Below are 144,179 nucleotides of genomic sequence, written 5' to 3'. Positions count from 1 at the left end.
GTGGTAAGTTTGGGATTGAAAATTGCATATGCCCTTCCTACCTTCTAAATGAAGATATTGCATGTTTTTTTTAGGCACAACCTTTGGGAACCAAGTGAAAATATTAGATTCCCCTTTCTTAAAACTATTCTAATGTGCCCATGAAAATATCCCTCTTTAAAATGGTTCAAAGCTTGACGAATAGTCACACTAATACAAATAAACATTCACTGAGCTCTTACTATGTTCCAGAAACAGCTTTGACTACTTACCAAGTTAAATCTTAAAAAATAAGCCTATGTGTTGGCTGATGACTCACTCATGGAGACCTACTCTTAACTAGACTATATCTTCCTAGAGTTTTCTTACTCCCTGTATGTCATTATATTTACAACACTTTGTTTTTATCACTGGTTTTATTTTCTTTACACCTATATTTTAAATACAGTGTGGGTAGGTTCAATGTCTGTTCTAGTCATTGTGTATTCCTAGCTCATAACACAGTGCTGTACTCATAATAGTTATTTGAAAGTATTTATTGGGTTATATAATAAAGGGAAGTTTTAGTTAGCAGTTAGAAAATTTGTACAATCTTCTTCGAGAACTCTAAGTTAAAGAAAATAAATAGATGGTATAAATGAATCCTCTGGTGACCCTTTAAAATGTGTGCAATTTGAATAATTTTAAAGAATGAAAACAAGAAAATTATTGTTTAAGTGCCTCTATTTTAGTAAAATATCTGAATGATAAAGATTTAGTGACTTTCTAGTTCCGTTCTTTGCCCAAATGTTTGAAAATAAATGTATGGGTATATCCAAATGAATTAACATCCTGAACATTTCCTCCAGTAGAGTTTCAGAGGGATTATTTCTGCCTGCAAGTGAAACCAGCATGTCTTAAAAACCTAAAGCTAAAATGTTCTCTGATCCCAGCTCCAGTGGTGGCTTAGATCCCTGAAGTCTGTAATGCCAATCAACCTGTATGAACATGGGTTTCAGCTCTGGAGTGTGCCATATTGAATACTTTACCAGCTGACTGGGCTTTGTGTAAACCTTTATTATCTCCACCCTGTACTGCTTCTCTTTCTGCTTTTCATCCTTGATCAGTTACATTCCCTGCAGTGTCAGGGAACAAAGCACTAGTTTTAATGGGTCTTTTCCATCTCCTGTTTCTGTTTTCTGCTTTCATTATTGCCAGCTGTTTCCTAATATTTTTCCTGTGTGTATGAAAAGAGACCAAACCCTGAGAGGTACACAAAATAATTCAAGGGATATTTATCTGAATTTAAAAAGCCAGATACTCAAGAAAGCCCTTCAACAGGAAAGTATGTTAAGTAGTCTATCATGTGTACAGGTTTATATTTATAGCTTTAAATAAGAGTAAATGTAATTTGGTCCATCGCTAAACAAAATAATTCTTCCACTATTATAAAAATATTCAAAATATAACTTCAACCTTTTATTTAATAAGTTTTGGTATACACTGTATTATATATAATTTTTCTAATAAATTGCAATCAATTTATTTGTTTGAAGAGATAATATATACTTAAGAATGGTGATCTGAAGAAATTTGTTCACAATAAGACCTACTGAGGGTAAAACAAAGTGAAATCAAAATTTTACATTCCCCATATTTAACTGGGATATACTACAAATAAAATTTTATTAAAACCAAAATATTTAATTTAAAAGCTGTTAACTCATAGGCAATAAGCTAACAATCCATTCCACGAATAAAATACCTACTTCAGAATAATATCCCTTTCTGAAAAACAGATACTAAGTTTTTTATAGTTCATGATTAATCAGATTATTTGCATTTTTAAAATTATATTAAATTAATATCATTGCTTGTGAGGTTCTGAGTTAATTTACCTTTCTTTTTAAGAAGATTTTCTCTCCCAGTTTTCTAATGGATTGTAGGGTTTATAAATGTGTCAGTCTCTGCAATTGATCTTTAGTGGTCCTACAGTCATCAAAATGTTTGCACATATCACATGTAATTTTGAAGTATGTGTAATATATTGTACATTTTATGTACTTACTGTTGTAAGAAGTTCCTTCATGCTAACTTTTTTTTTAATTCATCATAACCCTATATATAGTATGTACAACCCTTATTACCATTTCATAGATAAGAGAAATCAGATAGAGAGATTACATAATTTGAGGTCACACAACTCATAAGAGCAGAGCAAAGATACAAATCAAGGATTGTAGTTCAACACAATATGCATTTAATCAGTATTCTACAATACAGCTCTACATAAGTCACATGAATCAAACACATGAGAGTTTCTAAAGTGTATTTTATTAATATCATTGATATTAATGTGTATTTGATTGTTTCAAAATATAATAGATTAAGCCTAAGGGGGGGTCTTCTTTCTAAAATGTTTGCATTTTCGCACAGTTCAGTTCAGTTCAGTCTCTCAGTCATGTCCATCTCTTTGTGACCCCATGAACTGTAGCACACCAGGCCTCCCTGTCCATCACCAACTCCCGGAGCCTACCCAAACCCAAGTCCATCGAGTTGGTGATGCCATCCAACCATCTCATCCTCGGTCATCCCCCTCTCCTCCTGCCCTCAATCTTTCCCAGCATCAGGGTCTTTTCAAATGAGTAAGCTCTTCGCATCAGGTGGCGAAAGTATTGGAGTTTCAGCTTCAGCATCAGTCCTTCCAATGAACACCCAGGACTGATCTCCTTTAGGAGGGACTGGGTTGGATCTCCTTGCAGTCCAAGGGACTCTCAAGAGTCTTCTCCAACATGACAGTTCAAAAGCATCAATTCTTAAGCGCTCAGCTTTCTTTATAGTTCCACTCTCACATCCATACATGACCACTGGAAAAACCATAGCCTTGAATAGACAGATCTTTGTTGGCAAAGTAATGTCTCTGCTTTTTAATATGCTGTCTAGGTTGGTCATAACTTTCCTTCCAAGGAGTAAACATCTTTTAATTTCATGGTTGCAATCACCATCTGCAGTAATTTTGGAGCCCCCAAAAATAAAGTCAGCCACTGTTTCCACTGTTTCCCCATCTATTTTCCATGAAGTGATGGGACAGGATGCCATGATCTTCGTTTTCTGAATGTTGAGCTTTAAGTCAACTTTTTCACTCTCCTCTTTCACTTTCATCAAGAGGCTCTTTAGTTCTTCTTCACTTTCTGCCATAAGTGTGGTGTCATCTGCATATCTGAGGTTATTGATATATCTCCCAGCAATCTTGATTCTAGCTTGTGCTTCCTCCAGCCCAGCGTTTCTCATGATGTACTCTTCATATAAGTTAAATAAACACTAATCCACAACAAATGTTTCTTTCAACTGAAAAACATTCATTTGTAGAGCTCTAAAGAAAACTATTTCCAAACCTGTAGAAAGTTGTGCAATATGTGTTTTTAGAGTCAATACATTGCTGCTTATAGGAACTGCCTGTAAGAAATTGTTCAATCTTGCCCTTAGAGTCAATATTTTTTTCCTAAAATATAAACTGAAATGGAGTAAATATTAAAAATATTGTTCATAGTCTTAGGTAAATCATTTCTTAATATTTTTCACACTGTACACTATCTGAATGATGATAGATGTATCAATAATAGCAGTGAGGATAAAAATAAGTCAAAAATAGGGATATATCATTTCTGTTTTATACTGCTGAATTAACATATCATCTGAAAGCAATGGCATTAAATAACAGAAATCATTTATTTCCAGGAGTTGGTGTGTTGATCAGGTTCATATGGTGTCTAACGGGGTGCCAGGATGACTAAAAAAGTAAATATGGCTTTATTCATAAGGCTGGCAGCTGGGAGACTGGCTGAAATCATTAATGAGTAGCCTCAGCACTCCTGCACAGGGCCTCACCGCACGACTTCAAGGACTTACATCAAAATGGTTTAGTTCCATGAAGGAGCAGTCTAAGTATACAAACACCAACATGTCAGCTCTTACCCAGCCTTAACATTCATCAGGCATGCTTATGTTTCTTGACCCACACTGGTTATATGGTCAACTCAGAAAATAATGTGGGTGAAGACTACAAAGGCATGAATATAAGGGTGTGGTTCATTGAGTGCCTTCAAAGTAATAACTACCATTCAAGAAAAAAATATCAGTTCTACCTAATTTACCATTTTTGCTTTAATCAATGACAAGTTTAACTGAAAATCTAGCTCCTATCATCTTTGCAATCTCAGAGCTAGCATTATACAAATAGCCTCAGCATGAAAATATTGTGGGGCATTATTTTTCTCATTGAATTCCTTGTATTTTAGGAATGAATATGGGCTTGTCTAATTTCCCTTGGAATCTAACTAAATCTCTCATCCTTTGTTTGAAGTGACTAGGATTTTGCCATTACTCTCTCTTCTAATATTTTATTGAATTATTTTAAAATGTATTTCCTCTCTTGGATTCAAGCCTAGCTCTGAAAACTAAGTCTGCTTACCTAGCTGTTGACCTATGAAGAAAAGTATCACAAGTAATGGATATCTCTTTAAGCAGAATGCTAGCAAAAATTCAGTCATAAGTTCATGTGCTTAATCATCTCTGGGGGATCTCATTTTCTAATGAGGAATCTGACTAGTTCCCACACTTTTTTAAAAAAAACATATATTAATATTTATGTTTCCTAGATGCTATGCCTTACCAAACCAGCTGCACTTTCAGTGTTCTAGGTACATCTGGGTAAATCTCCAGTAACCTACACTTCTGTTGTTATTTATTTTATTGCTACACCACTGCTCTTACATATGCCCTCCTTGTTCTTATCAGTTTTGACAAATTATACACTCATTTAACCATATTCCTAACAAGAATGAGGATATTTCTATAAAGCAAAAGTTCTTAGATCCCTTACTAGGTAATCCTCATCTATCACCTTCCCAATGATCTTACTGATTTCTCTCACTACAAACTAGATTCAAGGGTGTGCTGGTTTAAAAATTGTCTCAAAAAAAACCAAACAAACTTATTTTGTAAAGTTTGTCAATTTTGATAGTGTAAATATGCCTACTATGATAGCATGGCTGATTTTAAACTATCAAGGTTAACTTCACTGAATGCAGATTTGGGAAGAAACATGAATTAGCATACTATTATACATTATGGTACCCACTCCAGTGTTCTTGCCTGGAGAATCTCAGGGATGGCGGAGCCTCGTGGGCTGCCATCTATGGGGTCGCACAGAGTCGGACACTACTGAAGCGACTTAGCAGCAGCATACATTATGGTGGGCTTCCCCTGGTGGCTCAGATAGTAAAGAAACCACCTGCAATGCAGGAGACTTGGATTTGATCCCTGGGTTGGGAAGATTTCCCTGGAGAAGGGCATGGCAACCTACTCCAGTATTCTTGCATAGAGAATCCCCATGGACAAAGGAGCCTGGCAGGCTACAGACCATGGGGTCGCAAAGAGTCGGACACAACTGAGTGACTAAGCACACATAAACACTATTTCCATATTTCAAATAAGTGTAAATGAATAAACTCAACATAGGTAAGAACTGATAAATTTTAAGTGTTCATTGTATATTACCTAATTGTAAATTTATACAACTTGATTTCTAATAGTTGCTGTGTTTAACTGGCTCAATGAAACCCTGAAAGTTTTATAACAGGTTACCATAAGCTGATGTGAGCAAGCTCCCCACAACATTAACAAGACTTGTCTGTTCTGTGAAACAAATGCCTTATAAATGGAATTCCTTTCTATGCCCTCTTTTGTTTCTGGTTTATTTTGCTCCAATAATGTGTTTGAGATTCAGGCATGGTATTGCATGCATCAGTAGTTTATCATCTCTTATTGCTGACTAATATTCCACCATATGAATAGAAAAGAGTTTTCTTAACCATTTACCTCTCAATGGACGTTTGTATCATTTTCAGGCTTGGCTCTTACTAAATAAAGCTATGAACATTTGTGTTGATTTTAATATAAACTTTTATTTCTCTTGAGTAAAATCCTAGACATAGAATTGTTGGGTCACTGGATGTTGAGCTTTATGAGGCACTGCCTAAATATCTTCCAAATAGTTCTACAATTTTACCTTCCTACCAGCAAAGTATTACTATGAATTTTTAAGTTGAATCATATTCTTGCCAACACTTGGTATTGCCAACCCTTGCATTTTATCCATTAGAGTGGGTAAAAAGTGTTATTTCATTGTGGTACTGATTGACTTTTGCTAATAAATAATTTCTTTGAATATCTTTCCATGTAGTCATTAGTAATTTTTATATTTTCCATAACAGAGTGACATTTCATTTTCTTTTCCCCATCACACTTCTTTTGTCAGATTTGTGTGCTATATTTTCCCCATTTCCACAGTCACTGCTTAGTAATTCTATGGGACAAAGGAAAGTCATGCAGCTGGTAGCATAGATAGAGAACATATTGAAATAAGTACCCTATGGAAGTTCTTTCAAAAACAAGGTCTTTACTCAATTGTTTGAACTGAACTGGGAACCCAGAGATTTAATAGCCAGACAGGAGCACAAATTAAAGATTCTGTAGACTTGTCACCATTCCTGGTGTGAGCCCTGCTTGGAAGAGCCTTATACTGTAAATAACATTTTCTTTCTGTGGGCATCATCTATGCTCTGGGACTGTACTTCTTGTGGAGAAGTCAGATATTGGCACACTGACTTTCTTCTTAGAAGTAGTCACATGAGTTCTTCAATTATGTAAGAAGATAATACCAGTAGCTCACATAGCTCTAACTACAGAAGTTTCACCAACATGAAGCTATACTTGGTTATGAAGAGACCTTTCCAAAAGGAAAACTAAGATGATTGACTCATTGTTTATAACCACTCCACAGGCAACTGCCTGTACTCCAGCTAGAAAAGTCTTCAATTAGGAAAAGTGGTACAAAATTTGTTCCTAATATGATCACACTGGATCTGAAAAGACTCAACTCAATGTCTACCATTGTTTTAGATGACAGAATTGGCCTAGATTTCTTTGTTGTGGGCAAAGGCAGAACTTTTGTAATCACTAATACATCCTGCTGTATCTTGGGCTTCAAGGCATGGGATAAGTGAAAAAGGTAATACAAATTACCCTTAAAAAAATTGAGAACATCACTTGGAATTCTAATTATTAATGACTTATGGAAATTGCTCTGCTGGCTTTGTCCTAGACTCTGATTCTGGATTGAAGTCAGCACTGTATATTGGTCTCATCCTATGGTATTGATAGTTTTAATTAAATGTTAGATTTTGTCCCATCCTCTGTTGGCTGTGATGGGTGCACCATAGCGCAGGCGGCTGTGACATGGCACGCCATAGCGCAGGTGGCTGTGACATGGCGCGTGCCATAGCACAGGTGGCTGTGACATGGTGCGCCATAGCACGGCCGAGAGGAGCCACCCCATGTCTGAGGTCAGGGGCAGAAGCTGGGAGGACCCCATGCCTGAAGGGCAGTGGCCAAGGGGAGTTACCCCACGTCCGAGGTCAGGGGTGGGTGGCTGAGAGGAGATACCCAGCGTCCAAGGTCAGGGGCAACGGCAGGGAGGAACTACCCCTCGCCCCCATGCCCGAGGCCAGGGGCAGCGGCTGGGAGGAGCAACCCATGCCCGAGGCCAGGGATGGTGACAAGAGGAGTTACCCCACGTCCGAGGTCAGGGGAAGTGGCCGGGAGGAGCTACCCCACACCAGAGGCCAGGGGCAGCAACGAGAGGAGTTACCCAGAGCCATGGATGCGCGGGTGCAGGAGGGCCTAGAGGAGCTATCCCACATTGAAGGTCAGGAAGGGCGGCGGTGAGGAGATACCCCTTGTCCAAGGTAAGGAGCAATGGCGGCGCTTTGCTGGAGCAGCCGTGAAGAGATACCCCACGCCCAAGGTAAGAGAAACCTAAGTAAGACGGTAGGTGTTGCAAGAGGGCATCAGAGGGCAAACACACTGAAACCATACTCACAGAAAACTAGTCAATCTAATCACACTAGGACCACAGCCTTGTCTAACTCAATGAAACTAAGCCATGCCCGTGGGGCAACCCAAGACGGGCAGGTCATGGTGGAGAGATTTGACACAATGTGGTCCACTGGAGAAGGGAATGGCAAACCACTTCAGTATTCTTGCCTTAAGAACCCCATGAACAGTATGAAAAGGCAAAATGATAGATTACTGAAAGAGGAACTCCCCAGGTCAGTAGTTGCCCAATATGCTACTGGAGATCAGTGGAGAAATAACTCCAGAAAGAATGAAGGGATGGAGCCAAAGCAAAAACAATACCCATCTGTGGATGTGACTGGTGATAGAAGCAAGGTCTGATGCTGTAAAGAGCAGTATTGCATAGGAACCTGGAATGTCAGGTCCATGAATCAAGGCAAATTGGAAGTGGTCAAACAAGAGATGGAAGAATGATTGTTGACATTCTAGGAATCAGTGAATTGAAATAGACTGGAATGGGTGAATTTAACTCAGATGACCATTATATCTACTACTGTGGGCAGGAATCCCTCAGAAGAAATGGAGTGGCCATCATGGTCAACAAAAGAGTCCAAAATGTAGTACTTGGAGGCAATCTCAAAAATGACAGAATGATCTCTGTTCGTTTCCAAGGCAAACCATTCAATATCACAGTAATCCAAGTCTATTCCCCAACCAGTAATGCTGAAGAAGCTGAAGTTGAACGGTTCTATGAAGACCTACAAGACCTTTAAGAACTAACACCCAAAAAAGATGTCCTTTTCATTATAGGGGACTGGAATGCAAAAGTAGGAAGTCAAGAAACACCTGGAGTAACAGGCAAATTTAGCCTTGGAATACGCAATGAAGCAGGGCAAAGACTAATAGAGTTTTGCCAAGAAAATGCACTGGTCATAACAAACACCCTCTTCCAACAACACAAGAGAATACTCTATACATGGACATCACCAGACAGGCAACACCGAAATCAGATTGATTATATTCTTTGCAGCCAAAGATGGAGAAGCTCTATACAGTCAGCAAAAACAAGACCAGGGGCTGACTGTGGCTCAGACCATGAACTCCTTATTGCCAAATTCAGACTTAAAATGAAGAAAGTAGGGAAAACCACTAGACCATTCAGGTATGACCTAAATCAAATTCCTTATGATTATACAGTGGAAGTGAGAAATAGATTTAAGGGCCTAGATCTGATAGATAGAGTGCCTGATGAACTATGGAATGAGGTTCGTGACATTGTACAGGAGACAGGGATCAAGACCATCCCCATGGAAAAGAAATGCAAAAAAGCAAAATGGCTGTCTGGAGAGGCCATACAAATAGCTGTGAAAAGAAGAGAAGTGAAAAGCAAAGGAGAAAAGGAAAGATATAAACATCTGAATGCAGAGTTCCAAAGAATAGCAAGAAGAGATAAGAAAGCCTTCTTCAGCGATCAATGCAAAGAAATAGAGGAAAACAACAGAATGGGAAAGACTAGGGATCTCTTCAAGAAAATCAGAGATACCAAAGGAACATTTCATGCAAAGATCAGCTCGATAAAGGACAGAAATGGTATGGACCTAACAGAAGCAGAAGATATTAAGAAGAGGTGGCAAGAATACACAGAAGAACTGTACAAAAAAGATCTTCACGACTAAGATAATCACGATGGTGTGATCACTGACCTAGAGCCAGACATCCTGGAATGTGAAGTCAAGTGGACCTTAAAAAGCATCACTAGGAACAAAGCTAGTGGAGGTGATGGAATTCCAGTTGAGCTATTCCAAATCCTGAAAGATGATGCTGTGAAAGTGCTGCACTCAATATGCCAGCAAATTTGGAAAACTCAGCAGTGGCCACAGGACTGGAAAAGGTCAGTTTTCATTCCAATCCCAAAGAAAGGCAATGGCAAAGAATGCTCAAACTACCACACAATTGCACTCATCTCACACGCTCGTAAACTAATGCTCAAAATTCTCCAAGCCAGGCTTCAGCAATATGTGAACCATGAACTTCCTGGTGTTCAAGCTGGTTTTAGAAAAGGCAGAGGAACCAGAGGTCAAATTCCCAACATTCGCTGGATCATAGAAAAAGCAAGAGAGTTCCAGAAAAACATCTATTTCTGCTTTATTGACTATGCCAAAGCCTTTGAGTGTGTGGATCACAATAAACTGTGGAAAATTCTGAAAGAGATGGGAATACCAGACCATCTAATCTGCCTCTTGAGAAATTTGTATGCAGGTCAGGAAGCAACAGTTAGAACTGGACATGGAACAAAAGACTGGTTCCAAATAGGAAAAGGAGTTCGTCAAATCTGTATATTGTCACCCTGTTTATTTAACTTATATGCAGAGTACATCATGAGAAACGCTGGAATGGAAGAAACACAAACTGGAATCAAGATTGCTGGGAGAAATATCAATAACCTCAGATATGCAGATGACGCCACCTTTATGGCAGAAAGTGAAGAGGAACTCAAAAGCCTGTTGGTGAAACTGAAAGAGGAGAGTGAAAAAGTTGGCTTAAAACTCAACATTCAGAAAACGAAGATCATGGCATCCAGTCCCATCACTTCATGGGACATAGATGGGGAAACAGTGGCAACAGTGTCAGACTTTATTTTGGGGGGCTCCAAAATCACTACAGATGGTGACTGCAGCCATGAAATTAAAAGATGCTTACTACCTTGGAAGGAAAGTTATGACCAACCTAGATTGCATATTCAAAAGCAGAGACATTACTTTGCCAACAAAGGTTCATCTAGTCAAGGCTATGGTTTTTCCTGTGGTCATGTATGGATGTGAGAGTTGGACTATGAAGAAGGCTGAGCGCCGAAGAATTGATGCTTTTGAACTGTTGTGTTGGAGAAGACTCTTGAGAGTCCCTTGGACTGCAAGGAGATCCACCAGTCCATTCTGAAGGAGATCAGCCCTGGGATTTTTTTGGAAGGACTGATGCTAAAGCTGAAACTCCAGTACTTTGGCCACGTCATGCAAAGACTTGACTCATTGGAAAAGACCCTGATGCTGGGAGGGATTGGGGGCAGGAGGAGAAGGGGACGACAGAGGATGAGATGGCTGGATGGCATCACTGACTCGATGGACGTGAGTTTCAGTGAACTCTGTGGGTTGGTGATGGACAGGGAGGCCAGGCGTGCTGCGATTCATGGGGTCACAAAGAGTCGGACACGACTGAGTGACTGATCTGATCTGATCTGATCTGTTGGTCAGGTTAATCACCCGAATATTCACCAGAGTTCAGGGTGATATAGAAACAAAGTTGGACATCAGTTCAGTTCAGTTCAGTCGCTCAGTCGTGCCCGACTCTTTGTGACCCCAGGATCGCAGCATGCCAGGCCTCCCTGTCCATCACCATCTCCCGGAGTTCACTCAAACTCACGTCCATCAGTTGGTGATGCCATCCAGCCATCTCATCCTCTGTTGTCCCCTTTTCCTCCTGCCCCCAATTCCTCCCAGCATCAGAGTCTTTTCCAATGAGTCAACTCCTTGCATGACATAGTTGAAAACAATTCTCCAAGGGTCTCTTGTACTATGTGTCTTTCTATTAGAAATGTTGACTGTCCTTGTCCCAGACTACCTTTACAGGGTTATTTGTATTGCAAACAGCCTTGAAAGATAGAGATAATATCTACTTCTTAAGCAAAGATATGCAATTTTCCCATTCAGTGTTAAAAAAAAAAAGAAAAAGAAAAAACCCTTCTGAACCAAAGTACCCGCAATCTTAGTGCCCATTTAAAAAGACTTGTGTTCTCTAAACTTAGGGATCCTCTCATACAATGCACTGCATGTACAGTTGTCAACTAGCTCTCTTTGTATTTCTCTGTAGGAATTGGAGCTCAGAGAGCCAATGCAAAAATGCTAATACCCTAGCTACTCTTCTTGTTGTGAGTAATAAACTGGCCTTCATCTCTGACTCAGGAAATTGTGGTAACTACCTTGAAAACCTGTAAGAAGTGTAAAAATCTCAGACCTTTACAATAACTGACAGTGTCTATATCCAGTAAAATCCATGTAAGAGAATATCATATTTATACAGGTTAAAGACCAAACTCTGGAAACCACGTACCTATCAAAAGGAGAACAGACTTAAAAACAGACTATACAACATATAGTGTTGTAACGCAATGGCTAAAAATCATTAAAGAACTGATAAACTCAAGAATATGGATGAATCTCAAATACAATATGTTGTGTAACAGAAATCAGAAACAAAAGAATATGTACATGTGATTCTATTTACATAGAATACAAGAATCTATCAATATCAAAACTATGAAGGACATTAGAAATGAGAAAAATCTGAGAAAATATCACAGCCAAAAGAGTCTAAGGAAACATAACAACTAACTGTAATATGACATAACAGATGAGATTCTGGAACAGATACAGATATAGGTAAAAACCAAGGATATCTCAATATAGAAACTAAGGATATCAACAACCTTGGATATGAAGATGTTACCACTCTACTGGGAGAAAGTAAGGAGGAACTAAAGAGCCTCTTGATGAGGGTGAAAGAAGAGAGTGAGAAAGCTGGCTTAAAACTCAACATTAAAAACACTGAGATCATGGCATCTGGTCAATCTGTTTCATGGCAAACAGAAGGGGAAAAAGAGGAAACAGTAACAGAAATTAGTTTCTTGGGCTCTAAAATCACTGCAAAAAGTGAATACAGCCACAAAATTAAAAAAAAAAAAAAAGAGCACCTGCTCCTTGAGAGGAAAGCTACAACAAACCTAGACAGCATATTAGAAAGCAAAGACATAATTTTGCTGACAAAGGTCTGTATAGTCAAAGCTATGGTTTTTCCAGTAGTTATGTACAGATGTTAGAGTCAGAACATAAAAAAGGTTGAGCACTGAAGAATTGATGCTTTTGAACTGTGGTGCTGGAGAATGCTTTTGATAATCCCTTGGACAGCAAGGAGATCAAATCAGTCAATCCTAAAGGAAATCAACCCTAAATATTCATTGGAAGGACTGACATTGAATTGAAGCTCCAATACTTTGGCCACCTCATGCTAAGAGCCAACTCACTGGAAAAGACCCTGATGCTGGGAAAATGGTGAGACAAGGGGGTGACAAAGGATAAGATGGTTGGATGACATCACTGACTCAAGGGACATGAGTTTGAGCAAACTCTTGAACATGGTGAAGGGCAGGGAAGCCTGGCGTGCTACAATTCATGGGGTTGCAAAGAGTCGGACACAACTTAGTGATTGGACAATAACAACAACTATGGACTTTAGTTAATAATAATATGTCAATATTGAATCAGTTGTGAGAAATATTCCGAATTAAATAATTACTGGGGAAATTGTGTATGGATATGAGTATGGGAACTCTGCACTATCCTCACAACTTTTCTGCAAATCTAAAACTATTCTAAATAAAAGCTTTATTTAGAGTAATAAATGACTCAGTATCCTTAGAGAAAGAGAAAGAGAGAGGGTGCAAGCTGACTTCTGAGGCACATAACTATGATCCGTTTGAAAGTTTTTTCAATTTTCCATACTTTCAGTAATTATGTTGTTTATCTCTCACATTATCTATTAGTCTTTAATCAAATTTTCAAGGCTACTTATGGACATAATCAGTATCTGATTAAATTATATGTAGTAATAAGTCATCCATGGGTCATTTGCCCTTAGCAACTCTTCATTATTGGTGTTTAGACACTATTTCATTCTGTGTTTATAGACAATTCCATGAAAAAAAGAAACCATCTGGCTTCATTATAGTTATCAAGATTGTGTTGTAACAAGCACCAGAGTTCTCCATACATCGTGTAGAATTATGATTTTAATTGATTTATACTTCTTCCTAAGATTTCAAATAAAAAGTACTTGATATTAATGTCTCATAGTTAAAATATTATTCCAGCACACAGGAAAACTAGGTCATGGCCACAGTAATTTATAAACTGGGAACATGTTTTTATAAAATTTTTAATATTATCATTGCTTATTTTGAAAACATACTCTCACATAAGTCTGGCTCCAAATTATCAAATTTACAGAATGGCAGACACCAGCCAGTTGTCATTTATGTAACAATTTTGTCAAAATATGAACATTACTAAAGAGTTTCTTATCTATTCCATTGGCCTATGAGGAATGGACATTTCAATTAATTAAATGGAGAAGTAGAGAAACAAGAGTGACCTTGACAGGACATAGGCCAAGTCTAGCACAATTTGAGATCACAGGCCAAATGGGATGATTCATTCTATACTACTGAAATAATGACTATTTCTTTAAGTAAAATATTTACAGAAATATTATAGATAAGAAACCTGAATGTCAAATCTGAGTATAAATTCAAGTAAGATCATGATCATGCCATGTCACTGAATGTTTAAAATTAAAATCTGAAGATCAAATATTAATACAAACATTGCTGAGAAACCTTAATAATTTAAAAATAAATTTAGTATTAGCTATTATGATTGGTTCATTTAGTTATTCAATTACCTATGTCAAATGAAAATCATAAACAGACTAAAATGTTTACAACTTTTAAAATTGTGTTTTTAACCCAAATGTCTCATTAATCCTTTTGATAATTTTTTGAGTCAGGAATGAAAGTATATACCTTAATATATCTTTTCTTTACAAGAACTCACCAAAACAGAACTAAATTTTCTTCTTTATTTAATAAAATGTATAAACATTCTTAAACTTCCAAAAATGGTATGAACACAAACCTGGAAATAAAGTTTTAACCTGATTTCCACTAACGGGAAGATATAGTTGCATTTGGTTTGTCTAATCTTATGCAAGTTAATCATTTATAATCATACCAAAAATTTGTTTTTCTATTTCCAAACAAATATTTTTTTAATACAGTTTGCTGAAAAGAGATCACTAAATCAATGTGTAGCTTGCATGTCCATTCTAAATATTAGATGCTACAACAGAATTTCCTGAAGTTAGACTAGGGAAAGAGAAAGAGATATTTGATGGGTATGAGTTTTCCAGATCGCTAGGGATTATTTTTTCCTTTATCTTTTATTGTGTATCATTTACCTTAACATCTATTATAGGAATAAAAATATATCCAACAAAATATATCCAACAAAATATAATGAAGTCTGTAGATAGAAAGTTACATTGCAGTAATTGTTCTAGAGATGCTAGCAGACACACCAGTAACTATTTTTGTTAATCTTATGAGACCCATAAAGGGCAGCCTTTGTTTACCAGCAAGTTTTGACATTTATTACCTTGCTTCTAAAAGTTTTTATCCTATTCAATGCACCACGTTCCTTGAATATTGCATTATCAGTGATTTTCTAGCATGTTCTTAATTCCTCTGCTCTAAATGCACAGGGTTCTAATACAATGTCCTTGAATAATAAACAGAATATTTGTGTCTGTATAGCTAGTAATAATGTAATAATGGCAGAAAGCTTTTCTGTTCAATGGGAAATAAGCTATAGACTTAAAATTTTAAATGAAAAATTGAAGTATGCATATGTATGATCCTTCAGTATTCAGGTGTTCACGTGTGTGAGATTTTGATTTGATTCATGTGTATAACTGTGTGGTGGGAAAACATGTAAATATATCATCTACATCAGACTCTACTGGCTACTAAAATAATCAATCTGATTTTTTTCTGGTTATAGTATACCAGTTTGTTTTACTTTGTGAAAATATTTCTCTTTTTGGATGAAAAGAGACCTTTCAAATAGTTACTGAAACAACTATATATATATTATATTTTTTAAACATAACTTCACAGTTTTACTATCTTAATTTTACTAAAAAAAGATGAAGGTTAGAACAAGATGACTTGGCTTTCCCTCTTCTTGCTCCTTTCAGTTAAAAATTTATATATCTATTAATGGCCAGTAAACCCCAGAACAATCCTTTTTGAAGTCTGACCTTCTTCTAAAAAACCTGCTTAGCATGACAACCATAGCTGTTTTTTCTGTCATTAGGCTTCTTTTTTAGAGAACGGAGGAAATCATTGCACTTCTGGTCCCATGTCATGTTATGAGACTGCTAACTTGCCACACTTGAACTGAATATTTGGAGTGTTTTAGGAATGTTCACTATGTTTCCAAGAGAAATACTAGCATCAAAAGCTATTGGCATCAATAAATACTGGCATCAAGAGCCAACTCATTGGAAAAGACCCTGATGCCGGGAAAGATTGAGAGCAGGAGGAGAAGAGGGACACAGGATGAGATGGTTGGATGGCATCATTGACTCAATGGACATGAGTTTGAGCAAACTTGGGGAGACAGTGAAGGACAGGGAAGACAGGCATTTTGCAGTACATGGGGTCTCAAAGAGTTGGACAAAACTGAGCAACTAAACAACAAATCTAGGAAGGGAGTGAATGCAGAAACAAGGGAGGAACAAAGGAGAAACAATAGTGCAGACTTGGGACAGGAACCTGCTCCCTCCTCAAGGGATACACAAAGCAATACCTTTGAGTTGTTCTGCAGAAATTAATGGCTTCTAGGTGGCACTAGTGTTAAAGAGTGTGTGTATGCTAAGTCACTTCAGTCGGTGTCTGACTCTTTGCACCCCTATGAATTGTAGCCCGCCAAGCTCTCCTGTCCATGGGGATTCTCCAGGCAAGAATACTGGAGAGGGTTGCCATGCCCTCCTCCAGGGGACCTTCCTGACCCAGGGATTGAACCCATGTCTCTTAGGCCTCCTGCACTGGCAGGTGGGTTCTTTACCCTTAGCACCACCTGGGAAGCACTGTGGTAAGGAATCCACCTGCAATACAGGAGACACAGGAGATGCAGCTCTGATCCTTGGGTCAGGAAGATCCCCAGGAGGAGGAAATGGCAACCCACTCCAGTATTCTTGCCTGGAAAATTCCATGGACAAAGGAGCCTGGCGGGCTACATTCCCTGGACTCACAAAGAGTTTGACATAACTGAAGCAGAAACTAAGGCCACCACCCAGGTGAAGGATGGTAACTTAAGGCAACAGACAGGACTCCTGCAACACTGCCCACTCACCACAGTCCCAACCAATCAGAAGAAATCCAAGCACCCCACAGCCCTCACACCAAATTTCAGCTATAAAATCCTCTCTTTGAAAATCATCAGGAGTTTGGGGGTTTTGATCAAATAATGCTGGGGCTTTCCAGGTGGCGCTAAGTGGTAAAGAACCCACCTGCCAATGCAGGAGATATAAGAGATGTGGGTTTGTTCTCTGGGTTGGGAAGAGCCCCTGGAAAAAGGAATGGGTACTCACAACAGTATTCTTTCCTGGAGGATTCCATGGAAAGAGGACCCTGGCAGGCTACAGTCCATGGGGTCACAGAGTCAGACATGACTGAATGACTTTCACTTTCATTGTGCACCAGACACACAAACTTATGTTCAGAAACACTAAGAGTTTGGGAAGGAAGCTAAAGCCAAAATGCTATGCTCTGCTAAGTCACTTCAGTCGTGTCCGACTCTGTGTGACCCCATAGACGGCAGCCCACCAGGCTCCCCCGCCCCTGGGATTCTCCAGGCAAGAACACTGGAGTGGGTTGCCATTTCCTTCTCCAATGCATGAAAGTGAAAAGGGAAAGTGAAGTCGCTCAGTTGTGTCTGACTCCCAGCGACCCCATGGACTGCAGCCTACCAGGCTCCTCCATCCATGGGATTCTCCAGGCAAGAGTACTGGAGTGGGGTTCCATTGCCAAAATAGTAGAGACTAAATAAAGTCCATTTTTCTTCACATTCAAAGAAAAATTAGGTTGAAGTCTCTTGACATAGTTTCTGCATTCATTCAGATTGCTTCAACTTGAAATTGTTGCTTAGTCTCTAAGTCATATCCAATTGTGCCCCATTGACTGGAGCCTGCCAAGATCATATGTCCATGGGATTTTATAGACAAGAATACTGGAGTGGGTTGCCATTTTCTTCTCCAAGAGATGTCCCTAACCCGGGGATTGAATTTCTCTCTCCTGTACTGCAGGCAGATTCTTTACCACTGAGCTGCTAGGGTAATTTGAAATTAATTTAGGTTAATTTAGTTGGCAAAGTGTGACAGTATAAGACTTCATTTATAGTAACTAAGATTCAAATATTCTTTTTATTTTAAGGAACTTTATAATCTCTCAAATTTTCATTATTTGATATAATATTTTGAAATGTTATATAGAAGACAGAAATGTAGTTAATCAATTGATTGCTCAAATCATTTAAAAATCCAGTTACTAATGTTCAAATTTTATTGAACACCTGAACGTGCTAGGCAATATTCTAAGAGGGGGAAGAGAATTGTGAGTTAACTTGTCAAATATCCCTACCTTAAATGGATTTTAGATTCTTTTTTTTTTAATTTTATTTTATTTTTAAACTTTACAATATTGTATCAGTTTTGCCAAATATTGAAATGAATCTGCCACAGGTATACCTGTGTTCCCCATCCTGAACCCTCGTCCCTCCTCCCTCCCCATACCCTCCCTCTGAGTCGTCCCAGTGCACACTGGCTCCAAGCATCCAGTATCGTGCATCGAACCTGGACTGGCGACTCATTTCATACATGATATTATACGTGTTTCAATGCCATTCTCCCAAATCTCCCCACCCTCTCCCTCTCCCACAGAGTCCATAAGACTGATCTATACATCAGTGTCTCGTTTGCTGTCAGAAAATAAAATAATTACTGTAATTTCATTATTCTCAGAGTTTTCTATGTTTATCTTCTCTGCAACATTTAATTATAGTTTTAAGTTTTAAAAATTGTTAACCAACACACTCAACTAAATAAGTTCCACAGCAAAGCCCCATGACTATTAGAAGAGATTCAGTTATGATTAGACACTTTTTAAAATCGAAAATGGCTCAGAAATCAAACCTTAAAAAAAATTAGTAGAAGTTTAAAATTTTTTTAAATTTTGTACTTTTAAATTTTGCATAGAGTTATCTGTACATGTTAGTAGATAGCTGTGTTTTGGCCAACTGTCACTTGACATTTTTTTTTTTTTTTTGGTGTGGTGCAAGGAATTTTGTTTCATGTTTTATCTAAAAACCAAAATACTTTATTTCAAAAAATAAAGTAAAACATATAAACAAAAAAATGAATCAATATTAGAGGGAACATATTTTCAAAAGATAATAGATGATTATCTTTTTGGTAGGAATACAGTTGTCCATATTTATATGCATCCAGTTGCTAACTATCTGACTTTAGTTACAATTTGACATGCCTAAATTTAAATGTCTTTGCTTTTATGCCTAAAAGTAATATACCTATATTGCTTAGAAAGGTTGTTCTCAATTCCTATAGGCAACAAAATAAACATGCAAGGCATCACAGGACAAAAGAATTCAAATTGGCTTTATTAGCCTCACAGTCTATTCACAAACATAAACAAGGCAAATTCACTGTTAAATTATAGATAACCTGCTTAAGCTTCTACTAATTCTTTTCAGTGGAGAAGTAAACATTCATGTAAAAGGGCTGTAAAAATAGTCAATCAGGTCATAACTACTAACCTGGTAGCTGTTTTTCCTATGTAGGTTTTATATCATGCACATTTATAATTTTGAGTTTATTGTATATCCTTAATTTATAAGTAGCCATTAAAATACATTTAAATATTTAGGCATACCCTGGGTCCCCTTTGTTATTTTATTTTGTTTTCTCTGCATTTGCAATGGACACAGCATGTTGTAATTTTCAATATCCATGATAACCTCACCAAATATGTTTAAATTTAAGGAGTTTTAACTCACTAGTAACAGCATTTTAATATGTGTTCAATCACAGGAAGAATTCATTTGAATGAAACCATTCTCTACAATGTAACATAAGCAAAATCACATTTTTAGTCTTTGGCTATATGGTAAAGCATCTGCCTGCAATACAGGAGACCCAGGTTCCATCCCACGGTCCATAAGATCCTCTGGAGAAGGAAATGGAAACCCACTCCAGTATTCTTGCGAGAATCACACGGACAAAGGAGCCTGGCAGGCTACCGTCCATGGGGTTGCAAGAGTCGGACACGACTTGGTGACTAAACTACCACCATACATAAGAATGGTCTCTGAGCTTCAAAAATATTAAGGTAAAATACAAAATTCACCGTTTTATATTTTAATGTCAAAAGCATGAATATTACAATTAGTTTCCCTGATTTATATAGCTTAGCATAAGTAATATGCATGTGGAAAAATTAATACTTAAAGTCATATTTTCCTTTGGGAAGAGATTATCTGTACAGCTAATTATTGCTATGGGGTGATTGTTTATGTCCCTCCAAATATTATGTTGAAACCCTATTTCTTGAAGATGATAGTATTAGGAGATTTAGTGCTTAGGTCATGAGGGTAGAGCCCTCATGAATGGGATTGAAGTGAAACGAAGTGAAGCGGATCAGTCGTGTCTGACTCTTTGCGACCCTATAGCCTACAAGACTCCTCTGTCCATAGAATTTTCCAGGCGAGAGTACTGGAATGTGTTGCCATTTCCTTCTCCAGGGGATCTTCCTGAACCAGGGATTGAACCTGGGTCTCCCACATTGCAGGCAGATGCTTTACCGTCTGAACCACCAGGTTAATTCCATGAATGGGATTAACACCTTATAATAGAGGCTCCAGAGAGATCGCTCTTTCAAGACATAAGAAGGTACAGGCTAGGAACCAGAATAGGTACTTTCATTAGATGGTGATCATACTGGAACCTTGATTTTGAACTTTCCAGCCTCCAGAACAATAAGCTATAAAATTTTGCTATTTATAATCTTATTAGTCTGTGGTATTTTGTTATAGCAGCCTGAACAGACTAAGACAATGATATAGACATGTGTTAGAATATAAAAATTCCAATATGAAAATTTACCAATTATATGTATATATTTTTCACCTCATTGCATCGTGAAAATAAATTTTAAAAAAATTCCCTATACCCCCAGGATATTCTGGAGATTAAGGCATCCACAACCTTTAAGAAAGTAGTTCTGGTTTTTCACTTGCAATAATTTTAGATATAGAATTTTTTGAATTGTAAGCAGACTCTGAAAACTGTAAGCTGTTCAAGAAGAGAGGCTGCCAATAACTTATTTTCTTGAAGATCTTACAATTAGCCAGATAAATAATTTTACCAAAATACCACTGTAAAACAAATCTGAAAACAAGAAGCTTACAGGAAAAATTGCTGCTGATTATCTGGCTTCCACAGATATAATAGAGTCAGTGCCCAAAGCCTAAAAAGTTAGTCACACATCAGTATGTATAAAGGGTATTTACTATCAATCAATTTCCACCTCCAATTTTCTGGCAAGAATGACAATTACCTACACCACAAGACAGCATCTGTGGACAAATAACTATACGATGACTATTCTATCTACAAGCCACCTCTACCTCCTTTCTTGTCCCTCAATTCCCCCGCAAAAAAAAAAAAAAAAAAAAACCAGAAAACACAAGCTGAATAAGTGAAGAAGCAACTTAGGAAAAAAATCAAATACTTCTGAGACTTTCTGAATTAGAAGAATTGTTATGATGCCCAGTTTTAAACAGATTGCAGACAATATATCTGAATTGGCATAAAATTGGAGAATTGGTACCCATTTCACAGTATCTTAAGAAATGATTCTATGAAAACTAAACATAATATATGAATAAAATATTTACAAACACATTATACTTACATTCTTTTGGTGCTTTGGATTGCCTTATTCTGGTCCCAATATCTGAGGGCCATGTAGAAGACAACCCCTTTCTTTTCACCCCATGTCTACTTAAACCCACATATAAGGAAACTCACCCAACATTCCCAGTGAAAAGAATTTCAGCCATTTCTCATTGTTTTTACTTATTTCTTTCCAAAAGAGGAGCATCTAATTAAGGACATTACATTAATTAGGCTGCATAGTTGATGGTGGTTACTTTGTCTTTAAGCCTGAAACATACACCAACATGTCTTTTTTGTTTTGACTTTAAGCGCTTCTTGTGAACATAATATCCTGTCTTGAAAAGTAATTTATTGAGAGTGTGCATAACTTAGATTTGTCTAATGACTGAGTTATTATTCATGAGCCCATTAAGCAAATACTCAGGCAGTTAAGAACAGAAATTGACTGATATTCATAATGTGTATCATATAATCCTCCCAATTAGTGAAAGCCTCCTCAAAGTGAAAGCAAATTTTATTTTACACATTCACAAATAATCCCACACTTGGATACATTAAAAGTTCTATCCATGGATCTATGCTTGAAAAATTTTCTCACCCATCAAAAATGACTCCAAAAACCTGATGACTATCAAACCATTGAATATCTGGATCATAAAAATTAAGAGGTAAAGCAGTTTCAATTGCAGTTCAGGATAACCTAAAAGGTAATTTCTTTATTTAGGTTTAATTCAAAGGGATCAATTGGAGCAGAACATCTAATTGTAACATACATTGTATTCAAAAGTTAAGGAACTCCAAATTTTGTGAGTTTTGTTGATTTTTTTTTTTTTTTTTTTTGCAGCATAGGTATAAATTATATAGAAACTTATGTTTCACTAGGCAGATTATGTCATCATTTCCAACCATATATGATCCTCAGAACTTGAATTAGTTGTATGGTCCCTGTATTTTTATAAAATTACTTTTTCACAGGCAGGTATGTGTCTTCTCAAGACAACTTGGTGTTATTGCTATTTGTGACTCTTTAGATCCTTCCAGCATAATGCTTTATAGTAAGGTAAGAAAATCTAAGATGATGGGAACCAAATTGCTACACAGAGCAAAAGAGATGATATTACAATAAGATGTCTCAGATGTACACTTTCCCTAAAATGTCTTAATGAAAAGTTATGACAAAAGTCATAATCTTAATGGTCTATGTGAACTTGGATGGGAAGAAAGGGAAAACTTATCAGACCTGTATTTTACCAGGTACACTAAGTTGTGTTGACTTGTTTTAAAACAGAGAACATAAAGGGAAAAGTGCAGAAGTAACTAGCATATTAATTTTATAATGACCAAGATCCTTACATCTTTTCAACCTGCCAAAGAGTTGAAATTTCACTACTATAGTTTCAAGACTTAAATGTAATCTCTGTGGTTTCTCCAGAGTTGGTATCATTTGAGATTTACTCTTGGTTAGGAGGCATTCTATAATCTTCTGTGCATTCATGCTACTGAGCCATATTTACCACAGCAATTCATATTTCCTGGGTCAGGTGTCATGGAGGGCTCAGTAGATACATAGACAAACAGGCAGATGCATAGACAGATACACAGATAGGCACATAGATACATTGATTTTTGCATTTGATATCCAGAAACTCAGAAAGCAATTAAAAAGGAAGGCATCAAGCCTTACACTTGGATCATTTTGAGGCAGACTCACATTAAAATTTCATTAATCATCTGATATCACCATGTCTGTCAAATCACAGTTTTCCTAGAATTAGTATTAACTCATATCCAGTGTTAAATAAACACTGAGGATATCTCAGTTTTCTTTTCCAAAGTGCAGCTGCCTGTTAAAGATTCCATTTGTAAACTGCTGAGGAAAAGATTCACATGATGTACTTGTCATGTTATTTTGAGGGCTTGTTTAAAAAGCACTTGGGCTTTCTTTATTGAAAAAGTATCAGGTCTATGAATTGACATATTTGGAAATTGGGCAAAAGGCTGTAATTCTCTATTGGAGTTGCTCAAGACAGACAGGCCTATTTTCACGTTTAAATTTTGCTTTTTTCCAACGCAGCACTTACTAATAACTTAGCAAGTTGCCTAACTATATCAGTCCTAGGACTACAGGACCAAAAACTTCCGCAGGTCACACTATTCTGATTAACAAATATATTTATTATTTTATTATGGAAATCAAATTTAACATTTTATTATGGAAACAAAATTCACTTTGCATTCAGCCCTGAAATGCCAATAATTGGTCTGTGTCTCACTGTGAACCCAGTATTCCCAAAGAAATCAGTGAACTCATTTATAGCATATCTCTCCATCACCCCTGGCCTATGAATATTGGTCTCTGCTTTTTAAAGTGTAGTTTCTACTGTTATCAATATGTTTCTCATTGTTTAGCTATAGTATATGTCCATGGACCCTCTTATAATAAAGTTTCAAAGTGTGTACATAGACTACATTTAACAATCCATGGAAATAGTCTTATCTAAGGAGAAGGCAATGGCAACCCACTCCAGTACTCTTGCCTGGAAAATCCCATGGATGGAGGAGCCTGGTAGGCTGCAGTCCACGGGGTCACTAAGAGTCAGACACGACTGAGCGACTTCACTTTCCCTTTTCACTTTCCTGCATTGGAGAAGGAAATGGCAACCCACTCCAGTGTTCTTGCCTGGAGAATCCCAGGGACGGGGGAGCCTGGTGGGCTGCCGTCTATGGGTTCGCACAGAGTCGGACACAACTGAAGTGACTTAGCAGCAGCAGCAGACTTATCTAAATCTCTAAATTCTACCATGTACATTTGCCAAAATATTCTGATTGCTTGACTTAATTTTATCTACTATAGATCCAGATTTCTATCCATTAACCAAATGAAACAAGTGCAAATTCTTCCAGGCCTTCTTACTGGCACACTGAATCCAGTATATCTCATAGGTACACCACGCAGATAAAATCACTTTTAAAAAAAGCTGGATGTTTTTATATTTAGTTAAATATTCCCAGCACTTATATCCCCATGCATTAATTTTTATGTGCTTTATCAAAATGCATTTTGCATTTTCAAGTGTATACTTTTTGTTCAAGGTTTAACACTGTTATTACCCCTTCCACTTCACCCAGGTAGCACAAGTACAACTTTCCTTTAATTAGATGGAGATTATAAAGGATGAGCAATTTCAGTTACAAAGAGAACTGTCCATTTCTTTCAAAATATCAACCTCTTCAAACTTTGAAGGGAAGGTCATATCAAATGAAGAAAGTCTGCTTCAGATGCCAAGTAAGATTCAGTAAAGTTTGAGGGCTCAGGACTTAAATTATCAATATCTCAATTCTATTTGTTGTTTATTTGCCAATCAATATGATCACATCATATTAGTGACCTGAAAGGGATTTAAATGTCTTTTAAAGTCAATAAGGCACAGGATTGAAATGTGAGTTTGATTTCAGTTTGCTAAAGAACTGTGGCTTCAAGGGGAAAATGAATAGCATAGTAACATAAATTGTCTATCAGTACACAATTTGAGACAAGATTCTGGAAATTTGGACTTTATTTCCATTTGTTTAAGCTCTCTATAGTTTCTAAAAGAGGGGAAAAAAATAAAGACCTCCACATTTAATGCAATTTATCTTAACCATCATGTACCCTACAGTAACAATTCCTCAGTTCAGTTCAGTTGCTCAGTCATGTCTGACCCTTTGTGACCCCATCAACCGCAGCACACCAGGTTTCCCTGTCCATCACCAACACCCAGAATCCACCCAAAACAATGTCCATCGAGTCGATGATGCTATCCAACCATCTCATCCTCTGTTGTTTCCTTCTCCTCTTTCCCTCAATCTTTCCCAGCATCAGGGTATTTTCAAATGAGTCAGCTCTTCACATCAGGTGGCCAAAGTATTGGAGTTTCAGCCTCAACATCAGTCCTTCCAATGAAAAACCCAGGACTGATCTCCTTTAGAATGGACTGGTTGGACTTCCTTGCACTTCAAGGGACTCTCAAGAGTCTTCTCCAACACCACAGTTCAAAAGCATCAATTCTTCAGGGCTCACCTGTCTTTATAGTCCAACTCTCACATCCATACATGACCAATGGAAAAACCAAACCCTTGACTACACTGACCTTTGTTGGCAAAGTAATGTCTCTGCTTTTTAATACCCTGTCTAGTTTGGTCAGAACTTTCCTTCCAAGGAGTAAGCATATTTTAATTTCATGGCTGCAATCACCATCTGCAGTGATTTTGGAGCCCAGAAAAATAAAGTCTGACACTGTTTCCACTGTTTCCTGTCTATTTCCCATGAAGTGATGGGACCATATACCATGATCTTCGTTTTCTGAACGTTGAGCTTTAAGCCAACTTCTTCACTCTCCTCTTTCACTTTCATCAAGAGGCTCTTTAGTTCTTCTTCACTTTCGGCCATAAGGGTGCTGTCATCTGCATATCTAAGGTTATTGATATTTCTCCTGGCAATCTTGATTCCAGCTTGTGTTTCTTCCAGTCCACCGTTTCTCATGATGTACTCTGCATACACGTTAAATAAGCAGGGTGACAATATACAGCCTTGATGTACTCCTTTTCCCCTGTGGAACCAGTCTGTTGTTCCATGCCCAGTTCTAACTGTTGCTTCCTGACCTGCATAGAGGTTTCTCAAGAGGCAGGTAAGGTGGTCCGGTATGCCCATCTCTTTCAGAATTTTCCACAGTTTATTGTGATCCACACAGTTAAACTCTTTGGCATAGTCAATAAAGCAGAAATGGATGTTTTTCTGGAACTCTCTTGCTTTATCCATGATCCAGCGGATGTTGGCAATTTGATCTCTGGTTCCTCTGCCTTTTATAAAACCAGCTTGAACATCTGGAAGTTCATGGTTCATGTATTGCTGAAGCCTGGTTTGGAGAATTTTGAACATTACTTTACTAGCATGTGAGATGAGTGCAATTGTGCGGTAGTTTGAGCACTCTTTGGCATTGCTTTTCTTTGCAATTGGATTGAAAACTGACTTTTTCCAGCCCTGTGGCCACTGCTGAGTTTTCCAAATTTGCTGGCATATTGAGTGCAGCACTTTTACAGCATTATCTTTTAGGATTTGAGATAGCTCAACTGGAATTCCATCACCTCCACTAGCTTTGTTCGTAGTGATGCTTTCTAAGGCCCACTTGACTTCACATTCTAGGATGTCTGGAATGCTCTAGGTTAGTGATCACACCACCGTGATTATCTGGGTCGTGAAGATCTTTTTTGTACAGTTCTTCTGTGTATTCTTGCCACCTCTTCTTAATATCTTCTGCTTCTGTTAGATCCCTACCATTTCTGTCCTTTATTGAGCCCATCTTTGCATTAAATATTCCCTTGGTATATCTAATTTTATTGAAGATATCTCTAGTCTTTCCCATTCTGTTGTTTTCCTCTATTTCTTTGCGTTGATCACTGAGGAAGGCTTTCTTATCTCTCCTTGCTATTCTTTGGAACTCTGCATTAAGATGCTTATATCTTTCCTTTTCTCCTTTGCTTTTCACTTCTCTTCTTTTCACAGCTATTTGTAAGGCCTCCTCAGACAGCCATTTTGCTTTTTTGCAGTTCTTTTCTTGGGGATAGTCTTGATTCCTGTCTCCTGTACAATGTCGCAAACCTCCATCCACAGTTCATCAGGCACTCTGTCTATCAGATCTAGTCCCTTAAATCTATTTCTCACTTCTACTGTATAGTCATAAGGGATTGGATTTAGGTCATACCTGAATGGTCTAGTGGTTTTCTCCACTTTCTTCAATTTAAGTCTGAATTTGGCAATAAGGAGTTCATGATCCGAGCCACAGTCAGCACCCAGTCTTGTTTTTGCTGACTGTATAGAGCTTCTCCAGAGCAGGCAATGGCAGACCACTCCAGTACTCTTGCCTGGAAAATCCCATGAATGGAGGAGCTTGTTAGCCTGCAGTCCATGGGGTCATTAAGAGTCAGACACGACTGAGCGACTTCACTTTCACTTTTCACTTTCCTGCATTGCAGAAGGAAATGGGAACCCACTCCAGTGTTCTTGCCTGGAGAATCCCAGGGGCAGCAGAGCCTGGTGGGCTGCCGTCTGTGGGGTCGCACAGAGTCGGACACAACTGGAGCAACTTAGTGGCAGTAGCATAGAGCTTCTCCATCTTTGGTTGCAAAGAATATAATCAATCTGATTTCGGTGTTGACCATCTGGTGATGTCCATGTGTAGAGTCTTCTCTTGTGTTGTTGGAAGAGGGTGTTTGTTATGACCAGTGCATTCTCTTGGCAGAACTCTATTAGCCTTTGCCCTGCTTCATTCTGTACTCCAAGGCCAATTTTGCCTGTTACTCCAAGTGTTTCTTGACTTCCTACTTTTACATTCCAGTCCCCTATAATGAAAAAGACATCTTTTTTGGGTGTTAGTTCCAGAAGGTCTTGTAGGTCTTCATAGAACTGTTTACTTCAGCTTCTTCAGTGTTACTGGTCAGGGCATAGACTTGAATTATTGTGATATTGAATGGTTTGCCTTGGAAATGAACAGAGATCATTCTGTTGTTTTCGAAATTGCACCCAAGTACTGCATTTCAGACTCTTTTGTTGACCATGATGGCTGCTCCATTTCTTCTAAGGGATTCCCACCCACATAGTAGATATAATGGTCATCTGAGTTAAGTTCAACCATACCAGTCCATCTTAGTTCACTGATTCCTAGAATGTCTGTGTTCACTCTTGCCATCTCCTGTTTAACCACTTCCAATTTGCCTTGATTCATGGGCCTAACATTCCAGGTTTCTATGCAATATTGCTCTTTACAGCATCGAATCTTGCTTCTGTCACCAGTCCCATTCACAACTGGGTGTTGTTTTTGCTTTGACTCCATCCCTTCATTCTTTCTGGGGTTATTTCTCCACTGATCTCCAGTAGCATATTGGGCACCTACCTGCCTGCCCCCAAACCTTTATTCAGTGGATGCTTCCTTGCAAATGATGATACACAAAAATATGATCTGTTTTCTAGTATTGATGAAAATTTTTAAAAATTTGAAAGAGTAACTGTATTTTCACTGCCTGCAACCCTAAAATTCCCAGAAAATAAATCATATAATCCCTCCTGTTTCTCTCTGAAAATAATCTAGGTTATATTTTCTATATCAATATGGGTATGTCAGTTCAAACACTAGCAATTCCAAAAGAAAGAAGCTTTTTAGAGGACTCTGGAAAGTCTCAGAGTTGGTTCAAGAGAAACTGGCTTGGAACATATTCTGAAAATAACAGTAACCAAATCAGAATGCAAATTGGTCTAGGGTTTGACACTTTCATGGGGTATAGACATCACTTGTTATTCTGAGCTGTGGTGTTGGAGAAGACTCTTGAGAGTCCCTTGGACAACAAGGAGATCAAACCGGTCAATCTGAAAGGAAATCAGTCCTAAATATTCACCAGAAGGACTGGTGCTGAAGCTGAAGCTCCAGTACTTTGGCCACCTGATGTGAAGGGCTGACTCATTAGAAAAGGCCCTGATGTTGAGAAAGATTGAAGGCAGGAGAGGGGACGACAGAGGATGAGATGGTTGGATGGCAACACCTACTTGATGGATATGAGTTTGAGCAACCTCCGGGAGTTGGTGTTGGCAGGTTAGCCTGGACTGTTGCAGCCCATGGGGTCACACGACTGAAAGACTGAACTGAACTGACAGACATCACTTAGTCACACTACCAACAAAATCACTAGGCAGCTAGAAGCAGCTGAAATCAATAGTATTCTAATATTGATAGGCCAATTTTTCAATATTCTATTCAAATTATATTCAATGCAATCGCTTTCAATAGTACAATGACTTTTTGGAGAAATAGAAAAAAGTTCTAAAATTTTTATGGATTCTCAACAAACTCCAAATATCCAAATCAACCTTGGAAAATAACAAAACTGGTAGATCGTACTTTGTAACTGAAAACACTACAAAGATAAAGTAATCAAAACAGTTAGGTACTGGCATAAGTACAGATATATAGACAATGAGATACAGTAGATAGAGTGGAAATATTCTCTTGTATGCAAGGTCTAAGTATTTTTTATAAGGATACCAAAACCATTCAGTGCAAGAAAGGCTAGACAGGGAACACTGTCTATCCACATGAAAAAGAATAAATGTGAAAACTTAACTAATTCCATGTATAAAAATTGACTCAAAATGGATTAAACACTTAAATGTAGGGTTAAAACAAACAAACAAACAAAAAAAACAAAGAAACAGAACAAATAGAGTGACATTGGATTTGGCACTGATAACTTGGATAAGATATCAAAGGCACAGGTAACGAAAAAAAAAATATTGAGAAACTGGACTTCATGAAATTTTTTCAAATTTAGTACATCAAAAGACACTATACTGAAGGAGTTGCCTGGAAGTCCAGTGGTTAAGAATACATCTGCCACTGCAGGGGACATAGGTTTGATCCCTGATCTAGGAAGACTCCACAAGCCACAGAGCAACTAAGGCCATGCACCACAACTACTAAGTCCCCATGGCACCACTACCAAAGCACATGCACCCTAAAACCTATGCTCTACAACAGGAGAAGCCACCACAATGATAAGCCCAAAACATCAACGAAGAGTAGCCCCCACTCACCAGAACTAGAGAAAGCCTGTGTGCAGCAATGAAGACCCAACACAGCCAAAAATAAACAAAGTCACTATATTGTGAATTGCATATTTGATATATCCAGAATATATAGATAACTCCTAAAACTCGATAGCAAAGAAAACTGCATTGAAAAATGGACAGTGGACATGAACTGATATTTCTTCAAATAAGATCTGCAAATCGTCAATAAGTATATCAAAAAATTTGCAACATCTTAACCTTTTAGTATGCTGTTGTTGCTTAGTCTCCAAGTTGTGTGCGACCCCATGGACTGTACCCTGCCAGACTCCTTTGTCCTCGGGATTTCCCAAGCAAGAATATTGGAGAGGGTTGCCATTTCCTTAGTAAAGCTGCTATCAAAAAAGAATGTGTGCTCTGCTCCTTTCAGATTAAATGTGCTCTCTCTCTCTGTCTCTGTCTCTGTCTCTCTCTCGTGGAATGCTGGCTTACATAGACTTAATTGTATGTATGTGAAAAAGTTGGCTTAAAGCTCAACATTCAGAAAACCAAGATCATTTGGTTGATGGGCATTTGGTCCCATCACTAAATGGCAAATAGATGAGGAAACAGTGTCAGACTTTATTTTTGGGGGGCTCCAAAATCACTGCAGATGGTGACTGCAGCCATGAAATTAAAAGATGCTTATTCCTTGGAAGGAAAGTTATGACCAACCTAGATAGCATATTCAAAAGCAGAGACATTACTTTGCTAACAAAGGTCCGTCTAGTCAAGGCTATGGTTTTTCCAGTGGTCATGTATGGATGTGAGAGTTGGACTATGAAGAAAGCTGAGCACCGAAGAACGTATGCTTTTGAACTGTGGTGTTGGAGAAGACTCTTGAGAGTCCCTTGGACTGCAAGAAGATCCAACTAGTCTATCCTAACAGAGATCAGTCCTGGGTGTTCATTGGAAGGACTGATGCTGAAGCTGAAACTCCAATACTTTGGCCACCTCATGCAAAGAGTTGACTCACTGGAAAAGACCCTGATGCTGCGAGGGATTGTGGGCAGGAGGAGAAGGAAACGACAGAGGATGAGATGGCTGGATGGCATCACCGACTCGATGGACATGAGTTTGAGTGAACTCCGGGAGTTGGTGATGGACAGGGAGGCCTGGCGTTCTGTGATTCACAGGGTTTCAAAGAGTCAGACACGACTGAGAGACTGAACTGAAATGAACTGATGCATACAATTAAGTATATATATATATATATTAAAAAACAGTTATTTGAAAAAATATATGAACCCCAATGTTCAAAGCAGCATTATTTATATATACATATGTATATATACTTATCAATATTGTACATACATATCTAAAAAAAAACAGTCCTTTGAAAAGATATATGGACCCCATGTTCATAGAATCATTATTTATAATTGCCTAGATACAGAAGCAGCCTAAGTATCTACAAACAGATAAATATATAAAGAAAATGTGGTACATATATACAATGGAATACTACTCATTCATTAAAAAAAGATGAAATTTTTCCATTTGCAACAATATGGGTGGACTTGAAGGGCATTATGATAAGTGAAATAAGTCAGAGAAAGAAAAATACTATATAATATCACTTATATATGGAATCTAAAAAATACAACAAACTAGTAAATAAAAATGAAGCAGACTCACAGATACAGAGAACCAACACATGATTACCCTGAGAAGTGGGGAGGGGTACCATAGGCATCAGGGAGTGGGAGGTACAATTATTGGGTGTAAAATAGGCTCAAGGATGTATTAGACAACATGGGGAACAGACTCAATACTATGTAATAACTGTAAATGGAAAGTAACTTTTAAAAATTATTTAAAAAACTGAAAACTAAGGAGGAAATAAGATAGAATCATATAAAAAATGCTTAAAACCAGAGAAAAAGGAAAATAAACAAAAGCAACAAATAGAAACTGATTTGAGATGCACGCAGCAGTAAAAGACAGCTTGTAGCAAGCAGCAGAGAGTGGGAAATGGAAGCAAGGTCTTAGTTTCCCAGACCTGGAGTCCTAACTACTGAACCACAGGAGCCAGCAGTTAGGGCTAGGGTCCCTAGTCCTTGCATGCCTAGTCAAGAATGAATTCAGGTGAGGAGGCAGAAGGTAAAGAGCAAAGTAAAAAGAAAAGTACATGTGGAAAGGCACACAGGTGAACTCAGAGAGTTGCACCTTGGTGATGGTGGTTTAGTCTCCAAGACAGTCTGACTCTTGTGACCGCATGGACTGTAGCCTGCCAGGCTCCTCTGTCCATGGGATTCTCCAGTCAAGAATACTGGAGTGGGTGTTCATTTCCTTTTCCAGGGGATCTTCCCGACCCAGGAATCAAACCCAGAGAAGTTTAAATCTTTCATGAGGGGGCAGTTTTCTGGGTTTTTGTCTTCCCTCAGGCCAGTCATTTTGCTTTGTCTCCGACACCCAACCCCACCTCCCATTTCCACCCTGGTTTATTTGTTTCCAGATCCTCAGGTGCACATGCACCCCGAGCCAAGATGGATCTCTAAATGAAGGCTTCTGAGAGGAGCTAGACTCATTATCCCTTGACTTTTGACCCCAAGGAGTTTTTCTGCGCATATGTAGTGTCTCCCTTGTCATAAAATGGGGAGAGTGAGATCCCTTAATCCTTTACCCAAACAGGTGTTTTGTTTTGTTTTTCCTCTCTTTATCCTTGCCATGATTATTACCTTGAGGTGTTTAAAGGACTGGCTATTTGTAAATACAAGGCTGACTGTAAATTGCTCAACTGGGGTCTACCTATCTCACGACTCGAGAAATGCAAACAGGAGGCTAGTTGCAAATGTCCAACCTGGAGCCCATCTATCTTCTACCTCAAAACCAGCTACAAACAACATGGTACATATTAATCTAAACACATCAGTATTCACTTTAAAGATGAAGGGTCTAAATACATCAATTAAAATACAAAGATTTTCAGAGTGAACTTGGGGGGAAAAAGACCAATCAAAAAATGGGCCAAAGAACTAAATAGACATTTCTCCAAAGAAGACATACAGATGGCTAACAAACACATGAAAAGATGCTCAACATCACTCATTATCAGAGAAATGCAAATCAAAACCACTATGAGGTACCATTTCACGCCAGTCAGAATGGCTGCAATCCATAAGTCTACAAATAATAAATGCTGGAGAGGGTGTGGAGAAATGGGAACCCTCTTACATTGTTGGTGGGAATGCAAACTAGTACGGCCACTATGGAGAACAGTCTGGAGATTCCTTAAAAAACTGGAAATAGAACTGCCTTATGACCCAGCAATCCCATTGCTGGGCATACACACTGAGGAAACCAGAAGGGAAAGAGACACGTGTACCCCAATGTTCATCGCAGCACTGTTTATAATAGCCAGGACATGGAAGCAACCTAGATGCCCATCAGCAGATGAATGGATAAGAAAGCAGTGGTACATATACACAATGGAGTATTACTCAGCCATTAAAAAGAATACATTTGAATCAGTTCTAATGAGGTGGATGAAACTGGAGCCTATTATACAGAGTGAAGTAAGCCAGAAGGAAAAACACCAATACAGTATACTATCGCATATATATGGAATTTAGAAAGATGGTAACAATAACCCTGTGTACGAGACAGCAAAAGAGACAGTGATGTATAGAACAGTCTTTATGGACTCTGTGGGAGAGGGAGAGGGTGGGAAGATTTGGGGGAATGGCATTGAAACATGTAAAATATCATGTATGAAACAAGATGCCAGTCCAGATTCGATGCACGATACTGGATGCTTGGGGCTAGTGCACTGGGACGACCCAGAGGGATGGTATGGGGAGGGAGGAGGGAGGAGGGTTCAGGATGGGGAACACATGTATACCTGTGGTGGATTCATTTTGATATTTGGCAAAACTAATACAATTACGTAAAGTTTAAAAATTAAATAAAATTAAAAAAAAAAAAAAGACCTAACTCTACTGTCTATAAGAAATCCACTTTAACTGCTAAAAAATCCAGATAGATTAAAAGTAAAGGGAGGGAGAAAAATATACTTTGTTAACACTAATGTGGCTGGATTAACTAAATTACTTTCAGATAAAGCTAAGTTCAGAATAAAAATGAATATCTGGGATAAAGGCAGACATTAAATAATAAGAGTAATAATTCTCCAGGAAGGCATAACCTTAAATGTGTGTGCACATAACAGAAGAAAGTAAAACTGTATGAGACAAAAACCAATAGAACGGCAAGAAAAAATATTCCCTACTATAGCTGGACAGACTTCAACACCCCTCTCTCAGTAATTGATAGAGTCAAGCAGCCAGAAAATCAGAAAGGATATTGTTGACTTGAACAGAACCATCAATTAACGTGATCTAGTTGTCATTTATAGGATGCTTCATCTAAAACCACCAGGATATATATTTTTCTCAAGTCCAGAACAGCCACTAAGATAAAGGACTTTCTGGGCCACAAAACAAATGTTAATTTAAAAGAAAAGAAATCACACAAAGTTATGTTTCCATATCACAACGGAATTAAACTAAAAATCAATAACATGCTATCTAGATAATTACTAATTATTTGTAAGTTAAATAACATTTGAAAATATCACATGGATGGAAGCAAAAGCCTCAAGAATTTTAGAAATATTCTAGTTAAATAAAATATTAAATTATTAATATTTGTGGGATGCAGTAAAATCAGTTCTCAGTGGAAAATTTATAGCATTAAATGCATATAATTAGAAAAGAAGAAAGACCTATAATCAATAACTTACATTAGAAGAAAAAGAAGAGTAATTTAAGGCTAAAGTAATCAAAGAAAAGATAAAAATCAAAACAGAAAGCAATGAAAATGAAAACAGAATATGGTAATTCCAAAAAATTTAAAACAGATTTTTTCAAAAGAAATCAAAACAATTGCCATACTTTTGCCAAGTTAAAGAAGAAAAAAAGGGAAAAGACACAAATTACTAGTATCAGAAATGAAAAGACCTTCACTATTGGTTTCATGAGACATTGAAAAACTTTAAAAGGAATATTATGAACACCTCTAGCCCTGCAAATTTCTAATCTAGATGAAATAGACTAATTCTTTGAAAGATGCTGACTACCAAACTCACATAAGGAGAGACAATCTTAATAGGCTTATATCTATTAAAATTTTAATTAATAATTAATAACCTTTTAATAAAAAAAACACCAGGCCTGGATAATTTGGTGAATTTTACCCAATATTTAAAGAAGAAATCATACCAATTCTCTATAATTTCTTCCAAAAAACAAGTAGAGGGAACATCTTCTCACCCATTTTATATAGAATAGAACTGAAGGCTTTTTGCCAGGGTCAGTGGAGGGTTGAATGGGTCAAGGACAGATTTTTTAGGCTAGGGAAACTATTCCTTGTGACACCTGTTGACCTGAAACTAATAGACTGCCAGATATTTCTCCAGAAAAGATGGATTTTTTTCAGAATCAGCAGAGAATTGCAGTCTGCCACCCTGGCATGTTCAGTTTCTCACTCAGCAAGGGAAGGAGAATGCTTTTATAGGAAGAAAAAGGAAGTTGAAAAGACTGTAACAAGGAGTCCATGCCTTTTCATTGGCTAAGTCCTTGGCAGGGAAGTCCAGGTGTTTTTCTTCTTCCATATGGGCTCTGCTCTTGTTGCAGGGCATGAGTGTTCCTCCTTTTGGTCTCGCTTCTCTATTTCACTGAGGTTTCTATTTACTAATTGTTTACACACTAATGGTGGTTACATGACATGTCATATTTAGTCAAATATCCATAGAACTCCACAACACAAAGCGTGACCCTTACTGTGTGCAAATATTTTGAAAAGAACATTTAGGTGGTAAAGGGTTGCCAGTATGGTATTATATTATACAAATGAATATAACTTCACTTAAAGATGTAGGGTAAAAAGATGCTAACCTAAGTAAATGTTTGAATTGAATGCAGTGTGTGAAACTAAAGACAAAAGAAACCATACATAATCATTGTATTCTAGATGGTAATTTTTTTCCAAGGCAGCATGGGTTAATAATTCTGGCACCTACATACATGTAAATTGGAACTGAACAATTAAATAAACCAATGGAAGATTGGTGAAACAAAGTTACTCACTACTGGAAGATGGATTTTACAAGGAAGGGAAGGAGGCTCTAATGAAGTATCTGGTCAAAGACATCATTCAGTTCAGTTCAGTTCAGTCACTCAGTTGTGTCTGACTCTGTGACCCCATGGGCTGCAGCATGCCAGAATTCCCTGTCCATCACCATCTCCTGGAGCTTGCTTCTAAATTCTGCTCAAACTCATGTCCATAGAGTTGATGATGCCATCCAACCACCTCATCCTCTGTCATCCCCTTCTCCTCCCACCTTCATTTTTTCCAAGCATCAGGGTCTTTTCTAATGAGCCAGCTCTTCACATCAGTTAGCCAAAGTAGTGGAGCTTCAGTTTAGCATTAGTCCTTCCAATGAATATTCAGGACTGGTTTCCTTTAGGATGGACTGGTTTGATCTCCTTGCAGTACAAGGGTCTCTCAAGAGTCCTCTCCAACACCACAGTTCAAAAGCATCAATTCTTCAGCACTTAGATTTCTTTATGGTCCAATTCTCACATCCATACATGACTACTGGAAAAACCTTAGCTTTGACCAGACAGACCTTTGTTGGCAAAATGATGTCTCTGCTTTTTAATATGCTGCCTAGGTGGGTCATAACTTTTCTTCCAAGGAGCAAGTGTCTTTTGATTTGATGGCCTCCAGTCACCATCTACACTGATTTTGAAGCTCCCAAAAATAAATTCTGACACTGTTTCCATTGTTTCCCCATCTATTTGCCATGAAGTGATGGGACCAGATGCCATAATGTTCATTTTTTGAATGTTGAGTTTTAAGCCAACTTTTTCACTCCCCTCTTTCACTTTCATCAAGAGGCTCTTTAGTTCCTCTTTGCTTTCTGCCTTTCAGTGGTGTTATCTGCATAGCTGAAGTTACTGATATTTCTCCTGGCAATCTTGATTCCAGCTTGGGTTTCATCCAGCCGAGCATTTCACATGCTGTATTCTACATATAAGTTAAATAAGCAGGGTGACAATATACAGCCTTGACGTACTCCTTTCCTGATTTGGAACCAGTCTGTTTTTCCATGTCCAGTTCTAACTGTTGCTTCTTGACCTGCATACAGATTTCTCAGGAGGCAGGTCAGGTGGTCTGGTATTTCCATCTGTTTAAGAATATTCCAGTTTGTTGTGATCCACACAGTCAAAGGCTTTAGTGTAGTCAATCAAACAGAAGTAGATGTTTTTCTGGAATTCTCTTGCTTTTTCTATGATCCAATGGTTTTGGCAATTTGATCTCTGGTTCCTCTGCCTTTTCTAAATCCAGCTTGAACATCTGGAAGTTTCAACAGTAAAACCTGGCTTGGCGAATTTTGAGCATTACTTTGCTAGTGTGTGTGTTGTGCCAAGTGCTTAGCTGCTCAGTCATGTCCAACTCTTTGCAACCCCATAGACTGTAGCCTGCCAGGCTCCTCTGTCCATGGGGATTCTCCATGTGCAATTACTGGATTGGGTTGCCATTTCCTTCTCTAGAGGATCTTCCCAACCCAGGGATCAAACCCAGGTGTCCTACACTGCAGGCAGATTCTTTACTATCTGAGCCACCAGGGAAGCTAGCATGTGAGATGAGTGCAACTGTGCAGTAGGCTGAACATTCTTTGGCATTGCCTTTCTTTGGTATTGGAAGAAAAACTGACCTTTTCCTGCTGATCTTTCCAGATTAATGACATCATTATGAACTCCTATTTAGCTTTACAGAGATAGTTACACACAGACATAGATAGCTATGCCTATGTATATATATACATATATAGATAGTATATATATGTACATATGTAGATAGCACACACACACATACAAACATACTGTGAAGATTAGTATGTACATGTCAGCTGAGATATCCTGAATCTTGTCTTCAAATACCATTCCAATAGAAGAAACCAATGCACTTTAATAAGATGGCTGATTTTAGACCCTGTCAGGAAATATACAAATGAATCTGGGTCATATTTAGTGCCAGAAAACAAGGAAATACTAAAAGAAAAAATGAAAACAAAAACAAGAAAGCATAATTATAGGTGTATGTCAAATGGACATAGGAGTCAACAGAAGTATCTCCCAATGGCCAAAGTTAGAATAATCTGAGTAAAAACAAGTGATGTTGCTTAAAACCCAAATTACAAAATGTATTTTTGAGGCCATATTGATATAAATGAATGACTGAATAAATCTATGAGTGAAGGAGAATAGATAAATCTCTCAAGAAAAAATATTCAAATAAATTATGGAGATATTGGGCCCTCAGTGAGGTGGAACATAGCCCACCCTTCCTCACTAAGTGAAGTCTTCCTTCCATAGTGACTTCCTTCCAAAAAGTACACCTTGACAATTAAGAAACCTAACAAATCTCACCTAAAGAAACCAAGGAAGGTGATCCCATTTCACATCAAAGTATTGGAGCTTCAGCTTCAGCATCAGTCCTTCAGGACTGACTTCCTTTAGGTTTGACTGGTTGGGTCTCTTTGCCATTCAAGGGACTCTCAAAAGTCTTCTCCAGCACAATTCAAAAGCATCAGTTCTTTGGCACCCAGCCTGCTTCCTTGTCCAACTCTCACATCTGTACATGACTACCAGAAATACCATAGCTTTGACAATACAAACCTTTGTTGGCAAAGTGATGTCCCTGCTTATCTCAATACATCTATTCTGTATGAAATAGATTTACTAGTCTGCAGAATTTCATCCATGATAAACTTTCTGCCACTGGTCTGAAAGATAGGAAACATGTAAGTTCAGTACATTGATTTTTTGAGAGTTGAATATTCATAAGTAAGTTTTTTTAGAGGAAAACATTTAAAAAAGATTTTTTAAAGTGTGAGAATATATGTTGTGTCTACTTTTTTGCTTGTATATACTCGCATTTGTCTATCATTCAACCATTTCAGTAATTCAATAATTATTTACTTCAATTATTCAGGAAAATATCAATCTACACTGTACAAGCAATACACTGTATAATCCTGTCCCTAATTTATTCTCTATACTCTTTAAGTCAATTTCTTTAGTAAGGAAGTGTGCCATCAGGCAGCAAATCTGACACAGACAATACTTTTATACAAATTAGGATACTAAACAGGGACTGACTCTAGTCTCTGCTTCTGTGAACTAAGTCTAGAGGGGTGAGTCAAGGGCTAATATGGGGGTTTATTGGAGAAGGCGATGGCATCCCACTCCAGTACTCTTGCCTGGAAAATCCCATGGACGGAGGAGCCTGGTAGGCTGCAGTCCATGGGGTCGCTAGGAGTCGGACACGACTGCGCGACTTCACTTTCACTTTTCACTTTCATGCATTGGAGAAGGAAATGGCAACCCACTCCAGTGTTCTTGCCTGGAGAATCCCAGGGACGGGGGAGCCTGATGGCCTGCCGTCTGTGGGGTCGCACAGAGTTGGAAACGACTGAAGCGACTTAGCAACAACAATGGGGGTTTATAGTACAGGCTCTAGGATCAGACAGTTTAGAGTTCTTGCTCCACCACTTGCCATATTTCTGATTTGGAACAAAATATATCACCTGTGGTTGAGTCATCTCACCTATAAAATAGGGAAAATAGCGGTGACTATCATGAGGCTGACACCCAGCCAATATACAAGTATGTCCTCACCAATTATTTACAGCCACTGTCCATTCTGAGTGGGCTGCATGTACATCAATTGAGATGCATTAATCTGATGTACAGAGAAGGCAACGGCACCCCACTCCAGTACTCTTGCCTGGAGAATCCCATGGACATAGGAGCCTGGTAGGCTGCAGTCTATGGGGTCGCTAAGAGTTGGGCATGACTGAGCAATTTCACTTTCATTTTTCACTTTCATGCATTGGAGAAGGAAATGGCAACCCACTCCAGTATCCTTGACTGGAGAATCCCAGGGACAGAAGAGCCTGGTGGGCTCACACAGAGTCAGACACGACTGAAGTGACTTAGCAGCAGCAACCTGATGTAGCAGTTGTAAATATTTTGAGAGTCACTTACTGCCTACATCATAGAATATTTGTGATTACCAAATGAGTTAATTGTATGGAAGATTTGATTCAGTGTCTGACCCAATGATTTTTCAGAAAATATATAATATTCTATTATAAATCTCAAGGGACTGGGTTTCTGTTGGGTATTAACTTGGAGAAAAGAATCCTTGGCTCCTGTGACATCAGTGTGCTTGAGCCAAAATATTGTTGGTACCACATACTGAATAGAATGCACTTGAGAGCTCTCCTTGGTTTAAAGAACTGATAGTAATCATTATGGTGGTCAAGAGGAAAGGAAGCAAAAAAAGCTTAGAGCTATTCTATGGTGTTCTAAAGAGGTATGGGGAGAGAGGGAGAGAGATCCTAAAATCTGCCTATGGAGAATTACTGAAGCAAGAAAAGATAAAAGCACTTGGTATGAACACCATGAAGGTGGCACCTAAATGTACTTAGTAGGGGTTTCTCTATTGCTGAATATCTCCATAACCTCAGTGTTAAGAAGGTTTCTAGGTGTAATAAGTTTCAAGTACATGTAGGGAAATCTTAACTTCTGATAATTCAATACATTTTAAACTTATTTACTATGATTTATCAGAGAAGCCATGTTAATTTATAATATATGAGGAAAAATTCCTTAAAAAATTGCATTTTATATGCCACTTATATATCTAAGTCTTAATTACCTGAAAATGTCAAAATCCTAACTTCCTGGTTGGTTTTTTTTCCCCCTACAAATGAGACGTAACTATTATAAGTTATCTTAAGTCTGCTGTACTTTCTTTAAAAAGTTTGTACTGGTTTTCTAATTTCTAAATGAACCAACAGAGCATATCATATTGATAAAAAAGTATATTGCAGACCATTAGATGAATGGCATTTCTTATTCTATGTTCATAGCATACTAAAAATAAGTAAGAAATATTATCAACAGTTTGGTTATTAAGAATGCCATGACAACTTTAGCTCTGAGTTCCTTCTTGTTGGATTAAGTTATGTCCTGGGGGGTTCAGCTCTCCCACACTTCACCAAATAATCTCATTCTGTTTCCTTAGAGAGCAAAGATTAATCATTCAGAAACTTAATGAGCTGGAAAAACAAATACCAATAGAAAAAAGGTACCTGAACACTTTAAATAAAATAAATTCGTTTCCATGTGAAAAGTAAATTAGTTATTTACAAATTTCTTCTTTTTCTCTTCTCTCTTTATAGTCTCTGTTTTTACTATCTTCATCAAAAGTACATCTCTTCAAAGGTAAAGTCCACTTAGGAAAACTTTTTTTTGACTTTTGCTCATTTTCTACTTTAGAATCTATTTTCCCACCACAAATATTTTTATGTTTTTACATTTATTTTCTCTAAGTTACCATTCTAAATGTTTACTGATATTTGCTACTGAAAAACTGCAGTTAAGTTTTGAAAATTCATAGAAAAATACGAGAATAAAAATCAAAGATAAATGAGGATTTATTTAATAACCCATTAGAAAATATTTTCAGTTTTGGCACATTTTTAAATGTGGTTACCATGCTGATAAATATGACTTTTTAAGTTTGTTTTGACATTCAAATATTTTCAAATATACTATATTATCATGGAATTTTATTTAGAAATATATTTCATAATATGAACAATGTAAGAAAGCTTAATAATGTTACTCTAATTTTCAAAGAGGTCTACTGGACTTGAACTAAAATGTATAATCCTTTCTTTAAACAATGTCTGAAATTATAAGTATTTAATCTATACTTACGTGAACAGTAATATGAATTACTGTCAGGTAAAAAGTTTATGAAGACATGTTAAAAACAACCTATGCACATACATTGAAAATTTATTTGAAAATATGCTTACCTTTATCTAAAACGTGCTTTATTATACCACAGTTCCTAAATAATTCCCATATTTCATCTTGATTACAGCTTAAAAAGACTTACCCAAAAGCTTTCTCTGACTGCTTAAATCTGAAGCATCAATTCAAGAATTGTGCTCCCATAATATCAGACCAGCTGACCTGCCTCTTGAGAAATCTGTATGCAGGTCAGGAAGCAACAGTTAGAACTGGACATGGAACAACAGACTGGTTCCAAATAGGAAAAGGAGTACGTCAAGACTGTATATTGTCACCTTGCTTATTTAACTTATATGCAGAGTACATCATGAGAAATGCTGGGCTGGAAGAAGCACAAGCTGGAATCAAGATTGCCGTGAGAAATATCAATAACCTCAGATATGTAGATGACACCACCCTTATGGCAGAAAGTGAAGAGGAACTAAAAAGCCTCTTGATGAAGGTGAAAGAGGAGAGTGAAAAAGTTGGCTTAAAACTCAACATTCAGAAAACGAAGATCATGACATCTGGTCCCATCACTTCATGGCAAATAGATGGGGAAACAGTGGAAACAGTCTCAGACTTTATTTTATATATTTTTTTATATATAGAAATATATATTATATTTCTATATATAATTATATAGAAAAATATATAAATATATATATTTATATATATTTCTGGGCTCCAAAATCACTGCAGATGGTGACTGCAGCCATGAAATTAAGAGACACTTACTCCTTAGAAGAAAAGTTATGACCAACCTAGATAGCATATTCAAAACCAGAGACATTACTTTGCCAACAAAGGTCCAGCTAGTCAAGGCTATGGTTTTTCCAGTAGTCATGTATGGATGTGAGAGTTGGACTGGGAAGAAAGCTGAGCGCAGAAGAATTGACGCTTTTGAACTGTGGTGTTGGAGAAGACTCTTGAGAGTCCCTTGGACTGCAAAGAGATCCAACCAGTCCATTCTGAAGGAGATCAGCCCTGGGATTTCTTTGGAAGGAATGATGCTAAAGCTGAAACTCCAGTACTTTGGCCACCTCATGCGAAGAGTTGACTCATTGGAATAGACTCTGATGTTGGGAGGGATTGGTGGCAGGAGGAGAAGGGACAACAGAGGATGAGATGGCTGGATGGCATCACTGACTCGATGGACATTAGTCTGAGTGAACTCCGGGAGTTGGTGATGGACAGGGAGGCCTGGCGTGCTGCGATTCATGGGGTCGCAAAGAGTCGGACGCGACTGAGCGACTGAACTGAACTGAACTGAATGTTTTAACCAACCTTATCGTTGATGTATTAGTTATATCTTTTAGCACACAGATAGTGACACTAAATTTTCTAGTCAATATATGGGTATAAGGTGTAATTAGAAAATTCCTAACTTGCCTTAAACTTGAAGGTCTGTACTTACTTTGGAATGTTGAGGGAGTAATAGGCCTTTGAGAATAACTTATCTAAATAATGCTAGCCTTTGTACATCACATTAAAGGGCCTGGATTTAATCTGTAGAGTTTATGGAACTATTTAAAGAAATTTAAGCAAGAATGGGACCGAATATTTTTGGTATGGAGCGACTCCTCTGATGGTGCAATTGGAAGCAGCATTTTCCCCCTTTTCTGTTGTCATTTCTGTTTCCCTTTATCCTTAAAAGAACCTAATCACAGGAATAAGATCACTAAGCAATTGAAGCTAACTCCTGACTTATGCTCTCCTGAATGCACACCATGCCTTGATTCTTTTCCTAGATAAAAAAGAAGTAAGAATGCAGAAATAAGCAGTTAAAAAATGACTAGCTCTCAACCCCCAGCAATCCCCTCAGCAATCCTGCAGGCAGATCACCCGAGCAAGATAACATCTATAGAGAGTGGGTCAGTCTGCGCATTTTGGAGGATACAGAACCAAACCTCCTGACTTGATGATTAGCTGAGGTTATCCCCCCATCCCTCATTTTTTCCCTACAAAAACTGTCATGACTGAGCAGAAACTTTGAAGTTGGTCTCCAGACAGGAGACCATCATCTCCGCAGATTGCCAGCTTTTCTGATTGCAGCTCCTTTCCCTTCTATGGACATTTGCCTCTTGAATTATTGGCTTATGAGCAGTGAGCAGCTGAACCTGGGTTCCCTAGCGCTATGAAATAGAATGGGGTTGACATGTAAGATGACAACACCAGAAGCATGGTGACCAACAGATTAGAGATTATAAATTCCTAAATAAGATGATTGAAATAAGGACTGAAGAAAAGTGTGTGTGTGTGCTTAGTTGCTCAGTCTGGTAGACTCTTTGTGACCCCATGGACTGTAGCCCACCAGGGTCCTCTGTCCATGGGAATTTTCCAGGCAAGAATACTGGAGTGGGTTGCCATGCACTCCTCCAGGGGATCTTCCCATACCAGGGATCAAACCCAGTTGCCCTGCATTGCAGGCAGATTCTTTACCGTCTGAGCCACCAGGGAAACACCTTGAAGAAAAGTGACAGAGAACAAAAATATATCAGAGATGAAAATGCTAGACAATTGATAATTAACCATATGTGAAAAGTAAGAGAGAAAAAAAGTCAACACTGACAACTTCCTCAATTATATTGACAAAATGAAGATTCTTCACACATTGTTGATTGTTTTTGCTTCCTATGTGAGTGTGTGACTGTGGCAGGGAATGATATTAAGAGAGTAGAGAGATTTTTCCACCTTTTATAGTACATAATATATAATGAAATATAAGATTTTTCCCCATTCTTCATACTTCTATTTTTATTTTTCTATTTTATTAACTGTAATATTTGTCTTAAAAACATTGAAGTTGGAAACATATAAATCTGCTGATTAAAGAGGAAATTAGAGAACACATAGCATGTGAGGCTGTTGAATCATTTTTTCTAAATCATTACCATCACTTTGAATTCTTTAACTTCTATTAAAAAATATAACAGCTGTTATCTGGATGTGGCATTTATATATCTATAAATAAGTTGCCCATTACTTATAAATAAGTGGAAATAGAAATTAATTATAAGCATTAAATTTTAATTTCCATAAGTAGATATTCTATTTTAAATAAGTAACTTGAAAATAGCAGTTTGTGAAATAAAATATGAAATAAATTACAAAATAAAATGAATAAATTTGTTTACCATCTCTCCCATTTTTATAAATCTAAATATTTCCTCTGCTTCCTCTATGTCAAATGTCTTTAAAAGAAAAATAGAAATGACTTTTGTGTTTTTTTTAGTTTTTTTTTTGTTTTTTTCAAATTTTATTTTATTTAACTTTACAATATTGTATTGGTTTTGCCATATATCAAAATGAATCTGCCACAGGTACACATGTGTTGGGAGAAATGACTTTTGATATTTAATGATTCTTTAAAACAGAAAATCCTTCCCAAAGCTCCGTGCAACTAGTCATCAAGTCAAGAGAAGCTGGCTGATAAATAGTAGGACAGACAAGGCAGCTGTCACTGTGAGAATTACAAATACATTTCCTGTCACAAGTTCACAAAATTTATATGAAATCAGGTAGAAATAACTATCACGAGCGAATATTATTTTGTGAAAATCCTATTGAAAATGTTAAACGGTTATGGTATCCCCACTTCATTGCCTAAGAATCAGTTGTTTTTTCCTGACCCCAAATTCTTCCTTCGATTTTTCCATGGATGAGCATCTGCTGTTACGCAGAACTTCACTCCAAAGTCACTTCTTCACAGAGAATTTTCCTGAGCACACTATCTAAAGAGTCCCACATCTGCCCTACCTCCAGGGCTTTCTCATTAAGCTTCTTCTTCTTTTTTTTTTTTTTTTTCTCTTGGTGTTCTTTACTTTGGAAACAAAAGGTTTAATGTCTGTATCTTACCACTGGGAAGGAGTCCCATAGAGGCAGGAAGGTTCCTGACTTACTCACTGTTTATGACCTCCAGATGTAGGTCTTTTTTTTTTTAGGAAAGGGGCTCAAAAATAGTTATAAAAGTAAACTAATAATTTGTTATCATAGAATATTGTTAAAGGATATTATAAATTTTCATTCTTATATCAGGGTTAATTAATATTGATATAATTTTTGGATTACAATTACACAATATATGTTACAAATGTTAGTCCCTTAGCCAAACTATGCTCAAGGGTAATTTTTAAGAAATTTTATTGTATCTTCACCTCTTGTTCTTGGCTGTCCACCAGCTTTCAATCTCATCTGTCAATTTTCCTTATTTTTTGACTTTGTATCTCACTCATCAGCTTCTCGTGCCAATATTATAAAATGGTTCTTGAAAATCAGGTTAGTACATGATGTTTGTTACATATCTATTTTTGGTCCATGATGTAAAGGCCTTATAAAATGCCAAGAAACAAGTAAAACTATGTTATGCTTTCCTAGAAGGGTCACTGGGACTTTAGTAGACTATCTATGTAAATGTGTTACCTACAAATATGGTTAAAAGGCAATTTAAAGATCATTAGGGTTAGTCTATCCCTACCCGGCAATGCATATGCATTTATAATTTTCTAATACACACATTGTAAAGTTACATACACACTGTGTGTGTGTATGTGTGTGTATACAAGAATATGCCTATAGGATACAAGAATCACCATAAGTACCTAAATATTATACCCTTGCTTCTATTACATAGAGAACAGGATTGCTAACTATATTTAAGGTTTTCAGAGATTTTAAAAAACAAACACTATGAAGATAAGTTATTTTTCCTCATGAGAAAAATCCAATGTTTTGTTTCCGAATACATATTAATGTCCCTTTAGTTGTTTTCTATGCTGAAAATTAAAATAAAAAATGTTGATATTTAATTTTATATGGAAGTTGCAGTGGATTATGTAAATAGCAAAATAATTTTCAATTTATTTCCATCTCAATGATATAATACAGAAATGTTAATCTAACTTGAGTATCTGTTTTTGCTCAACAGCTTTATTATCAGTAGAAAAAAGGACTTATTTTCTTCAGCATTATTCATTTTATGTCCTTTCTTTGTTGTGCTTAATTTTGACGTTACCTGGGTGTGCTTATTAAAATGGATGAGTTGCCATAATTTTTTTAGTTGTGAAATGATCAACAATCTCTCCTTCTTGCACTTTTAAAAACTCCATTTTGAATAATTTCAGATACTATAAAGATAATAAAAATGATTATCTGGCATCTGGTGTATTATTGGGTGCTTCCTATTTGCCCATTTATTTCCTCTGCCTCCAGTTCTTGCAGATTTGGCAAATGTTTTTAGTTAAGGTTCTCAGATTAATCCAAGGATTCCAAAAAAGGCAAGATGACCAGTTACATTTAAATTTCATAATAGTGAATAAATAATGAGTAAATATTTTGTACAAGTGTATCCCATTCAATATTTGACATACATTTTAAAAATACTGAAATATATACATTACCATATGTAAAACAGATAGCTAGTGGGAAGTTGCTGTTTAACACAGGAAGCTCAGCCTGGTGATCTGGGACAAACAAGAGGGGTGAGATGGGGAATAGGGTGGAAGGGAGGCTCAAGAAGGAGGGGAATATGATACTTATGCTGATTCTTGCTGTTTTATGGCAGAAACCATTGCAACATTGTAAAGCCATAATAACCCAATTAAAACTTTTAAAAACTCACTGTTTATCTAAACTTCAAATTAACTAAGTGCCCAGTATTTTTCCTAGCAACCTAAGATGGAAATTAGTCAAATGGTTTAGGTCTCTTGAGTTTTCAACATTTTACTCCAGCCTTGTATGACCACAAAAACTTAGCTGATTTCTCTCTCCCTCTCAGGAGCCCTATGCCAGGTTCAGACTTTGAATCAGACCTTCTAGCTCATAAATAGAATAGGCAACCAGAAAAGGCAGAAATGCTTCCAAAGGCAGCTGAGGAACATCAACTTATCTCTGAAAGTCTATCATATTTGTGGAGTCTTACTACTTTTACTCCTCATGACTACTTCAATAGTATGCTGCCTCTGGGCATTAAGAGGTATCACTACGAACAAAGCTAGTGGAAGTGATGGAACGCCAGTTGAGCTATTTCAAATTCTCAAAGATGATTCTGTGAAAGTGATGCACTCAGTATGTCAGCAAATTTGGAAAACTCATCAGTGGTCACAGGACTGGAAATTCCAGTTTTCATTCCAGTCCCAAACAAAGGCAATGCCAAAGAATGTTCAAACTACCGCACAATTGCATTCATCTCACATACTAGTAAAGTAATGCTCAAATTCTCCAAGCTAAGCTTCAACAATATGTGAATCATGAACTTCCAGATGTTCAAGCTAGTTTTGGAAAAGGCAGAGGAACCAGAGATCAAATTACCAACATCTCCTGGATCTTAGAAAAAGCTAGAGAGTTCCAGAAAAACATCCATTTCTGCTTTATTGACTATGCCAAAGCCTTTGACTGTGTGGATCACAATAAGCTGTGCAAAATTCTGAAACAGATGGAAATACCAGACCACCTGATCTGCCTCTTGAGAAACCTATATGCAGGTCAGGAATCAACAGTTAGAACTGGACATGGAACCACAGACTGGTTTCAAATGGAAAAGGAGTATGTCAAGACTGTATATTGTCACCCTTCTTATTTAACTTACATACAGAGTACATCATGAGAAATGGGCTGGAGGAAGCACAAGCTGGGATCAAGATTGCCAGGAGAAATATCAATAACCTCAGATATGCAGATGACACCACCCTTAGGGCAGAAAGTGAAGAAGAATTAAAGAGCCTCTTGATGAAAGTGAAAGAGGAGAGTAAAAAAGTTGGCTTAAAGCTCAACATTCAGAAAACGAAGATCATGGCATCCGGTCCCATCACTTCATGGGAAATACATGGGGAAACAATGGAAACAGTGTCAGACATTATTTTTTGGGCTCCAGAATCACTGAAGACAGTGACTTCAGCCACGAAATTAAAAGATGCTTACTCCTTGGAAGAAGAGTTATGACCAACCTAGATAGCATATTGAAAAGCAGAGACATTACTTTGCCAACAAAGGTCTGTCTAGTCAAGGGTATGGTTTTTCCACTAGTTATGTGTGGATGTGAGAATTAGACTATAAAGGAAGCTAAGCATCAAAGAAATGATGCTTTTGAAATGTAGTGTTGGAGAAGACTTTTGAAAGCCCTTTGTACAGCAAGGAGATCCAACTAGTCCATCCTAAAGGAAATCAGTCCTGAATATTCATTGGAAGGACTGATGCTGAAGCTGAAACTCCAATATTTTGGCCGCTTGATATGAAGATCTGACTCATTTGAAAAGACTCTGATTCTGGGAAAGATTAAAGGCATGAGGAGAAGGGGGCGACAGAAGATGAGATGGTTGGATGGCATCACGGACTCAATGGACATAAGTTTGAGTGGACTCCAGGAGTTGGTGCTGGACAGGGAGGCTTAGAATGCTGCAGTCCATTGCATCACAAAGAGTCAGACATGACTGAGTAACTGAACTTAACTGAACTGAAATATATGATTTATATTATTATTCTGGATTTTCTTATTTGTTCTCAGTGGAATGGCTGGGCTACTGCTATCTACTTCACATTACTTAGCATCCAAAATGATCTTTATATTAATTTTATTTTATTTTGCCTTTTAGCTAAAATATGTTTAATTGTGTTAAAACGTGTTCTTAGCCTTATTACAATTTCTTTTCTGACCCACAAGTTAAAATGCATCTTTACAAAGTTTGACATGCAGGTTTTTTTTAATTCTTTTTCTGTCACTCATTTATGACAATTCTGTTTTGGTCAGAGGATGTGCTCTATATAATTCAAACACTTGAAACCACTGTAGATTTTCTTTATGACTCATTATTTGGCCCAGTTTTGTAAATATCCTATGCTTGTAATGCACACAATTTTTGCAGTATTTTAAATACTAATTCTGTCATATATGTTAATTATAGGCTCACATATTCCATATCAATACTGTTTTTTTTAACTATTAGTTCAGTGAACAAAACAAACCATTAGTTTATTTTAAATTAGTTGTTTATTAATATTTTAGATGTTTCTCTTATATTGCTGGATTGTTTTAGCCAGACTGACAATCTTTGTCTTTCAAATGGAGTGTTACATTGTTTAATATATATATTTATTCATTGATATAACACCATTGTATTATTTGGAGTCTGCTATTGCTCTTTTTTCTTCACTCCCTTTTCTTGGCTTTATTTAGTATTTTTTAAATAATTATACATAATCCTGTCTATTTATTTGAGAGATAAATACGGGATTTCTTTTAGAAGGTGCTCTATGTATTTAAACAATAATATATAACACCAATCTGAGATAATTATCACCATCACTCTCTTTTTGAATAATAAAGTGATGTTAAACACTCTTTATTACATTTCATTTTGTGCTATTATTTTTTGAATTCTCACTTTTTAAACTGCACTGCATAGGTTTGCATGGGTCCCATAGCAAAATACCACAGACTGGGTGGTTTAAACAACATAAATTTATTTTCTCACAAATTTGGAAGCTAAATGTTTAAGATCAAGGTATTGGTAGGTTTGTTTCTTCTGAGGCCTGTTTCTTTGGTTTATTGATGTCCATCACTTGTTGTGTCCTTAAAAGTTCATCCCTCTGAAGGTACTATCCTTGTTCGAATCTATTCTTACAAAAAACAGTAGTGACTCAGACAGTAAAGAATCTGCTTGCAATGCAGGAGGCCCAGGTTCCATTTCTGGATCAGGAAGATCCTCTGGAGAAGGGAATGGCTCCCCACTGCAGTAATTTTGCTTGGAGAATTCCATGAACAGAGGAGACTAGCAGGCTATTGTCCATGTGGTTGCAAAAAGTTGGACATGACTGAGCGACTAACACTTTGAACACTTCGGACTAATAACCTTATTTTAACTTAATTACCTATTTAAAGGCCCTATGGCTAAACAGAATCACATTCTGAAATTACCTGTGTTAGAATTTGAACATACAAATATGAAAGGAACACAATTCAGCTCATAATCCCCATTAAACTTTGCCATTGTTATTGTTTTATTCAACCAAACTGGTAAAGTTTATTTAGATGTACCAATTTATTACTTTCTTGCTCACTTTTTTTTTTATTTTGGCATTTTAGGTGCCTACTATGAAATTACTTTATCTTCTTCTTGAATTACTCAAATTACATACTTGCTATTGTCCTTGTTAAGAATTTGTGGCCTGAAAATGACTGCATGCATTATTTTCCTCGAACACACTGAATACATCATTTCACATATTTTGGCTTCCATTGTTTCTGATAAAGAGTGAGTTTTTATGTTCACAGTGATTATAAGTAACATGTCCTTTTTTATGATGATTTTAAAACCATTCAATATTTCATAGTTTTACCATGATGTATGTATGCATAGATGTCCCTTTTATTTATCCTGTTGGCAGTTTTCAGTATTATTATATTTTAATCTGCAGAACCTAGGTGGGTATAATGTAAGTGATATGTGATAGCAAGTATAGCAAAATGCCAAAAGTAGAGCTGATGTGTATATTGCAAAATTCTTTCAACTTTGCCACTTATCTGACATTTTTATAAGAAAATGTTCAAAAATTAATTATCCTCTATAAACCAGCACAAAATATAAGAGCAGTCATATAAGATCAGTCAGCAGCTCTCCTGGATGTGAAAGTTGGATCATAAAGAAGGCCAAGTGAAAAAGAATTGATGTTTTTGAATTGTGGTGCTGGAGAAGACTCCTCAGAGTCCCTTGGACTGCAAGGAGATCAAACCAGTCAAGCCTAAAGGAAATCAACCCTGGATATTTATTGGAAGGACTGATGCTGAAGCTCTAATAATTTGGTCACCTGATGTGAAGAGCTGACTAACTGGAAAAGCCCCCGATACTGGGAAAGGTTGAGGGCAAGAGGAGAAGAGGGCAACAGAGGTTGAGATGGTTGGATGGCATCACCAACTCAATGGACATGAGTTTAAGCAAATTCAGGGAGATGGTGAAAGACAGAGAACCCTGGCATGTGGTCACAAAGAGTCGGGCACAATTTAATGACTGAACTACAAAAACAAAACATTCAAATATTTACAGTAGTATTATTCTGTCATTCTGGAGAAGGCAGTGGCACCCCACTCCAGTACTCTTGCCTGGAAAATCCCCTGGACGGAGAAGCCTGGTAGGCTGCAGTCCATGGGGTCGCACAGAGTCGGACACAACTGAGCGACTTTGCTTTCACTTTTCACTTTCCTGCTTTGGAGAAGGAAATGGCAACCCACTCCAGTGTTCTTGCCTGGAGAATCCCAGGGACGGGGGAGCCTGGTGGGCTGCCGTCTATGGGATCACACAGAGTCGGACACGACTGAAGTGACTTAGCAGCAGCATTCTGTCATTCAGTCATGTCCAACTCTTTGCGATCCCATTGACTGCAGCACACCAAGCAGAGAGATTAATGGATATTCATTTATTACTCAATGGATATTCATTATATTCAATACTGAATATTCAGCCTCAGCCTCAGTCCTTCTAATGAATATTTAGGATTTATTTCTTTTAGGATTGACTGGTTTGATCTCCTTGCTGTCCAAGGGACTCAAGAGTCTTCTCCAACACCACAGTTTAAAAGCATCAATTCTTAGGCACTCAGCCTTCTTTATGGTCCAACTCTTACATCCATAAATAACTACTGGAAAAAACATAGCTTTAATATATGGACCTTCGTTGGCAAAGTAATGTCTCTGCTTTTTAATATGCTGTCTAGGTTGGTCATATCTTTTCTTCCAAGGAGCAAGCATCTTTTAATTTCATGGTTGCAGTCACCATCTGTATACTAAATACCAAATACTTAGGAATACATCTAAAAATTATGCACAAGACTTCTCAACACTAAACTACACATGATATGAACACTGAATTATTCAAGTAAGTGATGGTATACTCCATCTTTATGCTCTGGATGACAATACTGCAAAAATGTCCATTTATCTCAAATTGATCTATATAATCAACACACTTCCAATAAGTATATTTCAGATTTTGTGATGTCTGAAAATTGGCAAAAGAATTTGAATATTTGTATAACACAGTCAGGATTAAAACAGACAAGTTAGTCTTAGAGGAGTGTAACAAACTCAGAAGACTTAACACTACAAAAGCAACAGTAATAATGATAATGTAATATTAGTCAAGAATAAACAGATTGGGATGAACAAATAGAGAATATGAAAACCAATCTATACATGTACAGTCACTTGATGCATGACTATTGAACATAGCAATACAGTGAAAAAAGTATGATCTCTAAGTAAGTGTTATTCAATCAACTGACTATTCAAAGAAGGGAAAAAATTCTTGATACCTTAGATGCATTAAAAGTGTTTGAAAGATTTTGACTTAACCCTGCTAGCACCTGAAATGAGCACAATTGTATGCCAGTTTGAACATTCTTTGACAGTCTTCTTTTTTGGGACTGGAATGAAAATTGACCTTTTCCAGTCCTATGGCCATTGCTGAGTTTTCCAAATTTGCTGACACACTGAGTGCAGCACTTTAATGGCATTATCTTTTATGATTTTAAATAACTCAGCTGAAATTCTGTCACCTCCAATAGCTTTCTTCATAGTAAAGTTTCATAAGGCCCACTTAACTTCATACTCCAGGATGTCTAGCTTAGGTGAGTGACCACACCATCATGGTTATCCAGGTCACTAAAATCTTTTTACCATAGTTATTCTATTTATATTTGCCATCTCTTCTTAAGTCTCTTCTGCTTCTGTTAGGTCCTTGCCTTTTTTGTCCTTAATCATGCCCATTCTTGCATGAAATATTCCCTTAATATCTCCAATTTTCTTGAAGTGGTCAGTCACTGAGTTAGGTATAGTAAATGCTTTTTGGAATTATGATATTTTCAGTTTATGATAGGTTTATCAGGAGATAGCCCAATCATAAGTCAAGAAACACTTTCACATTCTTAAGATAAGAAAATATTTCTTAAAAGAAACACAAAATGCCTTAACTATAATGAAACTTACTAGTTTAAAGTTATTAAAATTAAAAACATTTTTTCATTTAAAAAACTTATTAAAAGATGATGTTTCATCCTAAGGCAATTAGAAAAAGTCACAACACCTCTTTCCCATTATGTCCAATATAGCACAGAATAGCCAGAGTATCAACTTACTTTAGGTTTTACAACTGATATTGCAAAGAGGTATGAAGCTCTCAGGTCTTATCATATCCCTATATATCTTAATGAACTTAATCATAGTACTTAGAATTTCTTTTCCCATGAAAACAAAGAACATTTTTCAGTTAATAGCTAGTACATATAAATCAATTTAGATGTTTGATATAAATTAAGCATAACTAGATCTTTAAAACAATTTTATTTTTATTATGTAATGAGAATAGAATATTTAATAAGCAGAATTACAATTTTAAAAGAAGAATAAATAATGAAAGAATTGAACATGCATAAAAAACAAATGACGGTTCCAAATAGAAGATATTTGTAAACACATATATGCCAAAAAATGGATATTAAGAGTATGTAAGTAACTGTTCTACATCCATAAGAAAATTTAGGGAACTCTAAAAAAAATGAGCAAAATCCTTGAATAGGTACTTTATTTGAAAGGATATAGTAATATTCAATAAATATATTCTGAATCTGTGCAGTCTTAGAGAAAATAAAAAATTCAGAAATAATGATATATTCAGAATATCTTCCCAACTGGCAAAAATTAAAATATCCAACACCAAGTGTTGGTAAGCTTGCAGAGTAACTAAAATTCTCATACTATTTCTAATACTTTAAATTGTTGCAACCAATTTAGAACCATTTTTGGTAGTATCTTCTAAAACAAAATATTTTTATTCTATATGAACCAGATCCAAAATATATAACCTAAAAAGAATGTATAAATGTGTGTACCAAAAGACAAAAGGTATATACAAGTATTTTCATAACAACATGAATAGTCCAATCTCAATGTGCATCAACAGCAGAATGGATCATATTATTGGAATTCTTAGCCACAGTAATAGGACAAGAAAAGTAAATTTAAAGTTATCCAGATTAGAAAGGAACAAATAAAACCATTATTGTAGATGACATGATATTATATATAGAAAACCATGAAGATGTGAGCAAGAAAGTATTAGAACAAATAAATAAATTCACTAAAATTGTGGGATAAAAAAATTATATATGGCAATCAGTTGTGTTTCTATACATATACAATGAACTATCTGAAAGAGAAATCAAGAAAACACTTCTATTTACTATCGCTTTAAAAAGAATAAAATGCTCATGAATAAACCTAACTAATAAGGTAAAAGATCTGTACTCAGAAAACTGTAAGACAATGATGAAAGAAATTGAACATAGTACATGCAAACAGGTAGAAAAATAAACCATGCTCATGAATTGGAAGAATTAACACTGTTAAAATGATCGTACACCCCAAGGCAATCTAAGATTGAATGAAATCCTTACCAAAAACCAATTGAATTTTTCACAGAACTATAAGAAATAATTCTAACATTTTAATCAAAACATGAAAGACAATGAATAGCCAAAACAATCTTGAGAAAGAAGAATAAAGGTGAAGATATCATGCTTATTATTTCAAACTTTACTAGAAAGCTACAGTAATTAAAACAGTATGGTACTCGCACAAAAACAGACACATAGGTCAATGGAATACAACAAGATCCAAGAAATAAATCCACATTCATATGGTTAACTGATGTATGACAAAGAAGGCAAGAATATGCCAGAGAGGAAAACAGCCTCTTTAATAACTGGTGCTGGTTAAACTGGATAGCTGCATGGATAAGAATCAAACTGAAATGCTTTCTTACCCATATACAAAAATAAACTCGAAATGGATTGAAGACTTAAACATGTGACCATGAAATTTTATCATGAAACCATAAAACTTCAAAAATAAAACATAGGCTGTATGCTCTTTATTATTGGTCTTCTTGGTTCAGTTCAGTTCAGTCTCTCAGTCGTGTCCGACTCTTTGCAACCCCATGAATTGCAGCACGCTAGGCATCCCTTTTACCCAAATTCATGTCCATCAAGTCGGTGATGACATCCAACCATCTCATCCTCTGTCGTCCCCTTTTCCTCAAGCCCCCAATCCCTCCCAGCATCAGCGTCTTTTCCAATGAGTCAACTCTTCACATGAGTTGACCAAAGTACTGGAGTTTCAGATTAAGCATCAGTCCTTCCAATGAACACCCAGAACTGATCTCTTTTAGGATGGACTGGTTGGATCTCTGTGCAGTCCAAGGGACTCTCAAGAGTCTTCTCCAACACCACAGTTCAAAAGCATCAATTCTTCGGTGCTCAGCTTTCTTCAAAGTCCAACTCTCACATCCATACACAACCACTGGAAAAACTATAGCCTTGACTAGATGGACCTTTGTTGGCAAAGTAATGTTTCTATTTTTGAATATGTTATCTAGGTTTGTCATAACTTTCCTTCCAAGGAGTAAGCATCTTTTAATTTCATGGCTGCAATCACCATCTGCATTGATTTTGGAGCCCCCCAAAATAAAGTTTGACACTGTTTCCACTGTTTCCCCGTCTATTTCCCAAGAAGTGATGGGACCAGATGCCATGATCTTCTTTTTCTGAATGTTGAGCTTTAAGCCAACTTTTTCCCTCTCCTCTTTCACTTTCATCAAGAGGCTTTTTAGTTCCTCTTCACTTTCTGCCATAAGGGTGGTGTCATCTGCATATCTGAGGTTATTGATATTTCTCCTGGCAATCTTGACTTCAGCTTGTGCTTCATCCAGCCCAGCATTTCTCATGATGCACTCTGCATATAAGTTAAATAAGCAGGGTGACAATATATAGCCTTGGTGTACTCCTTTTCCTATTCGAAACCAGTCTGTTGTTCCATGTCCAATTATAACTGTTGCTTCCTGACCTGCATATAGGTTTCTTAAGAGGTAGGTCAAGTGATCTGGTATTCCCATCCCTTTCAGAATTTTCCACAGTTTATTGTGATCCACACAGTCAAAGGCTTTGGAATAGTCAGTAAAGCAGAAGCAGATGTTTTTCTGGAACTCTCTTGCTTTTTCCATGATCCAGTGGATGTTGGCATTTTGATCTCTTATTCCTCTGCCTTTTCTAAAACCAGCTTGAACATCTGGAAGTTCATAGTTCACATATTGCTGAAGTCTGGCTTGGAGAATTTTGAGCATTAATTTACTAGCGTGTGAGGTGAGTGCAATTGTGCAGTATTTTGAGCATTCTTTAGCATTTCCTTTCTTTGGGATTGGAATAAAACTGACCTTTTCCAGTCCTGTGGCCACTGCTGAGTTTTCCAAATTTGCTGGTACATTGAGTGCAGGACTTTCACAGCATCATCTTTCAGGATTTGAAATAGCTCAACTGGTATTCCATCACCTCCACTAACTTTGTTCATAGTGATGCTTTCTAAGGTCCACTTGACTTCACATTCCAGGATGTCTGGCTCTAGGTGAGGGATCACACCATCGTGATTATCTGGGTTGTGAAAATCTTTTTTGTACAGTTCTACTGTGTATTATTGCTACCTCTTCTTAATATCTTCTGCTTCTGTTATGTCCATACTATTTCTGTCCTTTATTGAGCCCATCTTTGCATGAAATGTTCCTTGGTATCTCTAATTTTCTTGAAGAGACCTCTAGTCTTTCCCATTCTGTTGTTTTCCTCTATTTCTTTGCATTGATCACTGAGGAAATCTTTCTTCTTTCTCCTTTCTATTCTTTGGAACTCTGCATTCAGATGCTTATATCTTTCCTTTTCTCCTTTGCTTTTCACTTCTTTTCTTTTCACAGCTATTTGTAAGGCCTCCTCAGGCAGCCATTTTGCTTATTTACATTTCTTTTCCATGGGGATGATCTTGATCCCTGTCTCCTGTACAATGTCACGAACCTCCATCCATAGTTCATCAGGCACTCTATCAGATCTAGTTCCTCTAATCTATTTCTCACTTCCACTGTATAATCATAAGGGATTTTATTTAGGTCATACCTGAATGGTCTAGTGAAGTTGAACAGTTTTATGAAGACCTACAAGACCTTTTAGAACTTACACCCCCAAAAGATGTCCTTTTCATTATTGGGGACTGGAATGCAAAAGTAGGAAGTCAAGAAACACCTGGAGTAACAGGTAAATTTGGCCTTGGAGCGCAGAATGAATCAGGGCAAAGGCTAATAGAGTTTTGCCAAGAGAACACCCTGGTCATAGCAAACACCCTCTTCCAACAACACAAGAGAGGACTCTACACATGGACATCACCAGATGGTCAACACTGAAATCAGATTGATTATATTCTTTGCAGCCAAAGATGGAGAAGCTCTACACAGTCAGCAAAAACAAGACTGGGAGCTGACTATGGCTCAGATCATGAACTCCTTATTGTCAAATTGGTCTTCTAGGTTTTATCTATTTTTTTTGTATCTGTTTCTTCAAGCAAGGGGAAAAAAAGAAATAAATGGACACATCAAACCAAAAATCTTTTGCACAGTGAAGGAAGCTATCAATAAAATGAAAAGGTGACCTACTGAATGGAAGAATATATTTGCAAACAATTTATCTGATAAGAGACTAATAGCCAAGATATAAAGGAAACTCATACCACTCAACAATGAAGGAAAAAATTTTAAAAATCCATTTAAAAATGGTAGTTCAGTTCAGTTCAGTTCAGTCACTCAGTAGTGTCCAACTCTTTGCAACCACATGAATCGCAGCACACCAGGCCTCCCTGTCCATCACCAACTCCCGGAGTTTACTCAGACTCACATCCCTGAGTCAGTGATGCCATCCAGCCATCTCATCCTCTGTTGTCCCTTTCTCCTCCTGCCCCCAATCCCTCCCAGCATCAGAGTCTTTTCCAGTGAGTCAACTCTTCACATGAGGTGGCCAAAGTACTGGAGTTTCAGCTTTAGCATCATTCCTTCCAAAGAAATCCCAGGGCTGATCTCCTTCAGAATGGACTGGTTGGATCTCCTTGCAGTCCAAGGGACTCTCAAGAGTCTTCTCCAACACCACAGTTCAAAAGCATCAATTCTAGTAGAGGATCTGAATAAACATTTGTGCAAAGACATACAGATGGTGAAGAGGCACATGAAAAGATGTTCAATATCACTAATAGAGAAATGTAAATCAAAACCACAATGAAATATCACCTCATACCTGTCAGAATAGCTATTATCAAAAAGATAACAAAAGCAGGTATTAGATAATATATGTAAAGAAGAGACTCCTCATCCACTGTTGATGAGTTTGTAAATTGGCAAAGCCACTATGGAAAGCAATATGGAGATGCCTCAAAAAAAAAAAAAAAAAACAACTGACATATGACCCAACAATTGTATTCCTGGATGCTTTCCTGAAGAAAACACTAATTCAATAATATACATGCACTCCTATGTTCCTTGTAGTATTTTTTACAATAGCCAAGCTATGGAAGCAACTGAAGTGTTCTTCAATAGATGAATAAGGAATATGTTTATGTGTATATACATACACACACACACACATTTATATGTATATATAATGGAATATTACTCAATCATAAAAAGAATGATATTTTGCAGTTTGAAACAATAAAGATGTACCCAGAGGGCATTATACTAAGTTAAATAAGTCAGACAGTGAAAAATAAGTACTATATGACTTTACTTACAGGTGGAATCTAAAAAATAAAAGAAAAAACAATAATAAAAGAGAAACAGACTCAAAGATAGAAAAAACAAATCGGTGGTTGCCAACAGATTGAAGGCAGGGGGAGAAGAGGATGACAGAGAATGAGATGGTTAGATGGTTAGATGGGCATGAGTTTGATCAAGCTCCAGGAGTTGGTGATGGACAGGGAAGTCTGGTATGCTGCAGTACATGGAGTTGCTAAGAGTCAGACAAGACTGAAAGACTGAATTGAACTGAACAGAAAGGTGGGTGTGGGACCAATAAACAGATGAGGATAAGGAAGAACAAACTTCCAATCACAAAATAATTAAGCCACGGGAATGTGATGCATAGAATAAAGAACAAAGCTAATAGTATTCTGAAAACTTTGGTGACACAAGGTAAGTAGACTTATCCTGGTAATTATTTTGTAATGTATAAAAATACTGAATCAAAAAAAAATAAAATAAAAATACTGAATCACTATGTCATATATCTGAAACTAATATAATATGATAAATCAATTATCCTTCAATAAAAAAGAGAAAAACAGAATGGATCTATAAATTATAGCTTAATAGTAAATAAACCAATAGCATATAACAACAAGGACAAAATACTGCTACAGAAAACAACATAAATGAAATCCATACGTATAATCTGAAATCAGAGATCCATACTTAATGTATATCTCCTATGTTAATGTATTTTAATAAAATATGAAAAAAAAACATGGTAAGATAAGTTGGAAGAGTGGTTACTCACAGACTAGGAAGGGGTATGAGAGAGTTTTTCTGGGAACTGAGAATATATGATAGCCTCTATTTGCATGCTGATTACAGTAATGATTCAAGCTGGAAAAAAATTCATCAAGCTTCACACTTGAAATTTATGTACATTTCATTATGTATGGTAACACTATTTTTACAAAGGACCCCAAAATCAATTAAATATACGGATATTACAGATATACTAAAAGATGAATAAAACTCATAGTAAAGTTAAACATTTTATTAACATTTTACAAAATATCAGATCCTGAGTTGTTGAAAATTATATTAAAGATATAAAGCAAGACTCGGTTCCTATATTAAAAGAGTGGCAGAGTGCTTATGCATGTGTGCTATTCTGGTACTTATATATTTATGAGATTTCACATATGTCCCAGGATTTATTCTTTTGAATATACCTACATATAAAAAGTTTCCTAAAATGTATAGTTAGTGCCATGTCATGATTCAAAGACAACTAATGGAATGTTGATGCTAATAAAAGTTCACATTTTATGCTGAAAATTAAAAAAAAAAAATGCTGTTTAACTGAAAGTCTCTTCTGTCTTTATTTTCTAAGATTTATTTCCCTCACTGCACAGTGCTCATTAAGAGGGAATCTGAATTATTTTCATCATTAAGCATAAGTCAGATGTATGTGATTTCACACCTTTGCAATAACAGTTGAGTTTCAGGCAGAAAAAATATATATCTATACAAGATTAGGACAGGAATATATAATGTTAGTATGCATTCTTTCTTCTCATAAAGAACATCTTACAGTTTAGTTGCTCAGTCGTGTCTGACTCTTTGCAATCCTATGGACTGTAGCCCTCCAGGCTCCTCTGTCCAAGGGGATTCTCCAGGTGAGAATATTGCAGTGCATTGCCAGGCCCTCCTCCAGGGGATTTTCCCAACCCAGGGATCAACCCAGGTCTCCTGCATTGCAGGGGGATTTTTTACCATCTAAACCACCAAGGAAGTCTAAAGAACATCTTGAACTTCCTATGATTTTACAACAGTTACTAATAACAGAGTTAGAGCATTTAAAATAGATATATCATTAGAAAGTTTTACATATTCTTCTTTAACAAAAAGATTTGCCATGAGGAAAATCTCAGAAAGAGGATTTAAGGTGTCCCTTTGTCCTTTTAATACTTTTTAACCATATTTCTGAATGTTACAGATAATTCTAAAAAGTGGAAGACAACAATCAGGAAAAAAATCCATGGTTTTTTGTAACAAGTATTTTCAATTTTAAAGAATCTCAGGTTTATTAAAATAACAAGAGTCTTAAAATTTTTAAAGTAATAGCAATATAACAATAAATAGCATACAACTTGATGATATACAGAAAAATATACATCTAGATAAAGAACAATTAGAGAAAACATAGTCTGAAATTCCTTTAGTTATCTTCAATACATGTTACTAAAATTTTAGCTGAATTTTAAAAGAATGTCTAACATATAAGATTATTGCATACCATTGGGTAGTTACTTTGTGGAATATGGATTGTGCCTTCTAAAAGTAAATATTCAAATCTTTCAGTTTTAGATGTTTTCATGGCATTGCAATTAAATGACATTAAGAGAATTATATTCATGCTCAATTCTGAGATTACAAAAAAAGTATTTTCAATTACCTTCCACAAAGTAGAACCTCTGTGGGCAAAGTAGGATTAGCACACTGCATTGCAATAGGAATATCTGAACCTAACACCATAATTAAAGACATATCTTTTCATGAGTTATTTAGTTAGTATCAATGACATGATCAGTATCATGAATTTGAATATACCGATTTTGGTAATTTAAGTCATAAATGTGTTTTGATTTTATATCTATATGTAAGAGTTCAAACAGTGATGGAATTCCAGTTGAAATATTTCAAATCCTAAAAGATGATTCTGTTAAAGCACTGCTCTCAATATGCCAGCCAATCTGGAAAACTCAGCAGTGGCCACAGGACTGGAAAAGGTCAGTTTTCATTCCAATCCCAACGAAAGGCAATGCCAAAGAATGTTAAAACTACCACACAATGGCATTCATCTTACACGCTAGTAAAGTAATAGTCAAAATTCTCCAAGCCAGGCTTCAGTAATACATGAACCATGAACTTCTAGATGTTCAAGCTGGTTTCAGAAAAGGCAGAGGAACCAGAGATCAAATTGTCAACAATCACTGGATCATTGAAAAAGCTAGAGTCCAGAAAAATATCTACTTCTGCTTTAATGACTATACCAAAGCCTTTGACTGTGTGGACCAAAACAAACTGTGGAAAATTCTTAAAGAGATGGAAATACCAGAACACCTGACCTGCCTCTTGAGAAATCAGTATGCAGGTCAAGAATCAAGAGTTAGAACCGGACATGGAACAACAGACTGGTTCCAAATTGGGAAAGGACTATGTCTAGGCTGTATATTGTCACCCTCCTTATTTAACTTATATGTAGAGTACATTATGTGAAATGCAAGGCTGGATAAAGCCCAAACTGGAATCAAGATACCGGGAGAAATATCAATCACCTCAGATATGCAGATGACACCACCTTTATGCCAGAAAGCAAAGAAGAACTGAAGAGACTCTTGATGATAGTGAAAGAAGAGAGTTAAAAAGTTGGCTTAAAGTTGGCTCAACATTCAGAAAACTAAGATTATGGCATTCAGTCCCAACCCTTCATAGCAAATAGATGGGGAAACAGTGGAAACCATGGAAACAGTGGCAGACTTTATTTTTGGGGGCTCCAAAATCATTGCAGATGGTGACTACAGGCATGAAATTAAAAGATGCTTGCTCCTTGGAAGAAAAGCTATGACCAGCTAGATAGCATATTAAAAAGCAGAGACATTACTTTGCCAACAAAGGTCCATCTAGTCAAGGCTATGGTTTTTCCAGTAGTCATGTATGGATGTGAGAGTTGGATCATAAAGAAAGCCGAGCACCGAAGAATTGATGCTTTTGAACTGTGGTGTTGGAGAAGACTCTTGAGAATCCCTTGGACTGCAAGGAGATCCAACCAGTCCATTCTGAAGGAGATCAGCCCTGGGATTTCTTTGGAAGGAATGATGCTAAAGCTGAAACTCCACTACTTTGGCCACCTCATGCGAAGAGTTGACTCATTGGAAAAGACTCTGATGCTGGGAGGGATTGGGGGCAGGAGAAGAAGGGGACGACAGAGGATGAGATGGCCGGATGGCATTACTTATTCAATGGACATGAGTCTGAGTGAACTCTGGGAGCTGGTGATGCACAGGGAGGCCTGGCGTGCTGGAGTTCATGGGGTTGCAAAGAGTCAGACATGACTGAGTGACTGAACTGAACTGAACTGAACTGAGGAATAAGATGTAGAAGTTACAGGTAAGCAGAAATAAAGCTTTATGAACAAGACTTCTGTAAATGTAGCCTGTCACCTGGTGTTACTCTCTCCTTTGATAATGAAATGAAAGTATCTTAAAATTCTATCCCAAACTTTGGAAGAATCAGCATCACTTCCAGTCTCTATAGCGAATGATTTTTCAGGATGAATTTGTGATTCTCTAAGTCTGTATACCAATTTCTGCTGCATTAGTTCAATATGTTATCCATGTGCCATTACAGATTGTCTGCCACTAGACAACACCCTAATATCTACATGCCCAAAATACACAGCCTGTGTTGAAGGTTCATGAAAATAGTAAGCATTTTTCATGGTGGCACAAAGAATATTACCCTGCACGGAGAAATTTTTCAGGCAGCATATCATCTAGGGTTTAGTCCAGAATCTTAGAGTCTTTTTCTTTGTCTCTTATTGTCACTCTTCTCTGATTTTCTCCATTTCCCCCATTCTGGTGTTTTCTTAATGCCCATGTTTCAGATGACCTTATCGATTTTTCAGAGGAATCTCTTTGCTTCCTTTAAGTCCATATCCTCACTGGGTGTGAGAATATCTTGCTTCTGACATCAATCCAATACTTATTCCAAATGTAGATTTAATTCATTAAGAAATATCTTTTTGTTTTTCATATCAGTAGACTTTATTTTTCAAAACAGTTTATTATTTACAGAAATATTAGGCAGATAGAACAAAGAGTTCCCATTTCCCTAGCAGTAATATATTACATTTAGAGGGCATATTTGTTACAATTAATGAACAAATATTGATTTTTTAATTAAAATTCATAGTTTGTTCCAATTTCCTTTTCCCCCTATTCCTGGATATGATATACTTAGTTATTATATCTCCTTAGGGCCCCTCTGGCTGTGATAATTCCTCAGATTTTTCCTCAGATAATTCCTCAGATTTTCATTGATGACCTTGACAGTTTTGAGGAATACTAGGTCGAGTACATTGCACAGGACCTCTGTTGGAATTTGTCTAATGTTTGCTTCATGATTATACTGGAGTTAATCATGGGACTGGACATCAGTCCCTCCAATGAACACCTAGGACTGATCTCCTTTAGGATGGACTGGTTGAATCTCCTTGCAGTCCAAGGGACTCCAACACCACAGTTCAAAAGCATCAATTATTCAGCGCTCAGCTTTCTTTATAGTCCAAGTCCAACTCACATTCATACATGACCACTGGAAAAACCATAGCCTGGACTAGATGGACCTTTGTTGGCAATGTCCCTGCTTTTTAATATGCTATCTAGGTTGGTTATAACTTTCCTTCCAAGGAGCAAGCGTCTTTTAATTTCACGACTGCAGTCACCATCTGCAGTGATTTTGGAGCCCAGAAAAATAAAGTCAGCCACTGTTTCCCCATGTATTTGCCATGAAGTGATGTGACCAGATGCCATGATCTTTGTTTTCTGAATGTTGAGCTTTAAGCTAACTTTTTCACTCTCCTCTTTCACTTTCATCAAGAGAATCTTTAGTTCTTCTTCGCTTCTTGCCCTAAGGGTGGTGTCATCTGTATATCTGAGGTTATTGATATTTCTCCCGGCAATCTTGATTCCAGCTTGTGCTTTATCCAGTCCAGCATTTCTCATGATGTACTCTGCATATAAGTTAAATAAGCAGGGTGCCAATATACAGCCTTGACATACTCCTTTCCCTATTGGGAACCAGTCTGTTGATCCATGTCCAGTTTTACCTGTTGCTTCTTCACCTACATTCAGATTTCTCAAGACACAGGTCAGGTGTTCTGGTATTTCCATCTCTTTAAGAATTTTCCACAGTTTGTTGTGATCCACACAGTCAAAGGCTTTGGCATAGTCAATAAGGCAGAAGTAGATGTTTTTCTGGCACTCTCTAGCTTTTTCAATAATCCAGTGAATGTTGACAATTTGATCTCTGGTTCCTCTGCCTTTTCCAAAACCAGCTTGAACATCTGGAAGTTCATGGTTCATGTATTGTTGAGGCCTGGCTTAGAGAATTTTGACCATTACTTTACTAGCATGTGAGAGGAGTGCAATTGTGTGGTAGTTTGAGCATTCTTTGGCATTGCCTTTCTTTGGGACTGGAATGAAAACTAACCTTTTCCAGTCCTGTGGCCACTGCTGAGTTTTCCAAATTTGCTGACATATTGAGAGCAGCACATTCATAGCATCATCTTTGAGGATTTGAAATACTTCAACTGGAATTCCATCACCTCCACTAGCTTTGTTCATAAAGACATTTCCTAAGGCCCACTGACTTTACATTCCAGGATGTCTGGCTGTAGGTGAGTGATCATACCATTGTGATTATTTGGGTCGTCAAGATTTTCTTTGTACAATTCTTCTGTGTATTCTTGCCGCACCTTCTTTATATCTGCTGCTTCTGTCAGATCCATACCATTTCTGTCCTTTATTGAGCCCATCTTTGCATGAAATGCTCCCTTGGTATCTCTAATTTGCTTGAAGAGATCTCTAGTGTTGCCCATGCTATTATTTTCCTCTATTTCTTTGCATTGATCACTGAGGAAGACATTCTTATCTATCCTTGATATTCTTTGGAACCCTGCATTCAAATGGGTATATCATTCTTTTTCTCATTTGTTTTTGGCTTCTCTTCTTTTCATAGCTATTTGTAAGGCCTCCTCCGACAGTCATTTTGCTTTTTCTTGGGGATGGTCTTGATCCCTCTCTCCTGTACAATGTCATGAACCTCCATCCACAGTTCATCAGGCACTCTATCAGATCTAGTCCCTTAAATCTATTTCTCACTTCCACTGTATAATCATAAGGGATTTGATTTATGTCATACCTGAATGGTCTAGTGTTTTTCCCTACTTTCTTCAATTTAAGTCTGAATTTGGCAATAAGGAGTTCATGAATGAGCCATAGTCAGCTCTCAGTCTTGTTTTTGCTGACTGTATAGAGCTTATCCATCTTTGGCTGCAAAGAAAATAGTCAATCTGATTTCGTTGTTGACCATCTGGTGATGTCCATGTGTAGAGTCCTCTCGTGTTGTTGGAAGAGGCTGTTTGCTATGACCAGTGTGTTCTGTTGGCAAAACTGTTAGCTTTTGCCCTGCTTCATTCTGTACTCCAAGGCCAAATTTGCCTCTTTCTCCAGGTGTTTCTTGACTTCCTACTTTTGCTTTCCAGTCCCATATAATGGAAAGGATATCTTTTTGGGGTATTAATTCTAGAAGGCCTTTGGGTCTTCATAGAACCGTTCAACTTCAGCTTCTCCAACATTACTGGTCAGGGCATAGACTTGGATTACTCTGATATTGAATGGTTTGCCTTGCAAAGGAACAGAGATCATTTTGTCACTTTTGAGATTGCAGACAAGTACTGTATTTTGGACTCTTTTGTTGACTATGATGGCTACTCCATTTCTTCTAAGGGGTTCTTGACCACAGTAGTAGATATATTGGTCATCTGAGTTAAATTCACCCATTCTAGTCCATTTTAGTTCACTGATTCCTAGAATGTTGACGTTCACTCTTGCCATCTCCTGTTTGACCACTTCCAATTTGCCTTGATTCATGGACCTAACATTCCAGGTTCCTATACTAAAAAGTCACTCTTTTCATCCCCTTTCCATCCTGTACTCTTTGCAAGAAAGTCACTATATGAGGCCCATACTTAAAGAATAGGGAGTTATATTCCTTCTCAATTAGGATAGAATATCTACATAATTAATTTGGAATTATTTTGTACTAGATATTTCTTGCTTCTCCTATATTTATCAATTTATTCAATAATTTATTTATATCAGAATGGATTTGTGGCTTTATTTTCTACTGTGGGTTGTAAATTAATGTAACTGTATTTTTTTTTTCTCAAAATATTCTAGCTTTGGCCATTGGGGGCTCATTAAGATTGTTCCTGGGACCCTTTGACATATGTCCATCAATTTAGGTGAGTTTTTAAATCATTTCTTCTCTTTCAATAAATGATTTTTATGACTATTTAATATGGATTTTGTTCTTGTTTAAACATACATGTGCACACACATACACACACAAAAAAGGCAAACATAAAGAGATATTTTCATTATAATAGAGTTAGTTTAAGCAGCAGTTGGAAAGGAGGATTATCAGTTATGAGATACTTAATAATTCCCAACTAATGGATGTAAAACCAACTCAAATTATATTACTATGATACATGAGATAATTTTTGAATGAATATAAATTTTTTGTATGTCTATGTGTAAATGAGTACTCAAAGAGGGGAAGAAAAGAATAATCACTGATTTCAAGATTGCAATTTTGTCCTACCTCACCTCTGAGCTTCAGAGTCCAAGAATACAGGATCACAGACTGTATTTATGGGTTTTGATTCATTTTAAAAGTTTGACATAAGAGAGTGAAGCATAAAGCAAAAGCTATGTTCTACTTGTGCACATTTCACATCACCCTTGACTCATGTAGATTACTTACTAATTATACTGAATAATTTTATTTCTTATACCAAGATATAAAAATTAATAACAAGGTAAGCATTATTACTCTTTTTCCTTCACTTCTACTTCTCAGTCATTCCTATGAGATGCTTATTTAATCTGGTGATTTTAATAAAAGACTTAACTCAGTCATCTGAATAATTAAGAGCACAGATTACCTCATCAGTAACTGTTGGCAGCAGTTATTTAGTAATACCCACATATAGATATAAGATATTCTTACATTATTCTGAATTATATATCTGGTATCAGTTATTTTCACTCAAGTATTTGCAAAGTACAACTGAGTAATCAATTAAGTGGTAGAAATAATGCCCATTATGTCAAAGAAACAGTACACATGACTACATTCCTGACAGGAACACACATTTGTTAGATGTATGTATTTTCTCAGCTGTATATATCTATGTCAGTACAAAGGCAGCCTCATTCTTAAAAAAAGATGACCAATTAAACCATTAGTTTAGTGTCATTCTACTATACTTCCCCCTTGAAATCCATAATTATTTCCTGACTAATTTAAATATTCAGTCACATATTCAAATAATGTTTGCTATTCTGATGTTAGCAAGTACTCAGAATTTCCAGTGGAGATAAATTCAAAGAAGTTTTCTCTACCCTCCCAATAAATCATCATGTCCATAGAAGTCCAATATTTCGGTTTTCTCATGTACCATTTAGGAGCTGAAGGTTTGGAGTCAGTTAAACCTGATTCAATCACTTACTTGTGATCTTTTCTAAGTTACTTAACCTTTTAGCACTCCAGTTTCTTTGCCTGTTAAATGGCCTCATTAGGAGCTTTATAAGGATTAAATGTTGTAATCTGTGCAAAGCACATAGTGCAATGCCAGAAACCTTCATTGTAAAACTCTCCATGGGAGGTCAGCCATGTACAGAAACTGTGTGATAAATGGTAGTTATTTTTCTTATCATCAGGATCATTATTATTCAAAACACTCTGCTCAGCTGCTCACAGCCAGACTTAACGAACAATTGTTCAAGAAGAACATTTTTCAAGGTTTGCTTGAGACTACATGATCACCTTATACTGCAGAGAAAATGAAAGGGCTTTTATTTAATTTCTAGGCTGCTTTGGAAACATAAAATCAGAGGCAGAGGGTGAAGGAGAGATGGACTGCTGAATAAGACCCTCAAATTTATAGAAGACTTAGAATATCTAATATGATTCATACAGTTTTGACAGATTTGAGTTCTACTCAGTACATAGAAATAGGAAGACAAAACTAGGCCAGGGGAACTCTGCATAATTTTAACATGTTCTGTCCCTGAAAAACACTAGACAGATGAGTATTCTTGAAAGAAGCTGTTTCATGTGCTAAAATCTAAAATATGAGATTTATGAGATTTATTGAGCAAAAGAAAGTGCTCAACAGATGCCATTTGAATCAAAATATATTAATGCTTGTTAGGTAACATATTGGGAGCTGTCCTGATGGTTCAGTGGCAAAGAATTCACCTGTAATGCAGGAGACTTGGATTTGATCCTTGGGTCAGGAATATCCCCTGGAGAAGGAAATGGCAACCCACTCCAATATTCTTGCCTAGGATATCCCATGGACAGAGGATCCTGATGGTCTGCATTTCATGGAGTTGCAAAAGAGTCAGACATAACTTAATGATTAGACAACCACCACCACAAGGTAATATATTAGGATTAAAGCCCTAAAGTTAAACAATAGTGTCACAAACAGTGGCTAGAAGGAAAAATTTAGATTAAGTATTCAAACATTATTATGTATAGATCCAGTTTAGTGGTAGATGGGATCTTATAAATAATTTTATGGAGTAACAAGGGTAGATGTTTAGAATCCAGAAAATCTGGTTAGATCTCCCATGCTGGGCCCACTTCTATTTATTAATATATTTATTTCATATATATAAAAAGAATTTGATAACCAGCTGTTTAGCAACACATACTATAAAAATTTGAAAAGCCAATAACTTAACAAATTACACAAGCCTTTTGGAGAAAAGCAACATGAAGAAATGGAGCCTAGGACAGAACTCTGAAAGAGGAAAACATAAGACAGTGTAATAGTCAGAAGCTAATTCCAAAGGAGGAGGAATACCCAAATATATGACTAAGTGGGGTAGGTGTCTGAAGGTTGGTACACACTCTGTCCTGAAAGAACTGATCATATGAGCAAGATTGAAGTAGAGAAGGTAACAGTGAAACCAAAGGTCAAGCCTTCAAGCAAGGATCAAAACATCGGACTTGAGAAACACAACGGGCAGCTACTGCAGGATAATGAGAAGGAAGGTCATGTTGCTTTGAGGGAAATAATTCCAGTTGCTGAGGGTTGAATAAATTGGAAAGGAGAGAGGTTGGAGATGGGTCTCTACCTTGAAGGCTGTCTCAGTAGCCCTGGCACATGGTAAATGAATTCCAGATAAAGATAGTGGCAGTGTGAATAATGAGTGGTTCTCAGCAATGTCCCAAAGGGCATAGTGACAAGTAGTGATGGACTGAGTGACAAAGTCAAAGGAGAGGGTGAGAAATCAAACATGATTTTATTCCTGTGGCTCTCTGAACTGTTCAGACACTGGTGTAAGAATGTTTCTTAGGAAAGTATACTGAACTAAAAGCTCTGTTTTCGTCAAGAGGCATATAGACTCTGATAAATATAAATGCTAGAATGTGGGAGTCAAAGAAGCTTTACATGTATATGAGCTCATGGAAAATGAGGACAAATTACTTGGAGAATGAAAACATGTAGGAAAAAACTATATTGCAGATTTTAATATACCAGGGGACATTAAACAGACAAACCCAACTTCACTTATGTAATCAAACTAACTTCTAGACAAATTTTTTTTTTTTCCTTTTTTATGACCACTGCAGTGCTTTGGCATATGAAAGCTCAAAAACACTTGTTAAAGACCAGCATAACCCTTGCTTACTTCTATTTCCATAAATCACCAAGTAATTTGATTGAATAATTTGTGTGAATTAAAGAATATTTGTATGGGTGCACCCACCTCATAAAAAAGTTAAAGGAAATGTTGAATCAGGGAATTAACTTCAAAGATGTGTAAAATTCCCTCTGCTAATTATCAGCTAGCAGGTTTTTCTCAGTTAAACAAGTCTCCCTATTGACTAAATCATTTGTGTTTTTCCTTTTTATCCTTAAATGAGTTAACTAAAACTCAACTTAGACTTTTTAGGATGAATACTGTTTTTCTAGAACATACTGCACTTAGCTCAAAAACAAAAGCTTTTATTTTCTTAATTTAATGGAAAAATGTTTTTAAGGACTCACATTTTTTAAAGAACATTGTGAGGTAAATTAATATAAAAAAAGTAAGATTATTGAGACATCTGGGTTTTGAAAATGAAGGCAACTTGTATTTTGTACTTTGTCTTCTCTAAGTATTTCTTATTTCTCCTCAGTGCACCTACTATGTTCCAAAGACAAAAGAGGAGACAAGGACAGTTGTTTTGATCTTCATTTTTAAAGACATCTGTGTAAGGGAATTAAAAGGAGTCCTAGGGAGAGAATATATATTTATTCCAGTCCAACACAATGATTTTGGCAAACAATACTGAATCAACCTGGAAATTCTACTCCCTTTAATATGCTAATTAAAATATGATACAGTCCTCTTATGTTTTGATAAAATTATAACACAATCCTACTTCACACAATTTGCATTATCTTTGACACACAATCCTACTTCACACAATTTGCATTATCTTTGACATTTTTATCAATATTTTCCAGGAAAGGAAAAAGAATCTCCTGAGGTATTAATTTTGTTACAGGTCTCTTAATGAAATACATGAAATAATAATTAGTTATATCAAAAATCTATACCTTTCAGTAATATCTAAATGTAAATTAGTTATAATGAAATCTCTATCTCATTGAGTTATGTCATCTGTCTTAACAAGTGAAATATTTTAAATAAAGCTAGTTACAGTGTAAAACCACCTGGAACTTATAAATTAACTTAACAGGATGAAAAGGGGGAGAAAATCAAATATCTCTGTATCTCTGTTTTAGTGCCTTTTCTAAAGCAATAGCTATATCCTCTAAGAACTACACAACTGCCAGCCAAGCAGCCCCCTTTTCACTGCCACAGCTTTGAGTGGACTTTTGTATATACTTTTCTGCCCTTGTTTCTTCAATCCTAGACATGGTGGTTTTTGCTGTTCTCTTCACCCTGCCTACGTCTCTGCCATGTGTTCTGTCTCCTTCATCACTGAACCTGCTGGGATCCTGACTGAAACAGTCATCAGTACTAGAATTAGCTCAGAAAATAGACCCTCCAGAAAGTTTACAGGTACAGGATTTTATATATATTTAAAACATAGATGGATAATCTCAATGCCTGGAGATATTTAGAACTAGTAATACATGACATTGTAGAATAGTTTTGTACTACAAAATTATTATTTTCTAACATAAATATCATAAATATTTTTGCGCAGACTTTTCTTTTCTGAAGTTCTCAACAGATATCCCTTTCCTAAAGGTGTAAATCGAAATCAATCTATGCATCACCAAGTGGGTTAATGAGCAGCACTCTATTTCCAATTTTTATGGGTGAAAAAGCTTAAAAGTCATCTAAATAAGTAGATATACAAGTTTTATACTGAGAGAAGTTAAGTAGATAAAAAATTGTTATATGAAAATAACAATATGTAGAAATTGTGTTTCCCCTCATGATTCTTATGGCTTGAGCTATATTTGTCAGGTTGCATGTGTACACGATTTATTCTTAAAAGAATTGGTTTAAATCGATTCCCTTCCTGGTTAGTAGACATGTAGCTAAATGGGGGTAAGAGAGAAAACAGAGCCTGAAACCAGATTTGCAGGAAGGTTAAGGTGCTTTGGGAGATAAGCTGGCAGCAGATGAATATGTGCTAGAAGAAGGATGGCTCATGACAGCTGAACAGGAGAGATGAACAAGGAAAACAAGAATTTAACCAACAGAAAACTGGGAGCATCTATTTCCCTTTGCTCAAATGCCATGATTAGCTTCATGTGTTAGTGTAAAAAGGAAAAGGTAAGTCAAAAATAAAGCAGAGCAAATAAAAATGATGTTAAAAATTTAGAAGACAGAAAAGTGATAAAGCTAAAGACAAATCTCAAAACATAGGGGCTTTTTTTTCATATACTATTTTGGAATTGATATTCTATTTAAAGTCATAATTCAAATTTTAGTAGGAACATAAGTAGAGAAAGAGGATATTTTTAAAAATGCAATAAGTGTATATGTCATACACAATATAAATGTATATGCATATAATAAATGTACATTAATATATTTTGCATTTCCATATATACATGTATGGTGGTAAGCTAAGAACTGTTTGTGAATCAGTTAAATGTAAACAACAATCAAACACAGTGGCTCCATTCTAAGTTCCAGCATCTTTTTTTCTTTTTAATATTTTATTTACTTTATGTCTTTGTTGCTGCACGTGTGCCCTCTGATTAGGTGAGTGGGGAATACTCTTCATTGCAGTACACAGGCTTCTTCTTGCAGCGGCTTCTCTTGTTGTGGAGCACAGGTTCTAGGCTCACAGGTTTCAGTACTTCTGGCTTATGCTCTCAGTAGCTGCAGCCAACAGGCCCTAGAGCGTGGGCTCAGTAGTTGTGGCCCACAGGTTGTGCTGAAGCATATGGGACCTTCCCATACTAGGGATCAAACCTGTACCCTCCTGCATTGGCAGGAGGCTTCTTAACCACTAGACCACCAGGGAAGCAGCAGCATCACTTTAAAATTCTATGTTCCTTGAGAGTGTTGAGTTTCTGATTATTTATGAACCTGGTTCATGATTTTAAATGTAACCCAGATAAAACTGTCTTCTTCTTGTATTAAATCTAGTTTCAGCCTAGAAAAATAAGAGCTGTCTTTCAAAAACATTAAAAAGCTATGGAAATCTTGGGTGGGGCTTTTGTCAGAACATTAAGGAGGAGATGACATAGCATATCACATTGTATTATTTCTTTAAAAATGTCACTAAACATTTATTCTTGCTAAAGTTCCACTCATCATGGCAACCTCGTAAATCTCTTTCCTCTGTGTGCCTTACTCACACTTACTCTGTTTCACTTTATTTCAGGTCCCTTTTACCTTTCCATGCCTTTGCCTCTATTTCTCTATAATTCTTCATCATATACAAAGCACAGTTTGAGGCTCAACATTTCATGCAGAATTTGGCCGAGTGATTGCTGGATTTCATGCTACGTCAACTGGAGGTCAATAAGTGGTATTTAGCTGGTCTCTTCTGAAAGATCCCAGAAGTCTTACATATATATGACTCCTCAGCAGTGATGGAGGGAAAGCTAAGCTTCCCTGGCTTTGCCTTTCCATGTGGTCACAGGGCTTCTCCATACAGTCTGTCCAGTTGAAGAGTCAACTCCCTACGTGGCAACTCAACTAAACACTTCTAAAGTCTCAAGAGGAAGCTGCAAGACCTTTTATACCTAGTATATTAATTAACATCATTTTCTCACATTCTCTCCATTACATTGATATCTATAGTTCCTACATATTATCTGGACTGCAAAATAACTATATATTCATTTAGCGGTCATGTCAAAAGTTAGGTATCATTTTTTGTTCTGATCCTTTTACTCTCCAAGTCTCATTAGTAAGATTAAATAGATAATAACTTTTAATGCAGACTATTCCCAGCTGGCATCTTGCTGCTTAACTTGTCTTATTTTCCCTCTGGTGTCCTTCAGTCTACCCTAGATAAAACACTCAGAAACCAGAAAGACTGAAAAGAGCATGGTGTTTTGTTCACTATATAACCTGCAGATTGACTTATACCACTATCCTGTAGGCAGAATCATAAAATGGCCCCCAAGATTTCCACACCCTGCTATATATGCCTTGTTCAATTTCCTTCCCCTGGGTATGAATGATACTTATAACTTTCCTTTGAATAAGATAAAAGTAATGGTTTATCCTTCCATGATTATATTACGTTATGACAAAGATGCAAAGATTTTTCAGGTGTAACTAATATCTTTAATTAGTTACTATGATTAATAAGAGATATTTTCCTGAATAGTCATGATCTAATTAGGTACTCTTAAAAAGAAATATGTTCTCTTGCTGGCCAAGAAGAAGCAAAGAGCTTTAGTATGAATTCTAATGGGGAGGAACAGCATCTAGGAATTGGTGACCTTAGTCTTAAAACTCTAAGAAACTCAATTCTGAGTTTGAATACACCTAGAAGACTCCTCTGGGGAAGGCAATGGCAACCCACTCCAGTACTCTTGCCTGGAAAATCCCATGGATGGAGGAGACTGGTGGGCTGCAGTCCTTGGGGTTGCTAAGAGTCCGACACAGCTGAGCGACTTCACTTTCATTTTTCACTTTCATGCACTGGAGAAGGAAATGGCAACCCACTCCAGTATTCTTGCCTAGAGAATCCCAGTGACGGGGGAGCCTGGTGGGCTGCCATCTATGGGGTCTCACAGAGTTGGACACGACTGAAGTAACTTAGCAGCAGCAGCAGCAGAAACTCCTCATTCCAGATAGGATCACAGCCTGGTCAACATCCTGATTGGGAAAGACTGAGGGCAGGAGGAGAAGGGTGTGACAGAGGATTAGATGATTGGATGGCATCATTGACTCGGTGGACATGAGTTTGAGACAGGAAGGACAGTTAAGCCTGGCATGCTGCAGTCCATGGAATCACAAAGGGTTGGACACAACTAAGCGACTGACCAACAACAAGACCCTGATCAGAGAAATTAGTGCCTCGATTTCTTTCAGGTGGGAGCTGTGAAATAATGAAGGTGTGTTGCTTTAAGAGGTTAAGTTATTTAACAATTTTGTTTAAAATATTTCAATGGGTTTCCAGGGCCCTTGTGATAAAGTCTTCAGTATAGCTTGCAAGATGCTCCCTGCAGAGGGCTCTGCCCCTCTCTCTAGCCTTCCTTCTTACAGGTTCTCTCTTGATGAACAGGGGCCAGTTATTTAAGGCTTCTTTCATTTTTTCACAACTCAGACTCTCTCTTGCCTTCATGGTTTTATACTCATCTGATCAACTCCACCATCTCACTGATACCACTCTGATAAAAACCACAGTCAACTTTTTCCTGAATTGCTCTAATCGTCTCCGACTGATCCCCATGCCCTTTACCTTTCTCACTCCCACTACAGCCTGCATGACAGAGTTGTTAGACTAAAAATGTTAAAATATAAGTCAGATAAAAATCCTACTCCACTCAGAATATCACAAAGTCTCTCATTTCTCTCTGGTTTTTTACTTTGGTAAAAACCACAGTTGTCAAAATGGCTTCAAAGACAGTTCACAGTCTGATCCTCTATTGCCGCTCCAGCTTCTTCTTTTTTTTTTCCTTTTCTTTATACTTCAGCTTGTTCTGCCTGAGAGCACTATTGTACCTTCTACCTGAAATGCTCTTCCCACTGGTAGACACACAGCTTATACTCTTACTTCTTTCTGATTACTCAAATGGCAACTTACCGATGTGTCCTTTCTTGACCATGTTATTTAGAATAGCCACATCTCCCAGTACTTCTTAAAACTTTCCCTTTTTTTTCTTCTCTATACCACTTAGCATGGTCTCTAATTCTGAATGCACATGGTTGTTTCATGTGTTTTTGCCCCCTAGAGTGTAAGCTCCCAGGAAGATATGGATTCTGGTCCCCATCACTGCTGGATCCCCAGTACCTAGAACAATGAATAGTACATAGTAGAAAGAGAATAAATACTTGTAAAAAAGCTTTAACTAAAAAATAGTTTCACTAAAAAAATAGTTTCACTAATACAATATTGTAAATCAATTAAACTCCAATTTTAAAAATTCTGTGTTATTTTTTCCTAACGCTCTCCTCTCCCTTTCTCTTCCAACTCCCCAAAAGCACACTTTTTTAGTCTTCCTAATTAAATTTTATTAACCCCCCTATTTTTAGAATACACGCACACTAGTAAAGTAATGCTCAAAATTCTCCAAGATAGGCTTCACCAATATGTGAACTGTGAAATTCCAGATGTTCAAGCTGGTTTTAGAAAAGGCAAAGGAAACAGAGATCAAATTGTTAACATCTGCTGGATCATGGAAAAAGCAAGAGAGTTCCAGAAAGACATCTATTTCTGCCTTATTGACTATGCCAAGCCTTTGACTGTGTGGATCACAATAAACTGTGGTAAATTCAGAAAAGAGATGGGAATACCAGACCACCTGACCCACTCTTGAGAAACCTGCATGCAGGTCAGGAAGCAACAGTTAGAACTGGACATGGAACAATAGACTGGTTCCAAATAGGAAAAGGTGTACATCAAGGCTGTATATTGTCACCCTGCTTATTTAATTTATATGCAGAGTACATCCTGAGAAACGCTGGGCTAGAAGAAGCACAGGCTGGAATCAAGATTGCCAGGAGAAATATAAATAACCTCAGATATGCAGATGACACCACCCTTATGGCAGAAAGTGAAGAGGAACTAAAAAGCCTCTTGATGAAAGTGAAAGAGGAGAGGTAAAAGTTGGCTTAAAGCTCAACATTCAGAAAAAGAAGATCATGGCATCCGGTCCTATCACTTCATGGAAAATAGATGGGGAAACAATGGAAACAGTCTCAGACTTTGTTTTATGAGGCTCCAAAATCACTGCAGATGGTGACTACAGCCATGAAATTAAAAGACACTTACTCCTTGGAAGGAAAGTTATGACCAACCTAGACAACATATTGAAAAGCAGAGACATTACTTTGCCAACAAAGGTCCATCTAGTCAAGGCTATGGTTTTTCCAGTAGTCATGTATGGATGTGAGAGTTGGACTGTGAAGAAAGCTGAGTGCCGAAGTATTGATGCTTTTGAACTGTGGTATTGGAGAAACTCCTGAGAGTCCCTTGGACTGCCAGGAGATCCAACCATTCCATTCTGGGGGAGATTAGCCCTGGGATTTCTTTGGAAGGAATGATGCTAAAGCTGAAACTCCAGTACTTTGGCCACCTCATGAGAAGAGTTGACTCATTGGAAAAGACTCTGATGCTGAGAGGGATTGGGGGCAGGAAGAGAAAGGGATGACAGAGGATGAGATGGCTGGATGGCATCACCGACTTGATGGACGTTAGTTTGAGTGAACTCTGGGAGTTGGTGATGGACAGGGAGGCCTGGCGTGCTGCGATTATGGGGTCGCAAAGAGTCGGACACCACTGAGTGACTGAACTGAATTGAACCCCTCTGTTTTTAGAATAGATCATGTCTCTCTAAAAAACATTTTTAGATAACCGTATATGTATCCCAGTTAGAGTAATAATCATATTTAGTCACGCAACCCACTCCAGTACTTTTGCCTGGATAATCCTGTGGACAGAGGAGCCTGGAGGGCTTCTGTCCATAGGGTCACACAGAGTCGGACACGACTGAAGTGAGTTAGCAGCAGCAGCAACTGCTGCTACTAACCTACTGTTATTTTCAATTGTCAAATGTGCACCCAAAAAGATAGGTAAGTGACAGTATTCATTATTTGATCCTTCGTAACTGACATAGTACCTGGGACACATTATGTTAGCAGTAAGGTATATAGCATACAAAATACATAAGCAAATCAAATGGGTGATTTTTTCTTTTCTTTAATTCCTCCCTTCAAACTGTTTTCCCTAGCAGGATGTCTGAAAGTGAAAGTGAAGTTGCTCAGTCCTGTCCGACTCTTTGTGACCCCGTGGACTGGTTTTCCAGGCAAAAGTGCTGGAGTGGATTGCCATTTCCTTCTCCAGGGGATCTTCCTGACCCAGGAATTGAACCTAGGTCTCCCACATTGCAGGCAGACGCTTTACCGTCTGAGCCACCAGGGAAGCAGGATGTCTAGCAGGTAACTATTGCTAGGTACATATTTGTTGACTGATTCATCTGTTAACTGAAAGATCTTTTAAGTATACTGATTTACATAAAGGTAAGGAGTTTGAGATATCATTCTGCTTTGTAAAACTAAATGCCTTTACATATTCATCACTAGAAAATAATAAGTGACTGATGGCCTCAGTTCAGTTTAGTTCAGTTCAGTCGCTCGGTCCTGTCCGACTCTTTGCGATGCCATGAATTGCAGCATGCCAGGCCTCCCTATCCATCACCAACTCCCAGAGTTCACTCAAACTCACATCCATTGAGTCAGTGATGCCATCCAGCCATCTCATCCTCTGTCGTCCCCTTCTTCTCCTGCCCCCAATCCTGCCCCCTCCTGCCCCAGCATCAGAGTCTTTTCCAATGAGTCAACTCTTCACATGAGGTGGCCAAAGTACTGGAGTTTCAGTTTTAGCATCATTCCTTCCAAAGAAATCCCAGGGCTGATCTCCTTCAGAATGGACTGGTTGGATCTCGTTGCAGTCCAAGGGACTCTCAAGAGTCTTCTCCAACACCACAGTTCAAAAGCATCAATTCTTCGGGGCTCAGCCTTCTTCATAGTCCAACTCTCACATCCATACATGACCACAGGAAAAACCATAGCCTTGACTAGATAGACCTCAAGTACCACAATAATACCTGAGAGGCAGAAATTGAACGTTAAAGAGAAACAACCAAGCAAACCATGAAGCAATGAGGTGAAGCCACAGATTTCAACCATGGATGGAGATAAGTAGGTGTCTCCATGATCAAAAAGACTATGTAAAAATTAAGGATTAAAAATGAATTATAATTTAGAAAGTATATTTGTATGAAATGAATGCTTCCAAGGTATTAATCATGCTATTTTGAGATTAAAGAACACACACACACAGCTTAGGACAATGTAGCTTTCTTTAAAAAATTTTTTAAATAGCATTTTTCCTTTAGAGTTTTAAAATATATGAATTAGTAACAGACTGTGTTCATCATCAAAAGGATATGGTAACAATCTTCACTCCATTTGAAACAAACATGGTATCTCTACTTTAAACACATTACCTGACATGCTGCTCTTATATTTAAAGCAGTGAAGCACAGGATTCTGGGTCAAAGCTAAATTCCTCCACTACCAATCTCTGTCATAATTTATTAAGATCTAACTTACAACAGAAGAGGAACTTTTCATTCTGTTTCGATTCCTTACAATGCCTCTATTCAGACGCCCTCAAACTTCATAACAATTTAAATAAACCGTTTAACCAGGGGCTTCCCTGAGGGCTCAGACAGCAAAGAATCTGCCTGCAGTGCAGGAGACCTGGGTTCGATCCCTGGGTTGGGAAGATCCCCTGGAGAAGAGAATGGCTACCCACTCCAGTATTCTTGCCTGGAGAACTACATAGACAGAAGAGTCTGGTGGGCTACAGTCCATGGGGTCACAAAGAGCAAATAACACTTTCACTTTCACCAATGTTAACTATTTAATAAACCATATAAATAAGTGAATCCTTCCATTTCTACTACTCTTCCTACTATTGTTATTCAAATGTTTGACATATCGAACTTAGTGCAAAACAAATTACATTAGTAGAAACAAGAAGACAAGGAATATATTGCTTAATAAAGAGTGTTTTTAATATTTCAGAATTACCAACTGAAGAAATTTATGGACACTTAAGCTTAGTATACACACTGCAGTTTTATAAACTTGTGTATAATATATTATGTACTCATATTTAGTGGAATGCTGTTTTCCGGCATCCTTTAATAGCTTCATTTTGTGGAACAGGATTTATTTATTTCAATGCTGTCAGTTTTATAATAGTTCTTGTGTGTCATTTAGAGGCATCCATCCAACATAATGATAAATTATGAAGAAAGAGGACACCAGAATAAATAGCCAAAATAAGAGAAGGTAGATATAGCAAATGCCACTTCTTGATCCTCTTAATCATCATTAAAGCTTCATTTTCTATGCAAAAATTTTTCCAATCTGTCATTAGGCTCTACAAATGAAAGAATCACAAGTGAAACCATAAGTATTTTCTACGTTAGTGCCAGACATTTAACGAAGAGAGAAAGGGAAGGTTGTGGTTTGGGATAATAAAACCAGACTTCTTAGAATGTGAAAATGAGTGATGTAGTCTTATTTTTATTTTTCCTCACACCTATCCAATTTCACAGTCCCTTCTACACTTAATGAGTACCTTGAGTTTTCCCACCTAATTACCAACTGAGTTATTGTCTAACAGACAATGTACCACAAATTTGAACCTCATCAACAAAACTGAGGTGGGAAAATAATCAGTGTGAGGACACTGAAAGCAAAACTTACCAAGGGATGCAGAGATGACAGATCAAGGTTGAGTAGTATATGCCTGTCAAAGATACACAACTGTGCTGTTCCTTTGAGGATTGTTACTTGGGGGCAAAATGGGGCTTCAGTAGGGAGTTAAGCTACATAGTAAAGGAAACATCTCCAACTTTATACTTTCTCTAATAACTTTTTTTTCATAGAATTCAAGGAAAAATTGATTAGCATTTTGACTTTACAATGGCTTGAGGCCCTAGGTCAAAAGAACAGTCTCCATTAATGTTAGCTACTTTATAGATCTCATTACTAATCTTTAATCCTTCCTTAAAATTATGTTATGCCTTATTACATGAAATTGTGATTTATAAATGATAGCAGTGTAAAAGTGTCACTAATTCATAATTTTAGAGAGTATAGCTCAACGAAATTTTCTCTGATATGCTTTATGAAAGAGGAAGAAATTCAAGCCCTTTAATTAATAACCTGCCCTGGAAAACCATCTTTCTAGAAGAGTACTGAAAAGACTTCAGGATAGCCAATAATAGCCTGACATACTCTTTTATTTCAAAAGGAATCATTTGCTATTAATAATGGTAAGCAGGGTTTCTGGACATTTAATGGGAGCATCATTCCTTTAACTTGTCAGTTGGTTTTATGTTATAAAGAGGAGGTGATGGGATGAACCAAGCTTGCAGGCATATATAACATTATGGAAGGTGAAGAATCTACGATGCTTCATCAGACAAGCCATTTCATTTTGTCATTGAGCCATAGCAAAGTCATTGCTATCTGAGGAATTATTGTGAAGTTATCATTTGCTGTCTCAGGTTTTATAAAACTACATATAAATGTTAGAAATCAGTTTCTATAATTGTATCATACATTGGAAATTAAATGCAAATATGTAAATATTTTCTTAGATTAAAAATAGGACATGTACATTCATTTTATTTTTTTCAGCAAAATTAGGAATATTACAAACAAAATTTTCATTACTTGACATTACTGCTGGTTGGTGAAAATATATCCAAACAGGACCCTAAGGGGGCCTTCCTGGGACAGACCCCTCCCCCATTATCCTCTGCTTTAACTCCTCTCTGAAATACCTAGATAATAGTAACTGATGTATATTTCCTGAGTTTTTAAGATGCTAAAACCACCACCAAATGAAAGAGATTAACTATTTAATGATCATGAGCACTTGGCCCCCAGACCTATTAGTACCTAAGGACTGATCACCAGGAAACAATCAGAGAATTGTGCACTAGCTGATCACACACCCTGGGAGATCACTCCTTCACTTTGCCTTTAAAAATGCTTTACTAAAACCCTCAGAGATTTGGGAGTTCAAAAGCATGAGCACAAGCCACCCATTCTTACTTGTCCCTGCAATAAACCTTTCTCTGCTCCAAATTCCAACATTTTGGTATGTCTGGCCTCACTGTGTGTCAGGCACACAAACTTGTGTTTGATAACAAAATTATAGGTAGACTGAATATATTCTTCCTTCCCCTGCTCAAATCCTCTCCCCACCCAGCAGTAAGCAAATCTTCTGAAATACTAAGGAACATTACAACAGCAACAAATAATTAGGCTATAGAAACTGATGGACATAGAATCACACATGCTAGAATATTTTCATACCACTCATCTAATACTGTGAGAAGTAAAACCCTTGAGAAAATGAAAGAGCAAGAGAGGTTTTCACCAAAATTTTATGAATTCTAATATTACAAGAAAATTTATCATGTTCACTAATATTATAAATAAACTTCTTATGTGAGATGCTCATTCATTCAGTCAGAAAAATATTTAGAAGAGAGATTTGTTCACCTTGTAGAAAGAACTATGAATAAGACAACTTTCACTGAGCTATCTTATCACATCATAGCTGCTACTGCTAAGTAACTTCAGTCGTGTCCGACTCTGTGTGACCCCATAGACGGCAGCCCACCAGGCTCCCCCGTCCCTGGGATTCTCCAGGCAAGAACACTGGAGTGGGTTGCCATTTCCTTCTCCAATGCATCAAAGTGAAAAATGAAAGTGAAGTCGCTCAGTTGTGTCCAACTCTTAGCGACCTCATGGACTGCAGCCTCCCAGGCACCTCCATCCATGGGATTTTCCAGACAAGAGTACTGGTGTGGGGTGCCATTGTCTTCTTGCACGTCATAGCTAGTAATGACACAAGAAAAAACCCACACATGCAGGTAATATCTTAATCACATATATTATAGATAAGGTAATGTGCTATAAGGAAGAAATAAAAACGCATCCTGACATAGAAAGTGGGTGGGGAGGAAGGGATTGTGTTCATGGGAGATCTTTTCAACAGAGCATTTAGCTGAACCCTGAATGATGAGAATAGAATAAACAGAGACTACTGAAAGGAAGCATTCCAGACAAGAAAAACAATAAACGGCAGTTGCTCTCCGTGCATGGTGCTGATAAGTTCTAGGATCTTGCCATGCATTTGCAGCCTACCAATATTATGAGACCATCAGCATCTACCTAAATACCAAATGCCTGAGCATCACAGACTTTCTAAATCAAAATCCTGAAACTCTGGAGTGCTGAATTCTAGCATGTTTACAGTGCACTTAGATAAACTAAGGATTACAATTCAGTTAACTATGGTTTAAAACAAAGAAAACACAGATGTCTGGACGTTTAGAAGTGTTTTGCTTTGAAATGTCTCTAGCAGTGAGTAAGCAATGGAATAACATTTAAAATTTTTTCTTCTTCCAATTTCACCTCTAATTTTATTTAATATCAGAACTCGTTTAGTGTTATTTCTCAAAAAAAAAAAAAAAACAACAATATACTAAGGAAAATCCTAAAGAGAAAGGTTATCAGAACTTGTAAAATGTGAATGTATATCATGTGAAATCACTCAGGCGTCTCCGACTCTTTGCCACCCCATGGACTTAGCCCACGAGGCTCCTCTATCCATGGAATTTTCTAGGCAAGAGTACTGGAGTGGGTTGCCATTTCCTTCTCCAGGGAATCTTCCCAAACCGGGGATCGAACCCAGGGATTGAACCTAGGTCTCCCGCATTGCAGGCAGATGCTTTACCATCTTTGAATGTGCTCATGATTCCTTAGCATCACAATACCTAAATCAGAAAATCTCACCCCAGAGATAGTATCCAATAAGGAGGCTGATCTGGGTTCAATCTAGAAGTCCAACAGTTGTCTTTTATTAATAACATACCTTCAACTGTCCACAAACTCCATAAAAGAAGTGGACAAAAAATCAATGGACACAATATTGGGGATAAGAAAGATGTTATGAAGTAATGTCCCTCTTATAGTATGTTAAGGGTCCCTGACTCTCACCCACTAAATGTCACAGCAACTACTCAGTCATTGTGACAAATAGAAAAATGAAGTGTTTTCACACATTTCCAAGTGTTTATGGGCCTGAATAATCATTTTTTTAAACTGTTTTCTTAATAACATTCTCCTGTGTGGTATTCATTTGTGTTACAAAAAGAAAAAGTGTTTTCAGGCCAAGCATTATGTTTGTCATATAATGTACCAAATACTAAAGTAGGTTTCTTTTCATAGGAATTTTCCAGATCTTACTGTTAATGAGAACTGCAAACTTTAAAAAGAAGAGGATGGGGCAAAGTGTTTATAAAGTGTTCTAAGCTTATTTAATCAAAAAGATTTTTAAATCATGTATGAGAAATTATCATTAATTTAATTCTTTAAATTATCATTCAAACTGATATCACATCACATATGATAAGCTGACAATTTTATTCACCCTGATTTTAGAGATTCAATTTGAAAACCTGAAAAGTCTGCAGAAAAAAAGCAAATATGCAACATATTTTATATACAGAAAGTCAAGCAGATAATATAATGATAATATGCTCCCATATTCACAAAAGGAAGGAAACATAACATGTCAGTTTCTACATTAAATGTTTTTCTTCTACATTCTTTTGATAATAGCCCTACAAGGAAACTAATTATCTTTAATCTACTATTGAAGTGGAGACAGAAAGAGATGACTTTTTCTGTTATGGTCTAGACTAAGATCATGTGAAAAAAATCCAAAATGCAGTGGTTCAAATAAGACAGAAGTCTATTTCTCTTTTATGTCATAGGTAGCATGTAGATGAGTGGTCAAGACTCAGTAGATGGCTCAGATTCACAAAATCACCATCAAGGAGTCAGTTTCCTTCTCTTATTTCTCTGAAATCCTCTAGTGTTGTTTTTATTTGCATGGTTGATGGTGGTTCACCAGAACCATCACTGTAGTCCAGTCCAAGGAAGTGGGAAAATATTGAGAGGACAAGCCTCAGAGAAAGTGACCAAAAATTTCAAATATTACCTATTGGCAAGGGAGTCTAATAAATGTAGTTAACATGTGTTCTCTTAAAGGAGAAGTTGTATTACTAAAAGGAAGAAAGAGACAGTGGGTACTAGAGGAAAATTGGCAGTCTCTGTTATTAGAGAAACAGAAAAAGATTGAAACAAAGCGAGAGAGAGAGAGAGAGAAGACACATTTACACCGAAACATAATACCCCTCAATATGCAAACCAAAATGCTTAATGACAACAGGTCAGTTCAGTTGCTCAGTCGTGTCCAACTCTTTGCAACCCCATGAACAGCAGCACACCAGGCCTCTCTGTCCATCACTAACTCCAGGAGTTCACCCAAACTCATGTCCATTGAGTCGGTGATGCCACATCCAGCCATCTCATCCTCTATTGTCCCCTTCTCCTCCTGTCCTCAATCTTCCCCAGCATCAGTGTCTTTTCAAATGAGTCAGCTCTTCGCATCAGGTAGCCAAAGCATTGGGGTTTCAGCTTCAGTATCACTCCTTCCAATGAACACCCAGGACTGATCTCCTTTAAGATGGACTGGTTGGATCTCTGTGACAATAGTAATGATAATCAAACATCCTTCAAAGCCTTACAGTGTTCTAAATGCTTTGGATACATACATTAACTCATTTAATTCTCACAACAACCCTATGGTGTGTGTGCTATTACTGTTGCCACTTTATGAATGACATAATTGTAGTGAGATTTGGTCTTCTCTGAAAGGCACAACTAGCAGGTGGTACCCATAATTCTAGAAGAGGCTGCCTGATTCTGGAATCTATGAGCTTCAATGTCCTTCTCTGCTGCTTCTCCAAGTCCATTTTCCCACAAATAGAAGGCTTCTTGACATAATTTCGTCATTTCTATGTCATGACTATGTCATGAACCAAATTAACAGTTTGTTTCTTTTTCTTTTTTTTAGAAAAAGTGGGTAAATGAGGATTTAAAACTACAATAAATATCTTTTCTACTGTCTATTTAAAGGAGATCAGCCCTGGGTGTTCTTTGGAAGGAATGATGCTAAAGCTGAAACTCCAGTACTTTGGCCACCTCATGCGAGGAGTTCACTCATTGGAAAAGACTCTGATGCTGGGAGGGATTGGGGGCAGGAGGAGAAAGGGATGACAGAGGATGAGATGGCTGGATGGCATCACCGACTTGATGGACATGAGTTTTAGTGAACTCCGGAAGACGGTGATGGACAGGGGGCCTGGTGTGCTGCAATTCATGGGGTCACAAAGAGTCAGACACAACTGAGCGACTGAACTGAACTGAACTGATTGTCTATTTAAATCATAGTAGAAGTAATGAGGAAAAGGCTTATCTAAATCTAGATGGCACTGCACTGTATTAAACTAATAGCTACCATTTCATGACGTTTCACCATCATTTGGTTTCAGGATTCAGTGCGATTTGTCTTTGCTTAGAAAATTACCACTCACAGCAAATCTGTTATGATAAACTGCTTAGCAAAGGTACAAACACATCTATGTGCTTAGATTTTTTAAAATAAATATGCTTTTAGACTGCAAGTAGAGCATTAACACATAATAGTTTGGAATATCTTCAAAAGCCCAAATATTTGGCATTGATTTAATAGATTGCATGTAACTCAATTCTGGCAACCACTCCCCCCAAATACCTTTGTAAGTGGTTTGGTCAACAAGTGGTGTCCAACTCGTGTGACCCCATGGATTGTAACCCACCAGCTCCTCTGTCCAATGGATTTTCCAGGCAAGAGTACCAGAATGGGTTGCCTTTTCCTTCTCCAGGGGATCTTCCCAACCCAGGGATTGAACCCAGGTCTCCTTCATTGCAGGCAGATTCCTTAACGTCTGAGCCACCAGGGAAGCCTAGGTAATCACGCAGTGTTCCTAAGTTCTGTAGCTCTGTGGGTGTCCTCCTCTTTGTTCAAAGCATAAGGCACTTATGAATGGAATAGTATTACTCTGAATCAGGACAGTACTGATAGGAGAGTAGTGGTATTAGTACCAGAGCCACACCAGGAATCTTGGTGTACTCCATGTACACTGTTCTTAATCGGAATCCAGCAGAGAAAGCCTAACCACAGAAGAAAGAAAGAGGATGGAAACGTTCAATATTTCAGCACTGTTTTGAGGCATAAAGAGGAACTAGAGGATCTGAGGCAAATACTGACTGCAATACCACTCCCTATCGTGCACCATGACTGTGGTTCTGTGCTGGCAGCTCAAAGGTACATACTCAGCTAATTTACTTAGGAACCCCACCTAGCGGAACCAGTTTAATACAAAGTCTATTGATATAGAGACTGTAATTTTTCTTATTTCTAATACAACCTCCTCATATTTATACCCCATCAAGAGTCTGAATTAGCTAGTTGAATATAGGTCGTTGAACAACTATTACTAACAAAATCATTGTAAAGTGCTTCTTTTATTTATTAATGGGACTCAAAATATAAAGTATAAGGTTCAGATTTCTAAACTCAGGGGTGACTTTTTAAAATTTTATTAAGCCATTATAAGACCTCTAAATTATCCAGACTCTGCTGCACAAGGGAGAATTTTTCAACTAGATGTCATTTGGTTCTTGCTCTTTTTATTTTTTCCAGCAGTTTGCTCTAATAATAGTTCTAAATTACTGTGTATTAAAATGCTTAACTTGGTTTTCATTCAATACTGTTGGAAAATAACATTCCTTTCACAAATATAAGGCACAGATATATCCTTGAAATCTTTAAGTACACAAATATTCTCTCTTGTTTAAGTGAGATATTCCCCAAAGTGAGAACTGTAAATAGATTAATGTTCTAAGTATAGATACTTTTATTACGCTTACAAGTAATTTTTTCCCTCAGGAGAAGAGGGTTTTAATATCCATTGAATCTTAATTATTTATTCTAAAGTTTGACCAAACATACATGAGCAAATGGAAGTCACATAAATTCCAGTGATTTCTTTTTCCCCCTGCTTTTTAAGGTTTAATTTTAGCAGAATCTATCCTATAAAAATTATAAAATAAACCCTAGTCTCTGCCCTTCTCACTTCCCCCACATCCCCTTCTTTCCCTCTCTTTATCCATATCAGTACTAATTGACACAAATTTTTCTCAGAACGAAATACCCTTTAAAAAATACCCTTTTAGTGTTTTACTCAAGAATATAATTTACAACCAAATTAAAACAGCATCATCCTGTTTCCTGTGCCAGTAGAATTAGGGGCATCAATGTCTTTGAAACATTATGTTGGAGCCTTATAGCAAAGGTAAATATTATCAAAGTATAACTTTCAAAATTACAACTAAAAGATGGAAACACTTGGTCAAGGACTGCTTGAAAAATATTTAGTTATCCAAGAAAGAATGTTGGAAGGGATCACTATGTTAGAGTAGGTAAGAAGCAGTTAATAGCTTCAGGTAACTATAACCATAACTTTGGGGTTATTTTTAATTTTATGCAGAAATCACTTGAATATTGATGAGATTTAACTGTATAGTCTATGACTGTAAATAGTAAATAACTTGTCATACAAAGCTTTTTTTTTTTTTTCCTCTGAAACAAATCTTTTAAGTGGACCTGTTAGACAATGTTCTGGAATGGTAATGCAAGGGTACACAGACATTCTTTTCCCTTATTTCCTTGTCTTGGCTACCTTTAATTTTTTCCTTTAACTCCAATAATAATATGGCTTTATTAGCATAATTAACATTTTAATATATTAACATATATTATTGAACATATACCAACAGGTAACATCACAGTGAAAGTGAAAGTTGCTCAGTCGTGTCTGACTCTTTGAGACCCCATGGACTATACAGTCCATGGAATTCTCCAGACCAGAATACTGGAGTGGGTAGCCATTCTCTTCTTAGGGGATCTTCCCAACCTAGGGATTGAACCTAGGTCTCCTGCATTGCAGGGAGATTCTTTACCAGCCAAGCCACAAGAGAAGCTCAAGAGTACTGGAGTCAGTGGCCTATCCCTTCCCTGGTGACTCACAAGGTAAAGAGTTTGCCTGCAATACAGGAGACCTGGGTTCAATCCCTGAGTCAGGAAGATCCCCTGGAAAAGGAAATGGCAACCCATTCCAGTATTCTTGCCTGGAAAATCCCATAGACAGAGGAGACTCCCCATGGACAAAGGAGCCTGGCAGGCTACAGACCATTGGGGTCACAAAGAGTAGGACATGACTAAGCAACTAACACTTTCACAAGTTCACATTAAATATATACTTTATCTTCATCTGAGGTGAATAAAAGTAAGTTTTAGATTAAATATAAATTTTTTAACAAGTGAGAACTGACAACAGAGAAAAGAGATACCAGCTTCCTACAACTAGCAAGATAATATGTATTTGGGATTTGTGGTGACCCAAGGACAAAAGAGCAGATAGAACCAAGGAGGGTCTTGGAATGCAGTAATGGAAAAACCAGACCTTTATCATCCTTCCCTCCCCCATGTTGTAACTATTAATGGATTTCAGGTTCTCCTGAGCAGTATAACCTGTCTCCCCTCCTACCTCACATGGAGAAGATATTTGCCTTACTCTTGCCGTGCACCCCCTACCCAGTATATGTGCCTCATCCAATCAGCAAATGATATCCCACCCCTTGTACCCTGGGTATAAAAGTCAACTAAGGATCTGTGTTCAATGCTGGTTCTCCCTTGAGCTGGCCTGCTGTTCTTACAGTGTCTCCCACTCTAATAAACTTTATTTCCCTCTCATTCTGTCTATTGTCCAGAAATTCTTTTCCAACCTGCGTCCAGACCACGACAGGATTCTCTAAGATGGTTAGTTGTTCTTTTTCAAGTTCTTTTCCCATTTAGGTTACTAAATGTATTGAGAGTAGATACATGTATATGTATAACTGAATCACTTTGCTATACACCTAAAACTAACACAGCATTGTTAATCAACTGTACTTCAACATAAAATAAAAAAAAATTAAAAATATACTTGTGATTTCATATTTAGAGAGTCAGTTTCTAGGTAGGTTGATAAGAAGTCCAGGGTCCCCAAGGGTGAGAAAGGGGTCTGGAGCTCTTGAGAAGGAGAAAAGGACAAACTCTTTTTTTTGTTGTTTTTTAATTTTATTTTTAAACTTTACACTATTGTATTGGTTTTGCCAAATATCGAAATGAATCTGCCACAGGTATACATGTGTTCCCCATCTTGAACCCTCCTCCCTCCTCCCTCCCCATACCATCCTTCTGGGTCGTCCCAGTGCACCAGCCCCAAGCATCCAGTATCCTGCATCGAACCTGGACTGGCGACTCATTTCATACATGATATTATACATGTTTCAATGCCATTCTCCCAAATCTTCCCACACTCTCCCTCTCCCACAGAGTCCATAAGACTGTTCTTTACATCAGTGTCTCTTTTGCTGTCTCATATACAGGGTTATTGTTACCATCTTTCTAAATTCCATATATATGCATTAGTATACTGTATTGGTGTTTTTCTTTCTGACTTACTTCACTCTGTATAATAGGCTCCAGTTTCATCCACCTCATTAGAACTGATTCAAATGTATTCTTTTTAATGGCTGAGTAATACTCCATTGTGTATATGTACCACAGCTTTCTTATCCATTCATCTGCTGATGGGCATCTAGGTTGCTTCCGTGTCCTGGCTATTATAAACAGTGCTGCGATGAACACTGGGGTACACGGAACTCTTTATGTGCTACATTCCTTAGTCTCAGTCACATAAAACATTTTTTTATTTAAGCCCAGAGCTGATGATCACACAACAAAATACCTCAGCTTAAACTCTGTACTAAGGATTAAATAACAATAAGGTATCCTGCTTGAGGACATGTTTCTCCTTGAGAACCTTCTGAATAAACCTGTTATCTTAAAATGTATATTGTGGGAGTGGGTCTGGTAAGATCTTTCTATTGTCAGTTCTAATTCCCTTGCTAAGACTAGAGAGGGGAGCACTCTGTGCCCCCCTCTGATGTCTGATGTCAGAAGCTTTCTCTGTCCTTCACTTTAATAAAACTGACTGATCAAGCCCATTCCCTGGTCCCAAAGCTAAATCTTCTTCGGAGATCACAAATCTGACATCGTTCACTATAAGTTATCAGCATGTAGTTATTTTCAATAAAGTTAATTTTTGTAACTAACAGATGTACTTAAAATCTTTCTCATGCACTCTAATACAAAGATATTCACATATTAGAAAGATATTCTTTATAAAATATGCTCTGATTATTTTTTCTGAAAGTAAGATGATCTAATTGTTACATAAGGTTGTTTCTTCAGCTAATAAATATTTGTTGACTATTTACTACATGAGAGTAGTAAGAGAAGGTTGAAAATATGAACAAATATACTTTTTGTACTAAGAAGTTTGTGATCTAGATGATACATGAAAACATTTAGTTATAACCTATTAAATACCATGAGTGGCATTCTAAAGAAGCTGGTAAAAAATACCAGCTTCTTTATGAAGCACATGAAGAAGTCTTTAGTAACTAGTGGGGACATCTCTAACTCCAGTCATGAATAAACAGGTGAGATTTCAACAGCTGAGATGTAGCAGTTGACAGAGACAGGGTTTCAGGGGTATCAAGAAGAAAGCATAGGAAGTCAAAAGGAAATTTCCTAGGAATTTCAGATATTTGACTTAAGGATATTATACACTTACAAGGAAGACTAAGATAAATTATGTATGAAAAGTCAGGTTAGGCAGTTTTTGCTTTATCTTAAAAGTTAGTGATTCTGTGTTTCTATAGAAAACTAATGTGTCACAACTTAGAACAATGTACATACTTCAATTCTTTATATAAATGAATGAGATTATCTCAGTTGTATTTTTTATTTCTTTACCTATGCTTTTGTGTGTACTTTTTCAGTAGTCATACATAGACTCTCTTACACGATACCCTGTGTTTAAACCTTTTAAAAATATAATTCACCAGTATGAACTAACAATTCTACAAAGAACTCTGGAAATTTTAAATGATCCAGTTTGAAAGTCAATATAATTAGACAACTGGGACTCACTGGAGAGTTTCTTCTAAAGAGCACCATATAATATAACCAAATTTTACTTAAGGGTAATCACTCTGGTCACAGCAGAATTAATTGTAATATAGACAGAAGGAAAGTGCATGAAACAGAAGGTCCTAAAGTAATAATAAACAGCTGTGTTCAATTTAAGGTGAAATAACTTGGCAAAGAAAAAATAAAAACATGAAATTGATATTAAATTACAATTTCGTTTCATTATGTATTGTTTACTTATTCTGAATCAAGTCACCTAGAAAAATAAATCTTTACAAATTATTTGCACTTTGCATATTACTTTGTAATACATTTTCCATTATGGAATTGCTTCATAATCTAATACAGTATATCCAGAAGCAACAGTATTTAAATTATTAATGAAGATATTAAAATAGACTTTGATGAAGATACAAATACCCAAATTTAAAATGAACACAGCAGAAAAAGTATTCTTTCCGAATTAATAATTTGCAGACTTTGAATAGTGAAATGTTATTACAGAGTGACAGCCTCATTTAACCATGTGATAAGTCATGGAACATATATAACACATATTCTGGGCTCATTGAATATTTATAAGCCATAATGAGTTATCATGATTGTACAAGTAACCTATTGGTTTAATTTTATAAGAGGCAAGCTATGCTTTATGGTAACAGAGAAGATAGAGTGAAATAATGTTTGTGGTATGTTCTTTGACAGGATTATCAAAATATTCCACAGATATGATATTCACTTTGGATATATTTATCCCTTATTCTTGTAGTTAATATGAAGTGTAGATTTTTAATGATTTACATAGCTACAGTACATAGAGTAATGTAGTGGCATATAAGAAACTAATATTACCTCATTAAAATTTAAAAACAATCTAAAAGTACCCAGATATAAGGTATAGTACATAAGAATATGACATAGTAATATTTCTTACCTGGAGGCAATATCCGTCTCCTTCCCCACCCTGGCTCATGAGGCAACCGGCAACTTCTAGGATTTTTAATTATCTGATTATGGAAGGGGTGGGCATCGCTACTGGCAATGACTGGCATATGGCCAGGACGTTCAGGCTGCTAAAATCCTACAATGCAAAGGACAAAATGCTTCTCCCCCAGTAAATAGTTATCTAGCCCCAAATATCAATAGTTCCAAAGTTGAGAAACTAATATAGTATTGGTGTAAATGTAAGTTGTAAAAGTCAAATTTACTGAGTTTAATGCATTTATATGATTATCTCTTGATTGATGGGCAAACATATTGTAAAGATTAAATAGCATTCTTTATGCAGCAGATTTCACTTTATTTCATTTGACAGCCTTTTTTTTTTTTTTTTTAGTGTATACATAAGAACATGGTGACTGATCATGTTCATTCTGTGTTTAGGTGAAAGCTAAGATCTAGCAAAAACACTCTCTTACTCATTTTCTGTGGGTATACATACTTACTTAGGTGTTACCATTTTAAAATGAGAATTTATCTATTTTACCAACAAGAATTTTTAATAAGCAGTGCTTAGTAAAAAATGAAATCAGCATCAAAGGACAAAGGAAGTATACGTTTAGAATAGGAAGGTTCTGTGTTGTGAAGTGGAAAGGCTCAAGTTTTCATCAGTTTAGAATCAGGCAAGAGGCTATAAACCTGAACATGGAGAACACAGAATCCTGCAGCTTTTAGGTGAGCATTTCCTTATCACTTCTAGATTCATCCTTATTTTCCTTCCCTCAGATTTGGCATGCAGTTTCATCTCTCTTCATTTATATTTCATAATTTCCACCCACACATTCCCTGTCTCTAAGGAGAGAGCTAAAGGAAAGTACAGAAGAAATTGGGTTTACTGTCACCTGAACAAAGATAGGAAATGGCAACCCACTCCAGTGTTCTTACCTGGAGAATCGCATGGATGGAAAGTCTGGTAGGCTGCAGTCCATGGGGTCGCACAGAGTCACACATGACTGAAGCGACTTAGCAGCAGCAACAGCAGAACAAAGATAAGCAATATTAGGCAATAAAATGAGTGCAACTAGTAGGTCAACACGGAGAAGGCAATGGCATCCCACTCCAGTACTATTGCCTGGAAAATCCATTGACAGAGGAGCCTGGTAGGCTGAAGTCCATGGGGTCTAAGAGTCAGACGTGACTGAGCGATTTCACTTTCACTTTTCACACTTCACTTTCACTTTTTACTTTCATGCATTGGAGAAGGAAATGGCGACCCATTCCAGTGTTCTTGCCTGGAGAATCCCAGGGATGGGGAAGCCTGGTGGGATGCCATCGATTAGGTCGCACAGAGTCAGACACAACTGAAGCAACTTAGCAGCAGCAGCAGTAGGTCAACAACTAACAAAGGTTTGGTACGTTATTTCTGGTTTAGTGTAGATCATGCAATATTGTAATTTGTTATGGTTTTTAAGAAATATTTTAAAATATGTGTTCAGTAAACTTTTGATGATGGTGGATGAAAGATAATATAAGAGGATGATGATGATGAGAAACAGAGGGGACAGACTTCTGTAGGAAGTTAAAAACAACATTGTTCTTAAATATTCTGCAGAAGGAAGCAGAAAGCAAAGTAATAAACTTTTTCTCCATGTAATATGGGAAAAAAACACTTGGAGACAATAAACAAACAGTAAGAATGGAAGACTGGTTTTGAAGATCTGTGAGATAAGAAACCAAAACTTCATTTCAGTTCAGTTCAGTTGCTCAGTCCTGTCCGACTCTTTGCGACCCCATGAATCGCAGCATGCCAGGCCTCCCTGTCCATCACAAACACCCGGAGTTCACTCAGACTCACGTCCATCGAGTAGTGATGCCATCCAGCCATCTCATCCTCTGTCGTCCCCTTCTCCTCTTGCCCCCAATCCCTCCCAGCATCAGAGTCTTTTCCAATGAGTCAACTCTTCGCATGAGGTGGCCAAAGTACTGGAGTTTCAGCTTTAGCATCATTCCTTCCAAAGAAATCCCAGGGCTGATCTCTTCAAAGTGGACTGGTTGGATCTCCTTGCAGTCCAAGGGACTCTCAAGAGTCTTCTCCAACACCACAGTTCAAAAGCATCAATTCTTCAGCACTCAGCCTTCTTCACAGTCCAACTCTCACATCCATACATGACCACAGGAAAAACCATAGCCTTGACTAGATGAACCTTTGTGGGCAAAGTAATGTCTCTGCTTTTGAATATGCTATCTAGGTCGGTCATAACTTTCCTTCCAAGGAGTAAGCATCTTTTAATTTCATGGCTGCAGTCACCATCTGCAGTGATTTTGGAGCCCCCAAAAATAAAGTCTGACACTGTTTCCATGGTTTCCCTATCTATTTCCCATGAAGTAATGGGACCGGATGCCATGGTCTTCGTTTTCTGAATGTTGAGCTTTAAGCCAACTTTTTCACTCTCCACTTTCACTTTCATCAAGAGGCTTTTGAGTTCCTCTTCACTTTCTGCCATAAGGGTGGTGTCATCTGCATATCTGAGGTTATTGATATTTCTCCTGGCAATCTTGATTCCAGCTTATGTTTCTTCCAGCCCAGCGTTTCTCATGATGTATTCTGCATATAAGTTAAATAAGCAGGGTGACAATATACAGCCTTGATGTAGTCTTTTTCCTATTTGGAACCAGCTTGTTGTTCCATGTCCAGTTCTAACTGTTGCTTCCTGACCTGCATACAAATTTCTCAAGAGGCAGATCAGGTAGTCTGGTATTTGTTGGGGGCCAGAGTGAGGTACTCCACCCGTGACAAAGGTCATGAGGAAGGAGGCTCGACATATGCAAAGGCAGGATCGAGCCTCAGGAGTCCCCCTGGAAATCCTCGAGCATCTACCCCCATAACCAGACCCTGCCTACTTTACTACTTTGTGCTCATCTACACCTCTGACTTTACGGGGGGCTGTCCCCCCCACCTCTTTTGGAGAAGGAGTTAATTTAGAGCTCCAGTTAATAAAAACTCCTGGGCGTGACAAGAGTGTTTTAACCTACAAACTCCTCTGAAGGTTCTCTGGCCTGCCTGACAGGCTTGTCCGGCCACATGTGAACACTCACATCCTCCCAACCGTGAGAGGCACAAGATGCTTTAAACCTTCTAAAAACAGGTTCCTTAGAAAAGTTAGAAAACTATTAGTATAAGTATAATGGGCTGATTAGAAATTGTATTGGTGAAGGGTTTTTCATTTGTTGAGCCAATGTTTGTTGCTAAGTCTCCACATCCCCTGCCCTTACACACATTAATGAATATATAGAAGAAATAAGTATTAACCTTTGATATTAATCACATTAGACCTTAGGCTAAGTAAATTCTTTCCTTAACTAAAACCCACTACACCCTCACCCTATAGGAATGTAACTTTATTTGGGTGGTGTCTGTTTTAAGAATAATCACCCTTGGAGAAAAAAGTGTTCTGGTTGACTGACCACTGTCACAAGGAGAGGGTCATAAATTGTCAGCAAGCCCCCCTGGCCAGAAGATGATGTAACACCCCTCAGACCTCTGTATACTTTGTATGAAGCACCTGACTTTAATAAAAGTCAGGACTGCTGTCCCCACGTGACTTTTGTATAACATCTCAGTGTATAAAAACAGACTCTGGAAAATAAAGAATTGGGATCAGTGTCTTGAAATACTGGTCTCCCCATGTCTCTCTCTCTCTCTCACTCTGGCTGAGTCTCCATCTGGAGCATGGAACCCACCATGCTTACTAATGATGCCTGGGCTTCTAAGATCCGACTGGGGAGGCCTCAGTGTCTCCTCTCCTTCAGGAGAACGGAAGGATGCCTGTGGCCTACATAAGTGGTGCAAACTTCTTGTCTTGAAGTTTTATTGGTCTCCCGCATAAACCAAGCAACTCAGCCTCTTTTCTCCACTGAATTTTCCTATTGAGCTATCCTTATTCTATTACTCTTTATATCTTTAATTAATATCTAATTGAAGCTATTGTATCCTGACCCTCACCAATGCCGTCCCCGCTTCGAATACCCTGGATCAGCCGGGGCTGGACCCCGGCAGGTATTCCCATCTCTTTCAGAATTTTCCACAGCTTATTGTGATCCACACAGTCAAAGGCTTTGGCATAGTCAATAAAGCAGAAATAGATGCTTTTCTGGAACTCTCTTGCTTTTTCAATGATCCAGCGGATGTTGGCAATTTGATCTCTGGTTCCTCTGCCTTTTCTAAAACCAGCTTGAACATCAGGAAGTTCACAGTTCACATATTGCTGAAGCCTGGCTTGGAGAATTTTGAGCATTACTTTACTAGCGTGTGAGATGAGTGCAATTGTGTGGTAGTTTGAGCATTCTTTGGCATTGCCTTTCTTTGGGATTAGAATGGAAACTGACCTTTTCCAGTCCTGTGGCCACTGCTGAGTTTTCCAAAATTGCTGGCATATTGAGTGCAGCACTTTCACAGCATCATCTTTCAGGATTTGGAATAGCTCAACTGGAATTCCATCACCTCCACTAGCTTTGTTCGTAGTGATGCTTTCTAAGTCCCACTTGACTTCACATTCCAAGATGTCTGGCTCTAGGTCAGTGATCACACCATCGTGATTATCTGGGTCGTGAAGATCTTTTTTGTACAGTTCTTCTGTGTATTCTTGCCATCTCTTCTTAATATCTTAGCAATAATTAAAAGCTACCAAAGTGTCTTTTCCAATTTGGGACACCACCATGAACAAGAAACAGAAAACTTAGAAAATCACTGGGGAGTGATGACAAAGACTAAAATATAAAACACAGTATACAAAAAATATTACTATGATTCAAATTAAAGAACATTATAAAATGTCATGATAATGTGAGTAGAAACTTATTTGTAAAGACTACTAGTGGGAATATGAATTGATACAACCATCTGGGAAAATAGTCTGGCAATAACAATGAATATTTAATAGAGTACATCTTTTAGGTTTGTTGTTGACTGAAACCTAATAATGGCAGTTTCAAAGATAAATTAGAGGATAGGTAATATATACATGGGCTTCCCTGGTGGCTCAGATGGTGAAGAATCTGCCTGCAGTGTGGGAGACCCAGGTTCAACCTCTGAGTCATGAAGATCCCCAGAGAAGGGAATGGCTACCTACTCCAGTATTCTTGCCTGAAGAATTCCATGGACAGAGGAGTCTGGCGAGTCCATGGGGTTGCAAAGAATCAGACATGACTGAGTGACTAACACTTTTCAAATATATACATACTGAACTAAAATTAAAAAAAAAAGAAAATAATTATATATGCAAAGCTGTGAATTAATTATTTGCACAGATATATCATTCCCCCCAAAAAAAGGTTCTCTTAGAGAAGGCTTAAGTTTTAATAGTTTTTAAACTATTTTGAAATTTCCTTCATCTCACTATAATGTAGTCTGGTTTGCTGCAGTTCATAAGGTTGCAAAGAGTCAGACATGACTGAGTGATTGAACAATAACAATAACGTAGTCAGCTGGAATAATTATGGTGAAGTAATATCAGTTTTATTCAAATGTATTATCCATACCCTCTAATATAAAGGTCTTCTTTACTGTTATTTAATATTAATCAGAAACATGACTAAAGCTAAAGAGTAATCCTCACCTATTATTTAGATAATAATTCAAGTGAGAATACTTCTGGGGATATCACAAAGTTCTAACACTGCTAGAGATGTATCTAATTCATTTATTAATATCTAAAAATAAAAGAGTGAAATTGCTACTCATAGAAATGTAACAAAACTTATTTGTATAAACTAGTTGACAAGAACAAATTTTTCAACAAATTAATTCCCCAAATATTTGCTGAGCTACAATGTGCCAGGTATTAGTCTCTACTGGCAAAGATCAGCAGTAACACAAATGTCTATTCCCACTGAGGTTATGATTGCAGTAAAAAAAAAAAAAAAAAAAGATAAGCACTCAGGAATTAAATTATATAATATATTTACAGTTGATATAATGGTCATCTGAGTTAAATTCACCCATTACAGTCCATTTTAGTTCGCTGACTCCTAGAATGTCAACGTTCACTCTTGCCATCTCCTGTTTGACCACTTCCAATTTGCCTTGATTCATGTATCTAACATTCCAGGTTCCTATGCAATATTGCTCTTTACAGCATCGGACCTTGCTTCTATCACCAGGCACATCCACAGATCGGTATTGTTTTTCCTTTGGCTCCATCCCTTCATTCTTTCTGGAGTTATTTCTCCACTGATCTCCAGTAGCATATTGGGTACCAACAACAGAATGGGAAAGACTAGGGATCTCTTTGAGAAAATCAGAGATACCAAAGGAACATTTCATGCAAAGATGGGCTCAATTAAGGACAGAAATGGTATGGACCTAACAGAAGCAGAAGATATTAAGAAGAGATGGCAAGAATACACAGAAGAACTGTACAAAGATCTTCATGACCCAGATAATCACAATGGTGTGATCACTGACCTAGAGCCAGACATCCTGGAATGTGAAGTCAAGTGGGACTTAGAAAGCATCACTACGAACAAAGCTAGTGGAGATGATGGAATTCCAGTTGAGCTATTCCAAATCCTGAAAGATGATGCTGTGAAAGTGCTGCACTCAATATGCCAGCAATTTTGGAAAACTCAGCAGTGGCCACAGGACTGGAAAAGGTCAGTTTCCATTCTAATCCCAAAGAAAGGCAATGCCAAAGAATGCTCAAACTACCACACAATTGCACTCATCTCACACGCTAGTAAAGTAATGCTCAAAATTCTCCAAGCCAGGCTTCAGCAATATGTGAACCATGAACTTCCTGATGTTCAAGCTGGTTTTAGAAAAGGCAGAGGAACCAGAGATCAAATTGCCAACATCCGCTGGATCATTGAAAAAGCAAGAGAGTTCCAGAAAAGCATCTATTTCTGCTTTATTGACTATGCCAAAGCCTTTGACTGTGTGGATCACAATAAGCTGTGGAAAATTCTTCAAGAGATGGGAATACCAGACCACCTGATCTGCCTCTTGAGAAATTTGTATGCAGGTCAGGAAGCAACAGTTAGAACTGGGCATGGAACAACAGACTGGTTCCAAATAGGAAAAGGAGTTCGCCAAGGCTGTATATTGTCACCCTGTTTATTTAACTTATATGCAGAATACATCATGAGAAACACTAGACTGGAAGAAACACAAGCTGGAATCAAGATTGCTGGGAGAAATATCAATAACCTCAGATATGCAGATGACACCACCCTTATGGCAGAAAGTGAAGAGGAACTCAAAAGCCTCTTGATGAAAGTGAAAGAGGAGAGTGAAAAAGTTGGCTTAAAACTCAACATTCAGAAAACGAAGATTATGGCATCTGGTCCCATCACTTCATGGGAAATAGATGGGGAAACAGTGAAAACAGTGTCAGACTTTATATTTTGGGGCTCCAAAATCACTGCAGATGATGACTGCAGCCATGAAATTAAAAGATGCTTACTCCTTGGAAGGAAAGTTATGACCAACCTAGATAGCATATTCAGAAGCAGAGACATTACTTTGCTAACAAAGGTCCATCTAGCCCAGGCTATGGTTTTTCCTATGGTCATGTATGGATGTGAGAGTTGGACTATGAAGAAGGCTGAGCGCCGAAGAATTGATGCTTTTGAACTGTGGTGTTGGAGAAGACTCTTGAGAGTCCCTTGGACTGCAAGGAGATCCAACCAGTCCATTCTGAAGGAGATGGGTCCTGGGATTTCTTTGAAAGGAATGATGCTAAAGCTGAAACTCCAGTACTTTGGCCACCTCATGTGAAGAGTTGACTCATTGGAAAAGACTCTGATGCTGGGAGGGATTGGGGGCAAGAGGAGAAGGGGACGACAGAGGATGAGATGGCTGGATGGCATCACTGACTTGATGGACGTGAGTCTGAGTGAACTCCGGGAGTTTGTGATGGACAGGGAAGCCTGGTGTGCTGTGATTCATGGGGTCGCAAGGCTCGGACACGACCGAGTGACTGAACTGAACTGAATATATATACAAATATATACATTATTTATAATTTTAATTATTTGATATATAATTATTTTATGTGGTGATAAGGGCTACAAGAACAAAAGATAGGAAAGAGGGATGGTAAGTGTGGAGGCATTGACAGTAGTGAGAGGGAGATTTTTAAAAAGGTGGTCAGGGAGGGAATTGCAAAGGCATTAATATCTCAGTAAAGATCTGAAGGACGCTGTTATAGGCTGGGAAATGCCTCTTTCCCCAAAAGATCCTAATCTCTGAAAACTAGGATTGTCACCTTATACGGAAAAATGAAAAAGAAAAAATGTATTTGCATATATAATTAAAGTAAGGATTTTGAGATGGTGAGATTATCCTGGATTATCCAGTTGGGCCCTAAATGCTAAAGGTAATTACGTAAGAAAAGAAGAGTTTTTACCCATAAACAGAAGAGAAAGAAAATTGATCACCGAGTCAGATAATAACATAATGTGCCCACAAGTTAAGGAATGTTGGTAGACACCAGAAGCTGGAAGACGAATCTACCCAGAACCTCCAGAGGAATCATAGCACTGTTGATACTTCAGTTTTAGCCCTGTTATACCTGTTTTATATTTACGGCCTCCAGAACAAAGATAAAAGTATTTGCATTGTTAAGCCCTGAATTTGTAGTAATTTGTTAGAGCAGCCATAGGGAGCTATTACAAGGCCGAGGACACAAATAATGCAGACCTCCAGGGGTAAAGCAGATTAGAAGGGGAAATATCAAGAGCTATCTTTTGAACATGGTAAATGTGAGAAATCTATTAGACATCTGTGAAAGAGATAGTCATTAGTAGTTCAGGGGAGAGCTCCAGTCTAACTCAATAAATCTAGCAATTATCATCATGTAGATTGTTGTGACACCATGGGACCAGATAATTAAGATATTCAGAAAAGAGAAAAACTCGTCACTGAGCTCCAGAACCCTCCAGTATTAGAGAAGATTATAAGAGTGAGCTAGAAAAGAAGGCTGAGAGAAGAGTGATTTGAGTGGTAAGAGGAAATCAGGTAAGAATTGTACCCTGGAAGTCAGTGAAGAAAGGGTCTTAATGAGGATTGTGCTACTGCTGCAGTACTGTGCTCCGTCATGTCCAGGTCTTCGCAGTCTCAATATTGAGTTACAAATCATGGACCTTCACCTTGGCCATTCTGTGTTCTGTGGATCTGGTTTTACTCTTGTTAAACCAAAAGTATTTCCTCCAATTTGTTCCCTGTATTTTCTCATTATATTTATCACATAGAAATACTTTTATTGTCACGATTCTAAGCTCTAAAGTGATTTAAAGTTAAATGTATATACATAATGACCAGCAAAATATTGGGCTCTTAATAAATATTTAATGAATATTTGCTGAATAAGCAAATATATAATTTTATTATTGTTAAAGATATTATGATTGACATTTTGTAAATGGTTCATCACAATCACAAACTAATTGTTTACCAAAGCAAGGTAATAGTGAAATTCATTTTCAAAAACCCCCACCTGGACCTCACTAAACCAAATGGAATTATGATTACCTCTGGAGATAATAAAGCACATCTCTTTTAAGGCTCATCTACTCAGAGCCATGCTTTTCACATGCCTAATAGAAATTATCTCATTTATATAGAATACGTAAGTCAGGTCCACACATTATAGTTATTAGTGATTTGTAAGATATAGTAATGCTATATCCCAAGGGGGGCACCAATTCTGAAGCCACCTTATTATTTCTTTACTTATGACAAGAAGTTAGCAGTGAAGAACAAGTTGCTGTGCACAATGTCTCATTCCTTGATAGCTGAGGATATTAATTCACGAGCTCAAGGCAAGGACATTGATCTTTTTAGCCATCCAGAAATAAAATGGCATGTAGAGCTATTCCAGCACAGTTTTTCCCCCTCCCTTGAAGGTTCTTTTTCACATTAAGAATAGAAATGTAGCCACTCTCTTCTGAGGAAAGATGGCAAATATGACCATGGGTTTAGAGATGCTTAGTCTCATTAATGTCCTTTTGGATGAGCAATGCAGTATGACCCAGATAATAAACATACACTATGTTTATCAGCTCCTCAGAAGCAAAACTTCCTCTCCTTCTGGATTAAGTTAGTATCTCCTCATATTGACCCCAAAGAGATCAAGGCTGAGCCTAGATGAGTGTCCAGTCATACATGCAGTGGAAAATATGGATGAAAGGATAAAACACACAGACTTCTATACAAATGTTTTCAATTCCCCCATAATAGATGAGTGAATTAACATGCAGCCAGAATTCCCTGCCCAAATTACACCCATTTTCACAGGCAGCTTGAATATACTATGATATGTGGATGCATACACATACACACAAAGGAATTTATTTTTTCCACCAATGTTGCAGAACACATGTTGAGTATAAAATGTCATACTGAGCAATGCAAAGGAGGGAAAATTGAGCTAGAGTAACAAGATCCAGCCATTAAAAAATTCCAAAATTAAGTAGGAAAATGAGAAAAAACACCAGTTAATGCACATATATATAATAAACATTGGCATCAATAAATATGTAATTATATTATAGAATATATACATCTGTTCAATATTAACCCTATGGTGCTTGCACACTTTGTTGTAATGGTTTTGGACTAAAAGTCACTGAATTTCAGAATACAGTGAACTAGTGTTGTAACTGGCCTTAAGAAAATGGCAAGTATTATGAAATGTCCTGTTTTAACAGAAAAATTTTAAAACCATATATTTTGAGGTCAGAAAAACTGGGTTCCAGTCATCCTTGTATTTTATCATTTGAACATTATGTACCCTCCCTGAAGGCAAGTACCCTAGTATAAAAGTTGATAAAAAATACAACCATACTATTTCAAAGGGTTTTATTTTGATATTTAAATAAGACAACATATGTAAAATTTAGTCTCTGAAATAGGTACTCAATATATATGGGAAGGCAATATGGTAGTATTATTAGGTAATTAATTTATGGAATCAGAAATAAAGTAAGATTTAAATGCTGGCTTTGCCATCATTTAGTACTTTTTAATACATTTGATATGTTATTTACTTCTGTGGGCATAACTTATCTGTAAAATAGAGTCATAAATATAAGTAACATTTCCTCCTGTGTTTTCACACAGATGACACCACTCTTATGGCAGAAAGTGAAGAGGAACTAAAGAGCCTCTTGATGAAAGTGAAAGAGAAGAGTGAAAAACCTGGCTTAAAACTCAACATTCATAAAACTAAGATCATGACATCCTGTCCCATCACTTCATGGCAAATAGATGGGGAAACAATGGAAATAGTGAGAGAATTTCTTTTCTTGGGCTCCAAAATTACTTCAGATGGTAACTGCAGCCATGAAATCAAAAGACTCTTTCTCTTTGGAAGAAAAGCTATGACAAACCCAAACAGCATATTAAAAAGCAGAGACATTATTTTGTTGAAAAAGGTATATCTAGTCAAAGCTATGGTTTTTCCAGTAGTTGTGCATGGATATGAAAGTTGGACCATAAAGAAAGCTGAGTACTGATGAATTGATATTTTGAACTGTGGTGTTGGAAAAGACTCTTGAAAGCTCTTTGGACTGCAAGGAGATCCAACCAGTCCATCCTAAAGAAAACCAGTCCTGAATAGTCATTGGAAGGACTGATGCTGAAGCTGAAGCTCCAATATTTTGGCCACCTGATGTGAAGTCTTTTCCTGACTTATTGGAAAAGATCCTGATGCTGGGAAAGACTGAAGGCAGGAGGAGAAGGGGACAACAGAGGATGAGATGGTTGGATGGCATCACCAACTTGATGAACATGAGTTTGAGCAAGCTCCAGGAGTTGGTGATGGGCACGGAAACCTGGAATGCTACAGTCCATGGGGTCACAAGCAGTTGGACACTACTGAGTGACTGAACTGATCTGTGTGTTTCAACATAGCCCCTGGGTTTATGTTTTATCACAAAATGTGCCACACTACTATACAACTACTCATTTATTTCTCTGCAACCACTATGAGAAAAAAATGCTCCTGTTTTCAGGTACCACACTAAGTTTAACAACATATATCCAAAATCTACCACATAATAAATTATATATATATATATATATATATATATATATAGGATCAATGGTTGAATTATCTATAAGTGTATTGCCTTTCTAAATGTAGTCTAAATGCCATTTAGACTACAATCATAAATCGTGGTTAATATTATTTTCTCTCCTTCATATTCAAATCAAATATACAAGCAGATCATGTAGGTCAGTATCAAAAAAAAAAAAAAAAAAAACCCTCAACCAAAAATGGGTGGAAGATCTAAATAGACATCTTACCAAAGATGACATACAGATGTCCAAGAGGCATATGAAAAGATGCTCAACACCACTAATTGTTAGAGAAAGAGAAACCAAAACTACAATGAGTTATCACCTCACACCAGTCAGAATAACCATCATCAAAAAAGCTATAAACAAGACATACTGGAAAAAGTTTGGAGAAAAGGGAACTCTCCTACAGTGTTGGTGGAAATGTCAATTGATGCAGTCACTACAGAGAGCCCTATGGAGGTTCCTTAAAAAACTAAATACAGAGATGCCATATGACCAACAATCTCACTCTTGGGTATATATCCAGAGAGAACTCTTAATTCAAAAAGGTACATACACCCCAATGTTCATTGCAGCATTATTTACAATAGCCAGGGCATGGAAGCAACCTATATGTCCATCAACATAGTAATGGATAAAGAAGATGTGATACATATATAAAGTGGAATACTACTCAGCCATAAAAGATTGCCATTTGCAGCAACATGGATGGTTGTCATACTGAGTGAAGTAAGTCGGAAACAGAAAGACAAATATCATATAATATCACTTATATGTGGAATCTAAAAAAGTTGTACAAATGAATCTATTTACAAAACAGAAATAAAGTTACAAATGTAGAAAACAAACTTACGGTTACCAAGGGGCAAAGTCTGGGGAGGGACACACTGGGAGACTGGGATTGACATATACACATTATTATACATAAAATAGATAACGAATAAGATCCTACTGTACAGCACAAGGAACTCCACTCAATGCTCTGTAATGACCTCATTATAAAGGAGATTCTCCAAGCCAGGCTTCAGCAATATGTGAACCATGAACTTCCTGATGTTCAAGCTGGTTTTAGAAAAGGCAGAAGAACCAGAGATCAAATTGTCAACATCCGCAGGATCATGGAAAAAGCAAGAGAGTTCCAGAAAAGCATATATTTCTGCTTTATTGACTATGCCAAAGCCTTTGACTGTGTGGATCACAATCAACTGTGGAAAATTCTGAAAGAGATGGGAATACCAGACCACCTGACCTGCCTCTTGAGAAATGTGTATGCAGATCAGGAAGCAACGGTTAGAACTGGACATGGAACAACAGACTGGTTCCAAATAGGAAAAGGAGTTCGCCAAGGCTGTATATTGTCACCCTGTTTATTTAACTTATATGCAGAGTACATCATGAGAAACACTGGACTGGAAGAAACACAAGCTGGAATCAAGATTGTCGGGAGAAATATCAATCACCTCAGATATGCAGATGATACCACCCTTATGGCAGAAAGTGAAGAGGAACTCAAAAGCCTCTTGATGAAAGTGAAAGTGGAGAGTCAAAAAGTTGGCTTAAAGCTCAACACTCAGAAAATGAAGATCATGGCATCTGGTCCCATCATTTCATGGGAAATAGATGGGGAAACAGTGGAAACAGTGTCAGACTTTATTTTTCTGGGCTCCAAAATCACTGCAGATGGTGACTACAGCCATGAAATTAAAAGATGCTTACTCTTTGGAAGGAAAGTTATGACCAACCTAGATAGCATATTCAAAAGCAGAGACATTACTTTGCCAACAAAGGTTCGTCTAGTCAAGGCTATGGTTTTTCCTGTGGTCATGTATGGATGTGAGAGTTGGACTGTGAAGAAGGCTGAGCACCGAAGAATTGATGCTTTTGAACTGTGGTGTTGGAGAAGACTCTTGAGAGTCCCTTGGACCACAAGGAGATCCAACCAGTCCATTCTGAAGGAGATCAGCCCTGGGATTTCTTTGGAAGGACTGATGCTAAAGCTGAAACTCCAGTACTTTGGCCACCTCATGCAAAGAGTTGACTCATTGGAAAAGACTCTGATTCTGGGAGGGACTGGGGGCAAGAGGAGAAGGGGACGACAGAGGATGAGATGGCTGGATGGGATCACTGACTCGATGGACGTGAGTCTGAGTGAACTCCGGGAGTTGGTGGACAGGGAGGCCTGGCGTGCTGCAATTCATGGGGTTGCAAAGAGTTGGACACGACTAAGCGACTGATCTGATCTGATTTTCTCAAAAACAAAGCAACATGATAAACAAGAAAGATTTTACAGTGAGCTTTGCATACAATATATAATTTAAAGTTAATCCTCTTACAAATTAAAATTGTTTCCAGAAGCTTTATAAAATAAGCATTATTAGACTTGTTTTATATGTTTAAATTTGGTTGTTACAGTTTTTTCCAAAGTATTGTGATATTTCTCTATACATATTATAAAAACCAGGTAACATTAATTTATACAAGCCTAAATCTATCCTGGCCAGCAAGACTTGCCTGAGTCCAAAATGCACACATGATTCTATGTAAGTAAAGACAGCATGAGTCAGATAAGAAACTGATCAGTCTTCCCTGCGTGGAATGAAAAATAATTGAAGTTAAATGTTGTTCATGACTATTCAATCACTAACCTGGAGGGAGAAAACTTAAATTTGTGTATTGTAAACCCACTGGTACTCAACCAACAGTCTTCTGTCCTGATGTTGGGGGACTTGGGGTGGGGATGTGATTCACAATTACATATAATGTTCTCATTATGATTTGTCTGGTAGTGTACATCTGATAACAGTCCTCATGACAATAATATTTCCTACTGGAAGTTAATAAATTAGCATTCTGGATTTGTGTGTGTGTGTGTGTGTGTGTGTGTAAACTGCCTGTCTTTCCATTCACTTGGGAGAATGTGTTACATGTCTCCTGGTGAGGTCACATCCTATTCTACTGTGAAGACTTCATGTTGAAATATATGAGTCAGTTTCCCTAAAATGACTAAATGTAATCAGAATCTATGTTAACAACTTACTGACCAGAGACATATTAATATGTCTTTTGCTACCCAAACGTTATTGACCAGAGTGTTTCTATATTCACTGACATAACAAATCGCCAGCCACAGGCATTAGTTTCTGCAAAAATCCCCTGGCCAATAATGTGTTAAGTTCACACTAACAATGACATTCTATAGCTTGTGTTTATTAAATAGGCCACTGAAAGTCTTTTTAACTTTAAATGAAAATTCTATAAGAATATTAAGAGAATAGGATGTTTCTTAGAGGAGGGCATGAGAACCACTCCAGTAGTCTTGCCAGAAGAATCCCATGGACAGAAGAGGCTGCTGGGCTATAGTCCCTAGGATCTCAGAGAGTCGGACTCGACTAAATGACTTAGCAGGCAGGCAGGGAAGATGTTTCTCGTTGTTATCACAAGTTGTCGCAACACAATAATTTCATGATATTTTTTCTAGGGACCAATACAGATAGATTAATTGTCTTCAAATGAAAGAGAATAGGTCTTTATTTCTAATATAATTAAATAATAAATTTAGAATAAGAAATAGTCTCTGGCATAATAATATATGCTAAACCAAAGAATAGTCTCTATTTTGTATTTCTACATTTTGGTGTGTAACAATCTCCAAGACTCGACAACTACATTAAGTTTTTATAGATCATTTGATGTTTTCATTCAACATCCTTCAGCCTCTTGTACATTGATTATTGATGTTTAGCTGACGTCACCAGTGCTAGGCCTATGGTAAGATAAAGCACTTGTAGTGGGCATAAATGCTAGGGATCTTCTAAAATGCTCAGATGGGCTTCTCTGGTGGCTCAGCAGTAAAGAATCTGCCTGCCAATGCAGGAGATGCAGGTTCGATCCTTAGGTCGGGAAGATCCCCTGGAGAAGGAAATGGCAACCCACTCCAGTATCCTTGCTTGGGGGATCTCATGGACAGAGGAGCCTGGTGGGTTACAGTCCTTGGGGTGACAAAACAGCTGGATAGGACTTAGTGACCATACCACAACAAAAACACTTAAATAAGCAAGATGCAAAATATTTCAATAAAAATTTCTTAAGAAATAAAGTTAATATAAATAAAGATTTATGGTGAACAAAATATCAAATAAACACATTATCAGTGTTTGAGTTTTTCTTTTGCTTCAGGTTCCAGTATGGCTCAACACAGCATATATCAAAATAACTTGCATTAGTCCAAACTATGGCTAGCTTATATTTCATTAGAAGAATATTAGGTGGCTTATAACATTGTTAGGAATTTAAAGAACTAGACTCATAGAGTTGACTCATCGGAAAAGACTCTGATGCTGGGAGGGATTGGGGGCAGGAGGAGAAGGGGACGACAGAGGATGAGATGGCTGGATGGCATCACTGACTCGATGGACGTGGGTCTAAGTGAACTCCGGGAGTTGGTGATGGACAGGGAGGCCTGGCATGCTGGGATTCATGGGGTAGCAAAGAGTCGGACACGACTGAGCGACTGAACTGAACTGAACTGAGACTCATAAAACGGATATGAAACAAAAATTTTAGGGAACAAGGTAGGCAACACTGTAGCAGTTTGATGAGCATGGGGTCAGTGTCATTTTTTCCATTGAATACATCATTGCCAGACTCTGAAATTAATAATTTTTAAACCTCTCTGCATCTTTGTGTCACTCTTCTAGATTCGAGTTCTTGGATGAAAACAGAAAATCAGCAGAACCCAGGACTAATGCATGCCTTAGTTTTTAAGAATTAGGTAGAGATAAATCTTCCTGTCAAGATCTCTACAGTGTCTTTAATCCATTGTATATTCTTGCCTCCTTTGTCAAAGATAAGGTGTCCATATGTGCGTGGACTTATCTCTGGGCTTTCTATTTTGTTCCACTGATCTATATTTCTGTCTTTGTGCCAGTACCATACTGTCTTGATGACTGTGGCTTTGTAGTAGAGCCTGAAGTCAGGCAGGTTGATTCCTCCAGTTCCATTCTTCTTTCTCAAGATAGCTTTGGCTATTCGAGGTTTTTTGTATTTCCATACAAATTGTGAAATTATTTGTTCTAGCTCTGTGAAGAATACCGTTGGTAGCTTGATAGGGATTGCATTGAATCTATAAACTCATTATCAGAGAAATTCAAATCAAAACCACTATGAGGCACCATTACACGCCAGTCAGAATGGCTGCGATCCAAAAGTCTACAAGCAATAAATGCTGGAGAGGGTGTGGAGAAAAGGGAACCCTCTTACACTGTTGGTGGGAATGCAAACTAGTACAGCCACTATGGAGAACAGTCTGGAGATTCCTTAAAAAATTGGAAATAGAACTGCCTTATGATCCAGCAATCCCACTGCTGGATTTCCCACTGAGGAAACCAGAATTGAAAGAGACACGTGTACCCCAATGTTCATCACAGCATTGTTTATAATAGCCAGGACATGGAAGCAACCTAGATGTCCATCAGCAGATGAATGGATAAGAAAGCTGTGGTACATATACACAATGGAGTATTACTCAGCCATTAAAAAGAATACATTTGAATCAGTTCTAATGAGGTGGATGAAACTGGAGCCTATTATACAGAGTGAAGTAAGCCAGAAAGAAGAACACCAATACAGTATACTAATGCATATATATGGAATTTAGAAAGATGGTAACAATAACCCTGTATATGAGACAGCAAAAGAGACACTGATGTATAGAACAGTCTTTTGGACTCTGTGGGAGAGGGAGAGGGTGGGATGATTTGGGAAAATGGCATTGAAATATGTATAATATCATATATGAAACGAGTCGCCAGTCCAGGTTCGATGCAGGATACTGGATGCTTGGGGCTGGTGCACTGGGATGACCCAGAGGGATGGTATGCGGAAGGAAGAGGGAGGAGGGTTCAGGATGGGGAACACATGTATACCTGTGGTGGATTCATTTTGATATATGGCAAAACCAATACAATATTATAAAGTTAAAAAATAAAATTAAACTTTAAAAAAAAGAAAAAAAAAGAAAAAAAAAAAGAAAATAAAATAAAGATCTCTACAGTGGAAGATTCCACTGAAATAAAAACATTCAATTTCAGGATAATAATAAAATGGCCAATATCTGTTATATTCATTATTATCTGAAGCCATGGATATATCAAAATAAAAACCCATTATTGCCAGTTGTTCAAATGTAAGGATAAAGATTAGAAATGAACAAAGAGAAAAGTGGTATCACAATAGAAAGAATAGCCTTTGAACTGGCCATTTAGATGTATAACTCAGATTTATAACTCAGTCAAAAACTTCAGCTAGGTTAAAAATAACAATAGGAAAATATAAATATTCCTGAAGGAGTAATAGGTAATTTCCTTAGTATTAAAACTAGAATCGCTTATGCAGTGCTCAAATAAACTTTTGCTTACAAGACAAAAAGCAAATTCAAGGCACTCTAGATAAAAATCCAAAGGAGAATACTTCCTTTTATCCAAGTATTACAGATATACTAAATAGGTTATTTAAGAATGTGTGTGCATATAAGGCAGAGTATTAATAAGCAACCACTTGATAGTTCATGATGAGGTTGGTACATTTTTCAAAGCAAATATACACAACCAAATTGCCCTCCAAAATCATTTCAAGGCTCTAGATATTGATGAAAATAAATCAACAAGTTAAAAAAATAAAAAGAAAAGAAATCTGTGGGAAAAAAGCTTAGTCCGCAGCCTTCTTGCCTAGGTTACTGCAATCCACCCAGACTCAACGGCTGCAGTAACTTCATGGTATTGCTATGAAGACCAACAGAGTTACTTGTTAGAGGGACAAATTTTATTTGGAATAGAAGGTGAGAAAAAACGTGATGTTCAGAATTTTCAGGAAAAGCAGAAAATGCCACAGGAAAGCATGGACAAATTATGCAGCTCCCCATTAGCCTAAAGTTTCTGTTCATACTGGGGTGAAGAGTGAATGATATCCGCCAGATGGGAGACTGTGAAAATGAGACAGTCGCAAGGGGTTGGCTTATAAGCTCTCCCTACATCTCTATTTGACTAGGAAGTTACATCCATGTACGAGGAAACTGAGAGGGTCCAGGGGAAGGTCAAAGTGAAGGCATACTTGAGACGTGGCTGAATGGTGAAATGCTTCCCAGTCCACAGACAGACAGATCAGCAAAGGGAGGAAGCTTTACATGATCACAATGTTTGAGTATAACTTTTGCCTAAATCATTGGCTGAATATTATGGTAAGTAGGCATAGGACACTCCTTCAGATGCTACGCTAAAAAAATAATAACAAGAAATAAAAATCTGAACACAGACTTCAGTGACAACTACAGAGAAGATATATTCCAGAGATTAATGGCAGGGAAGTTAAAAAGACTTGCCACAGAAAAACCAACTCAAGTCAAAATATCAAATTTCAATGAAAAAATTACAAGAAATTCACAAGAACAAACAATCAAAGAAAAAACTTCAGGCTACTGTAACTTTAAGTCGGGGAAAAAAAAAAAAAACAGCAGTCAATATAAATGGATTCTGAGGTCACATATTGGATTTAACAAACAAGGATTTCAAAGAGACTATTATAAATATATTCAAAGATTTGTAGCAACTGTTAAAACATTGAAAAGAAAATGGCACAAAAAGGGAGAATCTCCATAAACAAAACAGAAAACAGACTCTAGAATTGAAAAATATAGTAACAAATGACAAATTCACTAGATGGGCTCAAAGAAAACTTAAGAGGGCAGAAGAATCAGTGAATTAAAGAAAGAACAATAGAAATTATGCTATTTGAAAAACAGAGAGAAAAAAAATCAAAGAAAAATGAACAGAGCCTCAAGATGGGAAAATAGCAAGTCTAACAATATTTTTAATGGCAGTATGAATAAATCTACTAAAATTCATTGAGCTGTGCACTTAAAATGAATGTATTTTTGGTATTCAAATTTAACCTCCACAAAGGTTTTTCTTTTTTTCTTTTTAAAGTATCCAAACATTTTTGTTGTCTTTTCCTTTAATAATATCTGTATTCAGTTCAGTTCAGTCGCTCAGTCATGTCCGACTCTTTGCAACCCCATGACTCGCAGCACGCCAGGCCTCCCTATCCAACACCAACGCCTGGAGTTCACTCAAACTCACGTCCATCAAGGTAGTGATGACATTCAGCCATCTCATCCTCTGTCATCCCCTTCTCCTCTTGCCACCAATCCCTCCCAGCATCAGAGTCTTTTCCATGCGTCACCTCTTCGCATGAGGTGGCCAAAGTACTGGAGTTTCAGCTTTAGCATCATTCCTTTCAAAGAACACCCAGGGCTAATCTCCTTTAGAATAGACTGGTTGAATCTCCTCGCAGTCCAAGGGACTCTCAGGAGTCTTCTCCAACACCACACTTCAAAAGCATCAATTCTTCAGCACTCAACCTTCTTCACAGTCCAACTCTCACATCCATACATGACCACAGGAAAAACCATAGCCTTGACTAGATGGACCTTTGTTGGCAAAGTAATGTCTCTGCTTTTCAATATGCTATCTAGGTTGGTCATAACTTTCCTTCCAAGGTAGTAAGCATCTTTTAATTTCATGGCTGCTGTCACCATCTGCAGTGATTTTGGAGCCCCCCCAAAAAAGTCTGACACTGTTTCTACTGTGTCCCCATCTATTTGTCATGAAGTGATGGGACCAGATGCCATGATCTTCATTTTCTGAATGTTGATCTTTTAGCCAACTTTTTCACTCTCCTCTTTCACTTTCACTTTCATCAAGAGGCTTTTTAGTTCCTCTTCACTTTCTGCCATAAGGGTGGTGTCATCTGCATACCTGAGGTTATTGATATTTCTCCCGACAATCTTGATTCCAGCTTGTGCTTCTTCCAGCCCAGTGTTTCTCATGATGTACTCTGCATATAAGTTAAATAAGCAGGGTGACAATATACAGCCTTGACGAACTCCTTTTCCTATTTGGAACGAGTCTGTTGTTCCATGTCCAGTTCTAACTGTTGCTTCCCGACCTGCATACAGATTTCTCAAGAGGCATATCAGGTGGTCTGGTATTCCCATCTCTTTCAGAATTTTCCACAGTTTATTGTGATCCACACAGTCAAAGGCTTTGGCATAGTCAATAAAGCAGAAATAGATGCTTTCTGGAACTCTCTTCCTTTTTCGATGATCCAGTGGATGTTCGCAATTTGATCTCTGGTTCTTCTGCCTTTTCAAAAACCAGCTTGAACAACAGGAAGTTCATGGTCCACGTATTGCTGAAGCTCCAAGCCAGGCGGCTTGGAGAATTTTGAACATTACTTTACTAGCATGTGAAATGAGTGCAATTTTGCGGTAGTTTGAGCATTCTTTTGCATTGCCTTTCTTAGGGATTGGAATGAAAACTGACCTTTTCCAGTCCTGTGGCCACTGCTGAGTTTTCCAAATTTGCTGGCATATTGAGTGCAGCACTTTCACGGCATCATCTTCCAGGATTTGAAATAGCTCAACTGGTATTCCATCACCTCCACTACCTTTGTTCGTAGCGATGCTTCCTAAGGCTCACTTGACTTCACATTCCAGGACGTCTGGCTCTAGGTCAGTGATCACACCATCATGATTATCTTGGTCATGAAGATCTTTTTTGTACAGTTTTTGTGTGTATTCTTGCCACCTCTTCTTAATATCTTTTGCTTCTGTTAGATCCGTACCATTTCTCTGCCTTCTCGAGCCCATCTTTGCATAAAATGTTCCCTTGGTATCTCTAATTCTCTTGAAGAGATCTCTAGTCTTTCCCATTCTGATGTTTTCCTCTTTGCATTGATCGCTGAGGAAGGCTTTCTTATCTCTTCTTGCTATTCTTTGGAACTCTGCATTCAGATGCTTATATGTTTCCTTTTCTCCTTTGCTTTTTGCTTCTCTTCTTTTCATAGCTATTTGTAAGGCCTCCCCAGACAGCCATTTTGCTTTTTTGCATTTCTTTTCCATGGGGATGGTCTTGATCCCTGTCTCCTGAACAATGTCATGAACCTCTGTCCATAGTTTTTCAGGCACTCTATCTATCAGATCTAGGCCCTTAAATCTATTTCTCACTTCCACTGTACAATCATAAGGGATTTGATTTAGGTCGTACCTGAATGGTCTAGTGGTTTTCCCTACTTTCTTCAATTTCAGTCTGAATTTGGCAATAAGGAGTTCATGATCTGAGCCACAGTCAGCTCCCGTTCTTGTTTTTGCTGACTGTGTAGAGCTACTCTTATTTTATGCTCAAGAAATATGTGGAGAGAGTGATTAAAAGACATTAGGCAAATTTTAGGCATTGGGCAAGAATATTTCTTTACCTGAAAGAATGAATAAAATATTCTTAACCAACTGCAATATAGACTTGAATTTTCTGTTTTTGTAACTATCTTTACATTAGCATGTGACTATAGAACTCACACCTAACTGGCTTAGAATAAAACTGTCCCCCCAAATTAGGTTTTATATTTAAGACTAGCTATGTTTTTCAGATTAAAAACAGAAGTTAGAACCACTGATAAGCACTGCCAGTTCTCTTGTCAACCATAAGCATCACCATCCTGACTCCCTGCAACATCTTTCAAACCAATCTCCCTCCATCTGCATTTGTTTTACTCTTTACAAGACATGTTTGATGTCTTGTCAAGTTATGCCTAGCTTTCTAGCCAATGCCACATCATTCTCATTCTTCTTCAAACTCTGCTCACTGAGACCTTCATTTAATCCTTGAAATTACACCTCAGGGCTTTTGCACCATCCTTTCTCTGACCAGTATACGATACCATAACTTTCCCTTAGTTAATACCCATGTATATCTCGCTCACCACAAGTATGGACAATTTGGAAATCAGTAATATTTGCTTCATGAGACAGAATAACTGATTAAAAGCAACTTTTACAAGCCTTGAGTTTATTGTAATATATTATAATAGTGATTTGGGCTTCCCTTGTGGCTCAGCTTGTAAAGAATCCAAGGGGGAGACCTGGGTTCGATCCCTGGATTGGGAAGATCTCCTGGAGAAAGCAAAGGTACCCACTCTAGTATTCTGGCCTAGAGAATTCCATGGATTGCATAGTCCATGGGGTTGCAAAGAGTAGGACACTACTGAGTGACTTTCCCTTTCTAATAGAACCGGCTAAGTCTGCTCCTTCCCCTAAAAAGGGCTCTAAAAAAGCTGTGACCAAGGCCCAGAAGAAGGACGGCAAGAAGCGCAAGCGCAGCTGCAAGGAGAGCTACTCCATGTACGTGTACAAGGTGCTGAAGCAAGTCCATCCGGACATCAGTATCTCGTCCAAGGCCATGGCAATCATGAACTCCTTCATCAATGACATTTCTGAGTGCATCGCTGGCGAGGCATCGTGCCTGATGCATTACAACAAGCACTCGACTATCGCATCCAGGGAGATCCAGACTGCCTTGTGCTTGCTGCTACCTGGGGAGCTGGCCAAGCACTCTGTGTCGGAGGGCACTAAGGCTGTCACCAAGTATACCAGCTCCAAGTAAATATAATATGCCTAGCCGCTGTTAATGGAGAAGGCAATGGCACCCCACTCCAGTACTCTTGCCTGGAAAATCCCATGGATGGAGGGCCTGGTGGGCTGTAGTCTACGGGGTCGCTAAGAGTCGGACACGACTGAGCGACTTCACTTTCACTTTTCACTTTAGCATTACAATTACATCAAGCCTCTAGGTTGCTTTGATTCTCTTGGTAACAAGATGGCTCTTGCAACTCAGCTTCAATCCTTCCAAAGGCTGGGGAAAGGAGGTGTAGGGTTGGGCAGAAAAATTAGCTTTCTTAATAGTAGAAATAAGAATATTTTCTATAGCATGCTCGGAAAACAACTTCTTTCACTTCATTCAACAGAATTCAACAAGCAACCACCCTTGTATTCAAAAAATTCAAGGGAGTACAAAGTGAGCTTCTGGCAAAGAACAATATGCATCCTCATGTAACTGAATATTCTGTCATCCAGAACAAAGTCAAGTTCTCTTAGTAAAGATGAGAGGAACAGCTATGAGTTAATAACTAACTGTGTTTGTCATCATTACTGTTTTCATAGTAATTTGATTTTTGTGTGTCATTTCCACTGAGACTCTAAGCCTCATAAAGTCAGGAACTGGAGATGACTGGCTCACTGCTAGGACCCCAGGACTTAACAATATAAAAGTGAAATATAAATGATCTCCTAAACATAGTCACTGTGAAAATTCAAATTTCACACAGAAATAAAAACAATAAGCTTAACACAAGGCTTTTTTTTTTTTTTTTTTTTTTTTTAGAGGTGTTCTTCCCAGGGGATAGTTAATAACACCAAGAGACATTTTTGATGATCACAAGGACAGGGGGAGATACTGTGTGCATTGAGCGGGTAAAGGACAGGAATTTTGCCAAATGTGTTACAATACATATTAATAGATAGCTCCTACACAAAAACTTGTCCCATCTAAACTGTTGTAATAACAGGTCTATGCCCACAGTACCAAGGCTGAAAAACTCTTGCTTAAGCCTGTTTCATTAAATTTGTAGTATTCTAGAAAGAATGAAATATAGCTTCAGCAACCACTTTTCCTATTTTACCTTCACACCTTTCTATCATTTTTCTGAGAGAAAGAAAAATACATAGAATATACACAATAGAATCAGAGAAGGCAATGGCAACCCACTCTAGTACTCTTGCCTGGAAAATCCCATGGATGGAGGAGCCTGGAAGGGTCCATGGGGTCGCTGAGGATCGGACACGACTGAGCGACTTCACTTTCAGTTTTCACTTTCATGCATTGGAGAAGGAAATGGCAACCCACTCCTGTTCTTGTCTGGAGAATCCCAGGGATGGGGAGCCTGGTGGGCTGCCGTCTATGGGGTCGCACAGAGTCGGACACAACTGAAGTGACTTAGCAGCAGAAGCAGTAGCAGCATACAATAGAATATATACAACATATACATTGTATCACTGCTCCTGATTGAGTTTGAAAAGTTCAGGACCAGCACCCCCAGGATGAGTCAGAAAGGCATTTGTATTCCCTGTTCTCTTGTACGTCTCAGAGCCCATCCTTATAATCTAGGATGATTTTGCCTCAAGATCCTTAACTTAATTCCATCTTCAAAGAGCCTTTTTCCAAATGAGATAACATTTATAGATTCCAGGGATTTGATGAAGGTATCTTTTTGAAACTCATTTTTCACCTTACCACATCAATCATTTGATATTTTCTTTTATTTTGAAGATGAGCTTTTAAAAGATTCCATATCTCAGTCATTTGATCATAGAAAGGCTACTTTTGATTTAAAATATAATCCATATTTACATGTCTATGTCTAAATGACCTGTTAGTTACAAAAGTCTCAACCATTTGTTGCTTTGCTATAGGGATATTTTACCCCTCTGTTATAGAACTGACAAATACCTTGCTCATTACCTGTTAACATCATCTGTTTATCCTTTCACAATTAACAGTATTAAACAGAGTATTAAGAGATATCTAGAACATTCTTTCTCAATACTGAAATCTGCTGTCTTGGTCTTATACACCATGGCATGTGTGTTATCCTATGAAATGTCCTCTGACATTTTAATCTTTCTTATTGTTAAAAACTGAATTTTTTTGCAAATATTTCCAAATATATTTCCTTATTAAACTGATTTGCACTATGATTAAATATCTTAATTTCTCAAGGGAATTTCAAAAGGAAGAAATTATCTTTATATGGTGAGATACAGTACACAAATTTATTGTGATCATTTTGAAATGTATAGAAAAAAAATCACTATGCTTTATAATAGGAACTAACAAGAGTTGTAGGTCATTTATACTTCAAAAAGAAACAAATAAACTCATAGAAATGGTGATCAGATTTGTTGTTCCCAGAGGCAGGGTATAGGGAGAGTAGGCATTTGGATAAAGACAGTGGAAAAGTACCTTAAAAAAAATGAATACTAGGGATTTAGTGTACAATGATAGGTGGCAGAGTGGTAAAGAATCCATCTGCCAATGAAGGAGATGCAGGAGATGTGGGTTTGATAACCTGGGTCAGGAAGATTCACTGGAGGAGGAAATGGCAACCCACTCCAGTATACTTGCCTGGGAAATCCCATGGATGTAGGAGCCTGGCAGACTACAGTTCATAGCATCACAAAGAGTCTGACATGACTGAGCACAATGATAATGAAAAAGTGATAAACACAATTAATATTGCTGTATGTTATAGATAAAAATTAAGAGAGTAAATACTAAGAGTTCCCATTACACATAAAAAGTGTTTCCTATTTCTTTACTTTTGTATCTATATGGATAATGAATATTTAGTAAACTTATTGTGATAGTCATTTCATGATGTAAGTCAAATCATTATGTTTTGCACTTTAAATTTATATAGAGCTGTATGTCAATTACATCTCAATAAAACCAAAAGAAAAAAAGTGTATATCTGCACTTTTTAATTTAATTTTCATTGTATATCTAATAAAATATATATTAACAAGCATATAAAAGGGTTGATAAAGAACTTCCCTCCACCATCCTAGGTTCTGTGACTAGGATCTATCTACTGAATTGACAAAAGACAGATTAACAAGAGAAAAGCATAGAAATTTTATTATTCTTCCATACACGTAAGAGCATTCATAGGAAAAAGTGAAAATCCAAAGAAGCAATTAGGCTTGAGATAGCTTATAGGCTTCTTAACAAAGAATAAGTTTGAAGAGAAGAGACAAGACAAAGGAAAAGAGTACTAAGTCTCCAGGGGTGATAACCTACAGGAAAGTAACTTGGAAAAATGGGGGAAACTAAGGAAGAATCTGTGGTGCTAGAGTGTCAGGAGCTGCGTTAGGCATTACTGACAAAATGGAGGCACGGCCCCAACCCCCTGTCTTCATCTCACAGGCACGGTCCCGGGATGAAGGAGTTGGGCCTTGTGATTCTGACTTGTTCTTTCCTTTTTTCGGTTGAGTTGGCTGGAAAGAATGTTAAGGTGCTTGAGAGAAGCATGAGAAAGCACAAAGCCTTCTGCAGTTGTGCCCAGAAAATAATCTATAAAATAACCATTGACATTTGTTCAAGGATCTTTACAAAGAATGTCCCAGGATGAGCACATAGGCCGCAGCTTGAGGCCATGGGAAGGACTGTTGTCTGAGACCTGTTTGTGAGGGAAATATTTATGGCAAAAGAAGTTTGCTGAGTTTAGGGCTTAGGAATAATTAAGAATAGCTAGAAGCCTTTTTAGGAGATACTGATCTTAAGATGCTAGGGGCAAACAGGATTTAGAAAGATAAGAAATAAACTGAGGAATGTGGCATGAGTTACAATGTAATCACAAGTTAAGTATAGAACACATAAGAGAAAGTAGATAATAGTAAAGAGAGAATCCCTGAAGCAGGAACTCTGTTTGAAGGACAACAATGATTTCTGGAGACAATAAATCTGGGTGGGGAAAACTAAAAATATCAAACCTCTGACCTAATGCTTTTGTCAAAGTGTAAAAGAAAACCTGAAGCTTGAAATAAACATGTAGTTCTGTACTATAAGTCAGAGGCTACATCATCATCCACCAACACCACTCACCCCTTCAGGCTGATTCTCTGGCTGCTGGAGCTGGCACTGGAGAAGACTCTTGTGAGTCCCTTGGACTGCAAGGAGATCCAACCAGTTCATCCTAAAGGAGATAAGTCCTAGGTTTTCATTGGAAGGACTGATATTGAAACTGAAACTCCAATACTTTGGCCACCTCATGCAAAGAGTTGATCACTGGAAAAGACCCTGATGCTGGGAGGGATTGGGGGCAGGAGGAGAAGGGGATGGCAGAGGATGAGATGGCTGGATGGCATCACAGACTCGATGCACATGAGTTTGGGTGAACTCTGGGAGTTGGTAATGGACAGGGAGGCCTGGCATGCTGTGATTCATGGGGTCACAAAGAATCAGACACAACTGAGTGACTGAACTGAACTAAAGGAAGATTCAGGTTAGTTTAGTAGGTCTGTTTGCACAGATTCATCTCAAGCTCAACTCCCAGTCTCTACTGATAAAAATGTCCTTTTCTCCCCAGTGCAGGGAAAGCATATTTCTCATAGGAAATTTTATTCCTTGCTTTTAAGTAGAAAGGGGAGATCAGCTTTCCTGCAGCTACTGTTTTTCAAGTGTCTTCAGCTCAAAATTATTAATATTGTAAGTGGCATGTCAAGAGGCAGGTTTATAAAGCACGTAGAGATACCTGGGTTGGGAAGATGCCCTAGAGAAGGAAATAGTAACCCACTCCCGTATTCTTGCCTGGGCAATTCTGCCAACAGAGGATTGGGCAACAGTCTATGGGGTCGTGAAGAGTGAGACACACCTGAAGCGACTGAGTACCATACATACACCAAAAAGTGGGTAGAGAAAGAATAAGTGGTCTGTTTTGTATTTAGCAGTCTTGGCGGTCCTTTTATTTCCTAGAGATACAGTATCAGTCTCCTTAATGGGCTGCAGTTTGAACAGAAGTCATTGTAGTGTGGGAGCCTGTCTAACACCACAATGTCTATCTGATGTGAGAAATATACTACAGGACATATGTAAAAATAAAAGGTTGTACTAAAATATCACAGCAATTATTTGCTTGGCAACAAAGGTGAAAATATTTGTCAAAATTAGATAAGCCAAGAACAGAGGCAGTGGACAGGTTGTAGAGGTTGCAGCAGCAGACAAACTAGGAATTTGTTGGCAGCAATAGCAGCTGCCTTGAAAAATTTACATAGTTGTGTTTTTGCTTTCAGGAGATGGATGGACAATATTAAGGCCTTTTGGTGTGAGTTTTGAGTGTCCTAAGATAATGGGAAATAGATGGGGAAACAGTGGAAACAGTGTTAGATTTTATTTTTCTGGGCTCCAAAATCACTGCAGATGGTGATTGCAGCCATGAAATTAAAAGACGCTTACTCCTTGGAAGGAAAGTTATGACCAACCTAGATAGCATATTCAAAAGCAGAGACATTACTTTGCCAACAAAGATCCATCTAGTCAAGGCTATCGGAGAAGGCAATGGCACCCCACTCTAGTACTCTTGCCTGGAAAATCCCATGGATGGAGGAGCCTGGTAGGCTGCAGTCCATGGGGTCGCTAAGAGTTGGACACGACTGAGCGACTTCACTTCCACTTTCACTTTCATGCATTGGAGAAGGAAATGGCGGCCCACGCCAGTGTTCTTGCCTGGAGAATCCCAGGGATGGCGGAGCCTGGTGGGCTGCCTTCTATGGGGTCACACAGAGTCGGACACGGCTGGAGCGGTTTAGCAGCAGCAACAGTCAAGGCTATGGTTTTTCCAGTGGTCAGGTATGGAAGTGAGACTTGGACTGTGAAGAAAGCTGAGCACCGAAGAATTGATGCTTTTGAACTGTGGTGTTGGAGAAGACTCTTGAGAGTCCCTTGGACTTCAAGGAGATCCAACCAGTCCATTCTGAAGGAGATCAGCCCTGGGATTTCTTTGGAAGGAATGATGCGAAAGCTGAAACTCCAGTACTTTGGCCACCTCATGTGAAGAGTTGACTCATTGGAAAAGACTCTGATGCTGGGAGGGATTGGGGGCAGGAGGAGAAGGGGATGACAGAGGATGGCATCACTGACTCGATGGACGTGAGTCTGAGTGAACTTCGGGAGATGGTGACTGACAGGGAGGCCTGGCATGCTGCGATTCATGGGGTCGCAAAGAGTCAGACACGACTGAGCAACTGAACTGAAGTGAACTGAAGATAACTTGTCTTCTAAGTAGGTAAGTTATCTGTATCCATTGAAGTCTATATTTAGTGGCTTGATAGCCTTGTTCTGCTAGTGTCTTTAAGAGAATGAGTGAATATATAATATATAAAACTAACCTTACTTAGTTTTGTTACAAAGTAAAGGCCGTTAACACAGAGAATGATGGTAGAAACTTGGGTAAAGCCTAGAGTTTAAGCCAAATTTAAGGATTTGGGAAACTATTGAGGGAGATTCAGAATAGCTCAAAGGTATTCAAATTCACATCAATTGTCTTCCTCAAAGTGTAAATGCAATGAGAAATTGTGCAATGGAATTAGAGAGCTGTGCAGTAGTCAGTGGCTGTAAATCAAGCTAAGTTAACAGGAATTGTGATAAGAATAGTAGTTGGATCGAGGAGTACACTAGATAAGGAATCACAAAAGCAGTTATATCTCTCACATTTTATAAAAATCAATGATTTGATTCCCATCTGAATCAAATATCCCTTCTTTCCTTACTGAAAAGATTGAGGCATTGCAGAATGAAGAAGTAAACATAAGAACACCCGACTTTATTATAGATTCAATTCTTTTTTTTTTTTTTTTTTTTCTTTGCTTCTTGAGAAAGAGGGTGTTGGGCTACTGTTGGGACAACTTCATTCCTTTTTCAGAAAATGTGTAGGGGCACTGATTGCACTAAAGAGCAATCCAACTTCCTTTGCATGTGAGGACCAGAGACTAATTAGGGTATCTTTTAAGGCTGCTGTCCATCTCGGAGGACTTTAAATTGAGATAGATCTTCATCAGGGAAAGTATAAAATTGTGATTTGGTCTGAGGGTATGGAAATACAAACACTTTTCTCATTAGATTGTACAGTGGCATTAAATCTACATAATATGCTTCTACCTAAAATATTTGCTGATGAGGAATCAGAAACTAGAAAGATATGATGGGTGGTTAGAGGGCCTAAGGACTTTGCAGTCTGAGATTTGGCAATAAAATAGGTTGCCCAGAGACTCTGACAGCTTGAACAGAATTAGATATGATGGACAAATATAAATCCTCTAAGTAAATGGTAGAGAGAGTTGCACTGGTATCAGTCAAAATGTACAGTTTCTAATATTCTATCGTGTGTTGTGTGTTGTTGTGTTAAGTCACTTCAGTAGTGTCCAACTCTTTGTGACCCTATGGACTCTAGGTCACCATCTCTTCTGTCCATGGGATTCTCTAGGCAAGAATACTGGAGTGGGTTGCCATTTCCTTCTCCATGGGATCTTCACAACCCTAGGGATCGAACCCATGTCTCTTACATCTCCTGTACTGCCAGGAGTACACTAATGTAGTGGTACATTAGTACCACTAATGCCACCTGGGAAGCCCAATGTTCTCTTGGGTTAGCCAAAAAGTTCATTCAGGGTTTCCACGTTGTGGGAAAATCCCAAACAATGTTTTTGGCCAACCCAATATTTTAAGTTATGATGGGCTCTGAGGTGCAACTGAGTACTGACTAACCCCATCAATCTATGGAAAATTATCCCACAGAAGGGAAGAAAAAGACCCTCTGAGGCTGCTGGGGTCTAGGGATACTGTATTTAAGCTTACTTTTGTCTTATATGCAGAACAATTGCCTTTCCAATGTTCTGCTCTTTTACAATATCTGCAAATATCTTGAGATGGATAGGAAAGGCTCCAGAGTTGGCAAGAAAAATGAGTGGATATTAAGTTACCCGTAGAGTCATACTTCTGTTTTTTAAAGATTCAATTTGTGAGGTAAGGATTGTTGATTCCAATTTCTTTTTTCTGCTGCTTTCCTGAAAGCTATTTTCAAAGAATTAAATAGCAACTTGAATGATAACACTGAGAGATTGTCCTGCACAGCCAACCACACCATTCTGGATTTGTCTTATATTAGGGAGAAGATTTCTTACTAAGGAGGAAATAAAAAGATGTATATGTTTTGGCGCTTCAGGGTTTAATGCAGTGTGCCTTTGACCTTGGGATGCCCCTTCTTTCTGGGTGCACAAATCAATCTAAGACCTTAAATATCAGCCTCCAGATGATCACTGGAGGAGGACTTGGGGAAGTTTGAAACATTTTTTTTCTCTGTTAGGTTAGGGAAATTTCCCTTGTTGGGGGTGCGGGGGGTGCTGTCTGGATGGTCTTATAACTAGAGCTTAAGCATGGGTGGAAAGAACACTTCTTAGTAAATAGTTGAAGCCCTTATGATTGGGGCTGTGAATGACCACCAAACCTTCTACCTCTAAATTTGGTAGAATCTTTCAAAAGCCAAAGTAAAGGGCTTCATGTTTTAAAAGATATGGTGCTGGGCTTCTCTGGTGGCTCAGTGGTAACGAATCTGCCTGCCAATGCAGGGGACATGGGTTTGATCACTGACCCAACAAATCCCACATGCTGTGGAGCAACTAAACCCTGTGTGACACAACTACTGAGCCTGTGCTCTATAGCCTGGGAGTTGCAACTACTGAGTCCACGTGCTGCAACTACTGAAGCCAGAACACCCTAGAGCTCATGGTCCACAACAACAAAGACAACACAATGAGAAGTTCATGCAGCACAACTAGAGAAAAGCCCGTAGTGCGATGAAGACCCAGCACACCCAAAAATAAACAAATGAAATAATTAAACAAATAAATAAATAAAGATCTGGTGATGTCCAAAGACATGTATTCATTGTGGTGGGGTCCCGGGATACATCCACAAGGGACAATGCATAAAAACGCTAAATCAGTTCAGTCACTCAGTCGTGCCTGACTCTTTGCAACCCCATAGACTGCAGCACACCAGGCTCCCTGTCCATCACCAAATCCCGGGGCTTACTCAAACTCATGTCCATCAAGTCACTGGTGCCATCCAACCATCTGATCCTCTGTCATCCCCTTCTCCTGCCCCCAATCCCTCCCAGCATCAGGGTCTTTTCCAAGGAGTCATTTCTTCGCATCAGGTGGCCAAAGTTTCAGCTTCAGCATCAGTACTTCCAATGACTATTCAGGACTGATTTCCCTTAGGATGGACTGGCTGGATCTCCTTGCAGTCCAAGGGACTCTCAAGAGTCTTCTCCAACACCACAGTTCAAAAGCATCAATTCTTCAGTGCTCAGCTTTCTTTATGGTCCAACTCTCACATCCACACCGAAGAAGGCAATGGCACCCCACTCCAGCATTCTTGCCTGGAAAATCCCATGGATGGTGGAGCCTGGTAGGCTGCAGTCCATGGGGTTGCTGAGAGTTGGATAAGACTGAGTGACTTCACTTTCACACACTGGAGAAGGAAAAGGCAACCCACTCCAGTGTTCTTGCCTGGACAATCCCAGAGACGAGGCGAGGCTGGTGGGCTTCCATCTATGGGGTTGCACAGAGTCAGCCACAACTGAAGTGACTTAGCAGCAGCAGCAGCACATCCATACATGACTAATGGAAAAACCATAGCTTTGACTAGATGGACCTTTGTTGGCAAAGTAATGTCTCTGCTTTTTAATATGCTGTCTAGGTTGGTCATAGCTTTTCTTCCAAGGAGCGTATTCTAATTTCATGGCTGCAGTCACCATCTGCAGTGATTTTGGAGTCTAAGAAAATAAATTCTATCACTATTTCCATTGTTTCCCCATCTATTTGCCATAAAGTGATGGGACCAGTTGCCATGATCTTAGTTTTCTGAATGTTGAGCTTTAAGAAAGGCTAAATAGAAACCCAGAAAGCAGGTAAAATAATAAGGGACATCAAAATGAGTCCTACTGCTTGACCCTGGGGCCTCTGTCTAGTTATTTCTTGACCATCAGTATTTACATAAGTAACCTGTATACCCAGTCCTGGAAATCAGGCTGGATTATTTTCTTTAACTTTTGCAGGATAGAGAAGAATGAGGTCAGTTGCAATTTTCTGGGCAAATTGAAGGAGTTGCAGAAATTGAAGGAGTTGCAGGGATTAAAGGAATTTTTTAGGAGGCTTGGTTGGATTTGGGAGGGGGGTTTGAGCCATGGGTCATAAGATCCAAAAGATCTTCTGGAAGTAAAGGGACAGGGACTTAGTGATAAATGAGGGTACTGCAGCATGGAAAGGAGTAATTCGCTGTGGATGTGGAATTCTGTTCTCATTTCTATTCTCATTTTACCTGTTAAAAGTGTCCATAAGGCTAGTCATAATATTCTTTGGTGTCTTTTTTTCAATTTGACCATTCCAAATGTACCAACAGGACATTTATTTAGGATGAGAGCTCTGTAACATTTTTTTTTTCCAAATATAAACGTTGCTCTCAAATAAAAAGATAAATCATCTGACCATTGACAAGTAGCCTATTTAAAGGTATACCTCCTTTTAATTGTCTTTAAATCCAACAAGTCTTTCTATAAAAAGACCTAGAGATAAATTTCGTCTCAATTTTTTTTATTATGGATTAAGAATTATACCCCCAGAGTGGGTACAGCCCATGATTCAAAAAGTCACTTATAAAGATATTTTAAGATACTGCAAAGCTACAGTAATCAAAACAGTATGGTATGGACAAAAAATAGACACACAGATCAATGGAAAACCATAGAGAGCTAAGAAAAAAAGCTAACTTATGGTCAATTAATATACAAAAATGGAATAATAAATAACAACAACAAAAAAATACATTCTCTTTAATAAGTGGTACTGGGAAAAATGGACAGCTACATGCCAGAGTCCAGTTCCAGCAGCCAGGGATTCAACCTGAAGCGAGGGAAGGTGTCAGTGAGTAACGATGCAGCCTCTCAATTTTCTTGGACTGCACATTTATTTCAAGTTTAAGATTTTCTTTTATACTTTTACAAAAGCATTAGGTCAGAGGTTTGACATTTTCAGTTCCCCCTCACCCAGATTTATTATCTCCATAAATGATTGTTATCCTTCAAACAGAGTTCCTGCTTCAGCAATTCTCTCAGAATCAGCTTTACCATCTATTATCTATTTCCTTTTATGTGTCCTATAGTTAACTTGTGATTACATTGTAACTTATGCTATGTTCCTCAGTTTATTTCTTATCTTTCTAAATCCTGTTTGTCCCTGGCATCCTGAGCTCACTATTTCTTAAAAAGGCTTCTAGCTATTAGTATCTCTAAAATTCCTAACCCCTATAAGCTATAGTAAAATATGCTAACATTACAACATTCCTTAAATCTTTAACTTCTAACTATTTTAATTATTTCTAAGCCCTAAATTTAGTAAACTCCTTTGCCATAAACATTTTCCTCACAAATAGGCTTCAGATAGCAATGCCTCCCATGGCCCCAAGCTGCGGCCTATGTGCTCATCCTGGAACACTCTTTTGTAAACGTTCTTGAACAAATGTTAATGATTAACTTTATGAATTATTCTCTGAGCACAGCTGCAGAAGGCTTTGTGCTTTCTCATGCTCCTCTCAAGAACAATAAGCACCTTAATATTCCTTTTCAGTCAACTCAGCCAAGGAGAGGGAAAAACAAGTCAGAATCACAAGGCCTAACTCCTTCATCCCGGGTCCATGCCTGTGGGACAAAGAGAGGGGGTTGGGGCCATGCCTCCATTTTGTCAGTAATGCCTAATACGGCTCCCAACAGCTACGTGCAAAAGAATGAAATTAGAACCTTTCATCATACTATATACAAAATAAACTCAAAATAGATTAAAGACTTACATGTAAAGCTGGAAACCATAAAACTCCTAGAAGATAACAGAGACGAAACACTCTGTGACATAAACCATAGCAATATTTATTTGGATCTGTCTCCTAGAGCAAAGGAGAAAAAAAAGAAAAAAAAGAAAATAAAATAAACAATCTAATTAAACTTAAACGTTTTTACACAGCAAATGAAAGCACTGACAAAATGAAAAGACAACCTACTGAATGAAACAAGATATTTGCAAATGACAAGACAGATAAAAGGGTTAATATTCATCATATAGAAACAGTCCATACAATCAATATAAAAAGTTCCTTTTGAAAAACAGGCAAAAGACACGAGAAAACATTTTTCCAAAGACATACAGATGGCAAACAAATATATGAAAAAATGTTCAGTATTACTAATTATCAGAGAAATATAAATCAAAACTATAATGAAATGTCATCTCATACATGTAAGAATGACTATCATCAGAAAAGACCACATGGCAAATGTTTGTGAGGATATGGAGAAAAGGCATATAGGTGAGAATGTAAATTAGTCCAGCTACCGTGGAAAATAGTGTCCAGATTCCTCACAAAACTAAAAATATAATTATCACACGACTTAGCAGTTCCACTACTGGGTATATATTAGAAGAAAATAAAAACAATAATTTGAAAAGATATGTACCCCAATATTCATAGGTAATTAATTATAATTGCCAAGACAAGGAAGCAACCTAAGTGTGCATTAATTGATAAATGGATAAAGAAGATGTGGTGTATATGCAATGGAATGCTATTCAGTCCTAAAAATATAATGAAATTTTGCTATTTGCAACAATATGCTGCTGCTAAGTCACTTCAGTCATGTCCAACTCTGCGACCCCATAGACTGCAGCCCAACAGGCTTCCCCATCCCTGGGATTCTCCAGGCAAGAACACTGGAGTGGGTTGCCATTTCCTTCTCCAATGCCTGAAAGTGAAAAGTGAAAGTGAAGTCGCTCAGTCGTGTCTGACTCTTAGCGACCCCGTGGACTGCAGCCTACCAGGCCTCTCCGTCCATGGGATTGTCCAGGCAAGGGTACTGGAGTGGGGTGCCATTGCCTTCCCTGTTGCAACAATATAGATGGACCTAAATGGCATCATGCATCATGCTTAGTGAAGTTAGACAAATACTATATGTTATCACTTACATGTGAAGATCTAAAAAATAAAACAAGCAAATATATGCAACAAAATAGAAGCAGACCCAAAGATATAAAGAACAAATTAGTGGTTACCAGTACAGAGAGGGAAGTGAGGAGGGGCAATATAAGATTAGAGCATTAAGAGATACAAACAATTATGTATAAAATAAATAAGCTACAAGGATCTATCATTCAGCACAGGGGACATAGCCAATATTTTAAATAACTATAAATGGAATAAAAGTTATACAATTTTGAAAAATACCATGAAACTATTATAAAATTGTAATAAACTATATCTCAATCAAAAATAAGCAAAGACCTTTGTCATCACAAATGGTAAGAATAGTTTTTAAGAAAACTTGTAACACTAGTCACCCACAAAAGTATACACCTCCAGTCACAGACCTGATAATGTGATATTAGGCAGCCGATACTGATACATGACTTTCTACCACTAAAAAGACAATAAGGGTAGAGATAACAAATGCCCTTTAAAGGTTGAGACCCCTTTTTATGGCATATTCCCCTAGAACAAGGTCAGGCAAAGTCAGGCACATAAAGTGCTGCGAGCACCCTCTGTGTCATGGGTTCCTGATCTGATTGCTAGCTACCTGTTCAGGCCACAACACTGAACAAGGTTAATGGAGAATCTCACACAGCATTTTTATTAGAGAACCACAGCAAAACTTGCCCAAACAGACTCCAATCCAGCAAGAACCATAAACTCACCAGTCAGTGAGACCACCTCAAACAACAAGTTTGTAAGACCCATGCCTGTGTTCTACCCTATGTTTATCCTCCTTATGAAAACAACACAAAAGATAGAGACAAAGGGAAACAACGCCCATCTCTGGGAGGGAAGAGATCAATTAAAACAAAGAATACAAAGTGACACTTAACTTCTGCTGGCTACTTCAGGTGTGCCTCAGATCTCAGCTACAGCCTGAAGTGAGTATGTAATTCCAGCTAAGGATATCCGATGCTCATCATCATTATGGTAGGAGATGAACTTCCTTAGGTCCTGGGTCCTATGGATTGAAATTACAAATGAAATATTAACAGGAGGAAAATACACATTGTATTTAATATTATTGCAGGCATGCAAGAGCTTTTATAGGAAAAATGAAGACTCAAAGAAGCAGTTAGAGCCAAGAGCTTATATACTTTTTTAACAAAGAATGATAAAATTGTGAAGTTACAATACAAAAGAAAAAGAGGTTACACTTGTAGGTGAGATAAATTCTGAGAAAGTGACCAAGAAATATTTGGGGGAAACTAATGCAAGATAAAGGTATTTTAGTAGGTTTGTTTGTATACATCCATTTCAGCATTGACCTCCCATCTCCAGTGATAGGACTGTCCTTGTCTTACTAGTGCAGGAAGAGGAACTTTCTCATGGAAAATTGTATGACCTACTTTAAAGTAGAAAAAAGGAGGTCAGAGAGTCCTTCTGCATCTGTTGTTTTTTAAAGTATCTTCAGCTCAAAATTGTCAATATGCCAAAGTGGCTTATTTTGGAGTGGCATATTCTGAACCCCTTTACACAGACACATAATCTGGCAACTTCTGCAGATTTGTCTGGGGTGAGTAACTTGAAACATCAATTTAAGTTGCATTGACAAGATAGCACCTAAAGAGGCAAATAAGTTTTTTGCTTTGTTTGTTAGCTTCCAAGCAGATATTTTTATATGAAAGGGTACATTTTTAAAGAACTGCGAGGGAGTTATGTGCAAAAATTCTGTTCGTGTACAACAGCATTTGTTCTAATACCTCCTACACATCACTTTTAAAATGCACCCCTTTCTGTCTTATAGATTGTTGTCTTGAGAGGCACTGTGACTTGGTAGGAAATGGGTATTCTTAGAACAAAAAATCCTGTTAACAGCAAAAAGTCTTAACAAAAATGGTAACTTTAAAATGACTGATGATAGATATAGACAATAGATTCATAGATGATAAGAAGATAACCTTTACACTTTCAGGCTTATTTTGAAACAAACAAAAACCCTAAAACTAAATGAAGATGTCAAAACAACATTAATCACAATGCAATTTTCTGTTCACAATTTCTGTTTTCCTAAATCCCTTTTTGATAGTGTATTGGAATGAAGTCTGATATATAGTGTATAAAAATACCAGTACAATAAGCTGAACAGTTGCCTTTGACCAAGAAAAAAAAACTATTTATATTAGTATATGCCCAAGCACTCCTTTTCACAAAAGAATAATAATGTCAGGAACTATAGGGCTGGCCAAAAGCAAAGGACATTTGACAGTTAAATCCAAGAAGGAGGCAGGAAATGAAGACAAACAAGAGGAAATGATTATTTGATTGTGGCTGAAAAACTAAAGCACACAAAGCCATGCAGATTAGCAAATCAAAAGTGCCAGCATTCCTTCTGAGCTGTAATTTCCTGAGAACAAAAAAGCATTAACTGGGTAATCTCAATTCACAATGCTTACTAATTGCCAGTGATAAAAGTGAGGCCCCTGCTTCTAATTCCCAAACCTCCCACCATATTTCTGTGAATACCATTTATGAATTTGCTCAATCTATTTCCACTATGATAAAGGCACTCCTGGAAGTAGCCTAGGTGTTTTGTTTGCATGAATATTAAAAAAAAATAGATCTAAGCAAAACAAGGAACAAATAAATTAGAAAACTTTTTAAAAGACTTCTTTATAATTTAAGTTGTTGGTCAGTCATTTTAAATTATGCACCCATGAAGAGATGCTCTTTTTAAAAAGAAAAGCTGTATGATATAATACCTAATAAAATGCCACTATATGGTAAAATCAATGTTTAATATTTCAGTAAACAAAACACTCCATAGGCTTCATGACATTTAAAAACAACTAAATCAGGGAGAGCAAGTAAATTTTCATATGCAGCTTTCCTATTATGTTTCAGGATTCTATACTTATTACTTGCTCACTTTAAATAAAGAGTACACCTTTTCTAACTTAATAAATACACTTGTTTTTGGTAAAGACTGGAACTATGTGAAGCAAAACTAACAAAAATGACAATTTTTAAGGCCTTAATATATAGGTAATGCCAAAGAATGTTCAAATTACCTCACAATTGCACTCATCTCACATGCTAGCAAAGTAATGTTACAGCCATGCGTTCCAGGAAGCAAACTCACTCAGAAGGACAATGCAGATAGTGGAGTGCAGTTTATTACACCCACGGGCCCAAGGCAGAGTCTCCTCTTAGCCAAGGACCCCGGCCAGCATTTGTGAAAATTTTGTATACCCCATGTGTATGTGTCCGAACCCACCACCCCAAATTCCTTGAGACTTACATAAACAAAGGAAGGGTAAATACAATCACAATAACCTCATCATTCATGTGTTATGTGTTCAGGCAGTTAATAATCAATCAGCCCGCGGTTACATTCCAAACAGTTAATAATCGATAAGCCTGTGGTTACATTCCAATAGATATAGAAAAAATTTATGACCTGTCCGGAGACAGGGGTGATTAGTTTGTTTTCTCTTAGGCAATGAGTAACCTGGATGTGATCTTCAAGATTCCCCTGTCCAGAGAGGGTCTTATCCTTCTGTTGTAGTTTCCATAGGCACTAAGCACAAGGTTCAGAGTCCATTGGAGAGGTGGCCGAGCATGATCAGCATGAATAAGCCTAAGATGGAGTCCAGGCCCTATGAATTCCTTCTTCAGTAACGCTCAAAATTCTCCAAGCCAGGCTTCAACAGTACCTGAACCGTGAACTTCCAGAGGTTCAAGCTGGATTTAGAAAAGGCATAGGAACCAGAGATCAAATTGCCAACATCTGCTGGATTATAGAAAAAGCAAGAGAGTTCCAGAAAAACATCTACTTCTGTTTATTGACTATGCCAAACCATTGACTATGCAAATCAAAACAAACTGTGGAAAATTCTTAAAGAGATGGGAATACCAGACCACCTGACCCACCTCCTGAGAAATCTGTATGCACGTCAAGAAGCAACAGTTAGAATTGGACACGGAAAAACATACTGGTTCCAAATTGGGAAAGGACTATGTCAAGGCTGTATATTGTCACCCTGCTTATTTAACTTATATGCAGAGTACATCATGAGAAATGCTGGGCTGCATGAAGCACAAACTGGAATCAAGATTGCTGTGAGAAATATCAATAACCTCAGATATGCAGATGACACCACCCTTATGGCAGAAAGCGAAGAAGAATTAAAGAGCCTCTAGATGAAAGTGAAAGAGGAGAGTGAAAAAGTTGGCTTAAAGCTCAACATTCAGAAAACTAAGATCATAGCATCTGGTCCCATCACTTCATGGCAAATAGATGGGGAAACAATGGAAACAGTGACAAACTTTATTTTCTTGGGCTCCAAAATCACTGCAGATGGTGACTGTAGCTATGAAATTAAAAGATGCTTGCTCCTTGGAAGAAAAGCTATGACCAACCTAGACAGCATATTACAAAGAGACATTACTTTGTCAACAAAGGTCTGTCTAGTCAAGGCTATGGTTTACCAGTAGTCTTGTATGGATGTGAGAGTTGAAGTATAAAGAAAGTTGAGTGTTAAAGAGCTAATTCTTTTGACCTGTGGTGTTGGAGAAGACTCTTGAGAGTCTCTTGGACTGTAAGGAGATCTAACCAGTCCTGGAAATCAGTCCTGAATAGTCATTGGAAGGAAATCAGTCCTGAATAGTCATTGGAAGGACTGATGCAGAAGCTGAAACTCCAGTGCTTTGGCCACCTGATGAGAAGAACTGACTCATTGGAAAGGCCCTGATGCTGGGAAAGATTGAAGGCAGGAGAGGGGATGACAGAGGATGAGATGGTTGAACGGCATCACTGACTCAATGGACATGAGTTTGACTAAGCCCCGGGAGTTGTTGATGGATAGGGAAGGCTGGCGTGCTGCAGTCCATGGGGTCACAGAGTCAGACATGACTGAGTGACTGAATTGAACTGAATATATACTTTAAATCTCTTTTTATGGTTGCTACTTCTAAGTTATTAATAGTAAATATTTTACAATCAGTTTTGCTGTCAATTCAGTGAAATCTATACCCTAATGTAAGGAAAAAGTTCACTTTTTCCCCTTCATTCCATCAAATAGCAGATATTTTTCTTTGTTGTTGTTGTTCTTTGTCAGATATCCTATAATGTTGTACTGGTTTCTTTGTCTCTGCCAAATATCCTGCAACGTCTTATGGTTTCTTTTCCTTCCCAGACTGGCCACATGTTTGTCAAATAGTGGCTACCTACATCCGAGCACAACCAATTGTTAATACATGTATGAGCTTACTGCTCACCACGTTAAGCGTGAATTTCACCTGTGCAGAGTTTTAGCAATGTCTGGGAAAGGAGGGATAAAAGTGCGAACTGAAAATATCTCCTGCCATATTAATGAATAAGACACTTCACAGTCATCAACGGTTTCTGGCCTCCAAATGTGAATGAGGGCTCCCAAGTGCTATCCAGAGGATGGTAGCACCTTCCATGGGGACTGCTGTGGAGCTGGGGGAATGCAAGAAGCAAGGTGAGCAAGGAAACGGGATTGGCTCCAGATAGCTGAGGTGCATATGAAAGGAATGAATTCAATGAGCCCAGAGGCTTGCATCTTCCCGTACATAGAATGCTAAATTCCTTAACTTGATATGTGACCTTTGACATTTAGACTGCCTGCTCCCTTTGTCATAAACTTATATACATCCTGACTTCCCCTCCTGCCTCCTTGGAGCAGTGTTCTCAGAGCTACTGAGATACTGTCTCCCAAGCTCAGAGTCCTAAATATGTCCCACCAAAATAACTCTACTTTCATGTTATGACTGTATTTTTCAGTCGACAAAGGCAAGGTGTGAATTTGTTGAAAATGGGACGTTGGCTTAAGGAAGGTCTCTCATTGGCAGGAAGACAGTGGATTTGATTAGGATTGTCCAGTCAATCATGATCAACACTGAAACTGGTGGAAACTGCAAATTTTGAAGTGAAATATTCAAATGATGCTAGGGCATGATGGTGTCTTTTGATGCCTTCCTTTGGTGGAGTTGATGGAGTATTCTGTTAGTTCCTGTAATGTACAATTAAGCCATTTTACAGGTAAGGACTTTGTGTAAAAGTGAAGTACTGCTAATGAATACAGTTGAATGGCAAAATCATGCATTTTTCTATGTCCATGCTGAGCACTGGGGGGAAATTATAAATGATTATGACACTATTGCTCTCAGCACATGCATGCACACCCATACACACACATGCATATATAAATTAAGTGCCCAAATAAGTCAATCTTAACAGTGTCTATCAGTTACAGGTACTATCATCTCAAAACTGACTAAAAAGCATGGTCCACATATATTAACAATGAAGCTACTGTTTCCCCAAGAAGATGAACTAGGTAAAGTTTTGTTAAGTTAATTTTTACTGTTTTATGATTAGTTAGTTCTCTCTTAGCAATAGGAGATCTTTGGCTCTCTAACCTCTTGAGAGCCATTTTTAAACTGTTCTGAAAAAGATTGCTAAGTGAATCAAAAGTACCAGGAATTAAATTTTAACTTGTAATCCCACCTTGCCTTTTGTATATGGAGGTGACTTCAGTCTCTCTTCCCTTCACTATAGTTTTGATCCCTGTTTCAACAGAATAAGGTCTTCCTTGCCTATTGAAATGTCCTATTCAATTTTTCTTTGGCATAAAGAATGTTTTGACATCTTGAAATTGAGGAGGACACTGTGGAGCCCTCCTGGGTACAAATCCTCTCCTAGTCCCATTTATTGCTTGTAGGAAATAGGCTTCATTCAGCCTCCTGGACATTTCCTTGAATTTCAAAGAGCAGGTTCACATAGTTGGTAATCAAGAAAGGGAGGGAATGCACAAACAAAGGGGGAGCAATCAAGAAACAATAGTGCAGGGACTTCCCTCGTGGTCCAGAGGTTTAGGCTATGAGTTACCAATGCCACAGGTGTGAGGTTCTATCCTTGCTTAGGGAACTAAGATCCCCATGCAGCACAACCAAAAAGTTTAGGAAAAAAATAATAGTGCAGGGTCCTTGTTCCTCCTTAAGGGACATACATAACAACACTCTTGAGTTCTTCTGCAGGAACTAAGGTCCCCACTCAGGTGGATGGTACCTTTAGGCTGAGCAAAAGATCCCTGGAAAATCACTCTATCATCTCACCACCAAGCAATCAGAAGAAAGTTTGCACTAGTGGAAGATAATGAAGACTCTGACCATACCCACCCCAACCCCAAAGATTAACTTCCCTTTAAAAACTTTCATGGTCAAGCAAACTCTTTGTAGTTGATTTTTGGACAGGAGTCTGCCTTCATCCTAAGTTGCTGGTCTCCTAAATAAAGAAATCTGTTCTTTCCAACCAACACTTGTCTCTCAAGTATCAACTTTTGAGTTGTGAGCATGAACCTGAGTCTGGTGAAATCTCAACTACATTGCTTGATCTTTTCAGAGATGGGAATGTCTCCAGAAAAAAGCCCACATTCCCCTTTTAACTTACTATTACCATTCTATGTGATTATAATATCATACACTATTATCTTTAAAATGTATATAGCTGTTTATATACACATAAGATTTGATTTCCTCTTTTATAAAAAATAAGAGTCTCTTTTATACAGTACAGTTTTAGGAAAAATATGACTACAAGTAAACATTTAGAAACTAATATTTACTGCGGTGTTATCATAAAATTAATATCAAAAATCTCCCCTCCCTCAAACTCAAGAACAAGTTCTTCATAAGCCATTACTTAAAGCATGTTTTTCAAATGTTTATGAAATCTTTCAATCCTTGTACATAAGAATACTCAATTTTGATTATTTCCCATGATATTCTTTAAAATAGTTCATATTTCAAATTAATGAATTCCATATTTTTTAAATTTATTTTGTTTCTTCAGAAATATTTTTTGTTTGCTTGATTTCTTGTTTTGTTATTACTCTGACATAATCATTTCCTCAGACATCTTTAACCTTAAGCCTATAAACAAGTATTCACTTAACTATTCCATGTTTGTAATGCCATTATCATATAGGATGTGTATAAGTAGCCGAACAGGATTCTATTGGGACCTTCACAGGCAAACCCTTCCCCCATAATCCTCTGCTTTTGTTCCTCTCTGAAACACCTAGATAATAGAACAAGATATACATTTCCTGAGTTGTTTTACAGATACTAAAACCAGCACCAAATGGAAGAAACTAACTACCTGATGACCAAAAGCATGTAGCCCCCAGACCTACTAGAGTCTGAGGATTAATAATGTGACATCACTCTATTAGTTCACCATCAACCATTCAGAGAAATGTGCATGAGCTGATTACATACCTGTGACCTCCGTCCCTCACCTGGCCTTTAAAAATGCTATCTTGAAACCCATCCAGGACTAAGGCATTTTGAGGATTAGCTGCCCTGGACTCCTTCCAAAGCTCCTTCCAAAACTCTTACCAAAAATTGCTGCACTTGCCTTCACCACAACCCACTGCCAGTAGATTGGCTTTACTGCATGTGGACAAGTGGACCCAAGTTTGGTTAGGTAACATGCATATTGTACATAATTTCATAGAATATACAGAAGGATGATGGATAAGTTTAGGAGATATACTCTTTAAATTTTAATTGGTTTTGCCAGGTTATTTTCTGGGAAAGCTGTAGCACTTTACACTCTTACTAGCATTTTTCAAAAATAATATTTGTCCACATTAACATTAATATTGGATTCTTAATCACTGAAACCACAACAAACTGAAATTTCCTGATCAGTCACTTAAAATTCAACCCCAATTTTGCCAATTTACATTTTGCTCAATATTTATGAAAAGGATTTCCTTTTTTCTGTTATTTATATTAAAATATAATTTCAGAAGGCAAAATCGTAATTCTCAGAGAAATCATATAAATTTCTAGAATTTCTCCACTTATGTATATTAACTTTTCTGTCATGAATTATAATACGAAATTTGGCTTTGACTTCTGTATGTCTTCTGAATTTTTGTTATAAAAATGTTTTTTAATGTATTAAAATACATTTATATTTTTCTTTATACTATAGAGTTTTAATATCTTCTTTAAAAATATTTGGCTCACTTCAGTTACAGTTTTCAACTTTTTAAAATTTACTTTACATTTCAGCCTTTATTTCAACTGGGATTTAATTTTGAATTTTATGTGTGCTAAAGATCTGAATTTATCCTTTAGGTGGAGAGTCAACTGTTTCAGGACTATTTGGTAATTGAAAGAAAGTGAAAGTGTTAGTCAGTCATATCCCACTCTTTCAGACCCCATGGACTGTAGCCCACCAGGCCACTCTGTACACAGTGGCTCAGATGGTAAAGAATTCTCCTGCATTGCAGGAGACCCAGGTTTGGCCCCTGGGTTAAGAAGATCTCTGGAGAAATGAATGGCTACACACTCCAGTATTCTTGCCTGGAGAATTCCAGGGACAGAAGAGCCTGGTGAGCTACAGTCCATGGGGTCACAAAGAGTTAGACACAACTGAGCAACTAACTTAGTAATTAAATCCCTTTCAACAGTTTTATTTCTGTGGAAATGCATCAACTTTAAATATAATTCTATTCCTCTCTTTCTAATAGGTGTCTCCTTAAGTCAGTCATTGCAAGTAGACTTCAAGAACACTGCTTCTTAGGATCAATACTCAGGTTAATCTGTTAGGGTCTTTCATATAGCTTCAAACCAGCCAGTGATGATTGGCAAAGTTATCTCCTTTTAATGAAACAAACAGATTGAAAAATCACTGGGCCCTTTGTTATGCCATAGGAAGAAGGGTTTTTGTTTTTGTTTTTGTTTGCCCTCAAAATCTCTCCAGATACTGGAGTCAATTTCTTCTAATGCTAAAGACCAGAAACAGTAACTTAGTTCACCAGTACTGCCCACCTCCATATTATTCTAAAGTCCTCACAGCCAAATGCTTTGCTTTCCTGAGGAGATTCAAAGGACTTTAAATGCTGAGCATATTCAGGGAACAATGGGAACAGAGGCTGTACTTCAGGTATCTCTCAAGCTGATTATCCAGCTTTCCCAATGGGACAGAAAAGCCTCCTCTCTCTTTTGGAATATTTCCAATCCAGTGCAACCATAATCTCTGTTATGGGTTAAACTGTGTCCACCCCTAAATATGGTGAAGTCCTAACTCCCAAGACTGTGAATGTGACCTTATTTGGAAATAGGGTCTCTGTACATGTAAACATATGAAGATTAGATCATTAGAGAGGGTCCTAACCCAGAATGACTGGTGTCCTTATAAGAAAAGGAAGACACAGACAGGGAGAATATCATGTAATAACAAAGGCAAAAACTGAAGTGATGACTAAACATGCCAACTCATGCCAAGGATTGCTGTAAACATCAAAAGTTGGGAACTGATTGGGCAAGGAAAGATCTTCTCCTGGAGCTCTAGAGAGAACACAGCCTTGCAGGTACTTTAATTTTCAATTTCAAGCCTCCAAAACTGTGAGAAGATTAATTTCTGACTTTTTAAGCTACCTAATTGTGGTTATTGCAATTCTAGGAAACTAGGAAGTAATATCATTTCTCATTTCCATTCCTGACCAGAGGCCCTGTTACTAAGTCCAAGCTCATTCTGCCTACTGCAAAACAGGCCAATGAATCTGAGAGACAGGTATTGAGGCAAGGAAGAGACTTTAATTGGAGAGCTGGCAGACTGAGAAGATAGCAGGATAGAACTTCAAAATAACTATTTTATTGGGGTCTGCATGCCAGGTTCTTTTACAGATCAGAAAGAAAGAAAGGAGCCATGAGAAGCTAAAGTCAAAAGGCAGAATACAGAGAGAGAGGCAGTGGGGAAGTAAAGTGAAAAGGGTTTTCAGTCTTGCAAAACATCTCCAAGGGAATGGTCAGCCTTTGCAAAGGGTTTGTTAATTGCTTCTATTTACAGGTGGGCAGGGACAAGCTCTCTCTTCCTGAGCTGAAGAAAGGGACTTTAGTTTACAGTCAAGCAGAGGGGCAGGGTCCTCCAGGCAAGTCATTAAGTATGAATACAATAACAAGAGCACTAAAAAGCAAATCAAGACACAGTTTCCAGCATGGAGTCAGAGTTGGCTTCTCCCTGCAACAGGCCCATTTCTCAGGTTTAGAGAGAGAAAATGTTCCTTATGTCAGATATGCTTGTGCCTCAGCTGGGGCCTTTAAACTAGACTGACAAAAGGGACCAACAGAAAAACAAAAGAAAGAAGTTTATTAGCATGTGCACTACACATAAGAGTGCATACTCATGGGAGCACCCACAGATGAATAACTCAAAGAAGCGGTTAGAATTTGGAATCTAGGTATTAGGTAGTTAGAATAAGAAAAAGGAGTCCAAAATGGTGGTGGCTAAAAGACGGAAAAGGAAAAACACGCAAAAACAGAAAAAAAGACAAGCCAGGGACTAAAATGAGAACCTCAGGTGAAACAAAACACACCCCTTCCTGGCTAGCCCAATTTGCATAGGTCAGGCTCCAGACAGGGGAAGACAAAAACATATAAAAACAGGAAGCCAAGACAGATTGCTTCCATAAGACTCTTATCCTTCTCCATCAGAGGGAAGAGAGACTGAAAACCACAATAACAGAAAGCTAACCAATCTGATCATATGGACCACAGCCTTATCTAACTCAAGGTTAGACCTGTAGGGCCACCCAAGATGGACGGGTCATGGTGGAGAGTTCTGAAAAAACGTGGTCCATTGGAGAAGGGAATGGCAAACCACTTCAGTATTCTCACCTGGAGAACCCCATGAACAGTACGAAAAGGCAAAAAGATAGGACACTGAAAGATGAACTCCCCAGGTTGGTAGGTGCCCAATGTGCTACAGGAGATCAGTGGAGAAATAACTCCAGAAAGAATGAAGAGATGGATTCAAAGCAAAAACAACACACAGTTGTGGATGTGACTGGTGGTGGAAATAAAGTCCGATGCTGTAAAGAGCAATATTGCATATTGGAATGTTAGGTCCGTGAATCAAGGCAAATTGGAAGTGGTCAAACAGGAGATGGCAAGAGTGAATATCGACATTTTAGGAATCAGCGAACTAAAATGGACTGGAATGGGGGAATTTAACTCAGATGACCAACATATCTACTACTGTGGGCAAGAATCCCTTAGAAGAAATGAAGTAGCCATCATAGTCAACAAAAGAGTGCAAAATGCAGTACTTGGATGTAATCTCCAAAATGACAGAATGATCTCTGTTCGTTTCCAAGGCAAACCATTCAATATCACAGTAATCCAAGTCTATGCCTCAACCAGTAAGGCTGAATAAGCTGAAATTGAATGGTTCTATGAAGACCTACAAGACCTTTTAGAACTAACACCCCAAAAAGATGTCCTTTTAATTATAGGGGACTAGAATGCAAAAGTAGGAAGTCAAGAAACACCTGGAGTAAGAGGTAAATTTGGCCTTGGAGTACAGAATGAACCAGGGCAAGGCTAATAGAGTTTTGCCAAGAGAACACACTGGTCATAGCAATACCCTCTTCCAAAACACAAGAGAAGACTCTACATACAGACATCACCAGATGGTCAATACCAAAATCAGATTGATTGTATTCTTTAAAGCCACAGATGGAGAAGCTCTATACGGTCAGCAAAAATAAGACTGGGACCTGACTGTGGCTAGGATCATGAACAGCATATTACCAAATTCAGACTTAAATTGAGAAAGTAGGGAAAACCAATAGACCATTGAGGTATGACATAAATCAAATCCCTTACAATTATACAGTAGAAGTGATAAATAGATTCAAGGTAGATCTGGTAGACAGATTGCCTGAAGAACTATGGATGGAGATCCATGACATTGTACAGGAGGCAGGAATCAAGACTATTCCCCAAAAAAAAGAAATGCCAAAAAAGCAAAACAGCTGTCTGAGGAGGCCTTACAAATAACTGTGAAAAGAAAGGACGCAAAAAGGAAAGGAGAAAAGGAAACATATACTCATTTGAATGCAGAGTTCCAAAGAATAGCAAGGAGGGATAAGAAAGCCTTCCTCAGCAATCAATGCAAAGAAATAGAGGAAAACAATAGAATGGGAAAGACTAGAGATCTCCTCAAGGAAATTAGAGATCCCAAGGGAATATTTCATGCAAAGATGGACTCAATAAAGGACAGAAATAGTAGGGACCTAGCAGAAGCAGAATTTATATTAAGAAGAGGTGGCAAGAATACACAGAAGAACTGTACAAAAAAGATTTTTACAACCCAGATAATCACGATGGTGTGATCACTCACCTAGAGCCAGACATCCTGAAATGCAAAGTAAAGTGGGCCTTAGGAAGCATCACTACTAACAAAGCTAGTGGAGGTAATGGAATTCTAGTTTACCAATTTCAAATCCTAAAAGATGATGCTGTGAAAGTGCTACACTCAATATACCAGCAAGTTTGGAAAACTGAGCAGTGGCCACAGGACAGGAAAGGGTCAGTTTTCATTCCAATCCCAAAAGAAAGGCAATGCCAAAGAATGCTCAAACTACTGCACAATTGTACTAGTAAAGTAATGCTCAAAATCCTCCAAGCCAGGCTTCATCCATACGTGAACTGTGAACTTCCAGATGTTCAAGCTGGTTTTAGAAAAGGCAGAGGAACCAGAGATCAAATTGCCAACATCTGCTGGATCATTGAAGAAGCAAGAGAGTTCCAGAAAAACATCTATTTCTGCTTTATTGACTATGCCAAAGCCCTGGACTGTGGGGTTCACAATAAACTGGAAAATTCTGAAAGAGATAGGAATACCAGACCACCTGACCTGCCTCTTGAGAAATCTGTATGCAGGTCAGGAAGCAACAGTTAGAACTGGACATGGAACAACAGACTGGTTCCAAATAGGAAACGAAGTATGTCAAGGTTGTATATTGTCACCCTGCTTATTTAACTTATATGCAGGGTACATCATGAGAAATACTG

At 37.7% G+C, this 144,179-nt stretch overlaps 1 protein-coding gene across 1 annotated transcript; it reads left to right on the top strand.

The window, feature by feature from the left end:
- Positions 1–70,417: 70,417 nt before the first annotated feature.
- LOC112446802 (histone H2B type 2-E-like) lies at positions 70,418–118,053 on the top strand. Its single transcript, XM_024992900.1, has 3 exons — positions 70,418–70,538; positions 116,881–117,235; positions 118,032–118,053. The coding sequence occupies exons 1-3, from the start codon at positions 70,418–70,420 to the stop codon at positions 118,051–118,053; spliced, it is 498 nt and encodes a 165-aa protein (XP_024848668.1).
- The last annotated feature ends 26,126 nt before the right edge of the window (positions 118,054–144,179 follow it).

The sequence above is a fragment of the Bos taurus genome, chromosome 5, assembly GCF_002263795.3.
Source record: "Bos taurus isolate L1 Dominette 01449 registration number 42190680 breed Hereford chromosome 5, ARS-UCD2.0, whole genome shotgun sequence".
NCBI lineage: Eukaryota > Metazoa > Chordata > Mammalia > Artiodactyla > Bovidae > Bos > Bos taurus.
Note: the sequence above shows the minus strand (reverse complement) of the source record. Positions and strands in the feature narration are given on the sequence as shown.

Coding starts and splice junctions, on each gene's coding strand:
- LOC112446802 (XM_024992900.1), top strand. CDS start 70,418: ATGAGCAAGATTGAAGTAGAGAAGGTAACAGTGAAACCAAAGGTCAAG. Junction 70,539..116,880: donor GCAGGATAATGAGAAGGAAG/GTCATGTTGCTT, acceptor CCTTTCTAATAG/AACCGGCTAAGTCTGCTCCT. Junction 117,236..118,031: donor GGCACTAAGGCTGTCACCAA/GTATACCAGCTC, acceptor TTTTTTTTTTAG/AGGTGTTCTTCCCAGGGGAT.